Source organism: Andrographis paniculata, unplaced genomic scaffold (assembly GCF_009805555.1).
Source record: "Andrographis paniculata isolate CXL003 unplaced genomic scaffold, ASM980555v1 Contig80END, whole genome shotgun sequence".
NCBI lineage: Eukaryota > Viridiplantae > Streptophyta > Magnoliopsida > Lamiales > Acanthaceae > Andrographis > Andrographis paniculata.
In genome coordinates, this window is record NW_026137618.1 from 2,855,455 (window position 1) to 2,999,633 (window position 144,179).

General features: G+C 32.9%; 6 protein-coding genes and 1 long non-coding RNA gene across 9 annotated transcripts; 1 reads left to right on the top strand and 6 right to left on the bottom strand.

Annotated features, from left to right (window-relative positions):
• Window positions 1-9,020: 9,020 nt before the first annotated feature.
• On the top strand, window positions 9,021-11,390 carry LOC127241090 (uncharacterized). The gene is made up of 3 exons (XR_007836456.1): window positions 9,021-9,131; window positions 9,218-9,309; window positions 11,130-11,390. It is a non-coding gene; the product is annotated as an uncharacterized LOC127241090 (long non-coding RNA).
• Window positions 11,391-28,493: 17,103 nt separating this feature from the next.
• LOC127240962 (uncharacterized) lies at window positions 28,494-30,776 on the bottom strand. The gene is made up of 3 exons (XM_051259835.1): window positions 30,155-30,776; window positions 29,357-29,491; window positions 28,494-28,777 (listed from the first exon to the last, which is right to left on the bottom strand). Exons 1-3 carry the CDS (start codon window positions 30,774-30,776, stop codon window positions 28,494-28,496), a joined length of 1,041 nt encoding a protein of 346 aa, XP_051115792.1.
• A 2,616-nt stretch (window positions 30,777-33,392) lies between these two features.
• Window positions 33,393-56,643, bottom strand: LOC127241024 (putative late blight resistance protein homolog R1B-17). Of its 3 annotated transcripts, XM_051259903.1 has the most exons (4): window positions 53,415-56,643; window positions 34,934-35,209; window positions 34,044-34,132; window positions 33,393-33,602 (listed from the first exon to the last, which is right to left on the bottom strand). In XM_051259903.1, the coding sequence occupies exon 1, from the start codon at window positions 56,577-56,579 to the stop codon at window positions 53,586-53,588; it is 2,994 nt and encodes a 997-aa protein (XP_051115860.1). In that variant the 5' UTR covers window positions 56,580-56,643; the 3' UTR covers window positions 33,393-33,602; window positions 34,044-34,132; window positions 34,934-35,209; window positions 53,415-53,585. The 3 variants fall into 3 exon arrangements, with proteins under 3 accessions (XP_051115860.1, XP_051115862.1, XP_051115861.1); XM_051259905.1 differs by lacking the exons at window positions 33,393-33,602; window positions 34,044-34,132; window positions 34,934-35,209 and adding an exon at window positions 41,099-41,410; XM_051259904.1 differs by lacking the exons at window positions 33,393-33,602; window positions 34,044-34,132; window positions 34,934-35,209 and adding an exon at window positions 50,103-51,269.
• A 999-nt stretch (window positions 56,644-57,642) lies between these two features.
• On the bottom strand, window positions 57,643-58,908 carry LOC127240963 (uncharacterized mitochondrial protein AtMg00810-like). The gene has a single exon (XM_051259836.1). It carries the CDS (start codon window positions 58,906-58,908, stop codon window positions 57,643-57,645), a length of 1,266 nt encoding a protein of 421 aa, XP_051115793.1.
• An 11,131-nt stretch (window positions 58,909-70,039) lies between these two features.
• On the bottom strand, window positions 70,040-74,216 carry LOC127241109 (uncharacterized). The gene is made up of 8 exons (XM_051260009.1): window positions 74,106-74,216; window positions 73,279-73,316; window positions 72,166-72,234; window positions 71,663-71,933; window positions 71,508-71,570; window positions 71,323-71,406; window positions 70,327-70,466; window positions 70,040-70,235 (listed from the first exon to the last, which is right to left on the bottom strand). Exons 4-8 carry the CDS (start codon window positions 71,771-71,773, stop codon window positions 70,133-70,135), a joined length of 501 nt encoding a protein of 166 aa, XP_051115966.1. The 5' UTR covers window positions 71,774-71,933; window positions 72,166-72,234; window positions 73,279-73,316; window positions 74,106-74,216; the 3' UTR covers window positions 70,040-70,132.
• Window positions 74,217-83,951: 9,735 nt separating this feature from the next.
• LOC127241013 (polygalacturonase 1 beta-like protein 1) lies at window positions 83,952-87,263 on the bottom strand. The gene is made up of 3 exons (XM_051259888.1): window positions 87,155-87,263; window positions 86,661-87,058; window positions 83,952-85,505 (listed from the first exon to the last, which is right to left on the bottom strand). The coding sequence occupies exons 1-3, from the start codon at window positions 87,209-87,211 to the stop codon at window positions 84,098-84,100; spliced, it is 1,863 nt and encodes a 620-aa protein (XP_051115845.1). The 5' UTR covers window positions 87,212-87,263; the 3' UTR covers window positions 83,952-84,097.
• A 15,716-nt stretch (window positions 87,264-102,979) lies between these two features.
• LOC127241045 (glucuronoxylan 4-O-methyltransferase 2) lies at window positions 102,980-104,174 on the bottom strand. Its single transcript, XM_051259936.1, has one exon. The coding sequence runs from the start codon at window positions 104,104-104,106 to the stop codon at window positions 103,162-103,164; it is 945 nt and encodes a 314-aa protein (XP_051115893.1). The 5' UTR covers window positions 104,107-104,174; the 3' UTR covers window positions 102,980-103,161.
• Between the last annotated feature and the right edge of the window lie 40,005 nt (window positions 104,175-144,179).

Sequence of the window (144,179 nt, forward strand, 5' to 3'; positions counted from 1 at the left end):
ATGACCACCGACGTCATATAAATTCAGATATGATGTAAAATAAATCCGCTATTAAGTTATTTATACGATTTATTTTTTAAAAAAAAAAACTTACTGAGTTAATGACTTTCTTAAATTTCATCTTTGACCAGAGAGTGCTGATACTAACGGGAATGCCCATTATTTTGATTCATCTTCATCTAAGTCCAAAGTCTACTAGTATATTTTATCGGGTCGATCAACGTCGGTGGAGAGCGTATAATTTTCTTTTTTTTTTTTTATGTGTAAATGGTCGAAATTTGGATTATTATAACCACAATAATAAAGAAATATTACATCTATATTTACATCTCTTTAAGTTATGCATAAATTTATAATTGCCTTATTTTTTATATAATGTAAATTACTTATCAACTCCGACATATAATCTTGACCGTTCTTCTATTTTCAGATTCTATAGCTATGTATGAATTAGGATAATCCTGAATTTAGAATTCATGATCATATCAGAACTGGTCTAGCCCTATCAACCAATACACATTATGTTCTAATCCAATGAAACATAAACTTTACTATGTTCGAATTTATAATACAATTTAAAGCAAGCACGCAAGCAAACAAAAACAAAAAAAAAAGGTACATATATTTTATTTAGTTATTTAATAATTTTTATATTTTGGTGGTTTTTTATTTGAGATATTTGTGGTAAAACAGTGATTGCTTATAATTTTTTTTGTTGGGCTAGTTTACTCCTATATTGACTATCTTTTTGGCCCAATTTTTAAGTCAATTTGTAAGTCATATTAGGGTGAAGGGGTGCAGCACAACACAACATGCTCTAGATAAATTTAGAACACAAAATACCGACGAGCCTCCACATTCTCGTAATACACTGTGCAGATTCAGAGAATTGATGATTCCCGTTTCGTGGACCGTTGGATCAGAGTGAAATTTGGACACAAGGTTTGTGACACTTTGTTCTTGGTTTTTGCTGGTTGGATCATTGTTTGGAGATCTGTAGCTCGAGTTATTTGAGACAGACGGTAGCAATTGTTTTTGGTGAAAAATTTGGTCGTTTCTAGTTATTTTTTCTTGTTGCTTCATTTGATTGGTTTGAGATTGTTGATGCTATTGTTTGGAACACTCTTGTACCCGGCTTTGATTATAGTGGAGCCATTTCATTGGTCCGCACGACCTGTGTTTTTTTTTTTTACAAAAAATTTGAAGGGGTTTTCACGTTAAAATCGCCGTGTCTCTTGCGTTGTTGAATTCCTATTTTTATTCGTTATTGCTCCCCCTAGTTGATTCTTGCAAGGTTGGATTGGTTTACTCCTATCAGTTTTTTATTAGAAAATGAATATTTATACATTGAAATTTAAAACTAGGGCTGGCAAACGAATCAGATCATGTCAGGTTCAGGTTCGAGTCAGCGAGTTAGAAAACTTTTGACCAGAACTTGACCCATTTAATTAAACGGGTTGATATTTGCAACCTTAACGTGACGTTTTACTAATGGGGTGGGTCAACCTTAATCTGACCTATATAACCTGTTTAAGTTTAAAATTTATAATTTTTAATTTAAAATTACAATTTCTACTAATAAAATTTTCAAATGCATAATATATATACATATTAAAGCAAAAACTATTCATTCATATCATTAAAACCTATATTCAAGAGTTGAATTAACAAACACTTCGTAATAGTAGACAACACAATCATTTGTTTAATTAATTTTGTAGAATTTTAGCTTAGAATTTATTTTTTTTATTTTTATTTTTATAAAATCAGCTATGGAATTTGAATTAAATTGGTAAAATTTAAAAAATATATTTAAATTTAAAATAATATTAATTAAGCAGGTTAGACATGTCATCTTTGGTGTCATACTGCACTAAAACTTTCGATATAATACTAATACCAAAATATGAAAATAATATACATAATTTTCGGTATATACCGAAAATATCAATTTATATACTGTTATCATATTGAATTTTTGGTGTCATACTGCACTAAAACTTTCGATATAAGGAGATTCAAAATTTTTAATATTTTTGGTTACGGTGCGCGCGGTATTTCGATATACTTTTTGTGTACTACACAAATGGGTGTGTGTATTTTAACTAGTGCAAATTCGAGTGCTTCGTCTACTTTGAATCCTCTCGTCGTTCATATATACTTTTTCCATGTATTTTTGTAGGTCATTGGGTATATATTATATTCTGGTCCTGTTGCTGCCAGCTTGTTATTATTGTATATATCTCTAACAGCCTCTTTTTACATAAGAAGGAGATGATTGAACCCACCCACCCAACCACCCACCCCCAAAGTTGATAAAGCTATCTCACTTTTCTTCAGACTTTTAAAATTTTTTGAGTTGGAACTAATTCATGTAGACGGACATAAAAAGGAAAAAGAAACAAAAAGTAGATTGAAGCGCTATTGGGATGTCGTCCACTAAACTACACTACATTGAAACTAGTCTAATCCCTATTCTTAATTTCTTCTACACTCAAAATTAATTAAATAAGGTTTCTTTTAATTAAATTTTGTGTCGTATAGTAATCATAATTATATTATTTTTTCTTATAAGATATTATAGCTCCGTCTACTGCCAATCTATCCATTTACTTTTTACATGTTAATATTTAAATATTAATTATTAGTCCCTCCGTCCACACATAAAGTATACAATTATTTTTGGTGCTGTTTTTAAGAAATAATGCTATTTTAATTATAGTGGATAGTTAAAAGTAGTGTAATAACAATTTTACCCTTACTTTTTGGTGTAAAAGTAATGATGTGATGTAAATTAGGGGTATTTGTAGAAAAATTGAGATATTTAATAAATTGTTTACTTTGTAATTGGACGTTCCAAAATAGAAATATGTATACTTTCTAACTGGACGGAAGGAGTATATCATATAGTACAAATTAAAGAAAAACGACAAAAATACTTTTATTGGTGTCTTGTAATACTAATGAAATAAAATTTGTAAAAAAAATTATACAAATATAATGATATTTTTATTGTTAAAAACAATGACGCCAAATACAAATAGATAAATTGGTAGTGGACGGAGGTAGTATTAAAATAATATTTTAATAAAAATTTAAATTAATACTCTATTTTAAAATTAATTTTAAAACACCATCCAACTAACTCAATATAAATTGTAATACAACTTAAAAAAAAAAATAGAAAAAAAAATTGGATAAAAATAAGGTGAAATATAATTTCATTTTTAAGGAAAAAATTGACTAAATAATTGAGGCATAATTTTTAAAAACACTTAAACTAATTAAATACTACATCTATTGTTTCTTGCCCTCCATATAACTATTATTTGTAAAAAGAAAGAAATATATGTATTTTTTAATTATAGTTTTAAGTATTTTTAAAAATTATGAAACAGTATAATAATAAATTAAATGGAATTTATAAAATAAAAAATTAAAAAAAAAACTTGAAATAATTCTATAACTTAAAATATTATTAAAAAGTTAATTTAAATATATCATATTTATATTATTTTTGAATGTGATATTTAAAAAAAATTATAAAGTAATTAATATAATAAAAAATATATATATATTACTCTGTGTGTCTCACTTATCGTGTTTGTTTTTCCATATTCGTCTGTTTAACATATTTTGTCACTTTCTTCTTTTTAAAAAAATTATACATTTTAATATTATTTTAAATTTTTTATTTTAATTAGACTAATTATATTTTAATCTTAATATATAATTATTTTTATTATACAATAATTATTTTTACTAATAAATTTTTAATTATTTACTATTTTTACTTCTCTTAGGTTTCTGTATATACAAAAATAAACACCATAAATAGAGCATCCGAATATTTTACAAATTTTAAAATCTCAAAATAGAATATTTAAGTCATAATTTATATTAATTGTTTTTTATTCCTCCATCTCTATCCTACATGTTAGTCTTTTATTGGAGGAAATAAAGGGAATAGAGGATTTTGGATAGAAGATTTGTCTTCTATTCCTATTTTCCCCTATTTCATCTATTTTCTTCAATAAAATGCTTCCACAATGAAAGAATCAAAATAGAACTTGTGTATCTTTTTATGATTATTTTATTTACTTAGCTGTTTTTTTTTTCTTTTTTTGTAAAAATAATAAAATTTATATGATAAGTTAATTTTTATTTATTATTTTTCTATCTCAATAGTTATTATATTATTTATTGTAAAAGTATATTGTTTTTCACAAAATATCACATTTAAAATACTATAAATTTAGATTCAATTTTTACATAATATCCGAAGTATTTATTTGTATTTAATATTTATTTTTATTTTGAGTATAATATTTTTACAAAACATATAAAACAATAAAAAATAAAAAAAAGTATAAATTAAATTTTATTATAGTTTTCATTTATATTTCAGAAGAAAATTTTAAATAAATAACAAAAGAGAAATATGTATATAGGAAAATTTAATTAACTTTTCATAAAATATTATAGCACATTACTGTATTATAAAATTGGATTTAAGTTGTTTGTATAATATTTTTATCATAAAATTGTATTTAAACAATATTTGAATATTATATCTTAAGAACAATAGTAATATATATACGATAATATAATATAATGAAAATAAGAATAGAAAAATTACTGAATAAAATTTAATATATGATATTTTGTTTTAAAAAATAAATAAATAAATAATAGAACTATAGTTAAAAAAATATATATAAGTTGTATTAATATTTTTTCTCATCAAATATTTCATTTGTGGAAATAGAGAAACATGGGAAAGTAAAAATAAAGGATTTGATGCCATTTTTGAGTTGTATGCCAGAAGATTTTGTATTTAATGTAAACAAATGTTTTTTATATTATCTCTTATAATTTACACGGAAAAGATTAATGAAAATTTTTGGCTTAGCTATTCGAACATAGATTAGTTTACTTGAGGTAAGTCACTAAATTATCGTCTTTGCTGTGTTGTTTATTATTTTTTATTTTTTATATATTGATTACCAAAATACTGTTGTACATAAGTGCCCCAAATAATATATTTTCATACAAGAAACAACACTAAAACCCCTTTTGCTATTTTTTTTTGGCTATCTTAGAATACAAATTTGACACTGTGTGATGCTCTAGCCGAGGAAGCAAGTTTGTAAAGGTCAAATATGTTGAGCATTCAATGTCTTGAGAGAAATGACTTTGTCTTATATAGAAGAAACGCATGACACGACTGTAGAGTGTAATATTCGTCCTGCATAACATTTATTGCCTTGTACATACTGCTATAAAGTTGCAATAGTCAACTTTCTCCTCTTGTGGAGTGTGTATGTGTTTTTGTTTGTGCGTATGTATCTTTTCATGAATGAGTGACCAAAACTTCGAGTGTGTCATCCTCTTCACCTGTTAAAGTGTTGAGAGACTCATCCATGGAGTTTTGTAGGGTTGGGAAGAAGGATTCTTGGAGACAAAGCTGAAGAAGATAACCATCTCGTATGCAATCTTATTCTTACTTTGGCCGCTGGACTGTTAGAGTTGTTACGGCGTACTAACAGTTAATCGACAATAGTTTGCAAAAACTATATGGAGTTTTGGTAGAACATCAGTTGGATAGATTTGTATGGTGTGTTATATGATATAAATCAAATGTTTGATTTAGTTAAGACTCCTAAATTGAAATCCCTCAGACGTAGATTAAAAGACCGAATTGGATAAACAAATTTTGTGTGTTTTTTTTCTTTTTAAATTTATTCAGCCATAGATATATGTATAAACACATACTGCCGTTATAACTGCGAGACAACTATATTGTAAAGTTGTTTTTACGTCGAACATTTCAGAGTTCCGCTGTATAAGTTATTCGGAGGCATTAAACATCTTATTCGATCGACACCTCGATTTTCAACAATATATCTATGTAAGAGCAATTCCAACCTTCTCTATTTTTGAAGCAATTTCTACTTCAACTGTTGCTATTTCTTCCTCCATTTTTGGAGGAATGCATGGAGAAACACTGTACATTCCTCCAAAAATGGAGAAATACTTTTGTTTTTAATTATATTTTTGTCCTTCAATTTTTTTGTTGTTATATTTTTGGTTTTTAATTTATTTTTCATATTTTATATTATTTTATAAATTATAAACATTCATATTAAAAATAATTTATTATTATTATTTTAAAAATTATCCATATTTTATAATTTAAATTTATGAAAAAGTATTTTGAGATTAATATGTAAATAAATAAAGTTGTATAAAAATTATGTAATTGTTTCAAATAAAATATATATGAAATATATTTTTTTAGAGGAAAAAATAGAATTGATTGGAGTGAAGTTAAATTTTTTTAAAAAAAATTGGAGAATTTTTTTTGAAAAAATAGAATATTCGGTTGAAAATGCTCCCACGAAAGAACAAAATAGAATTGAATTAATGATAAAGAAAATATGTATATATATAAAATGTATTTTGGGACAACAAATGGATGTGCATGAAAAGCAAATTCAAAAATCCTTCACATTATTTATTAATTAATAGAAATAAGAGAAGAGTCAAATAAGAGACCAGCTATAGTGATATTAAATTTTTCTCTTTCACTCTCACTCACTAAAAAAAAAAAATACTTCCTTCCATCTCTTAACAATGTATTTATTTTCCATTTTAGTCTGTTTCATAATAAAGTATTCATTTCATTTTTTAGTAATTGTATTATCCACCTACACTACAAGAAAAAAATTATTTTTGTAACAAAACTTTTTGTTTTTAAATCTACTTTTTCCATTACTAAGGACATTAGGGACGAAATTAGGAATAAAATTACGTTAGCTACGTGAACTTTAGAGACGAAATTCCGTTACAAATATATTATTTTTTTGTAGTGCTAACATTATAAATAGCCTTCCAATTTACAATATATTACACAAATGTCATTATCTTTATATCATACAATACTAATAGGGTTAATTTAGTCTTTTTACTTTATTTTTACTTTATCCTAATATAATACTAATATTTGTAAAACTCTGTGCAAAAAACAAATTGATATATAGATATGAGACGGATGGAGTATCATTTTTGTAACGAAATATTTTTGTCTTTAAATCTTTATTTTTCGTTACTAATAAAATTAAAGACGAATTTATGGATGAAAACACGTTAACTATGTGAACTTTTAAATATAAAATTTCGTTACAAAACTCTCACTCTCACTCTCTCTTTCGTATTTGTATATATCTCAAGATACAAAAAAGAATTCATCATGATTATTATGCCAATGCAACCAATGTTTTTTTTGTTATTTAGTCCAAAAGACCATTGTGCTTTGCAGCAATTCCAATGCTTTCTTTCTTCTCTCCACTCATTGTGTGTTTGCCTTGCTTTCACTTTTTATTCTTAACTATAATCAATTGATGTCAAAATGTAGTAAATTATGAGTGATGTAAATAAACATAAACTCCCTCCGTGTCCCGTATAATATGGGTGAATTACTATAGACATGAAAATTTAGGTAAAATATAATTAGTAAATAATTAAAAAATATATTAGTAAAAATAATTATTATTTAGTAAAAATACTTATAAATTAAGATTAAGATAAGTAAATAGTTTAATTAAAATTGAGAAAATTATAAAATTTAAAATTTAAAATGCGATTAAAGTGCATAATTATATTTCTAAAAATAGAAATGACAAGTTATATGGAACAGACAAAAATAAAAAATAGGAACAAATTATGTGAGACGGAGGGAGTATATAAATAATATTGGGACAGGCAGCATGGGCTGGTCTCTCTTCTTTTATTTCTTTCCACATATCCCTTCCCCCTTTTTATTTTGTTCTTATAATTATTAGTTTCTTCCTAAGATCCACCTTTTAGATTATTATTTTATTTTATATATATTTTTTTCTACTACACCCCTTTTCTTTTTAGTAACAATGTGTTTAACTTTTGTGGGAAGGAGACCCCTTAGCTTTTTTATCCTCCATGTGCTTCCATAAACTTTTCCTGGTAGTGGACCATTCATATGACAGACAAAACCTTCTAAAACAATTTAATCATTATAAAGAAAATCAATTCCTTCAACTAATTGATTCCCTTATGGAATTATTCCTTTTCACTTCTCTCTCTTTGCATGCTTTTCATGGGAACTGTTATTTATTTTTATGTAACCCATGAATTTTGTATACCCGTATACGTTTCAACTTCCTTATAAATGAATTATATTGATTAAAAAAAGAAAAAGAAAAAGAAAACTTTAATATTTGAAAGAATTGCCATTGAAAAACGTTAATACAATAATAATAATAATAATAATAATAATAATAATAATAATGATAATAATATATCACATTGTGACATGAACAGAACATTATTGATTCAAGACTCAATATAACTTAACATATTCTTTTACACTGAGGATGATTAGAGTAAACAAAATTCTAACATAATGAGTATCCAATTGTCACTTCATAGTTTTTCTTCGTTCAGCTTTGAAAATTTTTGAGTTTTTCTTAGATTTCCAGGGGATTCAGACATTTTGTTCCAGCTTTTCTATAAGAGAATTAATTAGATCTTTAATCGTTAGTTTCACATTTTGATATTCATTTACGGGGGCGGATCTATGTTCTGTTTAGTGGTGGCACGTGCTACCAGTAATTTTATTTTGATAAAGAAAATTTTATAGTATGATTTATTAATTGTGCTAGCAGTAAAATATCGCAGTGCCCCAGTAAAAATTAAAAATACGTTTGTTATCTAAAATTTAAAATAAATTATTTAAAATTTAAAATACCACAAGTATCAGAATAATTCAAATTCAATTTGATTAGTTATAAAGAAATATAAAGATTATTATTATTATTATATTATTATTATTATAGTATTTTATATTATCAATATTTTTGTTTATTAATATCAGTATTGTTATTTTATATTATTAGAAAAATATAAAAATTAAAAATATATAATTAATTTAATTATATATATTATTTATATAAAAATTGAGTCCTAATCAAACAATCCAAACTCATTCATATTCACAAGAATCACAACCCTGCTCCTTCCCCTCCATATGCTGCGGCTATTGCATCTTATTTCTTCTTTAGTTCAACACAAGTATATTTGAAGATATGTCTGTGGTTAGATAAGATTATTGATTTATTATACGTTTTTTTCATAATAGGATGAGTGATGATTTTTTATATGATTCGATGATTTGTGCTAGCTATAGAGAATGAAACACTTGTTAATGTTCCGAATGAAGCCGTAGTTAATCACTTGAAAAGCACGAAAGAGCGCCGAGAACCATTGTAGAAGGTAAATTGTTCGCATGTCTTTTTTTTTTTTTTTAATACAATCAATTTCTTTTTTATTTTATTTTAAAATTTATATATTGTGCCACCAGTGAATAATTTTTCTAAATCCGTCTGTGTTTACTTAATGTTGTTTTCTCTGTTAACTTTGCATTCTTCATACAACTGCAATATCTGAAAATAGATGCATATATATCTAGAACAGAATACTAATATATATGGATGAGTACAAATCGTTACATGAATTTTCGTATCTACCGTTACTTTTTGTAGGTACAACTAGATGTTGTTTTGTCTGGCATAGTGGCATGGGTAATATTGTGGAAAGATATGTCTGAAGTTATCAATTCCTTCCAAAATGATAAGAAATTTTTTTAAGTTTGTTGGGCACGTATGCAAAACAAAGTTTTTTTCATATGGGTGATTCTCGAGTTATATTATCGTATCGAGAGGATGTGACGAGAATGGACGATTTAGAATTGAGTGTAATTTGCAATAAGAAAATGTAACTCGAGAATCACCGATTGTGTCACATCTCTTTTTAGAATTTTGATTTGGTTGTCTCCAAATGAGAACGAGAGATAATCGGAATTGGTTTCACCTATGACCGATTTTATGTTGAAAGAAAGAATACTCAATGGTATGACATATTTTCTACTTATGGGAAGATTATAGTCATGCGTGAAAAAAAAAAAGAATGCGAATTACCAATTTTCTGCAAATGGCTGAACCGATGGTTCAATTATTATTTTTATTTTATTTTAAATTAGGCTGTTACCACGACATCACGGCATAGACACAGTAGTGCTTCGTAGGTGAAAAAGAAGGAGGAGGAGGAGAAAAAAATAAGGAGGAGGAGGACCGAGCATGGTCGATAGAAAATAAAGGAAAGAATTGAGAAGAAGAATAACAAGAAAAAAAAAAATGAGAACCTTGTGAGGCTGTGGCGGATGTGGATGTGTAATTGTGTAAATGAATTGATCATATTAAAATTGTGTATTTTATAATTATAATAGTAATAATAATAATAATAATAATAATAATAATAATAATAATAATAATAATAATAAACTTATTTTTTTATATATATTATCAATTTTTCTTGAAAATAAAAACAAAAATACTATTAATAAAACTAAATAATTATTAATGATATTGAAAAATAATAATACTATAATACTATTTTTTATTTATGTTTTCAATTTTATAATTTTTTATTCTATGGTATTTAATTTAAACTATCTTATTATCTAATATATCAATATATCAATAATTTATTTTTATTAATTTTGAATTTAAAATTTAATTTAACTACTTACTAAATTTATTAATTTAAGTATTCTTATATTGGCACAATTTAATTAGTTACTTATTTTTATATAATAAATAAATAACATATATTTCTAAATAAAATTGAAATTGAGATTGAAATTAATTATTTTTAAATAAAATTCAAATTTAAAAAACTAGAAAATAAAAAAATATATTAGAAATGAATATATATAAACTGTGATTCAACTCGTTACAGTGGATTATAAACCGTAATAAAAACCGTCATTTGAAATATTCGATTTCTGTTTGATATATTGACAAACTTGGGTGTGAATGCAAAGAATGTAACTTGAGAATCACCAATAGGAATTGGTTTCATCTAACACGGATGACCGATTGTATGTTGAAAAAAAGAATGTTCAATGGATGACCAATTGATTGCTTATGGAAAGATAGTAGCCATCCGTGAAGGAAAGAACGCGGATGACCGATTGTCTCGATATTGTTGAAGGAGTAGTTCAACCATTTTTTTTTTTGTTTTAATTCTAGCAGTCACCACGACACCATCGGCGCAGGCGCAGTACATCAGGGTAGGTGAAGATGAAGAAGAAAGAGGAGGCGAAAAAATACCGAAGGAGGAGGACCAAGGATCGCCAATGAGAAAGAAAGAAATCTCTAATTACTTGTTTGTATTGGTTATTTTAGCCTTAGCGCCATAATGTAGGATTCGTTGGTTGATGAATGAGCATTCCGGTGTGGCATGACGGTGACACTTCGGTTTGAGCTGACCGGGGTGTTACAGTTGGTATAAGAGCCAGGTTAAAGGCTCATGTTCTTGGTTAATAAAACTTGAAGATTTCGGAATTTCTAAAATCAATTAGATCATGGGTTTAGTCGGGTTTGGATGCATTCATGGCATACATTGATTTTTTTATGTTTATCTCATATGCTTATGTGCATTGGTTATGCTATTTGATTAGTTAGAGCTTATTAGTTCTAGTCTTGATTAGCATGTGCCCCCTAGGCGTGCTCTTTAGCCTCCTATGGCATCTGAGTCCGATGAAGAGGTTGAAAGTAGGCAATTCCAAAACGTTGAGCCTCTAGTTCAAAATCCCGTTTGACCTTCAAACCCGAAATTGGAGATCTTTTGTCAGTTTATGAGACAATTCGCTCAGCAACCCCGGAGTGTTATGAATGCATCTTATGTCATAGTCCTCCGACTTTCACTGGTCAATCGGACCCGACTATTTTGGGCGAATGGTTGGATCATTTTGAGACGATATTTGAGGTGGTGAGATGTCCAGAAGGAGAGAAGACTATGATAGCCGCGTATTACTTGGATGAATTGGCCAAGAAGTGGTGGAATTATGAGAAGGCTTCCGGGAGCAACTTGGTTGGATTACCTTGGGAGGCCTTTAAAGGGATGATAAGGGCGCGCTTTTATCCCCCACACATTCAGAGAGCAAAGGAGGATGATTTTAGTGTCTTGGTGCAAGGTATTATGATGGTGGGGGAGTACTTCACGCAATTTACTGAGTTGGCTGTCTATGCTCCAGATTTGGCGGCGAATGATCGATGCAGGTTGACAAGATTTGTTGGCGGGCTGAATTGAGACCTTCAGTAGTTCTTGGCCGGCTTCAGTGTGACGATCCTTTAAGAGGCATACGAGAAGGTGGCTAACATCTATCAGGCGTATCAAATATTATATGATGAGCGGAGGGATGGAATCCAAAAAGGAAGGTATAGGAAGGGTTAAAGAAACATCAGCGGGATGATCGATCATAGAGGTTCCCAGGTGCGCCTTATGCATCACGCCCCAAATTCACTCCTGAGAATTCGAGTGGCAATCATGGCGATCCGACTATTTGTAGCCGATGCAGGAAGTTTCATTCGGGAGTTCGTTGTGATGCCTAGTCCGTCAGTTGTTATTACTGCCATGAGCCGGGCCATGCCATGTCAAGAGGTTTTCTCCCAAGCTAGTTGGAGTTCCGAATTCGATTGAGAGGGCTCCGGTTCCGCAGCAGCAATAGTCGTGTTGACACTCTTTCTACAAATATTTTGTAGGTGATGGTGCTTCCGTTATACCTAAATGATGCATTTACGTCATATGATCCATCGGGGGAATAAGAACTACTTTATCTTCTAGAATACTTTTGAAACCTATTATTAATGTTTAAGAACTAATGCCTTATGAACTAATTTCTGACTTTTGCTTTTGACTTGAACTTTATTTATCTAAATGATAAGCCGCTGCTCTTTAATTTTAAATCTCTAATTATTTGTTTGTATTGGTTATTTTAGCCTTAGCGCCACAACGTAGGGCTCGTTGGTTGATCAATGAGCCTTCCGATATGGCGTGACGGTGGTACTCCGGTTTGAGCCGACCGAGGTGTTACATTCAATCCATTTAACTACTATTCAACATCGAATGACCTAATACCGGCTCATCCATAGGAGTTGGCCAAGCACCGTCCCAACTCCGAGAGTACCACATCCTCCCCCACTTTAGAATGTAATGTCCACGTTGCACCCTAATGATCATTAACTGCTAAGCCCATCACCAGTCCGGTGAACAACTACAGGCTGTCGCATGTCGACTATGATACAAACTACGACACTTCGACCTGCAAGCCATGCAAAGCCGAACGTGTCATTCCACTTGTGCAGTGATTCGGGAATCATGGAATCCTATACCGCATGTAATTTTGGTGTTGTCTATTTTTTAGATGACGAGCCACTGAAAATTGCAGGTAAGAGGATGGATCGAATCAGAACACTGAATGGAGGAGAATGGAGACTGAATGACGTGGGGCATGTATTGGTTTGAAACGGAAACTAATTTCCGTGAGATAATCGGATGAGGCACATTACTCGAAAGTTTTTAAAACAAAGCCGTGGAAGGTAACCAAGGGATCTATTGTGGTGGCTCAAGGGAGAACATATAGAACTCTCTACATTATGAAAATCATGCGAAACGAAATCGGTTCTGTGGCCATAAATAATGACACAAATTTATGGCATTCTCGTCTCGAGCATAGGAGCGAAAAGGAGATAAAGAAGCTCGTCGAAAAAGGAAGATTGGCAGATATCAAGTCCGTCGACATTGAAGTATGCGAGGACTGTATCTTTGTAAAGTAACAAAAGGTGGCACTTTTAAAGGGTGGGAGAGACTTGGAAAAAAAAACTTGGAGTTGGTCCATACGGACTTGTGGAGACCAGCTCCTGTATCAACCCTTGGAGGCTTAAAGTACTACACCGCATTCATTGACGACGTTACAAGAAAGGTACATGTATATTTCTTCAAGCGTACATATGACATTTTTAATATCTTTAAAAGGTGGAAAACACGTGCAGTGGGAATAGTGAGCCGATTTATTAGCAATCATGGAAGACAATGTAAGATGGTGACCTTAGATGAATTGAGTTTGTGTTCAACCTCAATTGGCCTCGATGAGTAAAGAAGGAGGCTTGACGCTGTTATTGCTGATGAAGTAAAATGTGAAGGTAAGAGATTTAATCAGTCTTCAAATGGAAGATTATTGGAATATAAAGTCTGTTTATATCTTAAAATCTAGGGATATGATTTGGATATTATATCCAAGATTTATAGATATGATTGACATGGTCTTAGGGTTTGCTAGACTATAAAATATCCATTTATTATCACTTTAACAAGTGTTAAGCGTATTCTATACTAAAATTTGAAGTTTGGAAGTGCTCCTAAATGTAGATCATTCTGATCAAATTAAATAACCAAATTTTTGTGTTCTTGTATCCTTGTTTGTTCTTCTCGATTTTCTAAAATTTTCAACAAATATAAAATTTAATATAGGAAATAACTTATATAGCATGTACTACATAAAAAGAAAGTATATAAGTTAATTATGTATATATTGTCAATAGTATAATGTAATATGTGCAAAGATTTAAATCCATAATTATTGAGATTTTATTCATTATGCTAATATTTTTAATTAATGTCACGGTTCTCTGTTAACTAAATTATATCAATTATTTAATTTAAAATTGTTACAAACTTTTTTTAAATCTATATTTACAATTTTAATCTGGTTTATTGATATTTATTAGATCGATTTTTAATTAATATGGTACAACCATAAATAAATCAACAATATCTTTAATTTTTTATAACATCAAGACCCAAAGAGCCACAATTTTCTCATTGAATTTTAAATATAATGTTAGGAATATGAAATATTTATTATTAACATATTAAATATATTTACAATTAATAACCACTGAAGTAATGCACATAAGCATATGTATGTGTGCTACGTGCATATAAAAATTAAAATATTATTGATTTTCAACACAGTAATAATAGATACACAATACAAGATACTATATAAATTGATAACACATACTTATATATAGAACTATATTATGTTGTTTGCTATGGTTAGAATGTTGTATGTTTGCCCAGTGGTGGATTCGGCCGATTTTTTAAATGGGTGCACAATTATATATTAATAAATTATTATTACAGTATAAAAAAGATAAATTACTATTATTAATTTATACATTTTTATACGAGGAAAATATTTAATCATATTATCGTTTTTAATAGAGTGAAATAAGAACAAAGCATATTAGAGTTTTGATACGGAACAAAATTAATATAATTATATAATTAATCAAGTCTTTGTTACGAAAAATATAAATCAAAATAAGAGTATCCTTCAAATAACTATAATATAAATTTTTATATAGAATTTAATATTTGTATATTTGAATATAATGAAAATTAAATTAATAATTAGTATATATATATAAAAATTCAAGTGGGGTCCTATGGCCCCACCTTGATAATGGTAGATCAATAAGATGCTCATTTAATCCAATCAACATAATTTTGTAATGAATTTTTTTCGTTTCTAAATTTACTTTTTTTCCTTACTAATGATATTAGAGACGGAATTAGAGATGGAATCACATTAGCTACGTGAACTTTAGGAACGGAATTCCGTTACACATATACTATATATATATATTTTTTTTTTATAGTGCGACCACTTGTCCATCCTCCTCTAATTGGTAGAAGCTTGTGTGATGGTCACTTTTAAACACATCACACACACAAACACATGTATAGAGTGAGAGTGAGAGTGAGAGTGAGAGTAAGAGAGAGGGACAAACAAACCCTAATGATGATACCATGTAACAGCCAGTTTAACAATTACGTTATTAATATAATTAATACTCCATTCGTCCAGGTAGAAAGTATACATATTTTTCTTTTGGGATGTCCAATTATAAAGTAAATATTTCATTAAATATTTTATTTTTTTCCACAAATACCTTTACTTTACATCACATCAGTATTTTTACACAAAAAAGTAAGGGAAAAAAATGTCATTACACTATTTTTAACTATCCAGTATAATTAAAATACTATTATTTCTTAAACACCGCGCCGAAAATAAATGTGTACATTATAAGTGGACGGAGGAGAGAGTATAATGTAATATAATTGACCAAGTCATTATCTTTGGAATATGCTAATTTACTGCTTAATTGCAGGTACTGCACTACAAAAAAAAAATATTATATTTGTAACGGAATTTCGTGCCTAAAGTTCACGTAGGTAACGTAATTTTATCTTTAATTCAGTCTCTAATATAATTAGTAACGAAAAAAGTAAATTTAAAAACGAAAAATTATCGTTACAAAATTGATATATATATATATATTTTTTTACGGTGATACGGTAATATAGCAATGAACTAACTAAACAATTGAACTTGTTCTTATGCTATAACATAATATAACAACAAAAATATTAATTTAATAGTAGCCATGCATCATCTAGCTTAGCAAAAAGTTTAATGTGGCATGATGACATAAATTGCTTTTCAAATTTATATTATTATATATGCTCGTTTATTTATAATAATAATAATAGTAAGACGAAGAAAGAAGAAGAAGAAATATTTGAAGGAAACAAGGCATGTGGGTGGAGATAGAGAGAGGCAGCTTTAAATCCAAAAAGAGCAGAGTTTTAGGAGAGAGCACAAAAGTCAAAGCATCAAATCTAAAAGATGAAAAAGCTTCGATATAATTCTTCTTTCAAAAAGAACCAAAACGTGCAATTATGCGATACCCTTTGCTTTGTCCCTTTCATCCATCCATCCATTCCTTCTCTATTCTCCATTCTACTTATAATTAATTATAACTAAAAATTTTGAATTTGAATAGTTGTATGATGTGATATAAATAAGCATTGATGTGATATTTTTAATGTAAAATTAATTTTTAGTATAATATAAAAAATGAAAAATATGTGTTTGATTTGATGTTTCTTAAGGAAAAAATGAGATGAATAGTGTATTTAAAATCCAATCCCTTAAACAAACACACCCGTAATGTTTCGCATACCTAACGCTCTACTCTATTCTCCATTTTATTTCATGTATACGATGGCGGCAGCACGTATAGATAATATTTTATATATTGTATGTTATTATATATATATATATATACTTAGTCTATATGTTATGTTGTATATTGTAGTATCATATATTTTTATTTATGCGTCAGACTGTTTTATATATATATATCACTACAAAAAAATAATATATTTGTAACGGAATTCCGTCCCTAAAGTTCACATAGCTAATGTAATTTCGTTCCTAATTCAGTCTCTAATGTCATTAGTAACGGAAAAAGTAGATTTAGAGACAAAAATATTTTATTACAAAAATGATTTTTTCTTGTAGTGATATATGCTAACAGGTTAAATCAACATCATACTAATTTAATTCAAACAATATAGTAACAAAAGGACATATATCTATATCTATATATATATATGTCACTAATTAGAATATGAAGAAATCCATTGCGGGAGCTATATTCAATAAGAGTTTTGTAAGCTCTTTTAGAACTTTCGTTTTATTTTTTTTTTAATATGTAATAATAGCAATTGTCTCTATATATATATATATATATAAATTCATTTAAAAATATATTACATCTAAACTAATATTCAAATTAAAAATAAAATCACACTCGTCATAGGTGAGAGGTGCACCGTGATCATGTGGACATAGGTTTAATACCCCTCGACACCATTTGGACTTTCTTGTCACAAGTGGTTCGACTAATGTAGTTTACCTTAATGATTACTGCAGACTATTAATTTGAGCCGAAAATTTATTCAGAATGTACTCAAAAAGTAACCATGACAAATTTTCGCTTTATAAAAAATATTAAGACAAGATAAAATGTGCAAAAGTGTATATATATATATATATATATATATAACACAAATAAGCAGAAGACAATGTTTGTGGTTGCTATTAAAGCAACTGTCAATGTATTTTGATATATCTTAGCAATTTCCCCTACCTATTAGACATCTTATTTTTCTACCAAGAAAATGAAATCAACAGCTTCATTTATCTACGTGCAAGTTGAGGCTAATTAGTTCGTAGGAGGGCATGATTTAGCATTAGCGTTTTTAATTTTGATTTCACCACCAACTTTATAAATACCATCAATCCTCCAAACATATCTTTTTTTTTTCCTTACGCGGGCAACTTTGAAACTTTTGTTATTATTCGTCAACAATAATTATTATTATTATTATTTTTTAATTACATCATAATCATTTTTTCTAGTATATTTATTTCTTATATAAAGACATTAACATCATTTGAGGAGTGCAAATAATAAACATGCACGAGGATTATATTGTTTACTAATTTGGCCGAACATTGTGTACTCCACTTTCTATTTTCATGTTATCAGCCTTAACTACATTTTTCCAGTAGCTAGCACCATTCAACATGTGCACCAAATATGCAAGTGCAAATTTCTAACAGTAGTGGATTGGTTCACACATGACATGAAATGACACTAACAACATAAGCTAATGTGTTAAAAGGCCCAACTCTTTAGAAGTCGATCACAGACTTAGTTCACTACTTTATAAATGGCCTGCTAGGCTTGTTTAGATTAAATTTGAAGTTTTAAAATAATAAACATTTTAACGAACAATTGGATATAAATTCTCATTTCCACAAAATTGTTACAATTTAGTCCCTCTTTGAAAAAACCTACACTACAAAAAAAAAATGGCCTTTCACTACGACCCGAGGGTTCATGACAACAACATTGTAACAAATAGTGGTTTTAGTTGCGTGAATGTCCGTGACAAAAAATGTCCTTCTGGTCAATGTTTAGTTTATTAGTTATGCAAAAAAATATATAACAAATAGGGAGATTGTAGACTTCGGTCAAAATAACATTAGTTATGATAGTTTTCATAACAACTGGTCAAAATAATATTAATTAAACTAAATTTTTGCAATAAAAAAATAAAAAAAGAAAAAAAGAAGAAGATAAAAACGCAAGTGTGCTTTCACTCAAGAGACAAAATGAACACGCTTCTAGAGATATAGGACATCACATTTCTCTTTCCAGTAATTAGAAAAATCAGACTAATTTATGGCATAATATTTCGTCCTCTCCAATGTCGATGACTCTCTTCTTTCTTTCGCCATGCGATGCGCATAGTTGTGGGATTGAGCAGGTAGTCCGGCGCCGGCGTTCAGTTAATGTTTTAAACTTTCCTCAAGTATTATTTGGTGTCGATTCACTTCTTTATCTCTTCCTGTACGGAGAACTCGAATTAGGGTTGATACAGAGCTCTGCTTTGGGGAGTATCTTTAGATATGGACATATTTCTTCCTCATCGTTACAATTTGTGTGTGAGCATAGGTATTGAGCCCAATTTCAATTTTTCTTTGTGGGTAAATATTGTTCTTTTATGATATCTTGTACTAGCTCTCACATTTCACAAAGGTGTGGGGGTGGATTTTTAACTATATTTTGTTTTGATTTTCATATTTGAGCTTGCGGTGCCGGGCTGCCTTGCCCCTGTGCAATTTACTTTTTTTTTTTTAATTCTAAATTTAAGATAGGACTGTTATCAAAGTGATTCTCAATGTGTCTCTTCATTAATAACTCAACTTCATAATGAAGATAATTCAATATTTTTATCACCACATTTTCAGATATGATTTTGCAAAAAATTAATAAAAGAAATGTGTATGTATGAAATGAAAAAAATAAAAAATTGAAAACTGGACAAACTATTAATAAGATTTAAAGTACAAAATGAACCTAAAAATCCACAGGATTTGTGGTTTAAGGATTTATAGTGCGAAGGCCATAAATTGTTGAATTGTAAATGGTGTAATTCAGACTATTCAAGTTTCTTTAGTAAAATTCTACCAGTCAATAAGTGTTTTGAAAACAAAATAATTTTTGAAGTAGTGAATCAATTTCTGAATAGTATAATAAAGATGATGTATGTGTCGAATGGAGAAGAAAAACAAACACATGGTTTTCGTAACTAACTACATCTAATTAACTCCATGAATATATTTATACATATGCTCATGATATGCATTATCATCTTCTTCTTCATTGTCTACCTGTCTGTTATTGAAAAAATTTTGTACTCATTGTTGTTGCATTCATTAATATTAAATTGTTTCTTTCCTTAGTCCTGACATTGTTCTACCATTTCTTTAGTTAAATTGTTGTTGTGGACTTAAGTTAAATTAGGCGAGCTGTTCATTTGTTAATTAGCTTAGCTGCTGTAAATTAGTTTAGTTTGATGTGTGATAGATTAGTTTAGTGAACCAACAACCAGTTTAGTTTGTAATGTGAATATCTTAGTTGTTGCTGCAAATTTAATTAGTTCTAGCCTACCTTGTTAATCAATCTCATTGTAATTGTAATAGGCTTAGTCAGTTCAGATTGTTTAGGTTAAACTTCATTTTTTACTATGTACGTGGTACATTACATAGTTAAAATAATCTACGGTTGTCATTATATATAGCCTATTTTAGTTGCTTCTCTGTGCTTGGTTAGTCGTTAGTTAGTCAGCTTCGTTCCCATCAAAATAATAGCATTTCACACTTGTAATCCTTTCTTTTAGTTTTATGTAATTCAAATGTTAATCTTGCTCTATCTAGTCTAATTATTGACTAATGATATCACTTGTTTTGACTGGTTCTTGTTCGCATAGTTTTGTTCCAAGTCCAACTTTATTTGTGTTCCAATTGTGGTTTATTAGATAGTCCAATTAGTGACCTATCAATTATCATCCCATTCATTATCCTCACATGAACATATGTATTTATTTTCACATAACATGCATTATCATCTTCTTCTCATTATATGTCTGTCTTTTATATCCATCTTGCACATGAAACTCCATATCCATCTTGGAAATGCCTGTTTTGCCATTTTTGCATTCAGACTAGCATCTTTTTGGTGCACCATTATGATCTCAAATGCATTTCTACCAAGAACTGCAGTAAAAAAATCAGATAAGATTCACACTCATATTCTAGACTTGTTGCATTTTAAATAGTAAATGTCAAAAACCTACCCAACAAGAGTAGAAATGTTGAAATCACAATATAGTTGAGATCTGAAAAAGTGATCAAGACATCTCTATTCGGTCATTTTGTTAAAGGGGACTACACTATTTTTTGATGAAAAATAAAAAACTAGAAGATGTTCATATACACCTTGGGGAATTCACATAATCTAGAATATGCAATTGTGCAAGAAATCTTTAAAAACCTAAAGTGACATAGGAATTGCACATTTTCAGAATTAGGTCATTACAAGATTGCTACATTTTATTTACAGTACTTGTCCAATAAACTTTCTTGATATATGCAATTCAAATGAGAAATTGTTATTATAACACAGTAAATGAGGCTAGAACAAAGTCGTGGTGGAGGCTAATTATTCATCAAAGACAGAAGGGATGGGGATGCTAAGTTTAAAATCATAATGTCAACTTCAATATGCACAAGAAGATCCATTTTTAGGAAAAAGAAAAAATTTAAATTAACAATATATGCAATGAGACAAAACCTACCTTTGTTGATTCTCCAGCCCTATCTGAAAATGGAACTCTTACGCGCCTTCCCAGGCGTCGAAGTAACCCTGGATGGATTGATAATATGATTATCATCACCCTCACATGATGGAATGAATTAATTAATGTCGATTATTGTATGTTTGATTTGATTTAATCATCTTGTACCATCATCTTGTACCAAGACAGGGGTTGGGGGATGTTGTTATTCCATGGAAGCGGTTGCCATTGCACTTTCTTGGATCTTTCCTCCGTGAACAATTTCATTGTTTCACCATTTAACCCAACACGCCCTCAATCATAATCATAATAAAAGGTTTCTTCCATGATCATTGATTAATTATCATAAATATTTCAACATATTATTCATAATTAATTACCTGGCGTCTCCATATGTTATCAGTAATGTCCAGCGTTCCAACCATCAACCCCTGGATCATTACATCTCGGGGCCCAGCAAATCTTCTTTTCATAAAGGATCCACTATTCTACAATTTTTGGTTGTTAATTGAAAAAAAAACTACGTTGAAATCGATTTATTTATTAAAAAACAAGAGGGATGGGTCACTTAATTTGTGCAGCAACAATTGAAGTGTAGTTACCAGCATGCCAATGGTCATGGACAGTATAGATATTTGGTTGGGTCCAATCCGCAAATTGATTGAGTTCTTGAAAACATGGTTCTTCTCATTGATGTTTCCGTGTCCATAACCTGAAAATTTTTACATTATATCAATTAACTAATAATAATCACACGTGAATGTTTGTTAGGCCGTTCACCTAATTTCTTGTCGCAATCACATATCATATACCAATGAAAAATAAAAAAATGATAAAAGGTTTTGAAGATGAGAGGACTACTAATTTTAAACCATGTAACTTAATGTTGCAATGTCTGTTGTAGGTTGCCACCCGTGTCCTTTTATTATCTCATACCGGAGAGAAGAAAGTTGTTGCTGAGGGATTTTTGCTCTGCCCCCCTGCGCCAAGCTAGTTTGTATTGTGCCTTAATGTTTTTTCTTTTAAATCATTCAATATGATGTTCATACCGCATCGTCGATGTTGTGACCGTTTTAGGTATCATAGTGCGCATATGATCATGGTTTTATTGAGTCTGGTAAGATTTCAGTTGGAAATATACGGAAGTTTCGTCATTATGTATGTGTAATATAGAGGCACATGGCTATGTTGGTATAACGAACAATTCTGTGCTTATCTCATATTTAGTGCATAAATGATAATTAATATTGTACATGATATGTTCATTTACTTAGGTTTTATTAGTGGATGGCTGGTTTATAGTTCGAGTTGCAATGACATAGGAAGTTAGAATGTAGTGTGTTCTGGTGCCTAATTCATGGGTCGAATAATATTATTATAGTACATGGATGAATGTACATACCCTTGTTGTATGAGTTGGGAAGTTTACACTACAAATGTGTTATGACATGTTATACATATATTCGAACATGTGTTGATATCTATGGTGAATTACAAACTAAAAAATTTCACTTGTGAATATTGTAGGTGACACACTTTTCCTTGTCAAGGTATTTGTTACATCCGCATCAGTTTTGGACACACCCCTTATTTTGCCTACCATTACTGGGTGACTACCATTCACTATGTTGTCGGTGAAGGTCCTATTGAGTGGAACTACAAGGACATACAGATCTACTTTCACACCTTTCATGTAATGACTTCCAAAAATTAAAAGAAATATGACTTATACCAAACCTTATTTTGGTTAGAATTGCAGCTCATGCGCCACTCCTGAAGCATATCAAGCAATTCTTTAATATTTTGCCCCATATGCCTTATGGATTGCATGCCCTAGATGTGTTTGGATGGTAGGTTGTTATTGCTATGTGAACTACCTATGGATTAGATGCGACCGATAAATATTGTTATGTTAATATCCTATGTTGGGATTCAGATTTTATGTTGTCTACTGTTTGCAATTATAGCCGATCACGATATTAATAATATAGTTGTATACAGAACTTCTTTCAGTATAAGAGATATCACAATAGGTCAATTTGTTACGGACAACATCCATAGCATCACAATTACTTTATTTTAAAAGACGCTATTTTTCCGTAACAAAAGGATGAAATGACGTAACAAAATTTGGTTTTGGATATTTGTTGTAACGACCGGTTGCATGACCATAAGAAAGGAAATTTTTATTACAGGTACAATGACGTAACAAAAGGTTGAAATGATGTAACAAAAAGTGTTTTATAGATGTTTGTTGTTACAACCGATTTCGTGACCATAAGAAAGTATATTTTTATTACGGATTCAATGGTATAACGAAAAATCGTAACAAAAATAGTACTTGGACCCACGGTCACTCTAAGTTTTTTGTAACATAAGAATCTTTCGTAACAAATATCGCCAAAAAACTGTCACACGCGCCGAAAGCCGGACTTTTCTTTACGAGGGAAAATTCATCACAAACATCGTAAGAAAAACGTTGCCGTATGGAGCGTTGACCGATAGTAATAGTTACAAAAACATGCGTGGCAAAAAACATTCGTTACGTAAGTATACATTACGGATAAAAGCCATCACTAAGGCGTAGCAAATACACATATTGCATGAAAAAAGGCTTTTTGTTATGATTTTTCAACCGTAGTAAAAAACTATTTTTTTTGGTAGTGTTATACTGCACTTCTTTTTTCATTTTCTTTTTTTTAGTCCTCCCTACCCACCCACTTCGGTGTAATTGCCTAAACTCGGTCATTTTTTTTTCACTCAAAATCGAAGCCTCTGCTCGCCCCTTGTTTGCCAGTCTCGAAGACTCATCCAGCCGCCGGTTGCCAATCTTGAACAACCATCTCTCCCCTGCGAAATTGATTCTGCCACCGCACGTGTTGTGCAATGTCTCCGGCGAAAAAAACGGATGTTAGAGTTTTCGAAGGTTAATAACTTCGTTACGAATGGGTCTTTTTTTTCAGACATGAAGCAGTTAGAATTATATGAATTATATATTGAAGTTTTCAAGCATCCAATTATTTTCTAGACTCTGGATGAAATTTTAAACAGAAGTTAGGATCAAAGTTTTTTCGGAGTTGCTTTTATTTTTTATTTATATATTTTGAAACTTCAGACACATAATAACAATCAGTATACACAAATCCCTAAATTGTAGGTGTAACACCCCCAGTTGGCTCAAACTGGAAATGCTACCGCCACACTGCATCATGATATCGTCATCTGCTACTTCAGGCCCCACAATACAGTGTTAAGGCTAAAATTAACCATAAAAGTGCATTATTACATAACAAAATCTGACTTATGAATATTTACAAAACACACTCCTAAACAAGAGGTTTTTCCGGTTAAAAATTTACATATAATACAATAGATGTAAGTTCACTCACTCAGCCCGTCTTTCTATATCCCGAGACTTCCCCTGTCTTGAAACAAATATTTTTCTTAAAAGCAGTCTATAATTAAATCCATTTTAAGAACTAACGTGAAATATGTCATTTCATACCTTTTAAAATAAAGTCTAATTCCTTTCAATCATAAAATACGTGTCATATGATACCAATAGTGAAATGATGCAACAAAGATATCAAACTAGACAACAATGCACATGCACAAATCTATATACATCCGTCGAAATGAGCAGCCGGAATAACCTCGGCTCCATAATAATAGGCTCACTGCGTCTGTCTACGTGAGCAGCCGGAATAACCTCGGCTCCATAATAATAGGCTCACTGCATCTGTCTAAGTGAGCAGCCGAAATAACCTCGGCCCCGTAATAACAAGCTCACTAGACCATCATCAATAAATAGCTGGAAAATCCTCGGCTCAAGGAAGGACCTGATAAACCCATAATACTATAACGGTCATCCGGTCACTTTCATATACCCACAATACGACTCCCACAATCAATACATGGATAGCCGAATGTTGTTGCCGTTAACCACAAGACGCCCCATAGTCTGTGATAGCGAAGATAGGACCCCCACTGACTAGCCATATCCCGTGTGATGTAGTAGAATCCGTGCAACCTAGAATCACCCAAGGGAAACCCGAAAACTCTAATCCTCATCGCGCGCCCTAACGGGAACACGTTTAAAGTTACGCATATGATCCTAAACTACCGGTAGACCTCACCAGTGATCAGTCCAATGAGTGGAATAACACGTAACACGAATGATTAGACCAAATACGTCTCAACTACCATGTGTCTAATCCCTGAATGACCGTGCGACTAAGTCACCCAGTTGTCCGACTACTATCGTCCACTATCGCCAAAGTGTTACAGTACATCGGGGTCGAATATCCTAACACCAAATGATGCCATCCCCTAGCACTACCGCACACGGCGACTAGACGATAGATCCATAATATATATCCGATAAACCGTGCAATATGTGGGCAACATGCCAAATAAGTGAATTTACTGAAAAGGGCTGGTGAGACAGCTCACCTATCCTCCTTTTCATAAATTCACCAACGCGATCAAATACGTTTATCAAATACCATAAACTGTGAAGTCTCCCACGTGCATACGCACACACACATATATATATAAATATATACATGCACTGACAAAATGATTCACATAATATCACATTAACATATTAATCAGAATTTCATGCAATATGCAAACCTAATTTCTTAAAATTAGATTTAATTCATTATTGCTTACCTCTTATCGACACTCCCTATCTTTTGCAATCTCACCCAAATCTCTTTCAACGTACACCTGCCCCATTATTTACTCAAATCATATGAGCTATATGATTATTCACATGAGCTACCTGTTTATTCAAAAGCTAATTTCTATAATTAGCTCGTTGGGTTTCAAATTTTTATATTTAGTAGAATACGATATTCTAGTTATAAAACTCTTATATCTCATAATATTTATATTGCCCGATTATTAAATAAAAATACTTACAGATATGAATAAACATGCAGGTGCAGTACACTGCCGTTTTCAATTCGGCTCGGATCGATACGAAATTCTCAAAATATAATGCTAGGATTATGAATAGACTATCAGCTAAAGAAATTAGTCGATTAAATAGCCAAATAACTGATTATGAATTTTTTGAAGCATTTCTAGTTTAATATCCCCAATATCAAAATTTATATTAAAATTTATAATTAAATTTTACGTATAACAAGGAATACAATACCGAAGTCGGAATCAAAATCGGACGGCTAAATCTTTTTCTTTCTTCTTTTTTTCTTCTTCCTTCTTCTCCTTCGCGTTTATTCTTCTGCCTTCCTAGGAAATGATAACCTTGTTTTGGGACGGACGAAAATGAAAAATGATAACCTTTCGGAGGGAGTATTATATTATTATTGTTATTATTATTATTATCATTATTATTATAAACATTATCTTCATCTTCATCACCTGTATTATTATTATTATTATATTATTATTAATATATATAATATATTTTATATTTATCCTCATCGATATTTATTCGTTTAACAGTTTTCATAATTATAACAAATATAAAAAATAGGAATAAAATTTGTTTCAGAATAGTAATTTCTTGATCCCAAAATATTATAAAAATATTTTTTTTGCTATAATAATGTTATTTTATACACTCCAAAATCGGGGCATTACAATTCACTGCCCCTTAAAAAAAATTTTGTTCCCGAAATCTAAATTCAAACGCATAACAACACTACTTAATTAAACAAATGTGGGTATGCTTTGAACATCTCTTGGTCTACTTCCCACGTGGCCTCTTCCGCTCTATGCCGGGACCACATTATTTTCACCATACGAATATCTCGGCTCCTCATGGTTCGAACCTTTGTGTCCATGATACAAAGAGGCATTTTCTCATACAAAAGATTCTCATTTAGCTCTAACTCATCCGGAGATAAAATATGAGAATGATCTGCGACATACCTACAAAGCTGTGATACATGGAACACATTATGAATTCGTTCCATGGAATTAGGAAGTGCTAACCGATAAGCCCAATCCCCAACTTGATCGAGGATTTCATAGGGTCCAACATAACGCGGACTCAATTTTCCTTTAATTCCAAACCTTCTAATACCTTTCATTGGAGATACTTTCACCCGGACGAAATCTCCACTTTGAAATTGACCTTCACGTCGGGCTTTATCGGCATAACTTTTTTTGCGATCTTGAGCTATCTTCATCTTCTCTCTGATAACTTGAATCTTATTTTTTAATTCTTCGATCATTTCTGGACCTAATATCAGTCGATCACTCATGTCATCCCAACTTAAAGGAGTCCTGCATTTTCGTCCATAAAGATCTTCAAAAGGAGCCATTCCAATACTTGTTTGATAACTATTATTATATGAGAATTCCACTAAATCCAAGTGGTCCTCCCAACTTCCTTGAAATTTTATTGCACAAGCTCTTAGCATATCTTCCAGAATACGGATAGTTCTCTCTGATTGACCACCAGTCATTGGATGGAATGCAGTACTCATATGCAACTGAGTACCAAAGGCTTCTTGCCATTTTTGTCAAAATCGAAATTGAAAACGTGGATCAGGATCCGATATGCTTACCTCAGGAATACCGTGTCGTTTAACCACGTGATGAACATATAATTTGGCCAACTTTTGCATACTCCAAGTCATACATACTAGGATGAACACTGCTGACTTGGTCAATATATCTATAATCACCTAAATTGCATCTGTTCCCGACTTCGCCCTTGGAAGTCCTGTCACAAAATCCATTGCCATAGAATCCCATTTCTAGAGCGGAACTTCTAAAGATTGTAGCAACCCCATTGGTCTATGATGTTCTGCTTTCACCTTTTGGTAGTTTAAACATTGTGCAATAGATTTGGCTACATCCTTCTTCATGCCCTTCCGCAAAAATTGTTGACGTAAGTCTTGATACATTTTAATCCCTCATGGATGCACTGAATATGGTGTATTATGAGCCTCACTCATAATTTGCTCCAAATCGCTTCGGTTCTTTGGGGTACACCACCTCCCATGGAATCAAACACTCCCATCTGAAGCAATATTAAAGTTTTGAGTCTGACCGTACTGAACTTTTATAGCCAGCTCGACCATCTTATTATCTTCCATTTGAGCCGCTCTAATATGATCATAAATTTCAGACTCAACTTGCATCATTTGCAAATATCCCCGCGTCATGCCCCGTCCAAGTACTTCAATTTCCATCCGTGCTAAATCTTGACACAGTTCATCGGCAACTGACATAAAACCCAACTTATGCCTTGGTTTTCGACTCAAGGCATCAGCTACAACATTTTGTTTGCCTTCATGATATAGAATTTCAAGATCATAATCCTTCACCAATTCTAACCATCTTCTTTGTCTTAAATTTAATTCTCTTTGGGTGAAGATATATTTCAGACTATGATGGTCACTAAATATTCTACAATGGGCACCATAAAGATAGTGCCTCAAAATCTTCAAAAGAAACACAACTGCTGCCATCTCCAAGTCATGTGTAGGATAATTCTCTTCATGAGGTTTTAGTTTTCGTAACGCATAAGCAATAAACTCTTTGATTCTGCATTAAGACGTATCCCAATCCCTTTTTCTCGAAGCATCATTATAAACTTCAAAATCCTCACCCTCTACTGCTAAAGCCAAAACTGGTGTTGAAGTTAATCGATATTTCAATTCTACGAAAGAGTACTCACACTTACGATCCCAATTAATCATTTTGTCCTTCTTCAACAAATTAGTTAATGGCTTCACAACCTTCGAAAAATGAAGAACGAATCTTCGGTAATACCCTGCCAAACCCAAAAAGCTCCTTACTTCTGATTGATTGGTAGGTCTTGGCTAATCCGAGATTGCCGCAACTTTAGAAGGATCTACTGAGATACCTTTACCAGAAACTACATGCCCCAAGAAAGCAACCTTTTTCAACCAAAACTCATATTTGGATACCTTGGCATATAACTTCCTCGCACGCAGTGTATTTAGTGTCACACGCAAATGTTTTGCATGTGTCTTTTTATCTGGAGAATATACCAAGATATCATTGATAAATACCACCATAAACAGATCGAGGTATGGTTGAAAATTTCGATTCATCAATTCCATAAACACAGCCGTAGCGTTGGTCAACCCAAATGACATAACCGTAAATTCCTAATGACCGTATCTAGTACGAAAAACTGTCTTAGGAATATCATGCTCTGCAATCCTTAGTTGGTAATATCCAGCCTCAAGTCAATTTTGGAGAATATACTTGCACCTCTCAGTTGATCAAATAGATCATCAATCATCGAAAGAGGATATTTGTTCTTTATCGTTACTTTATTCAGCCCACGGTAGTCAATACACAACCTCAAGCTTCCATCTTTCTTTTTCACAAATAAAATTGGAGCTTACATCGAAGGTGAAATACTTGGATAAATATATGCATTGTCTAATGATTCATGAAATGACAACTTAACCATGGGGAGCTCAATGGTACCCTCTGATGTGGGGTTTTTTTATCACTCCACCACACTTAAAACATGTCAATAAACTTTTATCACAACGGGTACTTGAATGACTTGTTTCACAACATCGACAAATAAACCCCGATTGTTGAAACCTCTCTTGACTCAGTTCTTTAATTGAAATCCCCTTATACGATGACCCAGACCTGAATATTTGCCACAACTTCTTTTTACCCTTTGGCTCATCCTCCACCCTAGCTTTTCCTTTATCTCGAAACTGATGTTGATACCCCATTTCTTTCTCACTGTTCTTCTGCTTGACTTTCTGCTTCTGATAGAATCGAGCAGCAAGCTCGTAAGCCTCATACAACGAACTGATATCCAACACAGATAAAGCTTCTTGAATCCTCTGCTGCAACCCATCTACAAAATGATCAATTCTATCTCGCCCATAGGAAAAGTAGTCAGGAACATACATCTCAAGCTCATTGAACTTTACAAAATAGTCCTCGACTGGCATCGAACCCTGCTTCAAGTCCAGCAGCTCTTGCTTCTTTGCTTTTCGAACATGTGACGGTGTAAACCTAACTTTTAATTTTGTTTTGAACTCATCCCAAGTCATATCCACTTGGTCCACTCCCGTATCTTCCTCACCTAACCACCACCGATTTGCTCGACCTTCCAAGAAATAAGCCCTGATATTGGCTCGTTGATCTGGTGGAACATAAACAACACGAAATATCATTTCCATCTTCTCAACCCAGAATTCAAGAACTCCAGGCTCTACAGAACCAGAATATGTTGGTGGGTTATGCTGCATCACAGCATCAATAAAACTCCTCTGTTGAGGCATCATCGCAGTTTGTGGCTGTCGGAAGAAATCTGGACTAGGTGCCTCTATTCGTAGATACTCTAGCACAAAATATTATGACTTATCAAATGAAGGATGTAGCTCTGGGAATCGAATAGCCCTACGTAAACCATCACCTCGAGAATTCGACATACTGCCCCCGACTTCTCTGATTCAATATCAACTCAGCAACACAACTAAACCAGGTATAACATTAAAGCATAAACCGCATTAACATGAATGCACACACAAAACCCAAACCTCGCCAAAACAATTCAATATCATTATTACTTTCAAAACCTTTGTTTAATCCCAAGAGCAAAAAATCTACCAAACCTATGCTCTGATACCAACTTGTAACACCCCTAGTTGGCTCATACTGGAAATGCTACCGCCACACTGCATTATGAGGTCGTCATCTGCTACTTCGGGCCCCACAATACAGTGTTAAGGCTAAAATTAACCATAAAAGCGCATTATTACATAACAAAATCTGACTTATGAATATTTACAAAACACACTCCTAAACAAGAGGTTTTTCCGGTTAAAAATTTACATATAATACAATAGATGTAAGTTCACTCACTCAGCCCGTCTTTCTATATCCCGAGACATCCCCTGTCCCGGAGGTTCCATGCATACCTGAAACAAATATTTTTCTTAAAAGCAATCTAAAATTAAATCCATTTTAAGAACTAACGTGAAATATGCCATTTCATACCTTTTAAAATAAAGTCTAATTCTTTTCAATCATAAAATACGTGTCATGTCATACCAATAGTGAAATGATGCAACAAAGATATCAAACTAGACAACAATGCACATGCACAAATCTATATACATCCGTCGAAATGAGCAGCCGGAATAACCTCGTCTCCATAATAATAGGCTCACTGCGTTTGTCTATGTGAGCAGCCGGAATAACCTCGGCTCCATAATAATAGGCTCACTGCATCTGTCTAAGTGTGTAGTCGGAATAACTTCGGCCCCGTAATAACAAGCTCACTAGATCATCATCAATAAATAGCCGGAAAATCATCGGCTCAAGGAAGGATCTGATAAACCCATTATAATATAACGGTCATCCGGTCACTTTCATATACCCACCATACGACTCCCACAATCAATACATGGATAGCCGAACGTTGTCGCCATTAACCACAAGATGCCCCATAGTCTGTGATAGCGAAGATAGGACCCCCACTGACTAGCCATATCCTGTGTAATGTAGTAAAATCCATGCAACTTGGAATCACCCAAGGGAAACCCGGAAACTCTACTCCTCCTCGTGTGCCTTAACGGGATCACGTTTGGAGTTTGGCATATGATTCTAAACTACCTGTAGATCTCACCAGTGATCAGTCCAATGAGTGGAACAACACCTAATATGAATGATTAGACCAAATACGTCTCAACTACTATGGATCTAATCCCTGAATGACCGTGCGACTAAGTCACCCAGTTGTCCGACTACTATTGTCCACTATCGCCAAAGTGTTACGGTACATCGGGGTCGAATATCCTAACCCCAGATGATGCCATCGCCTAGCACTACCGCACACGGTGACTAGACGATAGATCCATAAAATATATCCGATACACCTGCAATATGTGGGCAACATGCCAAATAAGTGAATTTACCGAAAAGGGCTAGTGAGACAACTCACCTATCCTCCTTTTCATAAATTCACCAATGCGATCAAATACGTATATCAAATACCATAAACCGTGAAGTCTCCCATGTGCATACACACACATATATATAAATATATACATGCACTGACAAAATGATTTACATAATATCACATTAACATATTAATCAGAATCTCATGCAACATGCATATCTAATTTCTTAAAATTAGATTTAATTCCTTACTGCTTACCTCTTATCGTCACTCTCTAGCTTTTGCAATCTCACCCAAATCTCCTTCAACGTACACTTGCCCTATTATTTACTCAAATCAGATGAGCTATATGATTATTAACATGAGCTACCTGCTTATTCAAAAGCTAATTTCTATAATTAGCTCGTTGGGTTTCAAATTTTTATATTTAGTAGAATACGATATTCTAGCTATAAAACTCTTATACCTCATAATATTTATATCGCCCGATTATTAAATAAAAATATTTAAAGATATGAATAAACAGGCAGGTGCAATATACTGCCGTTTTTAATTCAGCTCAGATCGATACAAAATTCTCAAAATATAATGCTAGGACTACGAATAGACTATCAGCTAAAGAAATTAGTCGATTAAATAGCCAAATAGCCGGTTATGAATTTTTTGAAAAATTTCTAATTCAATATCCCCATATCAAAATTTATATTAAAATCCATAATTAAATTCTACGTATAACAAGGAATACAATACCGAAGTCGGAATCGAAATTGAACGGCTAAATCTTTTTCTTTCTTCTTTTCTTCTTCTTCCTTCTTCTCCTTCGCGTTTCTTCTTATGCCTTCCTTCGCTTCGCAGGTAAGGTTTGATTTATATATATAATTATATTATATTATATTATTATTATTAACATTATTATTGTTATTAATGTATCGTATCAACTGATACACAATTCATTTTTATAATAATAAGAAAATATAAGTTCATTAAGTTGCATATTTTGAGCATCTAAATCTGACATTACGGGAAACTCGAAAACAAATATCCGTAACAATGTGGAGATTGGTGAGGCACTCCTTTTCGACTGCGCTTTCATTTTGATGTTCTAGATATTGAAGATTGTTCTACGGTTGTTTCAGGAAACTCAGAATTATTCCTTCCATGCACAAGCGGTGGTTGTATATGGTCCCGCGTCAAAAAAGTTATGAAACTGAAAAGAATTTACAAAGAAACTATAAGAACCGAGCATGGATTCTAATGATATAAACAATCATTTAAAATAAAATATAGTAGAAGAAAGAATGCAATAACTTTACTAACCATACAATTGATTAGGACACAAAAAGGTATGATCAAGTGTGCATTTTACATGTATCATCTTATGTACAATAGATCTATCAAGTTTGTGATTTATTATTTTTAGTTTTCAAAAGATTGTTCTTTATATATACCCATTAAATTTTGTGATGATCTAGAATTCTATTTTAAAACTTTTTTGAGGTTGTATTTTCATTCCATAAGAATCCTAAAAAAAAAATTTATTACTAAAGTTTACAATACTTAAAAGAAAATAAATTTTACTATCATGTGGTAGAGATTATTTTTAATGCATGTGAACACATAGTTCTAACAAGATAGAGAATAACATTACCTTGCATGCAATAATATCTTCATCGTTTTTCGGGAGTGTTCTCGTACATAGTCGACATGCCTTTTTTTCTTTAACAAATGCACCAGATCCTGTGTGTGGAAATGGATTTAGTGCTAAAACTGATGTTTTCTTGCATTTATAAACCTACAATCAATAGTAGTTGACTATTGTTAATAAATGATGAAGATACAATTTCTAAAAAAAAATGAATTTAAAATATATTCCATAATTCAATTTATAATAACTTACATTTAGGAATAAAAAAGTTCAAAATGCACTGTCCTTAGCCTCATTGCTCTAAAGTTTAATTAATATTTATATTATAAATTTAAAATGAATTATTATTTTTTGAAATAAACAAACTCTTCTAGTCGTGTTCTTTTTCTATCATATATTTTGTGAAATATTTATTATTGGCTATTAAAAATTGCAAAATAATTTAAATGAAATATACTATTTTGGATAAATCTTCTTTATTATTTTGAAAATGTTTGTGAAAAAAAAAAATAGTATATTTTATTTAAAAATATGGGTAAAAATTTGTTTAAATAAATACGAAAGTTTTACTACAAGTTCATCTAAGTATAAAATTATCTATTTTGGTTTTTGAGATTTGCACTGTATTAAATTTTGTATATGGATTCTAATTAAATCCACTTGAAAATAACTTATTTATTCAAATTTTAATGTAGCTATAACTTTAACTATCTTTAACAATTTTTTTATTTTACCTATATTTTAACATTCCTTTATATCATTTCAACAATAAAATCTACACGAAATTTGCATCCAATAATTATTTTCCATACCATACGAAAATTAATCTAAACAATTAAAAGATCCTAAATCTTAAGTAAAACTTGGCATTAGAACAAAGCACTAGTGTGTACCTGAATATTTGAATAATCAATTTGCCTTGTTTCATCCATGCGAACGGCAGCATTGTAGAAATGCTTGACAATTGGTAGCACATCATGCCTTGAGTGAAAGCCAGATTCAATGCAATACTGGCATGCTAAGTTGTCACACTCTATGCAATATCGGTTTAATTCATTGATATGGTCTTTATGAATCGCGCAGTTCTCAAACAATAATTCCGTTTTCGCCATAAGTTTTGGAAGCCATCTTGGCACGCCATTGTTGTTTTGGTGAAGTGTGTTGTTACCCTTAACAGAAAGAAAATAAATAAATAAATAAATTCGTTCAAATAAAATAAAATAAAAGTCATGAATAGTTTTTAGTAACAGGTTTACAAGAAAATACAAACATTTTAAATATAATATTATAATAAAGATTTTTATCATATGGATATGTATTAACAAAATCACATAACATATAAAAATGAATTAAAACGTATATATATAAATTTTTCCTAACTTTAAAGTATGGATTTGCAACCGATTTAAACCATTGATATATTATTTAATTAATACAGTGCATCAAAAAATATCATCTAATTTTAAAGAATTGGTTAATTTTATATTAGAGTTCTGAGCTTCTTATTGTTAACTTACGACATATATTATGAAATCCTAAAAAAATCAAAGACAGCATCATTATGTCATACAAATCTCTATAAATTTAAAGCACCAATTTTTCTCAATTAGAAACAATGGACAATTGAGAACATGATGAAGTAAAAAGAATTACATACCTCTTGAGTTGAAGAACTCATATCAAGAAATTGAAACTAATACAAGAAAGAGAAAATGATGAGTTGGTATAATAGTACTACATATAAAGAGAATTATGAGCTGAGCTATCAATATGTTTTTAAATTTCTTGTGTATATATACTATATAATTTAACATATTTATTTTAATTAAAAAACAAATTAAATACTTAGTTGATAATAAATTGTTTGTTGCACTGGGAAATAATCGTATTAATTTTGTAATTATTTTAAGCTTTATCCAAATTTCGTTACTTTTAAATTCAATTTTTTCGATATACTCGAGAACATTTATTTTTATATATTAAATATAGACTTTGAAAATATTCCAACCGATTAATTTTTTAAATTTCACTTGCATGGATAGATAGATACTCAAGTTGTGACTAGGACAATATGAATTGTTTCAATCTCGCTTAGAGTTGACTAACCTCTCTCAGCCCAAATATTTAATTTGTTTAGGCTCCACTTAATTTTTTTTTCTTCTAAGTTATATACATAAATTTAAATATTTTAAATATATATGTAGTAGATTTTCTTAGTTCGAAGTAGGCCTACAACAGTAGTGGGCTACCTATTACTCAACGAAATATTAATTTGAGCATTGTCTAGTTGGTCTGATACTATGCAATTTTTTTTTTATGTATATCAATGGCTGTATCCCGTAGGACTGCCTAGGTACACGAAGTGGATCAAGCCATACGTAGTTCTTACTGCATACAATGTAAGTATCGTACAACCCATTATAATCATAATAGCCTAAGTATATGCAGAATCATAGAAGGGAGCTATAATCTAGCTAACACCTGAAAGTAACAAAATCAAGATAATGCGTAAGTAAAAGCATACCATTATACCTAACAATTGAATTTGAAGTTTGGATGACCCTCTGCATCCGCTCGTAGAAGTCCACCAACCGGCCAAAGGTATGTCTGTCGACTCCAAAATCCAATCATCAAGTAAGGAACAAGCCATGCTTGCCGACATGTCAGGTAACTAGTTTTCTTCTCGGTAGACGTGAAAAATCCGCCACGTGATGTTATGTAGCTGTAATCACAACTATTAAAGGCATGGTTGTAGAGACCAGTGCCCCGATGAAGATGAGATCAACGCTATGCTGCATGTCAAATATGTCTCAATACATAAGGGCAATAGGGTTCGATCGATCGCCAACTCCACTCCCCTCCGGATCGCCCCTAACTCCGCTAATGTATTCGTCGCACAGGAAATTGGCACCTAAAAAGTCACAATATCCACCCCAGATATATCGCAGATGATATTGGCCGCGTCTGCCGGCCCGGGGTTCCTCATCAACACTTCATCGGTGTTTAATTTGAACCAACCTGAGGACATCGCCTCCCATTGCAATATGTAGATCGCCGACCCAATACTTTCAGGTAAGAACCCCGGCACGTCATAATATCTGCAAATGAAAATGAACGCACCATATGATCCTATCCAAAGATAAGTGAATACTTCTATGCTTCTACTGATTCCGGGCAATCGAAAGAAGTCAGAAAATCATCATTGGAATATATGTCCGGAAGCTCTGCGAATGCGTCAATGAAAGCCTCAACGAGGAAACCAAGAGATGGGTGCATGCGTCTCTGGTAAAGAAAAATGAAATAGATCCCTGAAGTGATGCCACAACCCGGCCGACTCAATGAGTAAATGTGTTATCATTTCTATCTCCCGACAACATTGACATCTTGATGTAATAGGCACACTATAGTGTCAAACGATATCATCCACCATAAATCGATGACAAAATAGACGCCAAAGGAAGACGGACATAACAAGGGTGAGGAGGCGTGACCATAATGCCTCCGCAAGCCAAATCCGAGCGTGGGCATTTTGACATAGATCCCACGCCGACAATGTAGTGAACTCCTCGGATCCTGAAGCCATCCATGTCATCCGATCCTTGGCCTGTCGATCGATAGGAACCTCCAACACCCGGCACACAAAGTATCCCGGAAGGCATGCACGCAATCTCTCTAAATTCCAGGAATCACCACTCCACATCTCCCAGACTAGGCAAGCCGGCGGCTGGCTACCACTATAGGCCGAAAGGAGCTGTTCCCCACACCAAGTGTCACACCAAAAAAAGCAATCACTCTGGCCCAAATTTCAACAAATCCGAGAGTGAACCTCCTCATGAACCCCACACAAACACTTCCACACCGGACTGTTGTAACTCCTACACAGAACTCCCCCCGGAAACGTGGTGCGGAAGTACTTATGCTTCATCGCAGAAGTCTACAAAGAAGTACCATCCTAGAGCCACCACCATTGCTTATGCGATAAAACCTCAACCATATTCGATAGCCTCCGAACTCCCAACCCTCTCTTCTCCACCGGCCTCGCGGCATCCGTCAATGATATCTAGTGACAACAATGATGACCATGATAGAAGCCACAAAAGAACCTCACGAACACTGCTCCACCAAGTGAAGCACCACCTACGGCAGACAGAGAACCTGTAGCAGATATAAATGAAGGGAAAAGAGGATAGTCTTAATCATTTGAAGACGACCCTATGCGAGAGCATTGATTTATCCCATTTTCGTAAGTAACCCCGAACCTTGACAAAGAACCCCCCATAAAGAATGTTCCTTCGGTTGCCCACATAAAGAGAGGCTCCAAGATAAGTGATCGGAAGCTCTGCCACTCTAAATCCCGCGGCCTCCCAAAGCCGATTTTGTCTATCCTCCATGCATTGATGGCTAAAGATGGTTCACCTTTTGACTAGGATCCATAATCAAGTTGACTCATTAGATATTTTGTTATTTAATTATCTTAAAGTTGTTATTACCAATACATCAACTTCAAATGGATGTACATTTTTGAATTCACATCCGATTTTCATGAAATTTATTTCATTGGATAGGTTTTTAAGTTAACATTCCAACTCCGCAAATTGTGAGTCAATCTGAGTTTAAACGAAAGAATTATAGTGAAAATAGTAGTTAATTGTCTGTTGTGTACACAAAAATGTTTCATAAAAACGTTATAGAAATTTTAACTCGAGTTTTTAACATAAAACTTCACTTTCTCATTTATATTTTACCTTCATTTTATCGTCCTAGAATCCCTATGAAACCCTAGCCGCCACCCCTCCCCCTCCCACTCAAGTTTGAGGTGATTTTGGAGTAAGTTTTTATACATTCTTCTCCTTTACTCTTAAAATTCGATCTAATAACTTATGTACATTATTTTAAGCTATATCAGTTATTTAAACCATGGAATTACTATTTTGAAAACATATTTCGATTTACATGATTTTAGCTTTACTTTGACATATTATATGAGTTATTTGGAAGAACAATGGATTTTATATGATTTTCTAAACCTAGACACTCTCTTGCTTGACAGAAAAATACTACAGTGTATTCGATGCATTTTTTGTAATATTTGGGTGTTTTTTTCACCTTTTTATTAAATTGGTGATGTAGATAATTGTGGTAGCATTAATTAGAGACTAAATTTGTCCCATTTGACTATAAAATAAATTTTATATAAATTTTTAAATTTTGATGAAAGGCCTGTAAGTAAGTTTAAATGCTTTTGTTTAATTTTGAATGTATATATACGTGTTAACTTTAATTAGAGCCACCATTTATTCTATTTGAGCGTAAAATGAATTTTTAGTGATTTTTTTACAATAAAACTGCCCTATTTTCTCGAATCGAACGGACTGTTTGAGCTAACAAAATACTATGGATTTAATTTAAAGTGCTAATCAAAGTTTTGGTCTTTGAAATAAAATTTAGGGATGTTATCTTTTATTTGGCACTAGTTTCATAATGTTTGGGCTACCAATGAGTTTATTGTGAATTTTATAAGATTTGAGTTGAATTCGAGTAAATTGATTGATCGTATTTGGTGATTAGGTGATGTCCGATTGAACCAAGTCCCACGAGTCAGTGGTAGTTGAGTTGGTTAGCTTATTCTAAGTAAGGTAAGGGGTTAAATATCGCATGCCCAATGGGTCTTCTGATTGTTACTAGATTGATAGACTATAAGAATAAAATTTTATATCAATGAGAAGTGATATGAGAACATGAAGAAAATATTGTTTATGTATAGCCGAATTATTGTGAGTTGAGATTTCTTGCAAAATGATTATGTGCACGTATGATTATATGGTATACTATCCGTGATTGTTGATTTGCAAATTAGCAAAGCCGGTGAAAGGCAAGCTAATGTGATGAATAGGTTGGGTCGGTGTTAGGCCAAATCCTATGTATTGATGAGTCGGGGTTAGGCCATCCAATTGATTGAAAGTAGGTTGGGCCGGTATTAGGCCAATTTCTATGTATCGTGAGCCGGTGTTTGGTCATCCGATTGACTGATAATGGTTTAGGTCGGTGCTAGACCAACTCATGTGCATTGATGAGCCGATGTTAGGCATTCGATTGACTGAGACAGGATTGTGTTGGTGTTAGGCCAACCTCCGTTCATTTATGGATGTCGGTGCTATATATGCTTTGACTTTTAACGATTTTAATATAACGTAATAAGTTTTGGTTTATGCATATTTAATTCCTTACTCAGCTTTTGCTGATGTTATTACTTTTCTCTATGTAGAGTTGTATTCAGGACCTTCGTCCATTTGATGCATCATTGGGGTGGAGCTTTTATTGAACATTCATTAACTTTAGGATTAGACATTGTCGAAATTCAGGGTTACATGTTTTCTAATTTTGAGATACATTGACAATTTTAAATTTGTGTAATGACATTCTAAGAGTTGCGTGTTTTAGCGTAAATAAAAAATTTTACACTCATCATTATTATGTTTTAGCCTTAGCATCAGGGCACATCATGTTTTTTATGGCGTTGTTCTTATGTTGGCTTGTAACACTTCAAGACTTTTATTTGAGGTGTTACAATTGAATCCCTCGCAAACCCTGTTATCAATTTCCGTTAATAATTCATTTTAAATTTCTATGCTTGTTTTAAACAATTACAGACTAATAAAGATTCATTTTAAATTCATACAACTGTCCAAAGCAATTACAAACTAAGAATATAAAAAGTCATTCTAACAACGATCGAAACAGTAAACACTCTGTAATTAAAAATGAACTACGTCTGCAATACTATACGATAATATAAAATAAACCAATAATTCCATCAATCCAAAGAATTCCAAAGTAAATGAAATATAAAGTAAACATACATCACTCGACCAGTGGTGCACCGGTATCACCGTTCGGGTCACAATGGTTTACATGAGCCTAAATCTTCACCAGGTATTCCAAGATAGTCATATTATGTCCCCTCAGAATCCGTTGTTGCTCCATGTTCATTATGCTTTCCTTGTCTGTAGGCTCAATTGTAGGTGTGTGACCATCGTTATTAAACAATGATTCTTCAATAAGCACTGTCAATACAATGACCCCAACCCTAACATATGTTTTTTCTTCTCACGGGAGACTAAGCTCATAAATGCTTCGTCCCTACTATAGTCATTGTCCCCGAGCTAAGACATCCCCTCTTTTATTAGTTCATATCAGCCTGTCCCCTCTTTTTAAATTGTGTTTAAAAATATATGATTTTCATTCGACTGCTCGGGTAGTCTTCATGTAGCATCATGATCTTTTGTTATGCTTCCTCATGTGAGTCCACTCGTACATCCTCTATTTCTCAAGATTTTGCATTGCATACCAAATATCAAACCAAAAATTAACTGCCCAAACACATGTTGAAGACATGATTATCCTCAACTCACAACACAAGCCAACCCAAGCAAAGACAAGAAGACTATATACCAAAAACAATGTTATACCACAAATATAATAAAACAAAAAAGAAATAGAAAAATAATCACTTCATCTATAATTAAGCAAGCAGACAACAATTAGGCTGATAAAAAGAAAAATTGAAAAGAGCCTGAAGTTATGATTAAAGAGAAAACAGGGTCTTGACAAATGCTTGTGTATTGATGACGAGGATGGGCTTAGGCCTGCTGTTTGTGGGTTTAGATTTTATTTACTTGCTTTTCTATTAATTTATTATATTTTAAGTTTGGCTTGTCTTTTACTTATTGGGTTGACTTATTCTATATTTAGTAAGTAGAGTTTAGGTAATAGTATTTAAAGAGAAACTAGTGTTTGAGACTATCATTCTGAAACTTTGGAAATAAAGTAGCCGTCAGGCTTTGGATAAACGGTTGGTAATATATGATTATTCTTGGGCAAACGATTGATATCGTTTGATTTTTCTTATCCTTTATTTTGTTTCTATCAAGTGGTCTATCCTGCTGGATCTCAATCCTATCGTCATGGAAACAACACGATCAACAGCTGAGCGACTAGACAAACTTGAGGTTGATCAAGCCGAAATGAAGAAGAACATGAAGGCAACTAACATCCAACTGGAAGAGATCATGGCGACTCTCGCTGAATTCTCAAAAGTGATTTTAAAACACTCTGGATTGCAACAATCGGCGACAAGCCACTATGCGGAGGATAGAGATGGCGAAGGGTGGCACACCGTTGCCCTCCACAGACCCGCCACACCAACCAACAGTGCCGTGCCTGGCCGCTATGCCACTGCAGCTGGCGATTAACTTCTGATTGCAGACGGGCCTTGTGCAACTTCTATCCTTCAATGGTTCAAATCCTATAGGATGGTTTGCCCGCGCCAATCAACAATTTGAAATTCATAACACCTGTCCGGAGATGAAGTTACCTGCAGCCGTGGTGGCCATGGAAGAAGCTACATTGTTTTGGTCAACCTGGTTAAGCCCTCTTAAACCGAGGCTAACATGGGAAGAATTTTTGCAAGCGTTGGTGACGAGATTTGATACGCATTTCAAGGGCAGTCCTTTTGAAAAATTGGCAGATATTAAACAAGAGGAATCAATGGAAGACTACGTAATGTTATTTGTTCAATTGGCTAGCCAAGTTCCGGGTTTGATAGATGCGCACTATCTGGCCTACTTTATGAAAGGTCTAAAGGACTCGATTCGAAGTTCCTTCGCTTTCTTCGGCTCAGAGACTTAGACACGTCCATGGAATTGTCTAGAGACGTTGAGGATAATCTTCAAGTTCAAGTTGACAGTCAACCATATCAAAACAACATGATTAGGGTTTCAACAATAGGGGTCAACCACAAAGGATCTATTAGGAAATGTGTAGTCATCCTTCCGTGCCCACATTAGAGGCAACTAGTTAGTCAACAGTCCAAAATCGATTTACCAGTCTCTCACCCCAAGAATTTGCTAAATTGCAAGCCAAAGGACTTTTTTTTTGCTATAAGAAACCATACACCCCAAAACATAAATGCCCTATCAAACAATTGCGAGTCATGATAGCTGAAGAAGATGAAGAGGTCTTAGATCTTCAACAGTTTGAATATTATGTACCGACGGGGCATGGAGATTGGATAGGAGAGCAAAGAGATCCGTCAATAGAAGAGAGGACCTTAGCGTTATTCTTTGTAGAGGGCTTTCCAAGCCAACAGACTATGTGGTTGCATGGAATTGTACAAGAAAAGAAGGTAACAATATTAATTGATATTGGTGCTCGTCGCAATATATCTTCTTTTTTAGTGTCTACTCTATGATTACCAACCAATCGTACAGAAAGATTCGGAGTTCGGTTAGGTGATGGACGAAGATGGAAATCTGAAGGATTATTCTGGGATGTTATGGTCTTATTACAGGGTTGTGAGGTAACACCAATTGTTTTGTGTTTCCCTTCGAAGGTGTTGATATTATTTTTGGTATAGCTTGGTGAAACACCATGTTCTCCAAAGGGTTAGTCAACCACACTCATTGCCTTTTTATCATTTTTCTTGTAGTCAGCTTCATACATATCTTCGATTTTTACCTTTAGCATTACCTCCAAGTCCTTGCCATACAAGTGATCTTACATCTTTACTTTCTAAATTCCAAAGTTGATCCCATCAAATACTTTGATTGCAAGACAATCATTCATCTTGAATCTTACTTAAATGAAACTCGAGAATCTAATACTGGTTATTTCAGAAATATGGTAGAATAAAGAAATAAAGAACACATATTTGTTAACATAGTTCGATTAAAATGACCTACATCCGGTGGCGACCAAGTCATGTATTTTCACTAATGTTGTCAGATATTAATTATAGAGAAAATACATTAAATATATATTGATGTGCTCGAAACAGTTTTATAAATAAAAAATTCATGATCAATGCCGCTCAATTTGGACTCTAATTTTTTTATTGGCTTTTTGGAATACTTTGGAGGATCACTCTAAACCAACTAGAAAACAAACATCACACCATTAAAATTGTTTTACAGGAAAGACACGTGCAGCATCAACCGAAATATATTTTAAAAGAGACTTATCAGTGAAAATTGCATACTCAAAATGAATGATATTTTACGCAAATTGATTATGCGGAAGGATCCTACGTTCTTATTTTTATGCTTTGTTATAAAGCAAATAAATGTTGTTGGAAGTCGCGGAGAGGGGCACGAAAGAGGTCCAACGCCTCCGAGTACCTTGCACAGTGGAACTGTGAAACGTTCGACGTAAACACACCTTTACAACGTAGTTATCTTGTGGTTATAACAGAGGTATGTGTTTATGCACGAATCGATGGTTGAATAACTGCAGAAAGAAAAACAACACACCAAGTTTGTTTACCCAGTTCGGTTTTCCAACCTACGTCTCGGGGATTCCAATCCAGGAGTCTTAACTAAACCAAACACTTTGGTTTACACCATATAAGACACCAAACTGAACTATCCAACCTATCTTCTACCCAAACTCCATTTACTTTTACAAACTCTCATGGACTGGCTGTTACTCTACCGCAACAACTCCAGCAGGTCAGCGACCAAGCTAAGAATAAGGTTGTTTACCGGATGAATATCTTCTTCGACTTCGACTCCAAGAATCCTTATTCTCATCTTCAACCCTCCATGGATGAGCTCTCTCAACACTCTAATAGGTGGAGAGAATACTTCTCTAAGTTCCGGTTGCTCACCCACACAAACAAACAAACATCCATATCAAATATATACACATTACACAAAAGACAAAAGTTGACTGTGACAACTTTTGGGGCAGTGTCTTCAAGGTCATTTAATGCCATCCACAAGTGTCAGCTACATAGTTCTTCAATAGATGCTTCTGATTCGTCATATGGCGTGAACAGCCACTGTCGAAATACCATCGGGATGAATTTGTTGCTTCTTGACTAGATAGGATGACATTGCACATCATCTTAGATTGATTTTTCTTAGGTCTCCATTCCATTCTGAAATTCACCCTCTGTTTCAGCTCATCTGAGGGCCAATTAACCTTCTTCCTAGACATCAAATCCCTAGCCATTTTGAAACAGTGAGATTCAGCATGACCAAATCGAAAACAGTACTTGCAGTTACTCTTCTGTTGTAACAACGCGTTGACACGTATGTTCCTTCTGCGATTTTGATTTTGTCTCTCTTTAAGTTTTCTTTGGGACCTTTAGTGTTCTTCCCTTTTGCAGGTTTCTCTGGAATCTTCACATCAGTAAGCAAACCTCCTTTCACAAAGGTAGTTGGAGTCACCTTCATGGATTCTTGATAACCAATCCCACGATGATCTCCAAATGGCTTTCCAATAGATAAAAATTCATCGAGTTTGTCTTTTCCTTTTCTGAGTCTATCATTTTCTTCTCTCAGATCATCACACTTAATTTTCAACTGCTTGACGTCCTTCTGAAGTCCTTCATTGATTTCGAACATTTCTTGATTCACTTCCTCAGCTTTTTCAACTCGAGCTTCCAAACGGTAAACCATGTTGATCAAATCCTTGTTTCTCTTAACACAAATTTTTTGTTCAGCTACTACTTCCTCATAAGCCTCCATTAGCTCATAGATATCCATCTCGATTGTGTCGTTGCTGTTACATTCTTCTTCAGGAACACTTTCTTTTCCTTTGCTAGATTCTCCTTCTTTGGCAACAAAAGCAACAACGCTTTCATTATCACTTTCATTTTCAGATTCTTGACTACCTTCTTCATCACTCCAGGTAGCTTGAAATGCATGCTTACCTTTCTTTTTGAATGTAGCACATTCCACTTTCACATGACCAACTCCGCCACATGCAAAGCATTTCGGATCACTTAAGTTTTCTGGCCTAGAAGCAGTGTTGAACTTTTTCTTGTAGCTTTTATCATAAGCTCCATTTTCTTTGTTGTAACCAACACTTTTGTGTTCTGGATACTTTCATTGTTCACCAGTTGTTTTACCACCATAGTGACCTCTGTTTCTAGAATTGTGGTATTTTCGAGCACGCTTTTCACTTATCATTCGAGACAACTTCTTGGACAGAAGAGACATTTCTTCATCAGATCCGACAAGCTCCAGATCTTCGGCAATAAGAGCAATCCCTTTTGAACTTTCTTCTTCAATATGATTCATCTCCCAATTCATGAAAATACCATTCAATGTTTCAACATTCATGTTCTTGGTTTTCTTCTTATCCTCAAGATTAAAGACTTTGATTTTGAACTTTTTGTTCACACTTCTCAGCATCTTTCGAACCAGCCTTTGTTCATCATATACTAAGCCAAGAGCATATGCTTGGTTCACCACATCTTTGAATCGAGTGTAGAACTTAGACATTGTTTCATCATCAGTCATTTTCAGGGTTTCGAACATACTTTCTACCCTTTGGAGTTTTGTTTCTTTAACTTCAGCAGTCCCTTCGAATGCATTTTCCAAGGCTCTCCATGCATCTTTTGCTTTCTTGTAGTTTGAGATGACACGAAACTGAACTTCATCGACAGAAGCAAATATGGCCTTTACAGCTTTGGCATTTCCACCAGCAGCAATTTTTCCTTCAGGTGTCCACTCATTTTTCGAATTTAGAACGATAGTTAGGGGGTCGTTTTGAGTTTCTCCAGGCACAACTTTGGTTGGAGGAGTCCAGCCAAGCTCTACAGCTTCCCAAGTTTCATCACCAAGAGTTAACAGATATGCCTCCATCCTGTTTTTCCAGTAGGTGTAGTTGTTCCCATCGAACACAGATGGACGAATAGACGACATTACTTCACGACTCATCTTGAACCACAGACAGATCTACTCAGGGTATTGAGCATGCTTCTCTGATACCAGATGTTGGAAGCCGCGGAGAGAGGCGCGAAAGAGGTCCAATGCCTCCGAGTACCTTGCATAGTGGAACTGTGAAACGTTCGACGTAAACACAACTTTACAGCGTAGTTGTCTCGTGGTTATAATAGAGGTGTGTGTTTCATGCACGAATCGATGGCTGAATAAGTGCAGAAAGAAAAAAAACACATCAAGGTTGTTTACCCAGTTCGGTCTTCCAACCTACGTCTGGGGGATTTTAATCTAGGAGTCTTAACTAAACCAAATACTTTGGTTTACACCATATATGACACCAAACCGAACTACCCAACCTATCTTCCACCAAAGCTCCATTTAGTTTTATAAACTCTCATGGACCGGCTGTTACTTTACCGCAACAACTCCAACAGGCCAGCGACCAAGTTAAGAATAAGGTTGTTTACCGGATGGATATCTTCTTCGACTTCGACTCCAAGAATCCTTCTTCTCGTCTTCAACCCTCCATGGATGAGCTCTCTCAACACTCTAACAGGTGAAGGAATACTTCTCTAAGTTCTGGTTGCTCACCCACACAAACAAACAAACATCCATATCAAATATATACACATTACACAAAAGATACAAGTTGACTGTGACAACTTTTGGGGCAGTGTGTTCAAGGTCATTTAATGCCATCCAGTATGAGAGGACAATACATGCAGCCTCTCCTGTACGTCCTCTGTCCAATGCATATTCATTTGTCCTATTTCATCGAGTGTAGAACACACAAGATGGATCCAAAAGCTGTAACTCGGTCAACTCTGCAGTTGGCAGGTTTCCCGAAATGGTGTCAAACAAAACCTGCAACAACATCCTGCATACTTGCTGCCAAAAGTAGAAACAAAAGGGTTTGACAACTTTGAATTTGCCAACAAATGTGTTCAGGTTTAGTTGTGATTGGAGTTTTGTATGTTATGAACGATTTAATTATAATATGCCTATTGATATAAATTATGTTTTATACAACGTTTTCACAGTGGCATATATTTTAAAATAAAAAATTTCATCGATGAATCAAGTTTGTATTATAGATGAGGTTATATTAAGACAGAGAAAATTGGAAAATATATCCTCGATATATATTTAATTATTATTTTTATCCCCTATTTATTTTTTTAGCAAATAATATTTTACACTTCTTAGAAAATCGTATTTTTTTATATCTCGGACACAAATGCGCGTGCGGCTCAATCACCGTGTTTTCAGTGTATTAAGTCACCTGTCATGATTTGACTTAGTTTCAAATTTTGCAATTTCTGCCTTATAGCTTTTTTTGTCTTTTTCTATGTATTTAACTTTTATATTATTTATTTAATTATTTTTTTCTATTTTTCTATCACAATTAATTATTTTGTTCAAACTTTGTCAATAATTTTAAATTCAATAATTTATAATTTTTTAATTATTATTTTATTTTTTGTTTATATACACTATTATATTTCTTTAATTTTCTATTTTTTATATATTTCTTTAATTTTCTATTTTTTATATATGTATATATTATTTCTTATAAGTATTTATAGATGTGATTATTTCTATTTTTGAGAAATTTTTTGCATTAATAATTAAAAATTTATCTTATTACTAAATAACATTAAATTGCATAAATCCTTAAAAGTATTATTTATTAAATCTAATTTGTGTCTGAATATTTATAATTTTAATATTTAAAATTAATTAAAAAATTCTAAAATAAATTTTAATATTTAAAATTTAAAATTATATTAAAAATTAATAGTAATTTCATAAATAGTGTAATTTTTTTTTATTAATTTTTTTACTTATTTTATTTTAAGAAGTTATAAAAAAATTAAAACAATATTGATAAGTGACCATATGAGTAAAACTGTCAATATTATATACGTTGTAAATTGAAAATTATTTTTTTTAAAATCTTTTTATAGAAATTCCAAATTATATATATTTGTGATATATACTCCCTCCGTCCTATTTGAAATGATTCAATTCATTTGAAACACATTATTTAAGGTAAATTGATTAATTAGGTAATAATAGTGAGTTATGATATTATTTTATTATATTTTATATAAGAACTACGGTTAATAATTTTAACATAAGAATTAATATATATAATTTAAATAAATTTGAAATATGTGTTTAGATTTTTTAAATATTATATCTCAATAAAAAAATATATGCAATATAAAAATTTTAAATAATATAAATAGATTAATAAATATATTTATTTATTTATAATTAAGATAAATAAATTTTATAAAAGCGGGGAGTTGTAAATGTTGAATTTTTTTTTTATTAAGGAGATAAATAAAATAGAAGAGTTTTGAGTGGATCCCATATGATATATAATGTTATATATTATAAGGTTAATTAAGTTGATTTATATTTGTTAAGTATGTTTAAATTTAATAAATTTTACCAAAAATAGAAACTTGTCAATTGAAGTAAAGTGAGTTAGACAAAAAAAGAAATTATGACAATTGAAATGAGACGAAATGAGTATTATTTAATTTAGTATTCCAAGTTTAGTATCATAAGATAATTTAATTATCATATAATATTATTTAAATGTATATAAATATTTAAGATACATCACCATATTTTTTTTATAAATTAAAAGATAATTATAAATAAAAATATATATAAACTAGATTTAATAGATTTACTATAACTTATAAAATTATATAAATGTGTTTGTTCATTAAAAAATTTATAAAACTATATAATTGTATTCATTTATCTTCATCTGACAAAATATATCATTTACATTAAAAAAATTCACATTTTTTTTATACCCACAGCCTAGGCTACAATGTGACCTTAATAAACTGAAGATGACCAAAGTGAGTAGGATTGAAGATCACAGCTGCTTGGGTAAGAAATTTGCAATTTTTTGAACATGCAAGATATATATTTTCAATTAGATAAATAAAGAACAAAAGTTATAATGCACTTCCTCCGTCCCTTTTGAAAGTGGCTTTTAAAATTTTGTAATAAATTAAGAAATAATAATATTTTATTGGATATAAGAGATTTTGACATTTTTGTCATTTGAATTTTTGTGTAAAATAACTGTATATGTAATAGTATGTTTTGTAATTTAAATAAAAGTTAAAGTTATTTTAGTATGAATGTATGATTATTTTTACTTAGAAAAAAATAAAAAAGAGGTACTTTTGAATTCAACTAACAGAAATAGTAAAAACGGTACTTTGAATTAGGACGGACAGAGTAATATATATATATATATATATTTGTGCAATTTTCCCTAACGGAAAAATATTATGGATAAAATGTTTGTAATGATAATTCAATAAGCAGGAACTTTTTGAAAGGCCATTTAAAAAATCTCTCACTTTATTTTTGTCTATCCCAATCGACATAATGCATAGATGTTGCTACCATGCACAGGAATGCAATTTTTCCAAATTATGGGTTGCTACCATAGCCTTGAATGCATAGATGTTAGTACATGGAGTGAACCTAAAATGTCACGCAACAAGGGTTGAAAGCTAATAAGCCCTTTTTATTACATTTCAAAGTATTTTATTGTTACTATGCTAAGCTTATTTAGTGTAAGTTGCAAAGTATATATTTTTTCACTATTGTAGACCTATTTAGCAAGACAAGACTAAATTATAATACTCCCTATTCATTAAATTCATCTTGAGATTATATATTTTGCATGGAATGTTCTACATTAATTTCCTTGGATCCAATTAATTTTTTATTGGAGAAAATTATGACATTTTAAGATATGCTATTTAAGTTCAAATATCATAATAGGGTCAAAATTTATGTAATAATACTTGAAATGCTTATATTAGTAACTACAATATTATGGGCTTTATTGACGCAAAATTTGTGAAATTTTTCAAAGCCCAAAATCTGATAAATCGTCCAACAAAATTCTAATCCTATATTCAAAAGAAATATCATATCCGCCGCGGGGAGGACATAATCAAAGTCCAAGAGGTCAAAGAAGATAGGAAATTGACTTTTCTAGATCTAGCCACCACTAAGGTGAAAACTCGATCATTTAGGCTTGCTTGAGCTCTAAAGATATAAAACAACGAGTTTGGGGATTTAAAGCTCGGGATAGATTTGCCTCATATTATTTTGATATACCCTAACATTGTATTTGGAATCATTAGATACAAGTGAAAACATAGATATTCACTTTTTTCTTTTCTTTAAGTTGGGGTTGGAAATGCAGAATAAGTCGTTGCCAGTACTAGCAAAAAACCAATATATGTATTGATATTGTTTTCTTATACAACCTTTATAACTAGCTAAAATCTCAGTTCATTTATTTTTAGAAAACTACTGCTTTTGAAAATTCTTATATACCTTTCCTTATAAAAGTTACATTACTAGAATTTTTGTCTTTAGCGTGGGAAATTCTATCTAAGTCCGAACCTACTCTTGTTTAGCATCGGACATTGTCTCGGATATGCACCTGTAATAGAAATCTCGTCGGTGTTTTAGATATATCGGAAATTCCGAAGCTATTTTGAGTAGTCTCAGAATTTCTGATCTTATTTTTGTAGGTTCTGAAATTCCGATACTACTCAAAATAGCTCCGAAAATTTGAATAGTCTTAGAACTTCTGAAATAATTGATTTTTTTTTATTTTTCAATTTCCCCCGCGGCCAGCGCCGCCACCGTCACCCACTACAAAAAAGTTCAAATTTACCTACAAAAATTTCGTAGCAAAAGGTAATAATTCATAGCAAAAATATTTTTTCGATGAAACTCACTTCGTCGTCTGGACCTCATTAGTAAAGGTATTTAGCAACAAATATGACTTTTCTCCATTGATATATATCCATTAAAAAGAAAAAATAAAAAAATGACTTTCCTAACAAAAAATTAAAGTCTTTTGCAATGAAAGTTAAAAAGAGATATACGATACGAAAATATGATTTTGTAACTAAAATTCTTTTTCTATAAAAGTTTAATTTATTACAAAAGAGTTTTAGCGACAAAATATGTATAGTTTTTTTTTTAAGTAGATGCTCCAGTATCTTTAACTTTAAAAATAAAAGATTAAAACTTTACAACATTTCATTATTGGCTATACAAACCAATATTTGCAATAGTTTAATATATTATAATTGTTCACCACATTTTTCAATAGACTTAACATATCCCTAATATTATATTCATTATTATTAGACGTGCATTTAAAAGCTGACGAATTTGAAAAATTAAGTTAAAAGTTAGCAAAAATATATAGAAATATTTTTAGGTTAATGACCTCCTAATTGAATCTAAAATTTAGCTTAAATCCGACAAATAAAGAAGAAATAGTACTATTACAAATACAAGCCGAACAATCCTTTATTATTGTCCCTAAAAGATTAAAATGTAATAAAATAACAATACCAGATGAATTTCAAATATTTGCCCCTCAAATACCTAGAAACTTAGACAAAAAGAAAATGATGAAACAATAAAGCAACCCAATCAATCAATCATTTTTAGATTTAACTCATACATATATATAGATAAATGCCTTGAACAAGTTATTCATCTTCCATATCTTCTTTAAAAAATAAATGAACCTTCTGAAGTAACTAAGTCAATTAATTTAGAAAACACATTACGATCTAATTACTAATTACAGAACTCTTTAATTCACCACCTTCGTCACGAACAATATCTTAAATGAAAATTAAGAAAAATGAAATCATAAATCTTGAATTTTAAATTCAGTTAGATGATTTAGAAGAAGAATTTAATAGTAGCAATACCGAAAAAAAGACGAATTTGGTTTTCAAAATAGAAGAATAAATATTGAATTTTTTACATGTTTTTCCTATTGGATAAGTAAAATATGAATAATAGATCTTTATGTTATGCCTGAAATAAATGTACAAATAAATTTATATAAAAATAGAATTTAAATAATGGTATAGCTATCATTTTTGTATATCCACTCTTTCAATAAATTCAAATTGACATTCAAGAAAGAGAAATAAAATTTTTTTCCTTTTGAGAAAAGTAAAAAGAAAATGGCGAATCTATAGATATAGAATATATTAAAAATATATATCATCAAAATAATTATTCAAACAAAATACTCCACACTATAGCTAATCATTTAGAAGTTGTTACAAAAAAAAAAAAAAAAATTCAATTCCTAAACAGAATTCAAAACTTTTTAACCACGTATCAAATTATCATTTTCAATCAAGAAGCCTACCCCAAAGACAACTGAGGATTTCATAAACTTTCCATCCAATAATATGGTTCAATACGTGAAATTGGTTGTCTAGATCACTGTAATCCTAAAGAAGAAGAAACCGAGTCTTTAAGATCCTCAAAGAAAACTAAAATAACATTAGTATTCTCAGAAAATATTATGAATGAAATATAAATGGTAAATTTGAATGCCAAATACTAAATACTTTTCAAAGAATGGGCATGACTAGGTTAGCCAATAAAAATATCTTTCTAAATTTTAAGCAATCTGTACTAATAGTTTTCGATTTATACCTTGTATAAGCAGCAACATATATAGTATATTGCTTAATACAAAAAATGGGAAAAAAAAAAAAAAGAAAAAAACTAGGATGAAATTTTCAGAAGTAAAGCATACCTTAAAATGTTATGCAGCTTTCGTGAAGGCTTCGACAAGTAGAGAGAAGGATGAGTTGCCTTCATCACATACATTTTTGGGAGATCGGTTCTAGAGATGTTCGAAAATGACAAACTCTTTTTCCTTGTTGCAGTGATGGATCAAATTCGATATTCTCTGGTATCTTTATCACTAATACATTATAATCCCCAATGAGTTGATATCGTACGATGTTGCATCATTATCTTGAACATCTTCACCATGCTCATCCTCTTTCTCCACAGACAGTGCATCTTTTATGAAGTCGATTTTATCCAACAGAATTTTCACGCCATCGCGAATGTCCGAGTGTAGCCTGCCCGTCAGAGCGGCTCCAATTTGGACAGCCTGTTCTATATCTTCCAATAGACTTTCCATTTCTTGGCTTTTACTCACATGAAAATATTTCACAAAGTGCTTCAAGAAATGGATGTCTTCCTGCATGGATTCGACTTGTTTTGTATCTAGAGAATCGCCGCCTTGTCCAGTAACCTCTTCAAGTATTTCCCGTAGGCATTTTAAATAAGCGAGTGATTCACAAGCAGCCCCAGTCATTCTTGCAGTGAAAGTACCGACTTGATATCTGACCAGCCAATTTTTGTCAACAACGCCTACTGTAATATCATTTCCCATCTCGTGCTGCTCCTCCCATATTTGCTTCACCGACTCGACGACAGAGTCGCTGCACCCCTTCACAATAATTGATTTTAATGTTGGTATATCTCCGATGCTTGAAGGGATCTCTTCCAATAAGTGTAACTTATAAAGTGTAAGCCGCTCAAGAATCGGGAAGTGAGCTGCATCAGCTGCCCAACAAACTAAATTGTTCGATTTTACAGTGAGGTCTTTCAGGCAGAGAAATTCCCCTTGGACAGGCTCCCATTCGGACCCTTTCATGACACCAATTATCTCAAGTCTTTCGAGAGCAGGCAATGAACCTACAATCGACATATCTTCCCATGCGAATCCGCAATGCTTCAAATGCAGTTCTTTGAGTGAATTAGGTAAGCTCAGGCTATGCACGCAGCCCTTTAACCACAAGGATTCAAGTTTCTGAAGTTGGCAAAGATTATATAGGAAAAAGTCCCATTCCTCGGGGACCTCTCCGACATTGTCTCTATATCGAACATTCAAATGCTTCAGATTTGGAATTCGAGCAATGACTTGATCGGTACACTTGAATTCAGACAGTCCATCTATGGAGTGAAGGTTTTTCAGAACAACGACATCTTTTCCCACAATAGGATCAGGTAAAAATATTCTGTATAAAGATACAATGTTTCTGAGCTGTGGCATTTCCCAAATCTCTTGTGGTAAAAACTTTAGTGAACAACCTCTCCTTATTCTTAAGCTTTGAATATTCCAAAGTATATGTAATGTTGATGGAGACAATAATTTAGGCTCATCTAAGCTAACATGACGCAATTCTATCGGCTGCAATTTTTCCTTCTCTAAATCATCATTGTAATATGCAATCTTCACCAAAGTAGGTATTTCAACACGGGAATAAACCATTTTACAGGAACCACAAGAGGAAGGAGTAACTTGTGACGATGATCCAAAGACATGAAATGGCTTTAGAACGTGCGTTCCTGCTTCGTCGTCCTTGACTTTATTATAACAAAGGCTACATCGACGAGCTTTTCCCAACAATAAATCATCATTTTGTGCTCTTGGAAATTGGAGAATACCTTCATTCTCGTACTCTCTTGAACAAAGGTCCCGTAAAAGATCGTGGATACCACAACGTAGTGTACCATTAGCAAATATGAGGTTTCGATTGATCAAAGTACGTACATACTCGTTGGCAATATCTTCCAAACTTCTATTACATGAGGGTTTAATGAATCCTTCAACAATCCAAGAGCTGATTAGCCTCGAGATTAATATTAACTCATCTTCTCGAAAAACTCGCATATATAGAAAGCATTGTTTGAGATGAATGGGCAAGCTCTTATAACTTAAAGAAAGTATTGTCATACAATGCTCGTCATCTCCTAAATTAGCGAGTGAAGTAATACTTTTCCCAATATTCTCCCAATGTTTTGCAGTCATGTCAGAATTCGCAAGAACACGACCAACAACAATAATTGCTAGAGGAAGCCCTCTGCAACTTTTTGCAATATCTTTTGCAAATCTCTCTAAATGGCTGTATGGACAAAAAGTTTTTGAAAAAGTACTTTGGCAAAATAAGTTCCAACTTTTATCCTCGTCTAAAAAAGTTAGCATGTAAGGATCATAAGATCCTAAAGAAGCAGCCATGTCAGAAAGCCTTGTCGTCAATAAAATTCGACTTCCATTCTCATTGTTGGGAAAAAACCTCCGTAGATCATCCCAAGCACCAGTTGTCCACATGTCATCCATGACAATCAGATACCTTCTACCGAATAATTTTTGGTAGAATCTAGTTCCCAACGCATCTAAACTTTCCAATATTTGATTTTCTAATACCATTTCTCCAAGGCCAACTTTAAGTATATGTTCAACACTATACTGTTGAGAAATCGAAAGCCAAATGAGTAAATCAAAGTGGTCGACAACAAACCTATCATCAAAGACACTTTTAGCGAGAGTGGTCTTACCAATTCCCCCCATCCCAACGATGGGCAGAATTTGGAGATTAAAACTACCTCTGATGAGCTTGTTCCTGATCGTATCCACGTGCTCATCCAATCCCACCACGACATTGCTGACATGTGAAGAAGCTGCGGATGAACCACCAGCAGGAACAAAAGGAGTGGGTTGCTTTTGGGATTGATTATCCTCTCCTTCTTCTATCAGTGACAACTCCTTTTTGATGGAGCAGAACTTTTTTATCAGTGTCTCCATTTCTTCACAGAGAGCTGAGAAGTTGGAAGTATCACTCGTTTCTCCTTGAGATTTCGCATACAGTAGATTGGCTATGTGGAAGTTTATGGCACCTTCTGCTTCTGTGGAAACCTCAGCGAGTTCCTTCCACAAACCTTGAAGCTCAGAGCTCTTCCTTTCGGAATGAAGCTCGACAAATTCTAGCAAGGAACTGACATGTTCCTGGAGAGCTTCGACTTGATTATTGTCGACCCGAGGGAGATTGAAGCTGGCACGGTAGTGGAGGTTATTGAGGAGATGAGTAATAGAAAGCAAGGATGCATAAGCAGCAACAGCCATGTCTCTCTCTCAAAGGTGATGAAGATCAGATCGAAAGCACAGATGAAAATTAACTGACGAATAATTAGAGAGGTTCAACTTTGAATATTTTGAAAGAGCTTGATGAGATAGAAAGGAAAAGCATGGCAGCAACGTTATCTTCAACATGTGGTGGGCACCCACAGTATAATTGGCACTCCATTTCAATCTTCTAAATATTCAAAAAATTAATCGGACCCCACAAATCATTCATTCAAATTCAGTGCACTAGCTCACTTATTTCTATGGTTTTTGTTCTTTATTTATAAAAGTACGTACTCAGACAAAGCTTTCTCAAGACATGAGAGCCGTGGGAATCAACTTTGTGTATCCTCAATTGTTTGTCTCTCGATATCTGCCAAATTAAAACGACGTCGTTGGAGTCTTTGATTAAAATATAGACAACTGGTATGCCTTTTCAGCATCAAGTGGATTCATTAAATCCACTCCAACTTGCTCAACTATGCTTTCGGAGTCTTTGGGGGAACAAATTGATTAATACTCTCTCTCTCTCTCTGGCAAAGATGAAACATGTTACCAAAATTTAGGTAGTATAGATTAATTAGTTAAACAGTGATAATTAGTTATTTAATGATCAAAAAATATCTAAAATATAAATATTTTAAATATTATATTTCAATAAATTATATATAATATGAATATAAATAAAAAAATTTCGAGTGAATTCATTAAATTGATTTATAGTTGTTTAGTGTATTTAAGATTGATAAATTTAGTAAAAACATAAATAAGTTATCTTTTGTGGGACATATAAAAAGAAAAAATGAATCGTATGTATTGAGACAGGAGTCTTTTTTTTTTTTTCAATTGAAACTTAAAATTATGAATAATCCAACTTTAGTTAGATAGAGCTATAGGAGTGTGAAGGTTGGAATAATATGATTTATTGCACTTGAAGAGAATTACAACATATATGATTATATAGAATGATAAGAGAAATTTATGAAATAGACTAGAGAAGGTAAGTAAAGACAAGAGTAATCTACGGGAGACAATTAAGGAGCTAAGTATAGAAGATGCATAATTAATTAACATAATTATCGCTAGCACGCCCCCGCAAGCAGAGCGTGGGATTGTAGGAAACGCGAAGCTTGGACCTGAACATTTCATAGGCTTGTCGATGAAGACTTTTTGTGAAAATATCGGCAAGCTGGAGCGAAGACGGAACAAACTGAGTAATCAGACGTCCATATTCGACTAATTCTCGCACAAAGTGACAGTCGATATCGAGGTGCTTGGCGCGCTTGTGAGAGACTGGATTCTGGCTGAGGAACAGTGCACTTCTGTTGTCACAAAGGAGCACTGGAGGAGAAGCCGGAGAAGCGTGAAGGTCTCGAAGGAGGTGAGTAACCCAGATAAGTTCTGATGCTGTATTAGCAAGAGCCCTGTATTCAGATTCGCAGCTGGAGCGAGAGACTGTTGGTTGCTTCTTCGCACTCCATGAGATAAGATTTGGACCTAAAAAAATGGCATATCCATACGTTGAACGTCGAGTGTCAATGCAACGTTCCCAATCAGCATCCGAATATCCATGAATACCATATTGCCCTGGTGAGAAAGATAGACCGAAACTGAGAGTGCCTTTAACATACCTTAAAATACGTTTGACAGCCTGAAAATGCTCAAGCGTAGGGTGCTGCTGAAATTGGCTGACAGTATTAACAGAGTAAGCAAGGTCAGGGCGCGTGATTGTTAAATATTGAAGAGCACCAACCAATGAGCGATATAATGTAGGATCATGAAAAGCAGAACCAACAGCTGTAAAAGTAGCGCCGGGAGCCAGAGGAGTGGAGACTTGTTTGGAATCAAGCAAGTCTGCGCGGGCGAGAATATCGCGGGCATATTTACACTGACTGAGGAAGAGACCAGAAGAGTTGTATGAAACTTCCAAGCCAAGAAAGTACCCCAGACGCCCAAGATCCTTAATGGAAAATTCGGTGCGCAGGCGAGACAATAGAGAAGAAACTGCAGCATTGTCGTTTCCTATGACAACTATATCATCAACATATACTAATAGATAGATGAGTACAGACTTTCGTCGAAGAACAAATAAAGATGTGTCAGCAGTACTGCAAATAAATCCAAGAGTGCACAAAAAATTCCGAAGACGATGATACCAGGCCAGAGGGGCTTGACGAAGACCATAGAGAGCTTTCTTAAGACGGCATACATGATTTGGATATAAGGGATCAATGAAGCCAGGTAGCTGCTCCATAAAGATCGGCTTAGATAAATAGCCGTTGAGGAAAGCATTTTTGACATCAAGTTGATGTAGGGGCCAGGAACACATGACAGCAAGAGATAAGATAATGCGGACCGTGGACGCCTTTACGACAGGGCTAAAGGTATGAGTGAAATCAAACCCAGGAAGTTGGCTGAAACCCTAAGCAACGAGGCGTGCCCTTATATCGATCAATAGATCCATCTGCCAAGAATTTTGTGCGATAAACCCATTTCGAGCCAACCACATTAGAATTAGGCGGTCTAGGGACAAGATCCCAAGTGTTATTTGCTCGCAAGGCATCCAGTTCCTCATGCATGGCGTTGACCCAATGAGGAATTTTAAGAGCAGATTTGATTCCCCGAGGTTCAGAGATGGCAGTGAGAGCCGAATACAGAGGATTAGAATCAACAAGAGCAATGTCGGTAGGATAACGAGGTTTGAATATACCTGACTGAGCCCATGTTCGCATTGGGTGAGTGCGAATAGGAGGGATAGCATTAGCCATGGTAGGTGGAGCCAAAGGTAGCGGCGGAGAAGGAGACGGATCAGCTAGGGCCAACGGTGGAGAAAAAAGGCTCTTGGTCGTGCGTAGGCAACGGAGGACTAAGTGACTCTGGCAACTCAGGTAGGCAAACATGACATGGCTTAGCTGGCGGATGATGTGGTGGTGGCAAGGGAACCAAGACAGGTGGGCCATCTAAAAAATCGGACATAGATAAACGAGAGATATTTTTGGAGATGCTGGATTTTGAGAATGGAACGCAGGTTTCATCGAATTTTGCATGGCAAGTGATGAAAATTCGAGTGGAGGTAGGATCAAAACATCGAAAACCTTTATGGCTTGTGCTGTATCCAAAAAAAATACATGGAAGACTTCGCGGTTCAAACTTATTTTGGCATAGTCCCGGAGACAAGGATAAACACGGCAACCAAAAATATGAAAGGAAACATAAGAGGGAGGATGCCCATAAACAATCTGAAAGGGAGACCGATCACCAAGAATGATATTAGGAAGACGATTAATTGTGTAAACAGCCGTGCTAAAAGCTTCCACCCAGAAATGCAAGGGAACAGAAGAATGAGAGAGCAAAGCAAGGCCCATCTCAGTGATATGCCGGTGTTTACGTTCAGCTCTGCCATTTTGAGAGGGGGTGTAAGGACAAGACATAAGGTGATGAATACCATATCTTGCAAAGTAAGATTGTATGCGATGGTTTGTAAAATCTGTGCCACCATCACTCTGAAACTTTTTAATCCGACGAGAAAATTGATTTTCAACAAAGGATTGAAAACGTAAAAACACATCAACAAATTCGGACTTCGTGCGTAAAGGGTAGAACCAAGAAAATCGAGAATGATCATCTACAAAAACAGCATAGTATCGAAAACCAGAAAGTGTAGTGATGGGTGCAGGACCCCATAAATCACAATGGATCAAGTCCAGAAGCGCAGCAGCCCGACTGACATTTGTAGTAAAGGGTAACCGGGAACTTTTAGCTAATTGGCAAGAGTTGCATAATCCAGGAGTAGGCAATAAAGAAGTAACATAAACCAGTCCCAATTTATGTAATAATCTAATGAAAGAAGGCGCCACATGGCTAAGACGAGAATGCCATAGTTCAAAGCCAGCATGCACCTTTTTATTATGAATTATCGCAGAAAAGGCAGCAGCTTGTGAATCCAGCCGATAAAGTCCATGGTCATGGTTTTCTGTTGCGAGGAGTTGACCTGTATCCCGTTTCTGAATTTGAAATGTGGAGTCAGTGAAAAGTACTTGAACTAGACTGTCTCGAGTTAGCTTGCTAATAGACAATAAATTTTTAGTGATGCCAGGCACGACAAGAACATTATTCAAATTAAGATCCGGAGAAAGATGTAAGAAGCCAGTATGAGAAATGGAAAGACTTGCACCGTTACCAACAGTTATGCGATCAGTTCCAGAATAGGGGGAGGCAGTGTCAAGCTGGGTGACATCGGAGGTAATGTGAGCCGATGCCCCGATATCCAAATACCAGTCCGAAACAGCCGGTGCAGAGAGAGAACATCCAGCCGAGAAGGCTTCAGTAAGGTTTGCTGTGGAGGATGGCCTGCAGGAGCGATCATAGGATCGATCAAAGCGCTTAGGACAATCAAAAGCATCATGGTCAGTTTCTCGACAAAAGTAACACCACTGTCTGAAGTTGTGACGACCCCGACCACCACCAATACGTCTGCCACGACCCCGATTGTTAGACGATCGACCTCGTCCACCATTGGTGGTAGTAGCAGTGTGCCTCTGTCCTTGGTTAATTACAGAGAAGGCAGTAGCCTGCAAGGAGGATGAATCATCAATATATTGCTGAAAAAGTTCATGGCTTTGTGCCCGAGCCAAAAGAGTTGTAAAATCAGGAAGAGGATCTTGAGCAAGCTGGGTGGTGGTGAAGCTAGAGAAGGTTGCGCCGAGACCCCGCAGAAACCAGTGGGACTTGTCAGACCCGTCAACTGGTCGTCCTATAGCCGCAAGTTGATCACACAAGGATTTAAAGTGTCGACCATATTCGGCCACCGTAAGACTGCCGCGCTTTGCAGACCAAAGAGCATCTTTAAGGCTGATTTCACGAGCCTTAGAGTCGTAACTGTATGCCCGAGAAAGGGCCTCCCAAACGTCCCTAGATGTTTTGCATCCGATCATGAGGGCCATCGAGTCCTCGGTAAGTGTGGAGATAAGAAACAACTTCAAGAGTTGATCACGGTAGTGCCAATGTGTGTACGCAAGATTTGGTTGTTGGCCATCAGCGGTGGTGATATTGGCGGAAGGTGGTGAAGAAGAGCCATCGACGAGAGACAAAAAATTTTGACTGGCGAGGAGGGGCTCGATCTGGGCATGCCAGAGTAAATAATTGGTAGAGGTTAATTTGATAGGGACCATGTGAATCATAGTAGAGAGGGGAAGGGTAGGAGGATCTTGTTCTGCCATAGAAAATGAAGAAGGAACGCAGCAGCAGGACGGTGGTGAACAAACCGAACGGAGGGTTTCACACCTAATTGGCTGATACCATGTGAATGTTGGAATAATATGATTTATTGCACTTGAAGAGAATTACAACATATGATTATATAGAATGATAAGAGAAATTTATGAAATAGACTAGGGAAGGTAAGTAAAGACAAGAGTAATCTACGGGACACAATTAAGGAGCTAAGTATAGAAGATGCATAATTAATTAGCATAATAATCGCTAACAAGGAGCTTCATAAAAACTTATTTGAAAAGCGGATAGGAATTATTTTTATAGCATGAACTATAGTCAAAATTTGGTAAAAAGTATTCATAGAATAACATGTTGCTATTGGAATAGGAAAATTTTGTGGTATGATAATGTTGAATGAAGGTAAGTTGGATAGCCTCTAGAATCACATTAAATTGGTTTTCCAAACGTGATTTATTCCCCACAAGAAAATGTGTTGGGATAAGACTAAAGGTTCATCGTAAGTTTTAGGCAAAAAACTTAGAAAAAACATTGCAGAATATTAGATGTTAATGAAGGTCTAGGTTGAGGAATGTTCCCAGAATCTTTTCAAAAGCTTTCGGAACATGATAGAACCTTGGCGAATCCAATAGATCCTCGTAGATACTTGTACGTATGGTTTAGAAGGTTGTACATTGTAGAATAGTGTAACGGAATACTTGGCCTATAAAAGAACATCAACGGTCAACCCCTCCCTCACATATAGAGCATATAGTTCTCATTTGCATTTCAAGCTCTCAATAATTTATCCACTTTCACTCTCTAAAGCTCTGTCCACAAAATCTTAGCTTTTGTGAGTGCCACTACAAAAAAAATGTCTATTTCTAACGGAATTGAACCCGCTACAAGTACTCATTTTCTATGGAAAAAAACTATTTGTAACGATTTCATTGTGAATTTATGTCGGTATGTTTACTCTAGTAACAAACAATTTGTGTCGCCACAAATGTCGTTGCATAAGAGTGATGGTCAATGCATATGGGAGAACTTTTTGTTACCATTTTTTGTACGCGAAAAAAAGTAGAATTCGTTTCATAACGTATAATTTCCATAGCAAATGATACGGTGCAAAAATTTTCCGACAGTTACAATATTTTTTGTATCAATTTTTATAACGGTGTCTTGTTCGTGACAAGAAATAAATGTCTGTTTGTAACGAAGCATAGACATAACAAATAATGCATTCCAAATGTTTTTGACACCCATATATATTTTTGTAATGATTTTTGAAACATATTTTCGTGACAAAAATAAAGCACTTGTCCATTAAAATAACTTTTTGTTATGACCTGAAGACACAATTGTAATGATTTTTGTAACATCTATTTCGTGAAAATTAATAAAAAAAATTTTTTCCATATTCCCTATGAAATCCATCATAAAACCTAAAAAGAATGAAAATTATCGAACCACAGTCTAAGGGATCTCATAATCAGTTACACTAACAATCGTGTCAACTACACAAATAAGGACTACATAAAGAAATAAGCCAATACTACATACTTATGCACAAAATGATCATCAAGTAAGCCCCAAAGACGTCATAGTTATACACAAAATGCTTAATCGAGTATAGAAAACATGTAAGACATCAGTACAAGTTCAAACATATACATAGTGCGTGGATGCTCATGCAGTGGCAAAAGTATAGAGGATGAACTAAGGTGTGGTGAACTAGCTGCAATGAATAAATAAGTTATATAAATATTTAATTGTAAAATGAATAAATTACTACAAAAAATAAACTTTCTAAGATAAATTACATACATTTTTGTACGTCCGGTCGATGGGATCGACATGGACTACTTCACCGAGGGTACGTGCTTCAGCAATTGTTGGCAGAATAAGTGCGGTGTCTGGAACCGTGACATGCATGATGAAAACCTTAACTATTGCTAGCATATCACCTATATACATATATAAAAAAACATATTATCATGAAAGTAATCTATCATTTCAGCGAACAGTTTACAAATAAAAAATAATAATAAGAAACCGTCAATATTGGTTCAAACATAACAAAGATGGTCGAATATGTTTCGTAAATGCCGACAAAGGAGAAGAGTTTCCATTTACTTAACAAGTACTAGAAGTTAATAATATGAAAACATATACAACTACAAGAATGTCCACTCGATCGGATCGGCATAGACTACCTCACGGAAGTTATGGGCACCAGCTACATACTATAACAAAAAAAAATTCCATAAATTGTTGTCCGGACCATCTACTAAATAAATATATAACAACGTATAAAACTAAATCATAACATCATGTTGCCCAACAACTATAACCAACCTTAAGATTGACTAATTGTAACTCTAATAACATATTCCCTCCGTCCTGGCTGTCATGTCCGTTTTACTGTAGACACGAGAATTTATGAGGGGTATAATTAGTAAATAATTAAGAATGTATTAGTGAAATTAATTATCATGTAATAAAAAAATTATAGATTAAAATTAGGATTAAGATAACTAATAGTCTAATCAAAATTTTAAAAAATTTAAAATTTAAAATTTTAAAATAAGATTAAAATGTGTAATTCTTTTCTAAAAAAAGGAAAGTAACAATATAAGTCAGACGGACGGAAAAGGAAAGATGGACATGGTAAGTAGGATAGAGGGAGTAATATGCATTTCTCCTAATATCCAAACATGCCAAATCACAAAATTAATTTTTCAACGGCAACAAAAACTTCCAAACAATAAAATATTTCTGAAACTTATAGCAACAAAATTATATGTGTCTCATATCATGCGTAGCAAGTATTAGAACAATTAATAGATAATTTTTTAACACTATAAAACAACAATAGCCGACCTTTTGTTATTTATCATTTTTATCCTTCATTATAGATAACCACCATACATTGCATTGTCTATTTCAAAATACAAGAACAATATTCCGATACTTTGGAACACCAAAAATCATAGATTGAAATCAACATATATATAGTGAAAGCCTATCAAATAATTATCAGTACAATCAAATCTTACTTAACAAAAACATCATGATTTAATAATTAGCTAGAATGAAGCTAGTATTTTGCAGCTCCAAAAGTCAAATGGAAGAACACCTTTATGCTAGATATGTAATTGGCCAAAAATAGTTGTCTTTAAGTATATAGCAACTCAAAGTTGGTGTAATATAAACCTCTATTTCAGTATGAAATGTTACCGTGGGTTGAAATTTTACAACCGAATGATAACTAAGGGTTTCATTCTGGAGGATTTAAAGTGATTAAATCCTTAATTTGTACCAAACGCAATGCCCAAACGTTTGATAGTAAAAAAATAGAAAAATAGTAGAATAAATTGCGAAAATTAAATAAATTGCAAGAATAAAAAAGAAATATAACTTTGTATTGAGATACAAGAATCTGTCTTACAATTATTACAAAATATCATATTCATAGAATCTAAAGCGTGTTTACCAATAGACGTTCTAACCTATTAGAAATATGAATAGACGCAACCCTTCGTACAGGAAATAAGAAATTTATAATAATTAATATTTATTTTCTAATTAAAAATAAATTTGGGATTTTATAAAAATACCCATACTGGATAATCTTGAAATGTTGTAACAAATCTTGATATTTTGTTAATAAAAATCTAAGATGTTATAATCAAGATAAAATCAGTGATATCTGATTTTAGCCGCTAATTCACAGCCAAAATCAATTTTCCGCTATTTTTCTTTTTTCTTGTTTTGTTGCCACAATCTTCAAGTAGTATTTGTGGTTTGATTCTTCTTTATATTTCTATCCACGTACATGTTTATTTGTCCATGCAAATACCAACCCCGACTTTTCCACGGTAACTCATTTAATTTCTTAAAAACATAATTTTCCTCTTGTCTATGGATTTTTTTTTTCTTTTTTTTTCTTTGTCCATGGACATATCAATGATTTTTAACTTATCCATAGAACCAAATTTAAAAGATATTTTTTTCCTTGTCCATGAATTTCAAATTTTTCATTGATTTTTTTTCAATGTTACATGCCTTTTCGATGGAAACAGTAACATAGGCAGTCCTTCGGTCTCAAATTTATTTTATTCCAGAACTATTATTGTATTAACTTACACACTAGGGTGGCTTTTAAGGAGTTGGTCGCCATTGAAATGCTTATACGCCTCAACTATTTGATGCTTCTGGATGATTAATTTTTGGTAATATAAAAAATTGCATTGGTCTGCGTAATATCAAACAAAAAATCCTTGTTCAATATCTTGGGCACGTCTTTATCCTTTGGAGGTTTAAGATTGGAGCAAGTATAAGGCTTTTCTGGTACCAGTTCTGTTGTGGCCTCTTCAATAAAATTGGAAGTTCATGCTCGTTTATCATATCCTCCACATTAATTACAACAATCTAGTGTCTGCCTCGTTCGCCTCTGCTCTCTTTCTTATGAAAAAGACGTTCAAGGCGTGCACCCCTAGCTATTAATTGTGTCAACTCTTGCACTTCATGGGCTCTAAGTGAATTATGAAGACGCAACAAAATTTTCTTGACTATATTGGCCAGTTTGGCTTCGCTTATAATTATTTGATAACAAGCTTTTGTTCATCTGATTTTCTCGATAAAGGTAACAGCTTATTCACTGAACTATTTTTTTGTTTCCATTAAATCTGTGAGTGTAGTCTCTGGTATAGGACTATAAAACTGTTGTCATGAAACTCTCGCTCCATTTTAGTCCAACTTTGTATGAAGTCAATGCGGCGGGATGAATACCAGGTAAACGCAGTCCTAGTAAGAGTTAAAGGGAATAATTGCAACTTATAAAATTCATTATGTGACAATTCCCCAATAAGTATCGTAAACCTGGCTACATGTTCAACAAAAGATTGTACATCTTCTCCGGAGAATAGTAAGGATTCTAAAATCCTGACTTGTCGCGGCTATGGATAATTACGTTCTACCCATTCCTGAAAGGGTTTCCTATATGCAAGATCATGTGGCCATAACCTTGATCATCCAAGTGTTGATGCACAACATCCTGAATAATCCGAGCCACACAGGATTATACCCTTGTGTTGGTTGTAATAATTGTTGAGGATTCCATACTAGTCGTGGTTCCAATACATTATTCAGCCTTGGAAACACTGGTGGTACTTGGGCTTGATGAAAGTTACGCGATGTCCCAGAAAAGTTCCCATATGGAGTAGTAGTTTGATGTTGAGGAACATTATGTGTATATGGTTCGCCAGTACGCATACATGGTTTGCCATTGTACACTTGTGCCATGCTTTGTGGCACATTGTAAGTCTGGGTGGTGTTGGCATATGTAAACAATGGTGTAGGCATTTGCAACCAATGTTAGCCATGATTTCTAAACTCGACCGAAGTAAGCGGCCGCAAATGATATGTTACACCACATTCCATTTGGGAAACCGGTGGGGTGTTTGCACTTGTTATCCATTGGGTTGTAGCAAAAAAATTGTGAACGAGTTGCTGGCATATTTCTTTGGGTAGTACAGTTGTACTATCGTGGGTGGGCAGGTTTGATGCTTCTTGGCCATTAGATGGCTGCAGTCTTTCCGTCCGGGTCGGAATAAATCCTTCTGGGATGGATATGGGAGGTGGTGGAAGACCTGAGGATATCGTGTGAACGATATTGGTTTATTCTGCAGATGTCACCATTTCAGAACGAGCCATCAAACGACGTACTAGTCTTCCTGATCGTAACCTAATGAATTTAGAATAATTTTCCATAAGGAACAAATTATTGTTCCACTGGACGTGCCAAAATGTTACCGTTGGTTAAAAATTTTCCAACCGGATGATAACTAATGGTTTCTTTATGGAGGAATTCGAGTGATTAAATCATTATTTCGTACCAAACGCAATGCCCAGACATTTGATAGTGAGAAATTAGAAAAAAAAAAGTTGAAAGAAGTGCGAAAATTAAATAAATTGCAGGAATAAAGAGGAAATATAAGTTTGTATTGAGATGTGTGAATCTGTCTTACAATGATTACAATATATCCTATTGATATAATCTAAAAGGTGTTTACCAATAGACGTTCTAACCTATTAAAAATATGAAGGGACGCAACCATTTGTACAGGAAATAAGAAATTTATAATAATTAATATTTATTTTATACTTAAATCTAAATTTGGGATTTTATCAAAATACCCATATTGGATATTCTTGAATTCTTGTAAAAAAATCTTGATATTTTCCCGATGAGAATTCAATATATTATAATCAAGATAAAATCCGATATCATATTAGATTTTCAGCCGTTAATTCGCACCCAAAACTAATTTTCTGGAATTTTCCTTATTTCTTGTTTTAAGGCCACATTCTTTAAGTAGTGTCCGCGGTTTGATTTTTCTATATGTTTATGTCCATGTACATGTTTATTTGTCCATGCAAATTGACGCGAACGTCCAATCTTCAAGGATTCAAATGTCTGTGGGACCTAACACTCGAAGCCGAGCTCGTCAGCTTTAAGAATCCATCACTGTGTTGACCCGACGATTTTTTATGGAGAATCAATTTAAAGATGATGTTTGGTGACCACTTAGCCCTCACTTGATACTACTTCAATGGGACCCGCAAAAATCAAATTGAAAGATCAAGAGAATCGCTAATTATGACAGATTATAAAGAGAATTACAAATTATGGAAGATTATCAAGAGAATCATCACTTATGGAAGCTTTTAGAAGTTACCTTAATATAAATCTCCTTTTATTATAGGTTTTCATATAATATAATTTCATATCTAGAACTTTCCTTATTATTTATTTCCTTATAGTTAGACTTACCTTTTGGTTTGTTTTCTTTATTATTTGTTGTCTTTTATTTTCTCAAGGACTTCTATATAAGGTATTTGTCTATCTTTGTAATGAGAATTTTTTACATCTTGAATCAAATTTCACTTTTATAATTTTGTAGTGTTAGAGAATGATTTTCTAACATTTAGAGTTTCAAATCAGATATTTGAAGTGATTCTATCGGTTCGTGGCTTCCAATCATTTGCAGTGGGATTTAGCCTATTGTTTATGTTTTAATCTATGGTTTGATTTCAGGTCCGAGACTTATTCTCGTGGTTGGTTATCATTCATGTTAAGTCACATTCTCTGGACCATTCTTTCTTCTTTATCCTCCCTTCTTTCACATATATTCCGAACCATTGGTTCAATTAACCTTTATGGCTAAGGAAATTTTTCTGGGCATAATTATACATGGCCGGGCTATGTCATCTGGTATCAGAGTCATGTGCTTAAGTTTTCTATCAATTTGAGTCGATCCTAATCAAGTTTTTTTTCAAAAAAAAATAGAAAAAAAAAAGTGCTAATCAAAAGACACTACCAAAAAAACCGTAATGTTTATTTGCTACGCCTTAGTGACGACTTTTATCCGTAATGTGTACTCGCGCAACGAATGTTTTTTGCCACGCACATTTTTGTAACTACTACTCTTGGTCAACGATCCTTATGGCAAGCTTTTTGTTACGATATTTGTTACAATTTTTTCTCGTAATAAAAAGTCGAGCTTTCCACACGTGTGCCAGGTCTTTTAGTCACGATATTTGTTACAACAATGCCTTGCGTTACCAAAAAATTTTACTCTGACCCCTTGTCAGAGTACGTTTTTTGTTACGATTTTTTGTTACGTCATTGAAGCCGTAATTAAAAATATATTCTCTTATGGTCACGAATCTGGCCGTAACAAAATATCCCTTCATATTTGTTAAGTTGAAAAACCACTTTTCGTTACATCATTTCATTTTTTTGTTACGTCATTTATTTTTTTGTTACGTCATTGAACCCTTAACAAAAATATCCATTCTTATGGTCACGGAACCGGTCATAACAACAAACACCAAAACCAACATTTTGTTACGTCATTTCTTGTTTTTGTTACAAAAAAATAGCGTCTCATAAAAAAGAGTAGTTGTGGAACAATTGAATTTGTGTGTAACAAATTAACCTGTTGTTATCTTTCTTGTACAACCATGCTATAAATATTACGATCGGCCATAATTGAAAACAATACGCACTATAAGGAAATCCCAACATAGGATATTAACATAACCGTGTTTACTAGTCGATGTCCTACAGCAAACAACAAAGTAAATTAACCCATCAAACAAGGCTAGTAACATCTCCACTTCGACATTATGTTCCATTAAACACAAGCATTTCAAACATCCAACCTAGTAATAAGCAAGTGGGGAGATCCATCAATCTATAGCAATAATTCTTACCACACAAAAGATGCATCCAAATGTCTATGCATCTATTTCATAGGTATTTCACATAGCCATTAGAACCTACCATCCAAGAACATCCACGACATGCAATTGATAATGCAAACAGAGGCGAAACATAAAGGAACCGGTCGATATCCTTCAGGGGTGGCGCATGAGCTGCAATTACGAACAGAATAAGGTTTAGTTTAAGTAATAATTATTTTAATTTTGGAATCCGTACGTGAAAGTTGTGAAAGTAGATCCATACATCCTTATAGTTCCACTCAATAGGATCTTCACCGACAACCTCGCGAAAGGTAGTCGCCCCAGCAATTTTCGGCAAAATAAAGGGTGTGTCCAGGACTGCGGCGGATGTAACGAAAACCTTGACCAAGGAAAGTGTGTCACCTACAACATTCACAAGAGCAATTTAAAAGTATGTAGTTCACTGTATATATCAACACATTAAATTGTACATAAAATATGTCATAAATTATTTGAAGTGTATATTTCCCAACTTATATACCACGAGTATTTACATTCGGACATGTACTACGATACATGATATTTGACCCATTAATTAGGCACCAAACTACACTACTTTCTAATTTTCAATGTGTTTGCAACTCGAACTATAAACCAGCCATTCACAAATAAAACCTACGTAAAGCAGCAGATCATGCACAATATTAAAATAATAATTTCAATAATTAATAATTCCTTACGGTTACCCTCCAAATAGGACTGCTCCATGTATGTGTTGTAGTATCATGCCATTGGAAATTAATTATCATTTATGCACTAAATATGAGCAGACCCCCGCAGATGAGTTCAAGTTCAGAGTAACGACGAGTGATAAATCAAAATATATGTTAGTGATCCTCACCACATAAAAACCTATTATGTGCAGGTCGGGACTACATAACGACTCAATAATAAAGCATCCATTCATCGGTTTTGGGACTGTAGTGTGTGCCTAAATAGTATAATAACAGCATAGCCATAAACAATGTCATGTCAACGATAAAAAATATAAGATCAGCACAGAATCAGCATTACACAAACATAGCCACTGTCCCTACAATAACAGCCTATATATACACAATACTCTAACTACTACATATGTCAAATTAAAGATGCCCATACTTAATAAAACCATAATCAATTACACTATGAGACATGTACGGTCACAACATCGACAATGCGATATGAACATCATATTGAAGGATTTAAAAGAATAAAATTAAGGCACAATGCCACGAACCTGGTACGGGGGGCTGAGCAGAAGTCCCTTAGCAACAAGTTTCTTCTCTCTGGTACGAGATAATATAAGCACACGGGTGCCAACCTACAATAAAGATTGCAGAGGAGTTGGAAGCATACATGTTGGAAATGAAGGTTAGCCTAAATTTGGCACTTAGTTAACTTTAGGGTTTCACAAAATCATACCGTCATAGGTGATTTAGAGACAGGCCTAAGAAGCTCAGAGACCGTATCAATACGAGTTGTGGCCTATGAAGAATAAACAGATCGTAGTAAATTTTTTAGCCATTCAAAGCTCGTAGGATGCAATTAAAGAAAGTATGAATATTAAGAATACTTACAGATGGGCCACTAACTGCTACGGAGTTTCTGTACATGAATGCATACACATCAGCCTTGATGGTTTTGAACTCAGCCATCGTTGCCTTCAACTCTGCAACTCCACTATGCATTTCTTCCCACCCTTCCTGGAATGCTACAGTATCTGTTAAACCAGTTGCCTCACTGCGGGGATGAGCTGAACTGGCGGCACTGTCAACCTTTGAGCGTTTTTTAGTCTTTCCCCCAAGAGCCCGTCGGTAAAGAGTCTCCCGAACAGCCGGATACTAGATACTAGAGCAGCAAGAATTATCCATACCCTACTTGTGTTAAGAAAAATTTCTAAGTATTCTAAATTTTTCCTTGCCCTTTTGTACGAATATAAAAAAAAATCCTCAAATCTAATGTTCAAAGAATATTTCAGGTTTGTGGGAATGCACACAACACTTAACTACACCACCACCCGAGAAAACATAGACCACTTAGAAGCTTTGCACAGTGGAAATGCATTAAAAAGAAATCAGACCTTCCGTTGCCTTCAAGTATGCTTATCCTGAATTCACACTGCACGTCTTTGTCTCCACAATTTAGTATCCTGTAAAAAAACACAACTTAAATATGCACTCATTTTTAGTAAAAATAGCACAAACTACTACAAAAGTCACACACGCACTACTTTGCAATATCCATTCTTTATTGTAGGATTGAATTGGTACATATATATCACTTTTAGTATTACATGCTGATGAAGGGATTGAAAGTGCAACATAAGCCTTTGAATTAGTTCCTTCATTAGTTTATCATAAGTGACTGTTGTTGACACTATAAATTCTAGGATCTCGACACTATGTGAAATTAACACACATACTAAAACCATGATGCATATTTTTTCCACGGGTATACATTGTTTTATAAAAAGAACGAGGTTATTCACATTGTTTAGAAACAAATGACATTTATTTCTATGCAAGGCACATATTGTGTATTCATAACTAACACAAAATCTTCACAATATAAAGGGAAAACCGACGTTGTATACCTCCCTAACAGGAGTAACAAATATAAAAAACATGGCCAAATACTTTTCGATAATCGCAAATCTTTCTTATGAAACCAGCAACTATGTACTATTACATAAAATGTGTGTCGGGTCTCATACCAACTGTTTATTTAAATTTGAGATCAGAATCAGCTTTGATGTATCCATTTCCACCCTGATTTTAGGTGTTTTGTATGTTTAAAATCATCATTATCATGTCCGTCATCTAAACTCTATCCTAACTAGTCGTGGCTCTAATTAAGTCTAAGATACAAGGATTAAATACATTATACAACATAGTGTTAGTTTTTTCAACCATTTAGATGTTTGCAAATGAACAATGAGATACTTGAAGCCCATAATCATGCAGGATTTAGATAAGATGACCTCCAGTTTTACAAGGTATTCAGAATTTTCTGCAGCTAGAAGATACAAAAATTAGAGACTAGGGTAGTACACATTTAAGGAATTTATCCCAAATTACATAACAACAGATGCAAAATCAGATAAACAAAATGAGATGTCAGCAGCCATAGCTGAAGAAAGTTGAATGCTGAAATATTCTTAGGACATAAGCCACATAACTTGTCAATCACTTACCGCAGAAGGTGATGCTGGGTTTCGGAAAACTTTAGAACCTCCAGGAGCCCAAGGAAGTGTTTACAGAAAAGGAACATTAGCACTCACATATTGTTGAAATTAATAAGTGCAATGGTATTAATTGTACAAATTGATTTCGATGGTTGTAGTTTGAGATTAGCAAGAAACAAAACAATGTGGTTTCAATCATGTAATATCACACTATATGAGCATAGCAAGATCAACATGCATCCTTAGGTTGCAAAAAATAAGATCCAATCATTGATATAACAGGCTGCATCATAGATGTTACACGCCACACGTTTCGATATACATATTCAATTCTAGAAATAGTTAAACAAGGGTTACCCTTCAATTTAAATTATTCTAAAATATAAATAAGCATATATCCAATCAAATATTATAACATAACAGTTAGGATGAAAAATTTTAATAAGACACAATTAAAATTAAGATAAAAAAAGTTGCACATAACCTAGGGCAGCCCGCTGTGTAGATTTCAACTATGAAATCTCATTCTAAATTTAGTTCAATTAAATCATACCAATCACCGGAGAAATCCTAGAGTCTTATTAGATATCATCAACAAACGATCTTTCTGCAAATAAAATTAAAAAAATCAACCTCAATAGCTTGCTCTAGACACAGACCTGAACAAAGAGAAAGCAATCATGGCATACCCAAACCCACTCCCCAAATCGACTAGTCCGTATGAACCTAAAGAAGGCAACTTTTTTGTGTTCCTCAAAATATCAGTTTGAGAATGCAATTGACGAAGAACCGTAGGTCCACACTGAATCTTATTGGACAAAACCTAAACACCTTACCTGAACGCCGGCGCCGGAGTAGCTTGTCAATCCAACCAATTTGACGATGATGGTTGTGTCGGCGGAAGGAGGGGGGAGTACAGTGCAGTACGAAGGAGGATAACAGCGCGGGGGGGGAATAATGTGTGCCCTACTTTCTGTATTTGAGATTTTTGGGTGAAGACTCGACAATGCGTGTTTACATATATATATATATTTTAATTTTTTAAAAATTTCAAATATTAAATTTAAATGGAAAAAATAAATTAAAATAATTAGTTATGAAAATTGATCATAACCAATATTATTTTGACCGAAATTTTCCATATTCCTAATTGTTACGTAAAATTCTGCGTAACTACTGTGCCTGAAACATTGACCGAACAAAAATTATTTTGTTACGGATTTTATCGTAACCAAAATATCTATTTGTTAAGATGATATTGTTACGAACCCACAACCCGTGGTTATTACCTTGTTTTTTTGGTAGTGGGAGAGCACAAAAAAAAAAAAAACAAAAAAAAAAAGAAAAAGAAAAAAGAAAAAAGGAAACCAAAGAGTAAAAAAAAAATGAAAGAAAGAATAGTATCAAATCTCAAGATATTTGTTATTTACTTCTATTCCCAAATCATCTTCCCTTTTATCCCAAAAAGAAAAAAATCTATTCAGATTATTTGTCTTGTACGTCCATTCTCAATTTACATTTATTTTACTTCCACTACTATTTTGGAATTTTTTTTTTTTTTGCTATCGTCTTTAGGAAAATTTCATCGATTTGAATTGAGTCTTTTTTGCGAAACGGAGAGGTAAATAAAGTGTGGAGTGATACGAGAGTTCTTGTGAGGTTTTTTTTTTTTTTTTCCTTTCTTCTCTCTCAAATGGCGAGAGGTAAAGGATCCAGATACGAGAGTTCTTGTGAGGTTTTTTTTTTTTTTTCCTTTCTTCTCTCTCAAAGGCGAGAGGTAAAGGATCCAATTCTGAACAAGTTGATGTACAATGCATTGATCACGACTACCTTAAGTACATTAAGAGTCAATCTAAATTGTACAAGAGGCATGCTCGTTGGATTGCATTAATTAGAATATTTCCTTATATTGTTATAAGAAAGGGATGAAGATTGTAGTTGTTAATGTGTTGTCTAAGCCTACGTATCTACTTACTACTTTGATATCACGATTGATAGGATCTATATTTGTGAAGGACTTTCAGGAGTATGATTTATATTTTATATCTTTGTCAAAATTTCAAAAATTGGGATTTAATGAGAACTTTTTGCATGATGGAATTTTGTACAAGTCTTACATAATGGGTATCATTCCTAAAGGATTGTTTAGACTTGTGGTTACTAATAAAACCCATGAATATGGACATACGAGATACTTCGGTGTCACAAAAACTTAGAAGTTGTTGTAGGAAAACTTCTATTGGCCTGCAATGTACGCTGATTTGTTAAGCATATTTTGTAATATATGGTGAGGCAAGCCAAACCCACGGTGAAGATGCGTGATTTAGTCAAATATGTTCCAAACATGCCTTGAGTTGATGTTAACATGGATTTTCTCTTGGGATTGTCCCGAAAAAAATGAGATAAGGCTTCACGGATGGTAGTAGTAGATTGTTACTTGTTGCAAAATTATTGTTGGCATGCATATTGCTAGCTTACTTTTCGAAGAAATTGTAAGTATGCATGGAGTGTCCATCTCTATTATTTCTACTTGTGTCACAATGCTTTTGAGTTGTTTTTGGAAAATTATTTTTGGAGAGTTGGTATTCTTAATCTCATACCACACACAAACTGTTGAAAAGATTGACGTGATTCCTAGCACTTTACTTCGGTATAGTATTAAAAAAGAATTTATCTACTTGGAAAAATTGTTTGCTACACATATAATTTTCTTTTGATTGGATCATACATGTTGCTTCTAGTATGTCTTATGTTGAAATTGTCTATGGATTTTACCCACTTACCCTACTTGATTTGGCGCCATTTCTAAGCAATGAGCAATTTCATAAGGATTTCAAGAAACAAGCACCAAAGACACAACAAATTCACCAAGAAGTACATCAACTGAAATGGCAATATTCACAAATCGAAAATCATGTTAACTTATCTTGCAACATAGTGATTTTTCAACATAGGCATGGATTATGGTTGCACCTTTTGAATGAGAGATCTCGAACCAAAAGAATGTTCAAATTGTCCCTAAAAGAAGATGGTCAATTTCAATCGATTGAGTACATAAGCTACTATTCCTCTATCTTGGATTTACAAGGTAAGTACAATATATATGAAACTTTTGAGGATTCTAACTCAACTTTTTTTTTTTTATATAGGTGATGAACGGTTTATGGCACAACCTTTTGAAGAAGGATTAGATAATGTGACCATCATGAGTTTATCAAGAGAATTACAAATTATGAAAGATCATCAAGAGACTCATCACTTATGGAAACTTCGAGAAGTTATCTTAACATAGATTTCCTTTTATTACAAGTTTTCATATAGTATAACGTCACATCTAGAATTTTCCTTATTATTTGTTATCTTTTTGTTTGTTTTCTTTATTATATGTTGTCTTTTATTTTTCTCAAAAACCTCTATATAAAGTCCTTGCTTATTATTGTAATGAAACAATTTTACATCTTGAATCAAATTTTACTTTTATAATTTTCTAGTCTTACGGAGTGATTTCCCCGCAGAGTCTCAAATTGGGTCTTTGGAGTGATTCTATCGGTTCCTTGCAGTGGGATTTAACCTATTATTTGTCTTTTAGTCTTTGATTTTGATTTCAGGTTCGAGACTTATTAGCATTGTTGGTTATCATCCATATTAATTCACATTCTCTACACTATCATTTCTTCTTCATTTTTTTTTCATTCATTCATATTCTGAATTCATTGGTTCTATTGAACTTTGTGGATAAGAAAAATACTTTGGATTTAATTATACATGGTCAAACTGTGTCATCTGGTATCAGAGCCTTGTGCTCAAGTTTTCTATCAATTTGAGTTGATCCTAGTCAAGTTTTTTCCAAAAAAAAAATAATAATAGTCTCTGCTAATCAAGAGACGACACAAAAATAGCAAAAAGAAAAAGCTCAAAAAAACAAAAAAAAAATTATTATTATTATTTACTTCTATTCTCAAATCGTCTTTCCTTTTATACAAAAAAAAAATCTATTCAGAATATTTGTCTTCTACTTTCATTCTCAATTCATATTTCTTTTGTTTTCACTACTGTTGGAATTTTTTTGCTATCATCTTTGGGAGAATTTCATCGATTTGAATTAAATCCTTTTTGCGAGACGGAAAGGTACATGAGGTGTGGAGTAATTCACAAGAGTCTTTGTGAGGTTATTCGTTCTTTATTCTCTTTTTAATAGCAGGGGCAAAGAATTCAATTCCCAACAAGTTGATGCATAAAGTGTTCTCAATACCATTCTACATGAGTTTAAAACTCTTCACCATTCTGGATTAGAATTAATGAATAATAGGATGAATCAACTGGAACAGAATCAACATAAGTTATAAGAGAACATATGACTGTTATCTAAAGCTCAGAGGTGAAATGATGTTTAACCGCTTTTTAGGCCAAGTCATAACATCCGGACCCTATCCCCACACAACTTTGACGAGCCCGATGATGAGGAGTTTGAAAGAAATTGAGAACGACCTAGGAATCGTAACAACCATAACAAACGAGATGGAGATGAGGCTATCAACTTGATCAAATTTCAAGTGCTACCGTTTCAAGGAAAATCCGACCCTGAAATATGCTATTAGTTTTTAAACAATGGGATTAAAATTGATTGAAATGGTTTATATTTGAACTAAAATTGATGAGTTTTTTAGAATCAGACAAAAATTGATGAGTTTTTTATATTCGGACAAAAAATGATTAACTTTGATTATATTGAGACCAAAATTAATTTTTCTTTTATTTTTTTATTAGATGCCGATTTCCATTTGCATATATTTGATGACGGGTCTTTCTTTCTCTTCAAGATCCATATATTATTTTTTTTTCTCGAAAGATATAAATTATGATTAATTTATTTTATTGACAAATATATTAAAACTCTATATATATACAAATAATATTTGATAGTTATGGTACAAAAATTTATATATATGCAATTAAATCCCACATATTTATTTTATTTAAATTTTATTTTCTTATAAAATTAAGGTAAAATTGCTTATAACTCCCCTGTGGTTTCAAAATTCAGTGTAAAATCTCCCTGTACTTTAAAAATTGCATGGTACCCCCTTATATATTTTGCATGGCAGAGGGGGTTTTATGCAATATTTTTTAAAGTATAAGTGAGCGTCATGCAATTTTTTAAAGTAAAATGGGGACTTATACTGAGTTTCGAAACCACAAAGTGGTTTTATGCAACATTTTTTAAAATATAAGGGGACGTCACGTAATTTTTAAAGTAGAGGGGGAATTTACGCTGAGTTTCGAAACTGCAAGGGAGTTATGGGCAATTTTGCCTAAAATTAATAATATTTAATTGAATTTAGCCATAGTTACTTTTTAATACCTACAAATATCTATTTATATTGTAACAAATAATTATTTAAATTAAATTTTTTATTATTTAAAACTTAAACCTAGTAACCTAAATGTCAAACAACTTTGTAAAAAGAAATAATTTTTTATAAATATCTAGTAAAAAATAATAAACAAGATACACATCCAAAAGAACATAACAATCATTTTGGTTACATTTTGTGTGTGACCTTTCTTCGTCTTTTATTTTTATTGTCTATTGCGAATTTTGGGAAATTGAAATTTTGAATTGTATTGCAATAAACACAATAAACTCTACTTTATATGTATAAGGGTATTTTGGTAAATACGTATATATATACAATATTATATATATATTAACATCCCTCATCAAACTCAAAGTGGGTAGACATCAACTTGAGTTTGCATAAAAGAAGATGGAAATGACCGGGAAGAAGAGATTTGGTGAAGAGATCTGCCTGTTGATCATCTGTGAAGATCGAACACAACAAAATAGTCTTGGAAACCAAGTGTTGCCGTACAAAATGACAACCAATTTCAATGTGCTTCGTGCGCTCGTGAAAGACATCATTATGAGGAATCTGTATGGCACTCTGACTGTCGCAATGAAGAGTAGTAGATAAGGACTAGGGGACACCAAGATCAGACAGTAACCAACGTAGCCATAAAAGTTTGGATGTAGAATCAGCAAGAGCACGATACTCGGACTCAGCATTAGACTTAGAGACAACTGTCTGCTTCTTGCTGCGCCAAGAGACCAAAGAGTCACCAAGAAAGAAAAAAAAACCAGTAGTAGAGCGACGATCTGTGGGATCACCAGCCCAATCTGCATCAGAGTGGCCGGCAAGAATCAAGGAGGAGCGAGCCGAAAAGTGGAGACCATGAAGAAGCGTGCCTTTAACATAGTGAAGAATACGGAGTACGGTAGAATAATGTGTAGTCCACGGAGTAGCCACAAACTGACTAAAAATATGAACGGCATGAGCTATGTCAGGACAAAAAACAGTAAGATAAATCAAGGAACCAACAAATTGACGATAAATAGTCGGATCGTCAAGTAAAGAGCTATCCTGAGGGGTGAGGCGACTGTTCGCCTCAAGAGGTGTGAAGATGATCTTGCGATCAGTCAGCCCAGTACGAGAGATAAAAGATCAGACGCATACTTGGCCTGAGATAAGAAAAAGCCATCCAAAGTGTCAGAAATCTCAAGACCCAAAAAATAGCGAAGATGACCAAGACACTTCATCTCAAAGTACTGACGAAGGTAGGTCTGCAAATTAGAAATACCAGAGATGTCTTCCCCAGTGATAATCATATCGTCAACATACAACAGAAGAATAATAATCCCAGAAGAGCTTCGACGAATAAAGAGAGCCGAATCATGAGCACTAGAAGAAAAACCATATTGAGTAAGAACGGAGCTGAATTTGGAAAACCAAGCGCGGGGAGTCTGTTTCAAACCATAGAGAGCCCGACACAATTTCCATACCTTGTCGGATGTCTCAATACCTTGAGGGGAAAGTCATGTAGACATCGTCGGTCAAATCACCATGCAAGAAGGCATTCTTAACATCCAACTGACGCAGGGACCACTGACGAACAACAGCAATCGCAAGTAAGCACCGAATAGTGGTAAGACGAGCAACTGGAGCAAAAGTTTCCTCGTAGTCAATACCATACTCCTAAGAATACCCCTTCGCCACAAGACGAGCTTTGTAACGCTCAATCGAACCGTCAGAGTGAGTTTTAATCTTATAGACCCATTTGCACCCAATAGGGTGTTGCCCGTCAGAAGAGGCATAAGGTCCCAAGTGCCTGTAGTTCCTCTGACATAGCTTGCCACCACAAAGGATCGGTATTCACCTCCCGAAATGACCTGGGTTCATGATGAGACAATATGGCAGAGTAGCAATGATAGTCAAAAAGATAAGTGGAAGGCTGACTTACACGAGTAGAATGGCGGGGAGTGACAGCAGGGACATTAGGAAAGGGCTCGGACACAGGCTCAGGAACCACAGGCATGTCCGCTGGAGAAGACGGGGACGGCGAGACTGTGTTGGGAGCATGAGACTTGAGCTTAGTACCTGTAGGAGTAGGAAAAAGTATAAAGAGATCATGTGTGAAAAACTGTGAGGGAGAGTGACATGGGACATTGAATTTAGACACCGATGAGAACATCTGATACCCCCAGAATGTAACGTGATGGGAGATACGAAAACGCTTAGACATAGGATCTCAACATCGATAACCCTTATGTTCTACCCCATAACCCAAGAAGCAACACAAACGAGCTCGCGGTTCAAGCTTAGTGCGTTCGTAAGGTGGGAGGAGGACAAAACAAACACAACCAAATGGACGAAGAATAGAGTAATCGGGGGACTGAATGAAGAGCTTGTCAAAAGGAGTGACACCGTGAAGAGCAGAAGAAGGTAACGTATTTATGGTGTAGACAGAAGCAAGAGCGGTTTCTGCCCAGAAGCGATCAGGACATGAGGCATAAAGGAGAAGTGCACGAATTGTATCAAGGATGTGACGATGTTTGCGCTCTGCACGGCCATTTTGTTGGGATGTGTATAGACAAGATCGTTGAATGGAAGTACCTTGAGCAGAAAGAAAACTGAGAAGTACAGAGTCATTATACTCTAGGGCATTATCAGTCCGTAATGTATGGATAGTACGAGAAAACTGAGTATGTATCATTTTGGCAAAAGAAATATAAATAAATGTAAGTTCAGAGCGTTGTTTCAAAAAGTAAATCCAAGTAAAACAAAAAACATCATCCACAAAAATCACAAAATATTTGTATCTATTCATATATGCTACCGGTGAAAGACTCCAAATATCCGAGTGAACAAAAAAAAATGGTGTATCAACAATAGAGAGATTTTGAAAAAAAGGTAGAGCAAACTGTTTGTCAAGCTTACAGTGCATACAATCAAAAGACTCGAGACGTATGGGACCTAAGACACCTTTACTTACGAGACACTGTAGCTTTTCTATGGACGCATGACCTAACCGAAGATGCCATTAATAATCGGAATGGGAAGAGGAAACTGCAGTTGAAAAGGACGAAGAATGGGGGGTCCGAAGGTGGCTGAGCTCAAATAATCGACCCGTCTTGCGCCCCGTCCCAAGAAGCTGACCTGTCTGCGAATCCTGAACCTGCACACCAGAAGGAGAAAAAATAATAGTAAGACCTTCAACTAATTGACCAACAAAAACAAGGTTTAAGGCTAACTGCGGAATACAATCAATATCAGTAAGGGATAAGGATGGAGACGAAATATGAGCGGTGTGAGTTATGTGCATATGTGAGCCCTTAGCGGTGTGTATGGAAGGTAAGGTCGTTGTGGGAGCAGAGGAACACATAAGTTTGGTATTAGACGTCATATGATTACAACATGCAGAATCAAAATACCAACGGGTGTTACCTGGGGTTGTATGAGGATCAAAATTAGCAGAAAGAACCTTGGTAAGAAGCTTGTGAAGGTCCTGAAGAGTGGGAAGCAAGGCCACAACGGACTGTGAAACATTTGTAGCAGTAGCTACAGCAGAGGAACTACCAACCTGAGAAGAAGATCAAGTACGGTGGGGACAATTCTGAATGACATGACCCCGAAGATGGCAGTAGTGACACTCGACTCTGGGGCACTGAGTATATGGATTATCTCCATTCTTACAGCGTCGACATCTATCGGACTGAGTCTGACGAGAAATGGGACCCTGATGAGTAGGACCAGAAGACTGAGATGTGACAGCCGATGCAGAGTTCAATATAGATGACTGAGTGAATTTGAGGCAGGTCTCCTCAAACATAATCTCCTTCATAGTTGCATCTAACGAAGGAAGAGGGTGACGATGAAGTAACGAGGCACAGACAGGTTCAAATTCTGGACGGAGCTTCATAAGAAGCTGAATGAGCCGAAGGTGATCAGACTCAACGGCCTCCTGATCAATGCGATCCCAAAGAGGTAGAATGGTAGAGAAGAAGTCATTTACAGACTATCCCGGTTCATGTGTCAATTCGTTCAATGAGCTGAGGAGCTGATAGTAATGGGCAAGACCGGTAGCTTAAAATCGTGACTTCAAATAATTCCATGCTTGTTGAGCAGTGTCAATACGGCGTAGCTGAATCTGAATGGCCTGACCAAAAGTATTCCGAAACCAGGTAAGAATCAGATGATTATTGTTGTCCCAATCATCTAACTCCTCCTGGTAGGTAATAATATCTGTTGAGTTAGAGGATTATCAGAAGTAACTACAGGTTTGACAGGCGCTAAAATCTCTCGTAATAATTCTCACAATTTTCTGCCAATCAAAAAACTCTTCATGGAATCGGCCCAAAATCATAATTGTCACCCGTCAAAACAATAGCAATAGGCAAAGAAACCTCCATACGCTCCATCGAAATATTCCGAAAAAAATAAGCAGATATCAAATTCCGAAACAGTAGAGAAAAAATTGCCGAATCCAAATCTTACCATAGGGTGAAGTCGGGAATAAAATCAGGATTTCGGACGCCGAAAATGGCGGTCGGAGGTCGCCGGATAGAACAGTTACCGGCGAATGCAGGTCTAGCTCCAGGTGGCAGGACGGGCCGGCGATGGCGGCAGGATTCAGGGGTAGGCTGAACTGGATGCGGCGGAGCTGTTAGTGGTGGAGGTGATGATCGGCGGTGTCTAGACGGTGGCGGAGTACGATCCGGCAGCAGGCAGTAGAAACAATTTCTGGCTCCACGCGGTGTCACGCGCTGGCAACGGCTTTCAGGTTTCCAGCAATGGCCGGTCTTGGCGGCGCGACGACGATGGTACGGGCGGTGTCACGGCGGCAGAGGGGCTCGACGAGAATGGCACCTCTGATACCATATTGGGGATTTTGGGAAATTGAATTTTTGAATTATATTACAATAAACACAATAAACTCTACTTTATATGTACTAGGTATTTTGGTAAATATATATATATATATACAATATTATATACTCCCTCCGTCCACAGATAAAGTATACATTTACTTTTGGCGCGGAGTTTAAGAAATAATAGTATTTTAATTATAGTGAGTAGGTAAAAGTAGTGTAATGATATTTTTGCCCTTGCTTTTTGGTATAAAAGTAATGATGTGATATAAAGTAAGGGTATTTGTGGAAAAAAGTGGGGTATTTAATGAAATATTTAATTAAACGTCTCAAAATAGAAACATGTATACTTTGTAGCTGGACGGAGGGAATATATACTAACACTGTCAATGTCTTTAATTTTGTAAGATTTAGACACACAAAGAGAATATATACAAAGATGATTATATGATTTTAAAAATTCATTGTAATAGCAATCGATAAACATTAATTATAATTTCCAATTCACGTCGTTCAATTTTCCGATAAAATCTCTTATAATTTCAATCAATATACTGAAAATGCTAAAACGAGCAACCCAAACAACAACCTAAGATGAATTGAACCTTGTGACTATATATATCATTCTCTAGTGATCCAAGTCATGTCGTTCTCGAAGATCCAATGGCAAACCTCGATGCGTCCCGGGCCGTTGCCCAATGCCTTGAAGGCACTGTGGCTCGCGCTCCACGTCGATGTGTCGAGATGACAAATGGCGACACCACGATTGATCCGGACCCTTGCTCGAACATCGAGTATGTCGGCTTCGTACACTCTCACCTTGGGGACCGAATGGCAATAGTACAGTAAGAACGGATACAAACTTTGATGGCAAGAAACTGACTTTGTGACCCTACCTCCATTCATGCCTCTTACATTCCCTATCATCACCTCTCTGCTCGATCCGTTTGTGCTTTCGGTGGTCCGAACGATGATGTCTCGACCCAAAACCGTTGTTGCAAAGTCGATCATATCCTCTATTGAGGCGATGCACCGTTTGGTCTCTCCTGGGCTAGGGGCTCGTTCGCATTCGATTAGGGTGTTCATCATCGCGTGCTCCATGGTCGAGTTATCTGTTGCATGGAACACTCGTTTGATCTCTTTTATGTCGCGGGATGAAAATGGTAATTTCATGATGATTGTCCGCGGCAAGAATGACCTTTTCGGCATCCAATCTTGGATGTTAGGCATTTTTGTTATAGTCCCATTTTTTAGCATCTTCTCCCTAAAGAATTTTCCAACTTCAATGCCGTGACGGATTGCTTTACCACCGGCCCTTGGGAGCTCGCCGGGGTTAGTGTAACCAGAAAATGTAACGCCCTTTTTCGCGTAGTCTTTGAAGGTGGTGTTTGCACCGTAGATCTTGAAATCGATCGTTGGATTTGTCGCATCTTTTGCGTACTCCTTGAATGTATCGAATCCGACATTGAAGGACTTCCCATAGTTAATAAAACCAGCCTTTCCTGAATTCGACTTCTTACCATAGGATTGAAATATATCGGTCCCGGCATTGGCCGAGTCGCGATAACTATTAAAACTATCGATGCCATCGTTTCCCCCAAACCCGTAGTTCTTGAAACTATTGGTGGGGTTGTTGGCATTGCTTGTGTAGCCCTTGAAAGAGTCATTACCAGAGTTTCCCATTTCGGTGTAACCTGTGAAAGTTGATCCTACAACATTGGATGTCTTGCCATAGCTAGTGAACTCAAGTGGCACGGCATTGGCATTCTTGCCATAGCTGGTGAAAGCTTGGTTGCCTGAATTGGTATCGTCGGAGTAGCTTGAAAATGATAGCTTATGACCATTGCTATCAGAGTTGTAGGAGGCAAAACGAAGGTCCGGGACGTTGACACGTGGCATGTAGTTCTTAAAGTCACCGGAGCCTCCGGTGGCACTGGAACCATATGAACTGAAGTTAGAACTCGCCACATTTCCATCGTCCGCATACCCGGCGAACCCCTCGCGATGGCTATTTGAGCCTTTACTATACCTATCAAAATGGCTCAAATGGTTAAATATGATCTGATCTACGCATAAAAGAACTACTCATGTCTGATAAAATTTAAGGGTGGGATTTAGTTTTTGGGTTTCGATTTTTTAATAGGAAAAAGTTGAATTTGAATAGTTATTTGATGTGATATAAATAAAAGTTGAGGTGCTATTTTGAATGTAAAATAAATTTGTAGTGTAATATAATAAATATATATATTTGATATACTCTTTTTTAAGGAAAGAAAGAATCTAAGGGTGTGTTCCTTTGTAAGATTTTTGCAAAATTTTACTATTCATTAAAATTTTTTTTCTCAAAAAACATCAAATAAACACCTATTTTTTTATTTTTTATATTATACTATAGATTAATTTTTTATTCAAAACATCACATAACACCTATTTATATCACATTATACTACTATTACAATTCAAAATTTTTACTATTTAAATCCCAACTTAAAATTCAAACGTTCCAACAAACACACCCTAAATAACAAAAAGAACACAACCTAAAAATTTTATATGGTTAGAAATAGAATTTTTTGTAGAAAGCATTTAAAATAATTTTAAATATCACTAACAACTTAATACTTTTAAATAAGATAATCATTTAAACTATTAACAACAATGTAGCTAAAAAATTTTTACAAAGTATTAAAATTTAACATTTTTTTTTATGATATAGTCTATTAATTATTACTCCTTTTATTTAGTGCAGCTGCTAAAATTTTAGATTTTATTTGAATAAGAATTTAGTTAAAATATTAAAAAATTAAGTATTTTATATTATTGTCGTGGGAGAAAAAAGTATTTGATTAATAGAATCTTAATTAAACATAATTTAAACTTTTGGGATAGAGAGTAAATGTCTATTTAATATATTTAAACGGAATCTTGATTAAATTTTTAAGAAAACATCTACGGTAAAACTTATAATCTGCTCTGAATTCAGTCGGGTCTAAAACTCAAAATTTACAATTTTTCCTGAATCAAATTTTTTAGATCCGAACTCGTCCCATTAAAACCGGGTCGGGGCTAACCCGTCCCATTTGACATCCCTACATCTACTGAATTATTATCTATGTTTTGGAGGGAATTTGAATTAAATTTACATACAATGCTACAATGTTTAGATAAAAAGTGATTTCAATACCGTGCAAAGGCACTGGTTGCGAAGTTAATTCCATCGGAATAGTTCTTGAACTGATCGAGGCCGCCTAAACCGGAGCTTCCATAGCTGGAAAACTGCTTATTTTTGTAGAAAGCAAAGTTGGAGTCGCCGGGGTGGCTTTCAGGTGCAGGTCGCGAATCGAGCAAACAAAATAGCCGAGCAGCGGAGCAGAAGGCGGATAGATGAGAGTCGAGGGATTTTTGGTTGATAAGTTTGGCGAAGAATGCAGACTGAGTGTGTGACAAAGGGGAGGCTTTGGAGATCAAAAAAGGAGATATGGAGAGATTATGTGAAATGTGGTTTTTCCAATACCTAAGAACTGAGGCTTTGGATGTGAAAGGATTTGTTGTATGTTTTTGGGAAGCAGCCAATGTGAGAATCTGTGAGAAATGAGACAAGTGAAGATAAGACAAAAGGATATTGATTAGCAATGTAAAAACAGCCCATAAAAAAGAGTGTTGTGATAATAAACTTACAGTTTTGGAGCATGAGAGTGATGATAAGAACAAGAATAAGATTAGGGTTTTGTCCATTTTCAGCTGTTTTGAGTAAGTTGACAAAGTAGTTAGAGGGAGAGATGTTTGTGTTTTTGGTGAAGACAAATGGATACTATATATATAATTGTATGTATAGATAAGAAAGACATTCCTATTTTTTATTTTTTTTATTTTGGATTTTCGGTTTGATTTTTAATTTAAATGTTATTAAATATTCCCTCCGTCCCAGAAAAATGTCTGATTGAGAGTGGACATCAAAATAGTTTAATTAAAAGTGGGTATAAAGTAGAAGGCAAAAGACTAAAATACCATAACTTTTTGAATAATTTTAAAAAGTATATTAAAGTAATAATTAGGGGTAGTTTGGAAAAGTAACAATAATTTTGTTATAAAGTAGAAACCACAATTACTAAATAAGAAAACAAGACGAAAATGGAAAAACAAGACAACTCTATTGGGACGGAGAGATTATAATATTTTATGAAAATAATACTTCCTTCGTCCCTTCCAAATCAAATGTGTTTTTTAAAATTTTATAATAGATTAAAAAAATAATATTTTATTAGTTAATGGTATTTTAATATTAATATGTAATTATTTTTTTATAATAAAAAAAAATATATATTAAAATGGGACAAAGGATAATGATAGAAAATGTATTTTGAATAGGACGGATGATGAAAAGAAAGAGGGAATAGTATATTTTATCAATGAAATCATAAAAAGTAGTGACGAAAAAAATCCAAACCAAGCAAAGAAAAAAAAAAGGTATATTATTTTCACTTATGCAATAAATGAATTTATTTGTAAAAAATATTTCATTGCTCTATTAATAGTCATTTTTATTATAAATATTGACCTCGTTTTGTATTTTCGGATGAATTTATTTTCAATTTTATATATAAAAAAATTATATTGATAATACAAAAAATAATACTTCCTCCATCATTCAAATTTATGCTCACTTTTTTTTTTTTTTAAGTTGTCATAAAAAAATATTCTCGTTTCATTTTTAAGTAAGAAATTATTACACTTTTATACCTGTTTTTTACTATAAAATGAAAAAACAACAATTATTACTCAATTTTATTAAAATTTATATCCGATCAAATAAGCACACGATAACGAAAGAAGTATTTTATATTTAATTATTAATTTTTTATTAATATATCTTTAATATTTTTCATAATATATATAGAACATCGTGTCACTTAAAAAGCACAAATCAACAAACTCATTGTTTTCCGTACTTTGTTTTTTTTATTACATAAAGACGTTTATGTTTAATTATGTTTCAGTTTCAAGTTTCTCATATACAATCCATGATTTTTTTTAAAGGCATTACGTGTAATACATCTATTTTTTATTTTAAGGTCTGACTTTAAAATAATACTCACTCCGTCCTATTTTAATTTTTTTTTTTTTTTATCTCACTTCAATGTATCACATTCATATTTTAGAAAAAATAATCATATCCTAGTATTAAAATATTTTTAATTTTTACTTAAATTACAAATATATCATTACACATACAAAATTATATTGTACATAATGACAAAATTTCAAAATCTCTTACACACTTCTACTTACAAGTAAAATATTATTATTTCTTAATCTACTACTAATACAAAATTCCAAATGACCTCTTTAAATGGACCGAAGGGAGTATTATTTTTAATTTTTTAAAAAATTTAAATACAAAACTAAAATAAATAAAAGGTAAGTAAATATATTATTTTTCAATCCAAATATTTACATTGCAAAAAAATCTAACCTATAAAAAAATAGGTCAAAATACAACAGAAACAAAAATAAAAATTGTTAATTAAAAAAAATAAAATTAACAGCCTTATTGTATATTAAGATTTCTCAATCTATCTTTTGATATTCGCTTTATAACTATTATTCAAGAAATTATATTTAATAATAATTTTTATAAATGATATTCATTATTTATTTATGTATATTATACCAAAACACAGTAATAATAATGGTTTCGTTCACGCAACGTTTTTTTAATGAAATGATTTCTGTGCGGTAGTACGTAAAATTGTGTCAAAAATATAAAAGATATTTCTTCTGTTCCGGAAAAGATAATTTTATTTTTTTTTGGCATGTAAATTTAGTTAATATAGATTAGTTATTTATATAGAGATAATTAGTTATTTAATGATTAAAATAAATTTAAAATTTATGGTTAAATAATTTTAACATTATATCTCGATAAAATATATACAATAAATATATTATTTTGTAAAAAATAAAATTTTTATATAATTAAAATAACTAAATAATAATTTATATATTTATTACTATCATAAATTAGTTTTATAAAAAAAATGGAGAGTTTTAAAGATAAATAAAAATATTTATTAATGGAGGAGGAAAATAAAAATAGATGAATCTTGAGTGGATCTAAGAGGTAATAAATTTAATTTAATATAATTTATATTTGATAAGTGTGTTTCACATTTATAAATTTACTAAAAATATAAACAGGTAACTTTTGTGAGAAGGATAAAAAAAATGTGTCATCAGTGGCGGGACGAAAGAAGTATTATTTTATGTCGAACATTTGACTTTTTGAATTTTTTTTAATGACTTTTTATAACGAGTATCTTGACGTTTTGACATTTGTATAAAATATTGTACTCTTTCCGTCATTCAAATGTGTATTTATTTGATCGGACACGAATTTTAATAAAATTGAGTAATAATTGTTATTTTTTCTTTTTATAATAAAAAAAATATAATTAAAAAAAAATAAAAATATTTTTTTAATGATAATTAAAAAGAAAAGTATGCGTAGATTTGAGTGACTGCGGAGTATTATTATAATTATTTTGGGAAATTGTAATTAAAAATGATGTTGAAAAAACAGAGGGAATAAATAAGGGTGATTTTCTTTATATTTGCTCTCTTTTAATTAATTTTATCGAATTGTCTTGTTAAAGGAAGCAAGTGGTAAAAGATTCTCACTTTGTTTAATATTGCATTCTGTCTTATTCAGAGAAGCATTAAGGTGGATAGATGTCTGTGTCAGACAGATTCAAATCTCGCGTAATAAATTAATAATAATAATAAAAACAATAATAATAATATTCCCTCCATTCCACGTAATTTATCCCTATTTTCTATTTTTATTTGTCCCACGTAACTTGTCTTTTTTATTTTTGGAAATATAATTATGCATTTTAATCACATTTTAAATTTTAAATTTTATAATTTTTTTTAATTTTAATTAAATTATTTACTTATTTTAATTTTAATCTATAATTATTTTTACTAAATAATAATTATTTTTACTAATTAATTTCTTAATTAATTACTAATTATATTTTACCTAAATTTCCGTGTTACAGTAATACACGCATATTATGTAGGATGGAGGGAGTAATTGCTATTGTTATTACTAATTAATAATGTTACTACCTATATGCCTTTCCTACTATGTTTATAACTTTTTACTATTTTTTGCTTAAATATATTTAGTAAATCATAGTTACAATGATAGAATTAAAAGAAAAAAAATAAAAAAATGAAATTCATGGATAAGATTACAAGAGTGTGTTGGGTAATATCATTTTTCTTCTTTGTTTGAGTTAGAAAAATAAAATTTAAAAAATAAATTATTTTTATTTGTCTATTTTCATTTGTCTCCCACATGCAGAGAAATTGAAAAAAAAAAATGATGTTATAGTATATTTATTTTTATCTTTTTCTGTACTATTTAATTTTAATACTTTTTTTAAAAGAAATTATAGTATTTTAATTTTCAAAAATTAACTTTAATTAAAGTATTTAATTTTTATGATTTTGTAAGAAATTGTGCTAAGATATAATATTAAAAACATCATATATAATTTATAATATTTTTTAAAAATATCACCAAAAATATTTTTCATGAATTTTCATTAATTAAAACTCTTTTTTTTTAATTCCGTTAATAATTTATTCTTGTTTGATCTATTTATATAATTGTATTTTTTTTTTTTTTTTTTTGCATTTTTCAATTGAATTCTTCATTTTACTAAATAAGAGAATTAATTTTTTTTTTTATTTCTCTTCAATTTTATTCTCTTTACTAAACGTCACCTAAAATAAAATAAAATAAAAAAGTATTCATGGAATTAAATTTTGAATATTGTAAATTAAAAGTAACTTTAAAAATTTTGAGATGATTGTATTGTTTTTACAGCATTCAGTGCTGCGTGCGTTTGCATATGCATATGGATGAGTAGCACTGTGAATGGAGTCAGGAATCTTAAAATTTTGGTCCAAAACCAGACACGCATATAGGCTATAGCAACTAAAAGTGAGCCCTAATTTTGGATAATTCTTAGAAGATACCAGGACCCCAACTCCAGATGCATCCACACCATTGATGGTGTGAGATTAACGGTTCCGATTTAATTAATTTTACATCTTTGGGACAATCGACTGTTACAGAGTGGAAGCATGCATGAAAAAGCAAGAATATAATAATCAATCGGTTGCTTTAGGTAAAAGACCGACAAAACAAACCCCACCCCATTCTCTCTTTTATTTATTTATTTATTTTTTAAATGGTGGATGGTAAGAAAAGTAAAAATATGTTCTAAATTAATTGGGAAACTACTTCAATATGGTTGGGTGTAGAGCTGTTAAACAAATCGAGCGGTTCGTGAATTCGGCTCGGTTCGGTTTGATTCGACTCGGTTAAAGCTTGTTCTAGAATGTTAACGAGCGAGCCGAACAATATAAACAAACTCGTTTGATTAACGAACGAGTCCGAGCATTGTCCGCGAATGTTCGCGAACTGTCGTTTAAATAATATATTTATTATAAATATTATATATACATATAAAATTATAATTTATAAATAAATAAAATATTAATTTAAAATATATAAATAAAATAATTTAAATTTTCTTTATAATTTATATATAAATTTAAAAAAATAAGACAAGCGAGCTCGAACGAACTTAATCGAGCCAAACACGAACACAAACTCAAACAACAAAAATTCTTAACGAGCCGAGCTCAAACACTACGAACGAGTTCGAAAGCTTAACGAACGAACACGAGTCTTATTCGCGAACGTTAACGAACACTTAAAATTTGATTCGACTCGGCTTGTTAACAACTCTAGTTGGGTGAAGTCTCTAAACACGGGAGTTTGATGAAAATAATTTTTTTTTGACCATTAATTAATTGATACCGTATAACAAGTCATGCCAACTTCAATCCTATTTTAATTGGCACCATTTTCATTTTTATGTCTCATAATAATCAACATTGAAATATAATTAACAAATATAAATAAATTTAATTATCTATCTAACATATATCATCATAAATCATGTAGACTCACTCTCCAAACAGCTTTTATTTTCATCTATCTTCTAAAAAAATAAATATTTTTATGTAAATTTAAAATTTCAAATCTTTTATAAAATTAATTCATGCTAATTATAAATATATAAACATATTTTTTTGTTTACTTGTATTAATTGAAAAATTTATTCTTTACAAAATGATATTTATATTACATATATTTTCTGTTGCGATATAATTTTTAAAATATTCAAATACATATTCTAATTTTTTTTAATATATTAAATTTATTTTAAAACAATTAATATTAATAAATACATAAATAATTATAAAATAATATTATAATTTATTATTATTAAATAATTAAACATCATTATCTTAAATATCTTATCTCAGTTAAACAATATATCAATTCAAATGGGACAGATGAAATATAACATTATTTTATATAGAAACAGCTATTCTGAACTTAGTGACAATGTGTTCTTATAACAATTTTTTGTATTATTATATAGCAAAGTGTATTGATTTTGTATTTTTAATTTAAAATTATTTTTTATATTAAATATGAAAAAAGTTATGGTTAATATAAAAAATAAATTTTGTTTCGTTAAAAAACTTTTTTTATAGTTTTTTTAAAATATTCTTTTTTTTTAATTTAATAATACTTATCTTTTAAAACTTTTAACTATAAAAAGCAAAAACTAAAAAAATTACACACCATATTAAAATTCATATCCAAAATCATCAACGCATTTTTTAGAGACGAAGAAAATAATTTTTTTTTATTTAATTGTTGACTTTTTTGTGAATTATTTTTTAGAGACGGAGAAAAATAAAATTTTTTTATTTAATTGTTGACTTTTTTGTGAATTATTTTTTAGAGACGAAGAAAATAATATTTTTTTATTTAATTGTTAATTTTTTGTGAATTTATAAAGTATATATATTGTATAAGCTAAGTATGTATTGTATATTTTATAATATTAATTTATCCGAATTCTTTTATTAGGTGAACACACTCTTACATGCATTCTTAAGAAATTATTTATTTCGTCCCAATTCAAAGTACTATTTTTATAATTGTTGTAATTCTCACTTAAAAGTATTTTTTTCTATTTTAGTAAAAATAATAATATAATAATACAAAAATATCCTTAACGTTTACTCAAATTACAAATATATCGTTATATATACAATTACTTTATACATTAAGTTAAAAGACAAAAATGTCAAACATCTTACACACTTATATTCACTAATAAAATATTATTAAACTGTAATTTACTACAAAACCCCAAATGATGCAAAACGGACGGAGGGAAGTATATTCTTTTCTCAAAATAGCATATTGAATCATTACGCAAGCACATATACAAACAAATTGTGATATTTTATACTTCCTTCGTCTCACATAAAATATTTATTTTTTTCTATGTTCGTCCCATAAAATTGTGAGACTCTAATTGCGGTGATCCTAGATACGGGATGATATACTTATTATATCTCTCATTAAATTTAAAACCCTTGATAATCAGATTTAGGATTTTTAAACTTTCTTACTGAGCCATTGGCTTTATATTTTCGTTTTAGGGCCTACTTGTATCTAGGGGCTTGCAACCCTTATATTTGTCAAAATCCAAATGTGATTTTTCATGATTGAATCAATTTTTTATTGTTAGAAATTTTGGGGGAAAATAATGAGATTGTCTTATTGATCATCAAAATAAGGAGCCTATATATAGACAATAAAAAATAGACTCGATAGACTCAAATATAAGTAATTTATATGAATAAGATCAAATCTAGATATAAATCTACTAAATCTAAAACTAAATATCTACAATATCTCAACATTCCCCCTCAAACTCAAGTGGTATAACAGAAACCAACTTGAGTTTGACGAGAAATCTGAATATAAACGCAAAAAGAAAATATAAATAAAATTACCAGTTGACTCTCCACCAATCGGAGCAAAAAACGAGATAACTCTCTACCGGAGTCGAAAACGAGATGACTCTCCACCAGAGCAAAAAATGAGATGACTCCACCGGAGTCAAAAACAATATGACTCCACCGGAGCCGAAAACAACATGACTCCACCGAAGCCGAACACGAGATGACTCCACCGGAGCTGAAAACGACATGACTCCACCGGAGCCGAAAGGAGATAACTTCACCGGAGCCAACAACCACATGACTCCATCGGAGCAAAAGACGACATGACTCCACCGGAGCCGAAAACGATATGACTCAACTGGAGCCGAAAACAACACGACTCCACTTGAGCCGAAAACGATATGATTCCACCGGAGCGAAAACCACATGATTTCACCGGAGCGGAAAACAACATGACTCTACTGAAGCTGAAAACCACATGATTCCACCGGAGCAAAAAACCACACGACTCCACCGGAGCCGAAAACAAGATAACTCCACCGGAGCCAAAAACGACATAGATCGGAAACACCAAACAGATCGCACGCAGGCAATAGACAAGCACAGACAGAAAGAAGATCGCAGACAGGTTTCAGATCGCACGCAAACAACAAACATATAGCAGATTGCAGACAGGCTCTGATATCATGTTAGAAATTTTGGGGGAAAATAATGAGATTGTCTTATTGATCATCAAAATAAGGAGCCTATATATAGGCAATAAAAAATAGACTCGATAGACTCAAATATAAGTAATCTATATGAATAAGATCAAATCTAGATATAAATCTACTAAATCTAAAACTAAATATCTATAATATCTCAACATTTATTTTATCATTTCTTACAAGAATTTAGCATATAGTCTTGACAATGTTTCTTTCATTATCTTCCTCTCATTAGACGACAAATCATTATAAAAATCTCTTTGATATTTTAATCATTTGACTATGTCTCAGTTCTTCTTCCGAAGGATGAGATCCGATAGTCATTTCTTGTATTTTTTTTTAGAGCATTCAAGAGTATCAACCTTATTATTATAAAGGAATATATATTTTTTTGAAGAAATATTTCTCAACTTCATCGTCATCACTTCACTCATATCTATTTCTAAATTTTGAATGAGGAAACAACATGGGGTATTGTCAAGTGTTTGTCTCATAGATATGCAATCGCCTAATTTTAGGCCGATAGCAAAGAATCATGACCTTTGCCAAATACCTCGACACTTTGGAACATTTGTAAGAAAGCTCATAGCCATTCTAGAACTTGAAAGGTTCCAAATCCTTACATTCTAGGAGAATTTTATTAACAATTTATCTCTCCATCGATGTGGCTTCCAATCGGGTGCTTTGAGGCACTTGTTGGAAGGCTCATGGCCTTTCCATGACTCGTAAAAAATATTTTCCTTAAAGTTTGGAGAAATCATAATTTGTCATCAACATAGCTTCCCCCACATGTCTTGAGACATTTGGTAAAAAGCTCATGGCCATTCTAGAATAAATTAAAAAAAAAAAAAGTAGTTTTCTTATTTTTATGGGAATGAGTTGTTGTCGATAAGGCTTTTCCTCACATGTTTTTAGATAACTCAGAACTCATCAATAAAACATTCATCATGTCATCACAAGATGATTGGAGTGCGGCTGATGTTGAGGTAGAGCTGCCTACCCCCATTACTAAGAATGATGACATCCCGATAAAAGTTGAGCTGAACACATCAATAGCATTAAGGAGACCCATGAGATAACATCATGTGCCAGAAAGGTACTCCCCTATCCTTTATTATTTACTTTTGATTGACAGTGGCGTATCCTAATGTTATACAGAGGCCAAAGTTAGTCATAAAGTTAAGAAATGGAAACTTGTTATGGATGATGAGATAAAATCTCTCATGACCAACCAAACATAGGATTTAAGTGAACTTCCGAAGGGAAAGTAAGCACTACATAACAAATGAGTCTATAGATTTAAAGAAAATATAGATAGGAGTAAGCAATACAAAGCAATATTGACAGTGATAGGACATGAACATAAATATGACATTAACTACACGGATATGTTCACTCCTATTGTGAATATGACAACAATTTGATTGTTCTTGGGCATGGTAGCATCCAAAAACTTGGTGTTGAAATAGTTTAATGTTAAGACAATTTTCCTTCATTAAGAATTAGATGAGAAAATCTACATGATGCAACCAAAAGGATATGCAATCGAAGGACAAGGGAGTCTGGTATGCAAGTTGAGAAAGAACTTATATGGCCTTAAGCAAGCACCAAAATAATGGTATCAAAAGTTTAACAATTTCATACATAAGATTGACTTCAGAAAATGCAATGCCGACCACTACTTCTACTTTAAGAGATTTGAGGGTTCATATATAATAATTTTATTGTATGTGGATGATATGTTATTGGCAGTACCTTGTGCTTGAGAGATTGCAAAGTTGAAGCAGCAATTGGCGGAAAGATTCTCGATGAAGAATCTTGGAGATACGAAACATATTTTGGGTATGTGAATAACTCGAGACCGAGATAGAGGAAGGTTAAGTCTCTCACAGGGAAAATATGTGAAGAAAGTCTTTAGGAGGTTCAATATGTAGGATGCAAAGCCCGTTAGCACACTTTTGGGGAGTCACTTCAAATTGTCTAACAAAGGCTCGGAAAAATATAAGTTGGAACATGCTGATATGAGAAGTCTTTCGTATGCATCTTCCATATGAAGTTTGACGTACGCAACAATTGGCACACGACTGGATATATAGCACATACAGTTGGAGTAATGAGCAAATTTATGAGCAATCCTATAAGGCAATGCTAGGAAAGAGTTGAGTAGATATTGATGTATTTATAAGGCACTACAGATAAGACATTAATCTTCACGAGCAGGGAGCCTCGCTTGTTGGATTTCTTGATGTGTACTTGGAAGGAAATGACTAGGATAAGAGGATGAGCACATTTGGATATGTGTTCACTTATCATGGACTTCGAAGTTGCGAAAGGTACTTGCAATGTCGACGAAAGAAGGTGAGTACATTTTTTAGTAACGGAGGCTAACAAGGAGATGGTTTGACTACAAAAGTTCATCCTTAAGTTAGGAAAAAATCCAAAAAATAGTAGTTTTTTACCGATAGTCAGAGCGCAATCCACTTGGCAAAAAACCATGCATTCTATGCAAGAATGAAACATATTGAGTTAAGGTTTCACTACATTTGTGAGCTATTGAAGAGGGAATTATAAAATTTGAGAAGATTCAGGAATCTAAAAATTCAACAACAGTGTTGACTAAGGTAGTGACCTTTAGATAAATTGAGGTTGTGTTCAACCTCAATTGGCCTTGATGAATGAAAAAAGAGGCTTGGTGACCTTGTAGTGACTAGTGGAAGTTGGAATACAAAACAGAGATTACTTGGGCTTCAAGTGAGAGATAACACAACCTCAATTGGCCTCGATGAATGACAAAGAAGGCTTGGCGGCTTTTCAGTGATTAGTTGAAGTTGGAGTACAAAACAGAGAATACTTGAACTTCAAGTGGGAGATTGATTTGTTGTGAAGCTCAAGTTCTATTGTTGGGATTATTTTGTGCCGGATGCTATGATTTGGCCTACAATTCTTATATATACTTGATTCATTCTCTTTGTAACTTGCACCTTGAAATTACTAGTGCAAGTACTTAGCTTGGCCGTCTCCAGACGTAGATCATTCTGATCGAATTAAGTCACCAAAGTCTTATATTCATCTATACTTTTTTTTTTATTTTCCGATTTCCACAACAACTGATAGCAGAGTTTGGTTCAACGAAGTTTTTTTTTTGGAGTGGACTGAATAGTTGCATTGGGCATTGGATGTAGTTGTGGGAAACCCTTGTTGACCTTCTGATTGGAATATGTGGTGGTGTCTTGTGTCAAAAGTCTTTCTGGAGTTATGATGGTCAGTTGGCATCCCGAAAGGTGTAGTCAGGCAACGAAGCCATTTGTCAAATGTGGTGCATGACATACAGATCAATGGAAGATCAATGGAATATCAATGGAAGAAATGCCTATGAGTTATATGGTCCTTGGTTAGAGAGAATTGTTGGGGTGCAAACTCAAGTCTCACATTAGAAGATTTGAAGGAAATTTACACTTTATACGTCTATATGAACTCCATTAGTATGAGGCATTTTGGAAGAAATCCAATAATAGATTTTTATGGATTTAGCTTAAAGTGAACAATATCATACTACTGTTGAGTTGACTATGTCCTAAAAAAAGGATCATTGGTTTGAACCGCGGATCATGGTGTTATAGAGATAAAAATTGGGGTAGTTGGTGCGCCTGAACACTGATGTAGCATACTTTGGGTGCTTAAAATGAAAGGCCAATTTTAAACCATGTTAAAAAAATAATGATTTTGATGGAAATGAAGGTGCAGAAGGTGAGTTTGAATGCTTTTGAGTTGAGCGAAATTACTCAAACTTTAAAATAATGCTTAATTGACATCCGCAATGGCCAAGGGAATTAAGTAAAGAAAGTATGCCAACCACAAATTCAGAAAGGTAAAATGAAGTTCATATAGTAACCTCTAAGAACCCTAATACACCAAGTTACCCCGTTGGGTACTCTATCTACTTCAGGATGACAAGAATCTGATGATTGAACGGCTGATACACAATTTCTCCACTATGATAGAAATACAAGGCGGACACTATTATCCTCTTCATTTAGAACCGGAGCAAAGGAACGGTGTGGGTGACAATTTTGTCAATGATAATTATGAATCTATTCGTACGATTCAAAGAAAGAAAAAGATGAAGAAATTGACCTATTCAAGGAATTAGTGTATGTTTAGTACATGGTAATGATCGTACTATGAAGTCCGAGAATTCTATCTTTGAGTGAATTTTGCATTATGCCTAAACCACTCATTCTCCTTCTTGGGATGCTGAAATTCAGAGGGCCCTTCAGCCGTACGTACTAATTTCGGACGATAGGGGTTTGAAAGTGATGGACTGAAGTGCAGAGCAACCCTCACTACAAGAGTTTTAGAATTAGCTACAAAAAAAAAATGTAGCAAAATGTATATTTTTGTAGCAGAAATGCTTTCGCGACGAAATGACCTTCGTCGCCTATACCGTATAGCTAAAGGTTTTTGGAGACGAATTTCACTTCCATAAAGGAAGGTATGCTTTTTGTGATGAAAATATGCAAATGAGATTTATCTACAAAAATAAAATTTCATAGCTAAAGAAAGCCTTTTAGCTATAAAAATAGGATTTTGTAGCAAAAAAGTATTAACTACGAAACTGAATTTGATAGCAAAAAGCTTATAACCAAAAAAATATAATTTTCATACCAAAATGATTTTAGCTACAACAAAAAAATTTCATAACAAAAATATTTTAGCTACAAAAATTTTACTTTCATAGCAAAAGGTGTTAGGTACAAAAAAAATGATTTTGTAGCAAAATAATATTAGTTAGGATTATTGTATTAGAACGTAAACAACAAAAATAGAATTACTAATTAAAACTACAAAAATAACTAAAAGAATAATCCAAATTTTATATCTTCGAAAGAATCAGGAAACCAAAAAAAAACAAAAAGATATAAACAAAACCACATAACACAAAGATAAAGATAAATAGCAGATGTACGTGTCAAGAATAAGTCGTTCGTAAGCCTCAGGAAAAATAACACTATTGTAGTGTTTTATGGAAGGAAAGCCTAGCTCACTTTAGACAGTGGACATTTTCAGTCTAGAATTTTTGACCTGCACGGGAGGGAACTCCACAAACTCAACAAGAAATGAAGAGAAACACAATTGAATTCAACCAGACAAATCATGCTAGCTCGAATAAAAGGAAATAGCATATGAGCTAGCTTCAAGAATGACACTAATAAATTTCATTGTATGATTCATGTATATGGCTTCTGAACGTTGCAACTGAATCAAAAAATTATCTCTCCCTTGCTTTTCTTGAATTCCAAGCTTTTCCTGCCTTGAGTATGAAAGACACGCCTACAATGAATGGTTCACGGTTATTGAGAACATAACATATTTGAATCGAAGCAAACTAATGTATTATCTACCTTATTATCTTTCATTGTATATGCATAGAATTAGAGTTGCAAAAAAGTATTCTACTGGTTTGGAACCATTGGATCGTTCTTATAACAATTGTATTGTCCAACCACCACCTCTTCATCTTTAATAGGAACAACTGATTGCAGAACCTTTCATTCTATAGTAACAAGGGAAAGCATAAGTTGGCAACAAATACAAAATAAACGAAGAGGAGGTCATGAGAATAAGGACGAGCAAAAAGACTACAACTATAGCAGAGACGAGAACAAGGATAAGCGAAAAATTTATGATTGCTGCAAATATAAGGACGAGAATAAATGAGAATTCTACGGCTGCGACGAAAAGGAAAATGCTAACGGCTGCAGGTGAAGTTAAGTTGACGAAAGATAAGGACATGATGAATGGTGGACGAAAGGTGACAACTGCAAGTGAAGTTTGAATTAAGTTTGTTAAAAAATTATATATTTAATAATATATTTTTAAAGAAAATTTAACTTTAAAATATTTTGTCTTTGTGTTTTTGCTTTTATTACTACCTCCGTTATTCTCATTCCCTTTGTAAAATACAAAGAAAATTAGAACAAATTTGAATAACAAAAGAGTATTAGTAAATGTAGTTTATTTTGGTTAAGTTGATCATATTAGTTAATTTAATCTATTGAATATAACATGTGATAAATGACGATAAAAGAAAACCTATAAATCAATATTGATAAGTATATATAGAGTTTGTTTATTCTATATTTTTTATGAATGTTTTTATGTTAGGTATGAAAATTTATATTGGTAATATAAAAATAATATTGTGTTGAATTACTAATTTTTTTCGAATGCAAAAAAGTATATATATTATCTATATTGTATTTTTTTTATATAATATACAATAGAGAATTATACGATCAAAAAATATTGTGTGAATAAACCATAAAATCAAAAGGCTTCTATTAAGTCCCGCAAGAAATGGCCTGGTGGCATGAGGATGAACTCGTGACTATGAGGTCATGAGTTCAAAATGCGAGAGTAGCGGCTGCGGATTTCTATTAAAATTTATAATATTTTTAATTCATTGTCATTAAGTCACAAATGGCTATGAAATTATAAGACATAGATAATAATTTATTTTTGGTTACGAAATTAATTTTATAATTAAAGAATAAGTTTTTACTGTGAAATTAATTCGTAGTAAAATAGTAATTTTATGTAGTGCCTTCATCCCTACTGGCCAATTTCGGACGGTACGGGTTAAAAATTGATAGGCCGAAATTCGGAGGAACCCGTCATACCTACGAGCCGATATATTTCCGACTGTACGAAGTTAACGGAAAATGAGGGGGGATTTTGATAGAGAAGGAGCAACGTCAACTAACATAATTTTTTTTTTTAAAATTATATTTTGAAATAATAATTTAATATTTTTGTTTTAAAGAAAATTCTATCTTCTATAAAGTTACACCTATATTGACATTTTTTTATATTTATATTTAATTTTATTTAAAATTCATGATACAATTCATTTGGTTTTTATGACCACCTGCATTGGTCAGTGGTATTATTGTAGTCAATAAAAAAATTTAATTTTTTTTTGGATTGCTATGCAGAGCAGCAAAGACTCGAACTCGAGACCTAACCTAGGCTCTGATACCATGTCGGAAGCTAATGACCGTCTCACCTAAAAGCTCGAACTTGTTAAGGAAACTAAGCCATTAGTTACATATCCCGCAAACGGGAGTCCCCAACACGCCCCCTCAGGTGCAAGTGGGTCTGCGAAACTTGCACATGCATATGCCACAAATAGGGACGGGCGGGACTCGAACTCGAGACCTAACCTAGGCTCTGATACCATGTCGGAAGCTAATGACCATCTCACCTAAAAGCTCGAACTTGTTAAGGAAACTAAGCCATTAGTTACATATCCCGCAAACGGGAGTCCCCAACAGGAGTTATGGACATTTGTTGATTGGATCAAATTACTATTGTACATAAATCACACTACAAGAAATTATCAATTTTGTAACGAGATTTTTTCGTTCCTAAATTCACTTTTTCCGTTAGTAATTATATTAGAGACGGAATTAGAGATGGAATTACGTTAGCTATGTGAACTATAGGAACGAAATTCCGTTACAAATATACTATTTTTTCTCTAGTGTCATAATATAGTTTGCTGAAATCTAAGATATATTTTGCTAGGTATAATTATATAATATACTATTCAAATATGTGATACATATGTTATATCAATATTTGCTATTTTTTTAATAAAAATTTGCTAATGTTGTTAAATCATCACCATGTTCCATAAATTAGAGCTAATGACTCATGGAATGTTGTTGTCCCAAAAACAAACCTTATCCCTCTATCCCCTGTGTGTATGAAAATAGGGAATAGGGTGTGCTAATGAAATAGGGGATTCGATCAGAGCTAATGAATTCTTAAAAATTGTAACATGTGCGTTTGTAATTATTAATAAAATTAATAAGTCTTATTATAATGAAAATTGAGAAAATAATAATAAAAATAATCAGAAAAGTGACTATAAAGTTGCTCTACAATTACAACGTCGCTATATTATCAAACATTGAATAGGCCTGAAAAATACCATCTATTCACAAAAATAAAACAAAATGTGTTATGTAGAAGTGAACTCCCCAATTCAACCCCTAACCTCTATGATGTGCAAAACTTGGTAGCATTTGGTGCTCCTTGTATTCGAAAATGCTGAAACCTTCCCTTGGAAGAGACCAAATTCTCCTCACAGAGAAACTCCCTCGAGAACCACTTTTCGACCATTCGATCGGCGTCGTGTACGAAAACATCCGTCGTGTTTCCTCTTCTTGCCATCACGCCCGCCGTGTAGATCGACGCCATTCTACCCGGGGAGTCGGGAGTGTCCCCTCTCGGCCCGTCAACCACAACCACATCCCACTTAGTATCGTACACTTTCTCCGGGAGGTTCGACAATCCCAATATGCATTTGGGAAGGCGAATCTTGGGCACACAATCGAGGTTTTCCCTCGCAACTTTAAGCAATTGGTAAGCTTCCGAGGCCACCGTATTGTAGGTGACTCTAAAAACACGTGCATTGATGGCGAGCACAGTCTTGTTCCCAACATGATGATTCTCATCGAGAAAAATAGTAACACCACCGGCGTTTAAGTGCGCTATACTCGAATACTCACGTTCGCTTCCAAAAATAAGAAGATTGCAAGGAAGTCGGGTGGAGATAAAGTCGAAAAGAAACTGAATTTCCTTCCTAGTTAAAATTCTTTCGTTCTTCGACATAATGCTACCTCGACACGGAGCTTTCACTTCTTTTTTATTTTCATGCGGCCGAGAGATGTTTTTAATGCAAAGCGGCGACGTGGAAGAACATTCACGTAAAACAATCCAAGGAAGGCGCGAAGATGAAGTCGTGACCATACTAATATTGAGAAACCTAAACGCGGACGCCGTGCATAAGATGAAAGCAAGAACCGGCACGAGTTTCCTCTTGGTGAGTTTCATTCTCCCTCCGTTTCCCTCCTGACAATATTTGCGATGAAAAATGGGTTTAAGCCGAGAGTGTGTGGATGGTCGAAGCAGTGTGCCATTCGAGTCCCGCGATACTACCATTCTTTCCCCTGTCTTGAATAATTAAGGATGCAATAAAATTGTAGACAAAGGGTTCTTGCATTGGAGAGGCTGTTGGTAAAGGATGAAAAGAACGTACGACATAACTTTGAGTGAGGAAGAAGGGATATGTGGGGGTTTGCTTTAGTTTGAAGGATTGAACTTTTTAGCTTTTGTTGAGTATATATGATTTGATTCATTGATGCATTGGTGGATAGATCACATCCTTTTACTCATTTGCCATATCTAAATTCGGACAACGATTTTTGTTTTTATTTTTTATTTTTTATAATATAAAAAAGAAATAATTGGGGTAGTTGGTTGCAAGGCCATTTTCAGTCTGTTGAGGTGAGGGACGTTGGTATAATACTATTTCAGGCTGTTGATTATTTGAGGTATAAGGTGAGACAACGTTGGTATAATAGTTTTTGATTAAATTATACTCCCAGGTTCAAATTTATGGCCGCTTTTCTGTTTTTGGTTGTTATCGAAAAATATTCTTATTTTTTTTTAAGTAAAAAGTTATTCTATTTTTATACTGTTTTTTATAAGGAAAAATTAATAATTATTACTCACCTTTATTAAAACTCGTGCTTCGTAAAATAAGCACACATTTGCATGATGGAAAGAGTATAATATTTCATTTTATTTTAATACATAAAACACACTAAAACACAATAGGTGTGTTCTTTATGGGAAAATTATATTTTTTCAAAAATACATTTCTCTAAAAATATTTAACATATTATACACGTCCATTATTTTTAATTTAGTTACTCAAAATTCTATATGTAATTCACATAAAAATAATATGTATTTTCAAACTATTTCACTAAAAAAATTGTATTTTATTTATTGTGTAAATCTCATATTGTGTTAGATAAAAATACAAATAAAATATTTTTTGTTTGGTTGTAAATACACACCTAATTATGCAAATTTTGTACAAATACAAAATATCTTAAAATTATTTTGAATAAAATAAATAAATGAATAATAGTATAATTAATAAATTAACCAAATTATTATCTAATCTTCTCAAAAAAAAAAAAAAAAAAAAACAACAATAAAATAAAATATTAATCAATTATTTTCTACTATTATTTTTATTCAACTAAGGTTGTTTAACATATTTGTCTTGTATTTTTTTTAATTAATAGATTATTTTGTCCATACTTTAATTTTAAATAAATAAATATAATATAATATAATATATTTTGCGCATTGTTACCAAAATATAAGAGAATATTATGCAATTTACCCAATATTTTGAATTTCTTGCTTTAGATGCCAACATTAAATTTTGTTGTATTTATTAACACACTTTTAAATCTTACATTAATACGTTTGTTTATTTCTTTATTTTTCTTTTATTTTATATTAAATAATATTTTTAATGTGATATTCTATAAAATAAAATAATATCGGTTGTGCTTGTTAGTTGGATATTAATTTCAGGTTTGAATTTTGAATAATAATATTTTAAATTAAAATAATTGTTTGTTGTTGTGTATTGATGTGATATTTTAAATGTAGAATTAAATTTTAAGATAATATCATAAATAAAAAGTGAATATATAATTTGATGTTTTTGGATAAAAAATAGAAATAGAAAAATATATCCATGTATATAGAAAAATTCATAAAAATTGTATAATAAAATTAAAAGTATATATATACTTTTACAATTAAACAAACTGTGACACCCCGGCCCGCAAGACCGAGTGTGTCGAGATTGAAGACTGACCCCACGGTTCAATACGATTTCTTCCAACGCACTTCTATCCTTATTCACGCGCACTCTAGGAGACTTCCCAGAGGTCACCCATCTCTAAATTACTCTAAAACAAACACGCTTAACTTTAGAGTTTTTTCCACGTTGCACCGATTGTCAACTGCTAGGTCCATCAACGGATCAGTACGAGTCATTCCAACGCACTTATGTCCTCCAGGGTTATTTATCCTCAAATTACTCTAGGGCAAACACGCTTAACACTAGAATTTTTTCAGTAAGGCTTTCAAAAAAGAATGTGAACATTATTGACAAGAGTAGTTTATTCAATCCATTTAACCTCTAATCAACTTCAGATGGCCTAATACCGGCTCATCCGCATACAGAAGTTGGCCTAGCACCGTCCAACTCGATAGTCGAGTTTGCCCATTAGATGTTTTGTTGATTAAATATCTTATAGATGTTATTATCAATATGTTAACTTCAAACGCTTGCTTATTTTATATTTCATATCTGATTTTTATGAAATATATTTCATCGGATAGATTTTTAAGTTAGCTTTCGAATGTCGCAAACGGTGAGTCAATCCAAGTCCAAATGAAAGATCTATAGCCAAGATCGTATTCAAAGGTCTGTTGTATATTCAAATACGATTATAAAAAACGTCAATGCAATTTTAACTTCACTTTTAACCATAAAATATTACTTTATCCCTTATATTTAACCTTTATTTCAACCTCCAAACATTCCTAGTGTAACGGGTCGGATGGTTCCTCCTCGAACACCTTCCCGTCGGCCTAGCGATTCTTTGACTCCCTCGAGAACTCGCTAGTGCAGCCTCGTACATGACTCCAATACCTGCTAAAAATAAGAACACTATAAGATGTACTCGGCAAAGAAGAGTGTTTTATTGATTCAAAATTGAAGTGAAGTACAAGTGAGGACTCATCCCCTTTATATAGGCACTCTATCATGGATATGCTAAATCTTAGCAAGATATGGATATGCCATATCTTATCAAATCCACACTTGGATTTGCTATATCTTATCAACCTACGGATATAGATATCTAAAGAGATACAGATAATGATATCTAAGAGATATAAATCTAGTGGATAAATATTGACTCGGCTTCTAGAATGCTCTAGAGTAATCCAGAAGGTTCCGGAACATCTTCAAGGATCTCTGCTAGCCTCTCCGTGTTCGCATGCCGCAGGCCCCTCCTCGGCGCTCCTTTGCAGCTCCCTCGGCATTGCTCGGCCAAAGCTTTGGTCCGTGACATCCTCCCCTACTCAAACTAGGCATTGCCCTCAATGCCTGTAAGTAACGAGCATACTCCTCAAACAGCCATACGTCTCTGGTCTCTCTCCAACTTGCCTTGGGCTTAGCTAATCCATGCCCCCTAGTCGGGAATTTCGTCTGTAGTGGTCGACTCGGGTGTCCGGCCCTTTTGTCCGCTACGATCTCTTCTGCCACCTTGTCAGCTCCGTTCTTTATGATCCCCACATCTTTTCTTTTACCTTCTCGGAACATCCTCCTCTTGCCCGTCCACATGTTCACTCCTCGTCGGGACTTCTCCATGTTAGATTTGACGATTCCTTTGAGTGCTCGTCCTAGGTTGTTAGGCGGGTTTCTGACATTTCGCTCACAGCCATTACGGTGCCTTTGTCAGTCCGAATAGTCGCTAGAGTTGACTCCCTTTCTCTTTGACCCTTCTCCCCTTGCCTCGAGTTGAGCTCTTTTTCCCTATAAACCATCACGTTACACAGTGCCCCACCCTCTGTTATTGTGAACCTTCCCTCATGTGGGACCATCATGGGCTTGACATGGTCCATGAACCTCATCCCTAGAATTACCGCATACTTGTCTAGATGAGCTATATTGAATAGTTCCGTGCTTTTCCAGTCGCCTAGCTGGATGGGCACGTCTCTAGCCACCCCAGCTATGGGAGTCCACCCACCATTGATTCCTTTGAAACGTCCTCCAGAAGGTACCCACCGTAGTCCGATCATATGGGCTAGTTGCTTGCTCAGGTAGTTGTCATCAGCACCCGGGTCGAGCAAGCATGTCACCAATACTCCATTTATCCACGCTTTAACGAGCATCCTTCCCCTAAGGGTATTAGCAGGGACCGTCTTTTGTGTGCAGGCTACCCGGCCCTCTATCACCTCCGGCGGCACGTCCGACGCCACAATGCCTCCTCGACTTGGGCAATCCCTAGCATAGTGATCCTTACTCCTGCAGACAAAACACCCATCATATGTTGGTCTTGGCCTCCAAGCATCCCCACCCCTAGTTGCGGATTGCCGCTGAGTCTTCCTGGTATCACTAGTCCGTGGAGTCTGCCAAGTTTGGTCTCCCTCACTTCTATCTTGGTTAATGCTCCTTGATTAGTTATCCTCACTAGGCTCCTTTTGCTCGACTTCAAGCAACCATTGAGCATATTTTATTGCTTCGTTGACCGTTGAAGGAAGTTTCTCCCTAATCCTCAACTTAGCCCACGGCCTCAGGCCCTCCAAGAATGTCAACAATGCTTCCTTTGGAGACATGTTCGGTACCTCCAGCAACAGGTCCGAAAATTTCTCGATGTAGTCCTTTAGGTGGCCTTCTCGATGCTCCAATCGACGAATCCTGCACCACGCCTCCTCCTCGGCATCTGCTGATGCGAACTCCTCTTTGAGCTCTCGCTTAAATAGTCTCCAGGTAGTGATGCCTCTCTCACCACCGTGTGTTCCTTCATTTCGCCTCCACCACGTGCGGGCCAAGCCCTTCAAATATCGTGACGCGGTTCGGATCTTGGCTTCATCTCCCATGATGCCGGAATCCTTGAGGTATTTCTCTATATCATAGAGGAAGTCGTCCACTGCTCGAGCCTTGCGCTCCCCCGCGTAGTTCTCGGGATACGGGACGTTCCCCCTCGGGGCTGCCAAGGCAGCTTCAGTTGGCCTCCTTGCCTGAAGTTCGGCTACCGTTGCCCTCAACATCGCCAACTCCTCTTGAACCCTTGAGGGCTCCGTTCTTGAAGGTTCCACAACCTTCGCTTTTTCCAGCCGTGCGATCTGGACCTTGCATTCGGCCACGACCTCTTTCAACACGACCACCTCGGCCCTCAGCGCCTCAGCAAGCTCCATCATCGCTAGCTCCCTCTTTCGGGACTCCTCCCTTTCGGCATCGATCGAGGCCAGTATCCCTTTGCGCAGCTCGCTTCCCTCGAGCTCACAGATACGCTGCTCCACCTCGTCGAGCTTGTCGTGGTGATCTCCGAAAGTTAGCTCTACCTTAGCCAACCTTCCGTCAAGAGTCTCCATGACTTCAGCAGCCTTATCCTTGGCGTTCTTCCTGGTCCGCCTATGAACTTGGTTCTCGACCTCGTACTCAGCATCTGACTTGTCTGTCGCCATCTCCTCGGAACAAAGCTCTGATACCACTTGTAACGGGTCGGATGGTTCCTCCTCGAACACCTTCCCGTCGGCCTAGCGATTCTTCGACTCCCTCGAGAACTCGCTAGTGCAGCCTCGTACACGACTCCAATACCTGCTAAAAATAAGAACACTATAAGATGTACTCGGCAAAGAAGAGTGTTTTATTGATTCAAAACTGGAGTGAAGTACAAGTGAGGACTCCTCCCCTTTATATAGGCACTCTATCATGGATATGCTAAATCTTAGCAAGATATGGATATGCCATATCTTATCAAATCCACAGTTGGATTTGTTATATCTTATCAACCTACGGATATAGATATCTAAAGAGATATAGATAATGATATCTAAGAGATATAAATCTAGTGGATAAATATTGACTCGGCTTCTAGAATGTTCAGAGTAATCCAGAAGGTTCCGGAACATCTTCAAGGATCTCTGCTAGCCTCTCCGTGTTCGCATGCCGCAGACCCCTCATCGGCGCTCCTTTGCAGCTCCCTCGGCATTGCTCGGCCAAAGCTTTGGTCCGTGACACTAGGAAACAATAGCCATCACCCTCTTCCCCCCTATTCCAATTAAGGTGAATTTGAAATAAGTTTTATACATTCTTCTTCTTTATTTTTGAAATTTGATTTCATAACATAAGTGCATTATTTTAAGTCATTTCGTTTATTTAAATCATGGACTTATTTTTTTGAAATAATATTCATATTTTTCATGATTGACATATTATATGACTTATTTGAAAGACAAATGAATCTTATATGATTTTCTAAAATTATATACTCATTTTCTTGACGGAAAAACATTATAGAGTGCTCGACGGATTTTTTGTACCTTTTGAATACTATTTGTAAACTTTTGTTTCATGTTAAATGTAGATATTTGTATTACCTTTAATTAGAGACCAAGTTTCTTCCATTTGGATATAAAATGAATTTTAAATAAATTCTTAAAGTTGCACACCATGTTTCTTGATGAAGGATCTGTTCAGTATATTTAACTTCTATTATGTTCTTTTTGGAACTTCTTTTTATATTTTTGTTTAATTTAAAATATAGATATATTTGCTATATTTCATTAGAGACTAATTTTGTCCCATTTGGGTGTAAAATGGAGTTTTAGTAATTTTTATAATACAACTGCCACTACAAAAAAATAATACATTTGTAAGGGAATTTCGTCTCTAAAGTTCACGTAGCTAACACAATTCCATTCCTGATTCCGTCTCTAATGTTATTAGTAACGGAAAAAGTAGATTTAGAGACACAAATATTTTGTTACAAAAATGATGTTTTCCTATTTTCCCAAGTGAACCGACTATTTGAGTTAAAATGATATTTTGGATATAATTAAAATTAATAATTACATTTTTGGTGTTTTAAACATAATTAGAAATGTTAGCTTTGATTTGACACTAGTTTCATAATGTTTGAGCCAACGATGTATTTATGGTGAATTTTATAAGATTTGCGCTAAATATAAGTAAGTTTATTTATCAAATTTGATGGTTAGGTGAAGTCCGACCGAACCAAGTCCCATGAGTGAGTCGGTGGTTGTTGAATTTCTTAGCTTCCCCTAAGTAAGGTAAGGGGTGAAATTATGTATATTTGAAAGGATAAATTATATAACACCCCTTTTAATTTTAGTAAAAATGCACAAAATACCCTATGTTTTATTTATTTGTGAAACCCCTTGTGTTAATGTAAAATTTGCATGAATCACCCTCATTGTTCAAATTTTATATTTGGTTCTAAAAAAAGACCTAAATTAAGCATACAAATAAAAAACGTAAAATATCTTAAATAATTTTTTGAATAAAATAAATAAATAAATAAATAATCAATCATTTATTTTTATAGTTTTTGTAAATATCATATAACAATTTGTCTAAAAAAAATTATAAAATGAAGGATTAATCAATTATTTATTTATTTAAAATTTATTTAAGATATTTTTACGTTTTTTATTTGTATAAAACCTGCGTAATTTAGGTCTTTATTTAGAGCCAAACATAAGTTTTGAACAAGGAGGGTGTTTCGTGCAAACTTTAGATTAACACAAGGGGGTTTCACGCAATAAATAAAAACATATGGTGTTTTGTGCATTTTTATTAAAATATAAGGGGTGTTAAATAATTTACCCTATTTGAAATGATTGACCATCTAACTACGTGTCTTAGTTAAACAGACCATTATATTTGTATCTCCTTATGTGATATGTGATGAACTTGCTATTAAGAATAATTAATTTATGTATGTCGTGGATTTGGCAAGACTTAGTTTTTGATTGACAAGTCGATTATTAATTTGTGTATGCCGTGGATTTGGCTAGACTTAGCCGTTGATTGACAAGTCGATTATTAATTGTGTATGCCATGGATTTTGCTAAATTTAGCCGTTGATAGGCAGGTCGATTATTAATTTGTGTATGCTATGGATTTGACTAGACTCAACCGTTCATTGGCAAGTCGACTATTAATTTGTGTATGCCGTAGATTTGACTAGACTTATCCATTGACTGACAAGTTGATTATTATTTGTGTAAGCATTGGATTTGACTAAACTTATCCGTTAATTGACAAGTGAATTCCTAATTCGTTAAGTCGTGTATTTGGCTAGACTTAGCTATTGATTGGCAAGCCGGCTGATGTGTTATGAACCGTGGATTTTGGCTAGTTGTAGTTGTTGTATGACTATCATTTATTATTGGTAAATTATTTCGTGCATTGCATATGTAATTTTTTACTCAGCTTTAGCTAATGTTTACTACCATCTACCATGCATAATTGATTTCTGGAACTTCGTCAACTTGATGCATCATAGGGATGAGACTTTATTGAGCATGCATGACTTCTTATTGGATAATGTCCGAACTTATAATTTTACATACTCGATATTTTTTAGATCCATACACACTACAAGAAAATATCAATTCTTTAACGAGGTTTTTTCGTTTCTAAATTCATTTTTTCTGTTACTAATAATATTAGAGACGGAATTACGGATTAAATTACGTTAGCTATGTGAACTTTAGGAACGGAATTCCGTTACAAATATACTATTTTTTTGTAGTGACATTTGAGATGCATTGAGACTTTTTTAATACATGTAAAGACTTCTTATAATTACATGTTTTTGAAATACTTAAAGGTATTGGAAAATATATTTTAAAATTTCTACAAAGAAAAAATTTTACACTCACTATTATGATTTTTTAGCCTTAGCATCGTGCACGTCATGTTTTTATTTTTTAGCCTTAGCATCGCGTCTAACGTGAGACAACGTTGGCATAATAGTATTTGGATAAATTATATAATATCTCATTGTATTTTACGAAAAATACATGAAACACATTGAGTGTGTTCTTTTTGGGGAAATTATATTTTTTCAAAATTTTTTAATATATTATATACACTCATTATTTTTATATTAATTACACAATTTTTTATAATTCACGTAAAAAAAAATATATCTTCAAACTTTTAATTAAACAAATTGTATTTTATTTATTGTGTAAAATCTTATATTGTGTTAGATAAAAATACGAATAAAGCATTTATGTTTGGTTGTAAATATACATATAATTATGCAAGTTTTGTACAAATATAAAATATATTAAAATTATTTTGAATAAAATAAATAAATAAATCATTTATTAAGGAAACTATTATCTAATTTTCTAAAAATATATATATATATATATATAAATCGATCAATTATTTATTATTATTTTTATTCAACTAATGTTGTTTAACATTTTTGCCTTGTTTATTCTTATAAAATTTGTATAATTAAGTGTGCTTCAAGACAAATCTTAATTTTGGATGAAAAGATTATTTTGTGCATATTTTAATATTTAAAAGAAAAAATAATAAAAAATATTTTGTTTATTTTTAGTAAATCATAAGAGGGTATTATGTTATTTATCCAATATTTTTTATATGGTTGAAAATTAGTATAGGCCTTCTTGGTTTAGATGCCACATTAAATTTTGTTGGTATTTATTAAGAAACTTTTTAAATCTTAAATTAATAACTTTTTTTTTTTGTTTAGTTTTGTATTTTAGGTTGAATAATAAGTATTTTTAATATGATATTCTATAGAATAAAATTTCTACTAGATTAAACGCAACAAACTCACGTTTCTATGGGTATACTCAATTTAGAATGTAATCGGAGGTCTCCCAATATGAGAGTTAATTATTATTCTACTAGATTAAACGCAACAAACTCACGTTTATGTGGATATACTCAATTTAGAATGTAATCGGAGATCTCTCAGTTTTTTAGATTTTTTTATAACGGTTAGTCTTTCTATTTTTTATTTTGATAATTTTTTGAGTCCTGATTTGTGTACATTTGAGGTCATTTTTCCATATTTGTCTACGATCTATCTATCATGTTTCTCCATATTCATATTTCCGATTGCGTTCAAAGTCTTATCGTTTTTTACTCCAGTTCGAGTTCTATTGTTTTCGGCTCCGGTGAGATTCTCGTTGTTTTCAACTCCGGTGAGAGTCCCGTTCTTTCTGACTTTATTGAAAGTCCTATTGATTATGACTCTAGTTCAGTTTCTAATTATAATATGGTGTACGACTGTGGCTATGTGATTATCGTTCTCACTTTGGAAACTCAAATTATTTCTGAAATACCATTTGAGTTTAAGGGGATGTTAGAGATATTTTACTTATTTATTTTTATGTTAGATTTAATTTTTTTTTTATCTGATTTTATCCATTAAATTAGATTGTTATAATTTGAGTCTATCGAGCTGTTATATTTTTCTATGTACCTCCTATTTTAATTATGAATAATAATACAATTTTCTAGTTGTGTACACAGTTTATTTTTCCCAATTCTTTTTAACACTTGCAATCAATGAACCCCAACTTCTTTTTATTTTTTTATCACACATTTTAAATTGAATTTGATAGCAAAATTGTTGCGGAGACACCTTTCTTATCTACAAAGCAGATTTTTTATCACCGTGTAACTGTAGTTGATTAATCAACTCAATGTCTACTATTTAAGGCTCCTGCGATGTACTTTGCTGAATTAAAAATTCAATTGTGTGTTAAATTTAATTACTTAAACTATCAATTAGATTAAGTTTATATTAAGTTATTTATAAATTTATTGGGCTTAAATATATTTAGTAAGTATGAGTCTCTTATTGTAGAAACCCGATAACTTATTAATTGGGTGATGAGATTCGTTAATAATAAGAGATATATTAGGGTTGTGATCCTACGTCTAGACACAATATCCATTACTTTTCATATCTCATCGTGAAAGTAACGGTAGAAACCTAAAGGATATTTCAGAAGGGGTTGCATCATAGGCTTGAAGGACACAAAATCTTTCATCAATTTGTAAATTCGAATTTGACTGCGCTTCTGAAATCATGTCAGATTTATTTGTCTTACTTTCTTATCTCAATTATTTCAATACAGCAGATCTTGGATTTACGGTTTAATTCCTAATAAGTCCTAATAATTTATATCAGAGCGGTTGCATGTTGAATTTTGAAATATTTTGTTAGATTGATTATGTTTGAGAAAATCTATTTGATCTTATTTCCAAATTATTTTGGGAAATTAATCTGCAAAACATCTGTTTTTTTTTTTTTTTTGAAAATTTCCTCGATCTCGTGCGCAACTTCCAACTACGTTGTCTACATAAAGAAATTTTTATTTCGATTAATACCATCCGTACGAATCATATTTGATTGAGGATAGTATTGTAGTATAATTTCCGATTGTAGCCTTCCTTTATTTTGGATAATTATATTAAAGTTATCAATTGATCGGATTCATGATTGTTTGGTTTAAAATGTTAAATGGAAATATGGTACAAATAAGACTAATTGATATTTGTTTCCATTACTTCTAATTTTGTTTGCATTAACTTAGTGTTTGTTTCAATTGTTGTTAATTTTGCTTTTTATTACAGTGTCTCAATTAGATTTATTAAGTTTTCTTTAATGGAGAGTACTCAATTGATGTTTCATAGCATTGAAATATGTGATTCAATTATCTAATTCAATAGAATACTATAGTCCTATATTGCAATGGTTTATTTATTTTTTGCAGCATGCGTTTGTTTTTTCATCTTTTTTTTTTTTTTTGGGTTTATTCATCTATTTTATTGAATGATTTATGGAGTCAAATTGGATCATACGCAATTAGTTGGTAATTCGATATGCTATATTTATTTTTTTACGGCTAATTATGTGAATAATCAAATATTTATTATGATTCGTTTGATAGTTCAATTAAATTTGCTTGTTTATTTATTTGTATATGTATGTGATGTAGAATTAGCCTGATGATAGGCCTGGATGCTAAAACTAATTTTGATATCCTAATTATATTGACTAATTATACAATTGAAACCCACCAATTAATGATTTTAATTAGTCAACGGCAGTTTATTTAGGATTTTATTCATCGAGTATTTGTAAGCATTTATAATCATGATTATACTTTCCAAATTTTGGAATCAGAATGAATTTGATTATTTTATTGGATCAACTAATGGTTGGATTAGAACCATAGAAATGTGTATATATATATATATATATAATAATGTATATATGTCATATATCTATTGAAATGGGATATGCATTAAAAAAAAACACACACACACATTTATTTATTTATTATTGTTGATTTTAAAAAATTAGATTACTTCTAATCTATTTGAAGATTAAATTAAATTTGGGATTCAGGTGTGTATGTATTTTCCATAATATGCATTTGTTCAAATACTGCTATAATTATTTAAAAAAATTTCAATCCATGATCCGCTTAATTACTAAAGGATTGCCGCATAAGGTCTAAATATATGAGTATGTTGCTCGTATGAGAGTAAAATCATATTTTGATATTTCGGTTGAGTGGAGTTGATTTTTAATGTTCAAATACTATTTAAGTTACTTTGATTTACACTGGACAGTTCAATATTCAATGTTGAATATTCAGTGTGCAGTATTCAGTGTTTGGTTTTCAGTATTCGATTATTATGAACTAAAGTTAAATGGATCAGTTGGAAATAACCATGCTAAGATCACATTATATGAAACTTACATGTTGTACATCCGCACTTGATAGAATTTTAGGTTATATTAATGTTGTGACAATTGATTGGTCAAATTACGATAAATACAGTGTTGATCGCTTTGATCCCCATTAATGTGATTTACATATAAGATTGGTAAAGTACATTAAATGATCTTATAAGAAAATTTTTATGAGCTCATAAGGTTATTCAATATACATTGAACCCAGTGGGAGATTGGTAGATTTAAAATCCAATTGTGGATTAAATGTAACAATTTGCGCTATGAGTCAGATTAAACCTATATTAATTGATCTATAAGTTTATTGGGCTTATATGTATTTAGTAAGTGTGGGCCTCCTATTTGCATAAACCCGATAATTTATTAATTGGGTGATGATGTCAATTAATAATAAAGGATATATACTACAATTGTGATCCCAAGTCTAGGCGCAACTTCTATTACTTTTGATATCTCATCGTGAAAATAACAACATAAATCTAGAGGTTTTTTTTTTTAGAAGGGGTTGCGTCCAGAGGCGATGCAGTATTAGGCAAGGTCAAAAAAATTATAAATAATATTAATTATCAGTAAATTAAAAATGTATCCCAAAGTATTAGTTCTATTTTTATTTCATAAATCAGTGACGGTTTGTGTATTTAACAAGACTCACAAAAATAATTATTGATGTCTTATTTTTTTCCCTCCAATCGTCTTTCCTCTTTTAATAAAAAGATATTGCAACTACTTGCATAATTATATTATACAAAATTGTCATAAGCAAAATTGATGATTTTCGAATTATTATTAGATAATTTCATTACTGATGTTCAATGTGATGAAATATCTTCAGATTTGAAGAATTTAAATGAATTTTCTATGAAACTTGTTGAGACAAAAAAAAAAGCAACTGCAAACCTGGAAAGATCATTTTTAATTATAACTATCATCAATAAAAATGACGGAATAACATGAAAGAGTAATTATTAAATGATTGTTTCGTTACTTTTTTAGAAAGAGATGTGTTTACGAAAGTTAGTATAAATGCTATTGTCAGCCGATACCAAAATACAAGATCTCGTCGTGAACACTTGTAACTATTTTGATGTACAAGTGATTGTTAATTTAAAGTTTCGTGTTTTTCTAATGTAAATGTTTGTTTATTTATTTATTTATTTTAATTTAATTATATAAATTTATCGACCCACCAAATTCAAAATTTTAGATCTGCCACTGGTTGCATCATAGACTTAAAGAATACAAAATCCTCTATCAATTTGTAGATTCGAATTCGATTGCGCTTCTGAAATTACGTCAAATTTATTTGTTTTATTTTCTTATCTCAATTATTTTAACATAATAGATCTTGAACTTAGAATTTAATTCATCGTAATTTCCAATATGTAAACCATAAAAATTTGTGATATAAAAAATAATAAATCTCATTAAATACTGAAAAAGAAAGTGTAAATCGCGATTACATCTTTTATCTAACTGTTGTATTGTAAAATGTGGCGGGGATCTTGGCATGCAACTCATACTAGGAGTGGTCCCAGCTGCCCGAATGATCTACTTGAAGTGTATATTAAGCAATATGTAGTTGACTGTTGATTAAGGCAACTTCAACAATGTTTTATTATTTTTAAAAAAATTTCTTTTATATTTTATCTTTAATCAAATCTATTTTATTTTTACCTTGAAAAACAATATTTCTTATATTATATAATTTATTTTATTTTAAACAATTATATCAATTTTATTCAGTTTTTACTTATTTACGTATTAATCCAAAACTACTTTTTTATAAATTCAAATTATGCGATATTGATGATTTTTTTATAAAATAATAAAATTATTTAATCTATTATATTTTGTATTATAATATTTACAAATGTTTGTACTCATATTTTATTTTAATTTTATGTAGTAATATTTGTGTGTAATGTTATTTGTTTTATGTTATGTAATATTTTAATAATAACATATATATATATATATATTTATTACTAATTCATTGATCATAATCTATTAAACTAATCCTATACATTATGATATTATTGTTATCGTTCGAAATTTTTACTTTGACGGAGATTGGATTTGACTGGTCAGAAAGTCGCATAATGGGTTTTTATTCTATTGAAGAAAGCATCCGGGCTTGATCTCGCATGGATGATTCGAAAAGGAATAAAATTACAAACAAGAATTGAAAATCAATGCATAAATTAAAATAAAATTGACGAATTAGAATAAAACAAGACTGAAAACTAGGCCGGAATTATAGTAGAAAAAAAAGGAAGAAACTAAAGAAAGAAACAAATAAATGAAGGGCAGAATTTTGGGATGAAATGAGCCGTTCTGGCTTCTATCCATGGTGCTTCTCTTTAGTTAGGCCAAAATTGGGTTAGCTGTCTTTTTCCTATTTTACTCAACAATATGATCTCAACTCCCATCTTGAGTAATCTCTATTTTGTTCAATCAATTGATCTTTATCCCAATCATTATTTATGAAAAAGTAATTTTTTGATAAAATTATTAAAAAAAAATAAATCTCACAATTCTCTTAACAATCTCACTCTCCATTTGACCTAATTTCTTAGGTTTCAATTCCATTGGGCTCGCTTTTGAGACCACAATCCCTAACTCATAGGGTGCAACGTGTTAGGTCTTTGTTCAATGTGTTGTGTTGTCATCGATGTCGTTGGACTTCCACTTAATAATGTGCATGGGCTACATTTGTTGTAGCCGACCTCACTTACACTGTTGAACCATGTTCGATGAGGCTGGACCTATCTTGACGATGTTGGTCCTCACTTGATGTGGCTGGACCTCGCTCGACGCTACTAGACCTTGCCCGATGCAATTGGACCTCGCACGCCAGACATTGCTCGACGTTTACAGATCTCGCTTGATGTCTCTATGCCTCGCTTGATGCTGCTGCGGTTTGCTATCATGTCGAGCCTCAATTCTCTTTCATCACCTCCGGTTTTGTCATGTAAGGCCTCATTAATCCAAGGTGTTTCGAGGCGTCTAACAAATGCCTCCCTAAAAAATGTTGCATGGACTTAATTCTTCAGGAGCATCCGATATTTTTTATAAGTATTCCGTCTTGATCAAATTAGAGATCTCTCATCGTTGTGAAGTTCTCCTCTCTCTTTAAGCTATACGTTGGTCTCAACTTGCACCTTGAACTTTCAAATTGTTAGATTGCCTTTCGGACAAAGCCTTTACCTCTCGTAGCATCATTGACGATAAAAAAATTTGAAGATGATGTATTGTATCGCCCTCATTGTCAGAGAACATATGAAGGTTGGCCTCTGTCACCGGAACATTGACTTACAGAACTTACGGTTGGTTGTGAGAAGCTAGGGATTTATTCGTTAAAAATCCAACAATATGGACTGTAAAATCGCCGAAATATTGTAATACTTACAGAACATCGACTTACTTAAGGTTAGCTTTGGACAGTCTGTCCTCTTCGATGGCTACTATTTTGGCTCATTGTCTGACACCTCAACAACACAAGCATGTGTCGGCATATCTTTATTGTGTTTCTCATCTTCTATGTGCGAACTGCACCATGTTGGCGACTCTCTCTCTGTGAGCAAGCTACTTCCTATGCACAAGCTGCTTCAAAGGGGCAAGCTCTTCCATGCATGCGAGTTGCTCACTTCGTGAAAGCTATTTCTTGTATGCAATCTTGAAACATGCTTGGCGGTGCTTTGGGATGCATTGAGAGATTCGGTTCATCTTTGAATGCTTTTGCTTCTCCTAGATTGTGTGCCTCTTTCTTTCTCCTTTGAGCTTGTCACTAATACTGCCGATGTCTTCTGAGATTGAGACAATGGCATCATATTCTCAGGGAGCTCGATTGAGTGCCTAACTATCATTCTTTTGTACATTTTGGGGAAGTTGAGACAAATGAGGCCTAATAACAACCCGATCAATGGATGTGACCCTCCACACCTCTCTGTTCTTTTCGAAACTGACTTTGACGATGGTATTAGAGAGTGCAAATCTATCCCGAATAGTAAAGTGTCTTGGAGGTCGACATATTTGCTTGAGTTGTTTAAATACAAGACACCAAAGCGTAGAAGGCTTCTGAATTTTTGTTTCGGGTAGAGGCAATAATACTATAGCAGGTCGAGGTTGGTATTCGGTCACTTCCGTCAAAGGTTGTGGCGTGTCCCTCCTCTATAAAATCCTTTAGGGCAGTCTACCTTAGGATATCCTTCAAGTGAATGAGTCGGCAACACTGGCCAAGTCCTATTTGGAGAGGCATCACAAGATGCCATGATGTAATCCCCTAGAAATATCTTGTATGACATGCAAAACTTGGATACCTAATTGGAGTTACGGTTTTGAGGCCATAAATCGGCCCCCTAACACTGTAAAACCAAAAATCGTCGCTGATCTTAGCCATGAAGAGCCAGTGTTACCCAACAAAAACACAGAAGTGTGAGCTGGTAGCGCACTGAGTTGCAGTGGAAAAAATGCCTCTATAGTGGCCATCGAATGAGCGCAATAGTTCGAAAGTCTGGTGCAATCGAATGGATGCATGCGATTACAAGCTTTTGGATATGATTCAGGATCAAATCCATGCAGCGATCCAAGCTTCTTTTCAAGATTTCACGGTTGATATCTTCCAACGCATGGCCAATATCATATGCCAAAGTTTGAGAACAAAACAACATGGCTTCGAGGGAAGGAAACTATGAAATCATCGAATCCTATGATGAATTCAAATTTGATCAAAGTCGGTCCAAATATTCAAGCGTATAGAGCCATTTTCCTTGACCATCCAATGTCATGTTCGCTGCAATACGGTCATGTTGCTATCCTCAAGAAAGGACAGGACAATAGTCATTCAAAAATTATGCGATACCGCTTGAAGTAGCAAAGCATTCCGCTCGAGTGGCATCAAGGATGCCGAGGGGCAACAAGCAGCCCCCAAAGTGGAGAAATAATCCTTTGCTTGTTCCATCCATGTTGTGCCAATAGTGGCGGCTTTTTCGGCAACTCCGCAACCGTAGTTTCTCCCATAAAAGGGTTTGGCTGTCATATAGAGTACTTGGCTACCATCGGCTCATCTGGTTTCTTTTTCGGCATCTGGAGCAAGGGATATATGTGAGATGGCCAGCCCAAAAGTAGATTGCGGCAGGTTGGCCCTGGGTTTATGTGAGTCAATTATGTCCTCATGCCCAGATATAAGGCTTGAGGGAAAATTTACATTCCAGAGAGTGAGTTTCCACAAGTAGCGTATAGTTTTGCGAGCTTTGCAGGCATGGTGACGGATCCAGCTTTGGTGTAACAAATTTCAGTATTTCCAACGAAACTTAGTGTGGCATCACCCACCCTGTTTTTCAGGGGGCCTGCTCAAAGAAAGCCATCAACAGGTTGCCCAATAACAGGTATTTCCACAACCGGTGCAGACTCAGGCTTCTTCGATGGCACAACTACCAAATGATGCTCTTTAAATTTCTAGAGGCCCTCCGTGGGCTACTTAAGTCCATGGGTCATTTGGGTAGCTAGAAAACCCTCCCATGGAGCCTTTCCGAATCGACCATGAGGCATGGAGGTTATACATCAAATTTACGGGGATATGCTTGCTTGCTGCATGGCCTCCCCAACTACATCATGGAAGAACACCCTTCCTCAAGGAATGTGAGTTTCCAAGAAACTCGGAAACACATTGTTGTTGCTATTTCAACACTTTCACAGCCAGAAATCATATCGGATCGCAGTTCAGCTGCGACTAGGGACACCTACGCATCGCCGGTCCATGTCACTACTCTTCTACTAGAAAATCCTCACACCACGAGGTACACATTGATGACATATATAGCTTGCAAGCAAAGTTCCACAAGAATCACATGCTTTTATAGAATTTTCTAATCATAGAGTAGTCTCGAACTCGTTGCACCCTTCAAATCTGCCTGAAATTAGGCTCGATGTAGTTTCATCAGTTCTCTTAAGTGAAGAAATTTCAATAGAGGTAATTCTTCAAGGCGTGTGCAGAAAAAGAGCGCAGTAGTTCACAATTTCACTGCCAGTTCCAACGCCATCAGCCACATCGCAGCCTACCATGCGAGTAGTTCACAATCTCATTGCCAATTCTTGACGTTTACAAACCTCGCTTGGTGTCTTCACTCATCGCTCGATGTTGTTGTTGACATGGCTCCGGATGACTCAAACCCGACCTTAGACGGACCGATTACAACCCGCAGACCCGGTCGAAGGTACTTGTATGCTTGGAAGTTGTGATCCCTTAATCTTAATCAAGATGTATGGCTTAGATTAATTTGTCACTCAAAGTGTGTGGCTTAAATTAATTTTTCACATAATATATATATAGCCTTGTATTTTCTTGTTTAACACGCTACCTAGACTTGAAATAATATTGTAGTGAGGGTTTACCCTAGTTACTTTTGGAGATTCCTTAGGGTTGGAGTAATTCGAACCGCCGAGAGGGTAAATCGATTGTTTGAGCTTCGAATGTAATTGCGTGAGAGATGAAAGATGCATCGGCAGCCTTGGACAATCTGTGGATTCTCGAAAATACTTGCTCGAGAGAATTGATTGCTTTTGAAATTCGATTTATCTTATTTATCTTTTTAATTCTTCATTTGTAAGTTTGATTTACAGTTTCCTGAATATATTAGATATTTTCTTTCAAGTTTGATTAATGGAGATGATTCTAATACATGTCAATTGTGCTTTCCTATCACGTTAAGCCGCAATTCTCCTTCATCACCTCGAATTTTGTCATGTAAATCCTCGTCGATCCGAAATGTTTTGAAGTGATGGTAACAATTATTATTCAAATCACACCCTAAATACATACAATATTAAATAGTAACACATAGTTTATATTGAGATAATACAAATATAATATAAGATATGTTCCTAAAACACACTTTAATATGTAAACAGTCAACACAATTTTAACATATATAGTACATAGTAAGTATTTTGAAACCATCATCACCGTATCCATTTAATATATATATATATATATATTTAGTATTATTTTCGTAATTATTTTTAAATAAAATGGTATGAAGAATGAATTTTTAAGTAATATACTCCCTTCCATCAAACATAATTTTTCCCTATTTTATATTTTCGTTAGTCCTATATAATTTGTTATTTTCTTTTTTAAAATTAATTATACACTCTAATCATATTTTTAAATTTTAAATTTTATAATTTTCTTAATCTTAATTAAAATATTTAGTTATTTTAATTTAACCTATAATTATATTTACTATACAATAATTATTTTTACTAATATATTTTCTTAATTATTTACGAATTATAATTTATCTAAATTCTCGTATCTATAGTAATAGACTCAAATTATAGAGGATTGACTCAAATTATATGGGACGGTGGGAGTATATTTTTTATAAATTTATAATTAATATTTTTATATAAATTTGTTTCTGAACTTTTTAGACTATTTTTATATATAATTCGATTGGTGACATGTTCATTTGTGTTAATTTTTTCATGTTTTTTAATAGTTAAATTTCTATTTTCTAAAACAATTTTTTTTAAAAAAATAAATCATGTGTTTAAAATATCATACTTAAATAATAATAATATTTTAAAAATATTAAAATATATTACTGATAATTTAATATAATCAATTAATATTTAGTATCGATTGTTATGAAAATATTTTAATAATAATGTATGATATATTTAAAATTTTCATAATTATTATTATTATTATTATTATTATTATTATTATTATTATTATTGTTATTTTAAAAAAAAAATTAACGGACAATTGGATTTAAATACATACCTCTATTTTTAGGTTTAAGTTCAGTCCCCGCTCGTATATTTTATGAACATTGCACTCTCCACTTAATAAAAGTATTTGCGATTAACTCCTACCATTCTATTCTTTCCATTATTACCCTTTGTCTGAATACAAAATCAATTTTGTTCTTCAATTTGTTGTGTGTTCAGTTTTTTTTCGTGCGAGATTAAAAAGAAGGAGATCTGAATCCAAATCCCAAGTGCGAGAGAGAAAGAGGTAAGACAACCAATGTTCGATTCTAGATTGCGATGTTATTTTGGTGCGATAATTTTGCGCATTGATTACGGTGATGTTGTTAGGGTTCGCACAAGAGGATCATTCTTTGCTAAATCCGATTCTCCTCTCGTTCTGTTGAAGATGAAGACCGAAAATTAGGTATGATTGATCATCTTCACAATTATTTGATATTATAAGTGATTGTACTCTTGAAAAGAATTTTTATGATCGATTGATGTTTTTGTTTGATTCTTGGAGATTTTTTTTTTTTTTTTAAGGTATAGACAAAATAGTGAGGTTTTCCAACAATAGATATTTCGATAGAATGGTATACATATGAAAAACTTTATGGGGTTGTTGCGATTTCAAGCTAATTCGCGTGCGTATTTTTACGGAAAACTTTTTTCTTGTATAGTATACCTGTATTTATTAATAATATACCTATATTATATGATATTGTATGTTGTATTTGTTTCAAAATACCTTGATTTTTGTTGATATATACTACGATTATTGATCTATGAATCTTGATATTAATTTCATGTATTTATATATTGGATAATATTAAAATATTGTTGTTTTCCAGCAATGTATGTAGAAAATAATAAAATTTTGAGAAAATTTTACTAGAGGTTAATGTGTGTTCTTTACGTTGATGGTCAATATAATTGGAAAGAATACACTTTTTGTTTTTTTTTTATGGACACTTGGATTTTTAAAGTCTATCCTTGTCGTATTTCCTGGAGTCCACCGTGGATATTGTCTTTGATGCCTAGTGGACAACTTTCACACTCATGTATGTGTAGAATATATGTGTCATTAATTATGATGTGTAAAACAAAGTAATTATATTTCATATAGGTAATGTAAAGATATCCGATGTACTCCAAGAAATGAGAGACGTTCGTTTTCAACAAAGCCGGTGCTCTCTTATGGAAGAATTTTGAGCAACATATAATCTATGTTGCGACGGCCATGCCATTTGCCTAAAACTTCATTGTACAATCACAACCCTAGTGTTGAATGCGCTCAGCAAAGTCATTGACTTTTTTTCCATCCAGGCCGGCCAAAAAAAAAGGTGATTTGAATCACATCAGGTGAAACACTCTAAAAAATATGATCGTTGTGGTCGTCTAGGACACAATCGACAAAGTTACAAGAAGACTCTATCATAGGTATTTTTGGTTTGTTGTCATGTGGCTAGAATTTTATTTATTTTTGGAATATTGTATGTTTAACGTAAATCTGTGTACGAAACCATTATTAAATGATTTGTAAATTAAATTATATTCCCTTGTATAATATTATGTGTACACAACTATTATATCGGGGTACGTATCATTCCAAACTAATTATTTTAAAATACAAACAAAGGTATGTGATTATGTTACAAGTCATTGTAGTTATATAAATATAACCGGGAGTAATAAGTATTAACAACGATAGTACATTACACATGATATTTTTTTATTAAATTCTACATAATACTTAAGGTCTTTTATATCCTCTAAGTACACTTTACAGTATAACATGGCCTATTGTGTACCCCCAGTGTTTATCTAAAATCACATTAACATAAATCACATTTATTTATACAGGTATTTAATTTTTGTGATAGAGTTATTACAATGAAAATATTGTAACGTGCAGATAATATGCTCATTAATACTAGAGGTATACATATCCAAGTAAGAGGTTGCGTTTTTTTGTATGAAAGTATTCATATTCGTATACATGTATAATTAATGTAAATATGAGTGTTTAAGTAACAATTCAGAATTTGTCATTGATTGTTACTGTATCAAACAATTACTAGTTGATTACATCACATCTATTTTCTCGGAAGTTAGCGTGCATTAACGGATATTTCGAAAATGACTTATGTGATCACCTATTCATGTATTCAAGGGTAGATGAAAATACCACTTAAAATAGATATGATATAACATATCATTTGGTAAACCATAGTAATAGATATTTTGAAGTTAGTGCATAACTGATTATGCATAATGTTCTTTATTGTGATTGTCTGTACAATATTTGGAGGTATTAACACACACTAGTTAAAACAAACAAAAATTTCATAAAAAAAAAAAAAGAGATACATGAAAGACTAACAATATGATACAGATGTCAACAAACACTTCAAGTACTTAAAAAAGTTACTTCACATGAGAAATTGACACCAACAGTATTTGAAAAAAAAAATTGAATTCTACCCATCTCATATCGCAACTATTTTACTATAAAATTAAACTTAGCAAGATGAAAATGAAGATACTTCTATATACAATAATGTTATTTATAATTTAAAATACATCAAAATAATCTATATTTGAAACGATGGTGGATTACGATGTTGAAGTAAGCTCGACTGACATATAAACTTATACAAATCAAATAAAGATACAAGAAAAAAAAAAATGAGAGTATATTACAAATTTGAAAGCACAAAACTAAAATATCGATTTTTTCAAATATTAAAATTTTAACTTAATTCTTGAACTTCGTTTGAGAAAGGAGACCCTCATCGATATTTTGAGTAGACTGTGCACTTTTATTTTATCCTCTCGGTTGGTCTTTGATCTAAAAACTTCCATTGCAGCGGCGGTGATGATTTCAAGGATGATAGTCGGAGGCAATGGCTGGAAAGTGGGAGGAGAAAGGTTTATGAAGAAAAAAAAATTATTGAGATCAGGTGTATTTTTAGATTCGGATTTTTTTTGTGTATTATATATAGTATATAAATAATAAACCAAGGTACATCACTTTGCAATTAAAATTGTATAGCACGACTATTTTTTAGTATGTAAGTAGATAATATAGGTTTACGTAAATTAAACGGAACTATATAATATATTTATTACATAAACTCATTATTCAGGGGCAAAATGAGTAGTAAGAGCTATCTGTAAATATTTTACAAAAGCATGAAGTGAAGTGTAGTGTCTTGACATAACCTGTGAGGACTGAACTTAAATGTATTTTATCCGACATAAATTTAAATCAAAGTCATCCTATTTTTAATATTGAAAAATAAATATAATTGTACGACCTTTAGCTTATTTTCGCTAGAAGCCCACCCTGTGCAATATATATTTTCGCTCTCACAAATATATAAATACATTCTATTGAGATACTTATGAGAGTTTATATATAAGCATTTTGACGATTTTAATTCAAATTTCTAACTTTGAAGTGAAATTATGACCAAAAAAAAATGTACATAGTTATATCATAATTTAAGACCATCTTTACTAATTATGTCATTCAAACATACTTTGATCACTTATTTTGTACTTTCTTCGTTGACAAAAAAAAGTGTTCCCAATTCAGTTGGGAAAGAAAATGGGACGCTTTCATGAACAGAAGAAGTACACTATATGGAATCTGATGTTAAATTTGTTACGTGAGATTAACTAAATGCAATGAATAAAAAATAAAAAATAGAAAATTTATTGAAAATATTTAAACTTTTGTATTTCAATATTAATTATCTTTAAATAAATTCAATGTTTATTTGTTTTGTGAAATGGTTGATTGAATATTTTTTTTATGTGAATTATATAGAATCAGTGACGGAGTAGTAAAGTTCAAGGGGCAAAATTGATGTTTTTTTTTTTTTATCGATTCAATATTGTTGTTTTTTATTCAACAAAATTATATAAACTTTAGTACTTTTTTTACTATAAAAATAAAATTTTAAAACTAAAAGTATAAATCAACAAATGGATAAATTTTTTTATGATTTTTGACATTACAAAATAAAAAATTGGGAGGGGCAAATTACTTTAAAATACATAATTTTATTATTTTTTACATAAAAAATACATATATTTTGAGGGATGGGGCCCTAGTCCCCATATAGTTTCGCCCCTGTATAAAAGAATTGTGTAGTTAATATAAAAATAATATTAATATATTATTATTTTTTTTTTTTGGAGAAATACAAGTTATATTTGGCAAAACAAAAAAAAAATCCATTTTATTTTATTCTAGTATAGCTATATTATTATCTTAATTCATATGATATTTGATATGTTCTATGTTGCATGCACTTTTGATATATATATATATATATATAGATGTTTTGAATAGATTTCAAGTGAGTTTTGCGCTATGTTAGGCTATACTCAAAGCGCGCGCATGCAACGGAAGGTAAAATACAAAAATCGAGCAAAACATACTTCTTAGCCATGCCCAGGACTAATAGTAGCCGAGATTGTCTCGAATTTCAATTTAAATTGAAGAAATATGAATTGGGTCATTCATCTCAACTTGAAAAGAACAAAATCACCCTCGTAATATCTGAAATCAAGTCCATCATATCTTGGAGGCCCAAAACATGTGGAGAAGTTATCCATCCAAGTCAATTCCCTTTACCGATAAAACAAAACATGAAACATATGGGCCAGTCCGATTCAATAAGAGATCCAAATGTCTAAACCATACGGAGGAGGGGCAGAGTCAACCCTAGATCATATTTGGACATGAGGAAGATAGGTGCGAGAGCAAATTCTAGTGGCAGCCACGTGAGATCATATTCCTAGAGAAAAATGACGAATCAACAGCTTTCCGACAAAATGAACTCGCCCAGATCTATTCTTTCCTCTTTTTGATGTTCTTTTGCTTTGTTTTTAAGTAACTAAACATTTTATCTAGTCAAATGAGCGATTGACAATTTGAACTTCGTAGTTTTGTGAGATCAACTCTTTAATTGATAAATCCTATTTTATTTTTTGGTATTCGTAAAATTTATTTGTAGTATGCCTAAGGTTATTTTCTTGATCTGTTATTGTGGTCATATATTTAGGTTGAGTTAATAATACATAGTCAATTGAATGCATATTGTGTGATTATTTAATCTAGTGACAATAAGATGCTTACGAACCATCTCAGAAAGTTACAATATGATTTTGATAATCCTCTGTATGAGTTAGCGAATCATAATTGGGCTTTTCTAAAGTTTAATGCGATTTAGAAATTGAAATTCATGGTCGTACCCGGATTTCTTTCTCCAATTAGGGAATTAATTAATGGTTGTACCTTAACTAACGAATTAAGTAAGGAAAAATTGGAAGTTAGTGCCTGTCGGCTTGTATAACCAATTTATCAATAGATTTACTAGAATAAAATATGCGATTGATGATCAAACCCGAGGTTCTGAAATCAATCATTTGACTAGACATTTTTATTATTAATATTTGAAGTTCTTGATTTATTTGACTTTATTGATTTCTTTAATCTTTTTTATTCATTTTTCTTTTGAATTTATTTTAACTTAGGATTAGATTTGAAATTAGAAACCCCTTTTATTTTAATTCATCCTACTAAGTAGAAGAAAGAAACCAACCGATTCCAGTGGAGACGATCCTACTTGTGCTATACTGCAATCGTTGAATAGAAAATAGGAAACTTTTATTGCATGGTTAGAATATTGTCAAATTTTGGCGCCGTTGTCGGGTATTGGTGTTCGAATTTTTTCTTTTATTTTTTTCGATTATATTCTGATTTTTCTTGTTGGTTTATGCTTTGTCTTTCTTGCGCAGGCAAGCCGATACTTGATTTTGAGATTGAAAGGACTACGAGACGATTACGGTGAGAGAGATGGCAGCGTAGGTAGATCTGACCAGCAACTTCTTCTGACTCATCAACATTATCTCCTGCAGCTTCAGATTGGTGACGTTTCAGCGTTGATCTAAGTGGCACGATAGCAACCGAAGAATTCGACATGTCCGATGCGAACAACACACTAAGGGAGTGATCTACTCCTGATTTACGTCAGAGGCTGTTTTGCATTAATTTTCCTTGAGTTGATGATGAAATACCGTTTGAATTGAAATCTGGACTCATAAATCTTTTACCTTCGTTTCATGGTTTGTCAAGTGAGGAACCGTATAAGTATCTACTGGAGTTCGACGTGATTTGCTCAAGTATGAAACCAACGAAGGAAATTGAGGATCAAATGAAGCTGCGAGCTTTTCCCTTTTTTTTTGAAAGATGGAGCGAAGAATTGGTTGTACTCACAACCCCTTAAGTATCATAACATGGATTGAGATGAATAGAAAATCTTTGGAAAAATACTTCCCTACTTCTCGCGCTGCAAATTTGGGGAAAGAAATATGTGGAATCAAGTAGCATCCTGGAGGGTTATTGTATGAGTCTTGGGAAAGATTTAATGGTTTGTGCGCTGGGTGTCCACACTATCAAATTCCTGAGCATCTCCTTATTCAATACTTCTACGAAGGACTGACCCAAATGGAGAGGAGCGTCATTGATGCAGAAAGTGGAGGAGTCTTAGTGAATAAAACTCCATGAGAAGCGTTGATCGAGAGGATGGCTGAAAATATACAGTAGTTCGGTAATCAAAGTGCAGCCCCCATCAATGCCGTCAAAGAAGCAAACAGTCAAGCAATTAAGGCTGTCGAACAACAGCTGTCTGAGTTGACATCCATCGTCCGACAGTTGCTTGTTGGGAAGACGCAGCAGGTTTATGCCTATAGACTTTGTTCAAACCCTGATCACCCTACCGATACTTGTCCCACACTGCAGCAAAAATGAGGTTCGATGGAGGTCAATGCAGCCGGTTACATGGTACCGCATCAAAACTACAGTTCATACTCAAACACATAAAATCCTAGTTGGCGTGATCCCCCGAACCTTAGCTATGGAAACAAACAGCCCCCTATGGCAAACACCGCAAGCATTCCAAGCACGTGCACCTCCGCAATATAGACCGCCACCGCCAACACCCAATCAAGGTATGTCATTAGAGAAGATAGTGAAAATATGGCATCTAACACACTACAATTTCAGCAGAATACCACGAGGCGCATTCAGAACTTGGAAAATCAAATATCTCAATTAGCGAATGAAGTTCGTGAAATAAAGACAAAGGAGAAAGAAAAGTGGATAGCACAACCCGAATCTGATATGAGAAATTATAATGCCATGGAGTTAAGGAGTGGAAAAACTATGAAAGATCCAAAGCCTACCATTTCGAAGAAAAAAAAAATCAAGAGGAGATAGAAAATGAGGCGTCAATAGAGACAAATAAGGTAAAAACAAAAGACTTTGATTTTTCAAGATTTGAAATTTCTCCTTTTCCTCACAGGTTGGAGAAACCGAAGACGCAAGAAAAAAAAAAAAAAAACAAGGAGGTTTTCAAGAAATTCTAAGTGAATATCCCACTTTTGGAGGCAATCAAGCCAATGCCCCGATACGCCAAATTTCTAAAAACATTTTGCACCAATAAGAGGAGATGTATTTATCATGGCTGGAGAAAATGTTTCGGCGATTCTACAAAAGAAAGTTCCGCCAAAGTGTGGCGACCTAGGTATGTTCTTTATCCCATGTAAGATAGAAAAATCTGAGGTGAAAAGGGCCATGCTAGACCTAGGAGTTGCGGTAAATGTCCTGCTGAAGACAGTGTATGTGTGACACCCCGGCCTACAAGCCACGCAAACTGGGCGTATCGGGATTATAAACTGGCCTCCAAGGTCAATACAAATTATTTTAGCATGTTTATGTCCTCACTCATACGTACTCTGAGAGACTTCCAAGGGGTTCATCCATCCTCAAATCACTTTAGGGCAAACGCCCTTAATTTTAGAGTTCTTTTAGTATGGCTCCGAAAAGGGAATGTGCGTATTATTGACATGAGTAGTTTATTCAATTATTTAACCTATATTCAATCTTGAATGGCATGGATTGATATTTAGAGGATGTTCTTATTCAAGTTAACGAATTGATATTTCCAGCTGACTTTTATGTATTAGACATGCATGATGAGAAATGCTTTAATCTTTCCTATCTCTTTTGTGAAAAAAGGCACATTAACAATGGAATTTGATGACAAGAAAATTCATTTTAATATACTTGATAATGTGCATGTTGCTTCTTACTCTATTTGTACAATTAGTATTATTGAGACATCAATACAAGATCATTTAAAGCTAACTAGGACAAAAGTTCTTAACACAAGATTAAAGCTACCAAATCTGTTAGATCACAACCATTTGAGCAATGATAAAAGTTTTCAAGAGAGATTTTCTGTAAGTAATTATCGACTTAAGCAAGGTAGAAAAAAGTCTAGATGGAGGTGGCGAATAAAATTTGTGCTGATACCACAAAATGACTGAAAAGGGAAGTTACATCTAGCTAAAGACGTTAAAGAAAGGCGTTGATTTGAAATTAGTTCAATTTTTTAATTGCTTTAGTCTTATTTGTGTAAAACTCGTTTGAATTTTGTTCATTCTGGGTGAAAATTCTCCTTTGTAGGTCTTCCCACGAGCTTACCATGAAGCACTGAGCATGAGCCATAAATTTGGAATTAATTTGCGGAATTAATGTTTTGCGGACATAAGCTAATTCGACTCTTAGTCATGCGCATGATTAAGCCGGTGTGCACATTTTGCTTGGCAAACCAATTTCCAGAAGCACATAGGATCCTTAGTCATGCCCATGGCTAAGTGAAAGTTCACATTCTGCCTAGAAGATCAAAGTTTTTGTGCTTCCTTCAAATCTATTGGATTAAGCAATCCTTCATCCCCGCATCTAGATCCAACAACTTGATCACCTCAGGGAAGTCGTATTCCCCTCCCTCTTTTTTTATATCTAATTTTGTCATTACTTATTGAATACAATGTGTTATCTAAGTGTGTGTAGTGTAGTTTATTTTTACGTCAATATGTGATGATGCGCCTAGGGCTAGATTGTTTTGTTGTTGTGATGCATGCGGTTTTGCTTTGATTGGATGTCTAAGATGATTAATGATGGAACTAGACTAAGATGATGCCAAGCTTGACCTACTTTTCGTGCCCTATGTGAGAACTTGAGCCTAATGAAGCATTTCATCTTAATGCTCATTTTCTTCTAGGTGTGGTTAATTGAATTTAATTTTGAAGTTTTAAGACTTGCGCGGTGATGCACGTTGAACCTACATTTAGAGAATTGACGAATTTAAGATGATAAGAGAGTTAGGTAAACTCTTTGGCCTATGTTTCCTACCTACCTTGAATATAATTTCCAATTAGTTAGCCTTTTTGAACCTTTAAATTATTTTTTTCCTATATTAAACTATCTCTCAGCCTTAAACATTTCTTTTGAATTTAGCCACTGATAATTTGAACCATGCGTTGAAAAGAATTACTTGAGCTCGTAGTATAATGCAATTATTGTGTCGATATTAGTTAAGAGATAGAAATACTCTTCAGGAGTTCCTTATTTTTGTGTTAGTCATATTAATTGTTAGTTCTGAAATATAAAATATATCAAAAATAAAAAAGAAAAAGAAAAAAAGAAAAGAAGTATAAAAATGGCAAAAAAAAAAAAAAAAAAGAAAAAAAATTATATTGCAATGAAGTTTGAGATATTTTGAAGAACTTGGCGTTATGACAGTTTTTGAGAATGTTCATCTATTTGTGCCGGCTTGAGTCTTATATGCTATTACTATATATTTTACGTACTACTTTTCAATACTTTTTAACCTATAATTATTCTTTTTCTACCTTAGTCCCATTACAACCCTTAATAAATACCTTTGGATTATTTGTGTTATGTCTCATTTTAGCGGGAGAGTTGTGATCTAAGAACAAATCTATGAAGTTGTTATATATTATGCAATTTGAAGGATAAACTATATTTGGTTAGGATGGTTTTGCTTGGCATACTCTTATTTTGGGGAAGTTGTTGAAGATGTCTACGAAATAATAGAATCCATGACTACCACAACTTCACGATATATGCTTGAGGACAAGCATTCCATAAGTGTGGGAGGATTTTATAGGTTATATTTTGCATGCACTTTTGATATGTATATATTGATACTTTGAATAGATTTCAACTGATTTTTGTGTTATTTTAGGTTATATTCAAAGCGAGCATGCAACATAAGAAAAAAAATACAAAAATAGAGCAAAATATGCTTCTTAGTCATGCCCATGACTAAAAGTAGCCGAGACTGTCTGAAATTTTGATTTAAATTACGGAAATCTTAATTGGGTCATTCATCTCAGCTTGAAAATGACGAAATCACCCCCATAGTATCTCAAATCAAGTCACCATATCTTGGAGGCCCAAAACATGTGGAAAAGTTATTCATCCAAGCCAACTCTCTTTACCGATAAAGCAAAACATGAAACATATGGGCCAGTCCGATTCAAGAAGAGATCCAAATGTCTAAACCATATGGAGGAGGCGCAGAGTCGACCCTAGATCATATTTGGACATCAGGAAGATAGGTGCGAGAGCAAATTTTGGTGACAGCATCGTGAGATCGGATTCTTAAAGGAAAATAACGAATCGATAGCTTACCGACAAAATGAACTCGCCCAGATCTATTCTTTCCTCTTTTTGATGTTCTTTTGCTTTTTTTTTTAAGTCACTAAACATTTTATCTAGTCAAATGAGCGATTGACAATTTGAACTTTGTAGTTTTGTGAGATCGACTCTTAATTGATAAATTCCATTTTATTTGTTGGTATTCGTAAAATTTCTGTGTAGGATGCCTAAGGTTATTTTCTTGATCTGTTATTGTGGCCAGATATTTAGGTTGAGTTAATAATCCATAGTCAATTGAATAATTGCATCCGTATTTGTGTGATTATTTGATATAGTGACAATAAGATACTTACGAACCATCTTAGGAAGTTACAATATGATTTTGATAATCCTGCGTAGGAGTTAGCGAATCATAATTAGGCTTTTCGAGGGTTTAATGCGATTGGAAAATTCAAGTTCATGGTCATACCCGGATATCTTTCTCCAATTAGGAAATTATTAGTTGTCGTACCGTAATTAATGATTAAGTAAACAAAAGTTGAAAGTTAGACGTGTATCAGCTTGTATAACTAATTTATCAATAGATTTAATAGAATAAAATATGCGATGGATGATCAAATTCGAGTTTCACTTCTAAAATCAATCATTGGCTACGCGTTTTTATTATTTATATTTGAAGCTTTTGATTTCGTTGATTTTTTTTTATTTCTTTAATCTTCTTGATTCGTTTTTCTTTTGAATTTATTTTAGCTTAGGATTAAATTTAAAATTAGAAATTCCCTTATTTTAATTGATCCTGCCAAGTAGAAGAAATTAATCAACCAATCCTATTTGATATAATGCAATTGTTGAATAGAAAGAATTGAAAATTTTTATTGGACAGCTAGAACGCTGTCATTATTATATATTTGTAACTTTTTTTTTTGTCCATTTTCTGTTTATTTTAAATTTAAAAATGTGATGGTACCAATAAGAAATGAGAATTGGGTGTGATTTGTATCTATAAAAATATAATGAACTATAAATTAAATAATAAAGAAAAAATTGTCAATATATATGTATGTATATATAAACATATACAAAGATGAACAACGAATTGATCATTTCAACATACAAACCAGATCAATTTTATTCTTACACAACTATATACACACACACTGTATTAGATTTTTTCATTCGATATGACTAAGAGGTAATCTGATTCTGATGGTATATTAATTCTCTTTGTTATCAAAGAAAGTGTTGGCATTAGCGGTTTGGCAGTGACAGTGGCCGAAGACACAAACTTTGTGCGGGCAGATATCGTTAGATAGAGGCGCAACATCATCATACTGGCAGTCGGCATCACTCCTACATGGACGGAGAAACAATGCTGATGCAACGTTACTACTGCTTTCGAAACTCCCAAAAGGCCAACCTGCACATTAATATATAATTATATACCTAATCGATCAATATATTTATATTTATAAACATATGAATATTTGAAAAAAAAATTACCCAAAAAAATAAGCATGATTGTCGACAGGAATATTGCCTTCAAAGAACCCATATTATCTTCTTCGGTTTTTAACAATATACTAAGTTGTGTTTGCATGGATCAATATATATATATATATATATATATACATACAGGTACAGATGGATAGATACATGAAAATCTAATTTAGGAAATAACGGCTACAAAATAAATGAGGATAATGTATAGAATGAGAATAGAAACTTGTAAAAGATTATTAAAATTATATTCATAATTCAAATACATTTTCCTTTTCTTTGCTATATATATATATATATATTTCAAATACATTTTCCTTTTCTTTGCTATATATATATATATATATATATTATGTATATATATGGTAAAAACAAATTTTGATTTCCAGATTATTGTTATGCAGTTACCAAATCGGAGTTTAAATTTGAAAGATCGTGTTAACTAATAGATCGAATATTATGTAGTAATGATAAAAGAATTACTATTATATGTTGCATATATAACTTAATTTATTATTAAATATACTGTTGATATCATATAGGTATTAGAAAGTTTTTATAATTAGATATGTTATATATGAAATATATTATTTTGGATATATAATATGGATATGTTGTTGATTTAATTTTTAAAATTCTCAAAACAAAATCCCTTTTGTGTATTTATATGCTATATATATATATATATATATATGAAATACAAATTAAATATATTCATGTGTTGAATAATACTTTTAAAAAAATTTAATATATTTTTCGCAAGAATTTTATTACATTATTCTCTTATTCAATATATTATTTAAAAATGTACTATAAATTAAGGAATACATCTTGAAACCTAATTCTATGCATTATTTCATGCCAATTTCCCAAATAAATAGTAATATTGATTTTACAATTCAACAAATACAAAAAGATATTTTTGACATGCAACGGATTGACTATGCACCGGATGTATAATTTAATAGTTGATCAGATTACGAATGAACAATAAGATTTCGTTCGCCCTAAACCCTAAACCCATACAAAAAAATTATCCTGAATTTATATGTTTCAAGTTTCTCTCAAGGAACACTTACTAGGCCACAACTTGTGTTTCTTCAATCACCACTAAAGAATTCTAAATCGAATATTATTCAAATTTGATTCCTGTCATTAAGCATCTTTCTCATATTGTGTAATTTGATCCATAATCTATTTGACAATTGTATTACAGATGTTGAATCACTATTCAGTCTTTGTAATCCACTCCAATAAGCTATTCCAACTTGATAAAGATTCCTTAAAAAAATTCCAAGAATTCCAATCAGAAAATCACTCGTAGTTGTATTCTGGAAGAACTTCTCTACAATTTTACTACCCAAAAATAAATAACCAGGGTGGTCTCGAACTTTTTTTAGGCCCTGAGTAAAAATAAATTATAGGTCTTACAAATACATGATTAAAATGTATTTTTAATAATATTACTGATTGGCGTTGATTGGACAAGGTTGAACGTGACCGTCTAGACAATGTCAATTTGAGAAAAGAAGATGAAAGACTTTCTGTCTGAAAGTTCGAAAAGCAACAAGAAGTGATGGAGGGTGAAAGATATAAGAAAAAAAGGTGAGGCAGGTTTGATCGAGTTGCTGGGAGCAATACGATAAGGTGTAAGGTAAAAAAGTGTAGACAATTAGAAGAAATAAAATATATATATATATATGATTAGAAATTAAAATTTAATTTTAAAATTAAATAGGATAATTACAAAGAAAAAAATATATAAATTAAAATTTAATAATAATAATACATAATATTTAAAATATAGACAGTCTATTAATTAGGGGCCCTGAGCAGTTGCTCACCGTGCTTCTGCTATGAGCCGCCCCTGTAAATAACTAACAACTCAATCTGATTTTCTCTGTTGTGAATTGAAAAAATATCTAATTAGTTTGATATCACCATCTATGCATGGTAGTTAGTTTGTTAAAGGTAGTTGAATGTAACTACTTGTAACTAACAATTAGTAACTCCAAATAAATTCAAACTTTTCCTTTAACTGAAAGTTCAAGTTCTGAGCTAAAATACTTCCAGGTAGCTCCTTGATTCAGTTTCAAAATTCATCAAATTAATCCCATATTGAATTTCAAATCCGACTCAAACTCTGATAGAATCAACCAAAATCATAAATGTGTCAACAATCTCCCTCTTTTGAGTTGATGTTCTTTGACAACACTAATTTTGAGCATTTTCTTTTAATAATTTTTATAAGCATATATGACGATTTCTAAATTTGAAATGCCTTGGAAAATATGTTTTTAATTTCTTTTTTAATCATTTGATGTTCCTTGGTATTTTGAAATTTTCAGTCGCATTCGGAAGCTGAAATTGGGAAAAATCAGCTCGTGCGGAAAAAGAAAACTTGCAATGTCGTGTTTTGATCAGTCGCGTTGTCAGATTGTGATCCTATCTCGCATGCAAATGACATGAGATTATGAACTACTGGAAAAGTCAAATGAATAGTTGGTCGGTGTTAAATCCGGATAATATCACCATGATCCATGTAAAATGACTCTCGACCGTTGAAATCATATGCTAGAAATCATCGCGCCAACTGGAATATTTTGACAGTCAGCCTTTTAGAAGTTCTGTCCATGCCTATAAATATGGTTCAGTTTGAATCATTTGTAACGTTCTTACTAAAAAACACGACAGATTAGAAATAGCTCAATAAGTTTTAAGAATTAAGCTCCAAATGTCTGGTGCGGGTGGTTCGCAACACAAGTCGCGTGCTCGCCATCTATCCCATTTATCTTCTACATTTTAGCTAAATTTATTGCTTTTCATAGTATAAACACGAATATCAATTCCATAGAAGAATAAAATGTCCTTCTTATACATATCATCATCGCACTTGGATGACACTAGTGTAAGATAGTTGTTTTGCAATGCTGCTAGCATGAATTTGGAACAAAATGTGAATATTTTAAGTCACCTAATCAAATCTAGGAGGTTTCAAAAGAATTTCACACTACTAAGTAGATCTAAGACCAATTGTGAAAACGACTAATTAGACGCGATTTGACTAAAAATATTTTGTTGGATTAAAAATCCGGTTAAATGTAACTATTTGGGCTATCAGTCAGATTAAGCCTATATTAAGTGATCTATTAATTTATTGGGCTTAAATGTGTTTAGTAAGTGCGGGCCTCCAATGTACAGAAACCCGGTAACTTGTTAATCGGGTGATGAGGCCAATTAATAATAAGGGATATAAATAGGGTTGTGATCCCAGGTCTAGACGCAACAACCATTACGTTTCATATCTCATCGTGGGTGTAACGGCAGAAACCCTAGCGGTTTTCTTAGGAGGGGTTGCGCCATAGGCTTGAAGAACACAAAACCCTCCATTGTTTGCAGATCCGAATTCAACTATACTAATGGAATAAGGTTAAATTTATTTTGCTTTATTTTTATCTCAATTATGACAACACGGTAGATCTTGGGCTCAGGGTTAAATTCCTGGTAAGTTCCAACAATTGGTATCAGAGCTTTTCGTGTTCAATTATTGGGAGATTTTATGTGATCGATTGATGTTTAGTTGATTGATTTTAAATTTGCACAAATAAATACTGTCGATCGTGTTCATATTAATTACTCGGAATTAAAATCTGACTTTTTATTCGATCGTAAATGCAATTGAATAGATATAGGATTGCAATTGAGTTATCTGCAGATTTTGGATTCTTTAATTAGAAGGACTAATTGCTCAATCAAAATTATTTAATTAAACTTCAATGAGATATGTGCATACATCTGTCATTATGTGTCACACCTCTGATTAGAATTAAATGGTTGGCTTTTGTTTGTTGGTTTTCATATTTTTATTTATATATTATCGAGTATATTGTATGAATGATGCAATTCAATTCAATGATCAAAATGTTAAATTGTATTCATGTATTATGAATGTGCACATATTGCATAAATCAAATTAGGCATCAAAACATCTTAGGATTATGTCAAATCGAGAGATATCAAGAGAGAATGTCAATCTGTACATTTGTTTGTTTACTCATGATTATTGCTTTGGATATAATAATCAATGGAATAAGAACTTCGGCCCTTGCGCAATAAGAAATATGTTTATGTTTGTATTTATGACATAAGTTTTTTTGTCTACATAATCATTATTTTAATGATTTATGGAATCACTATGCCATATTTGTAATAGTGGCACGTTTAAGAAAAATTGACATATGCAGTTGGGTGTGATACATATATATATATTTTTTTTCAATCAATTAAAGTTTAATATATAGCTATTTGATTGATGCTCTAGATTATATTTTTCTATTTTATTGGTTCAATTAATGGATGCAATCAATATAAATAAGGTGCAATTTAAACAAAATAGCATTTGGACGTTAGCTTAGTTTTATTCATTTACTTTGGAATCAATAAATATGTCTTAATATTGCACCGATTTTGACATTATGATTAGATTAATTTATTTATTTAATCAATCGTTTGGGTCGAGATTGACGTTCAATTTATATATATGCATCCAGTCAGATGATTGCATAATTTTATTAATTAATGTGCGTATGTTATTGTATCTGCAATTAAATTTAATACGTGCAAAATTTATTTATTTATTCATTAGTGCTGATTTTATAAAATCGAATATTCATTATGATTCGTTTGATAGTCCAATTAAATTTGGATTACATCAGCATGTATTTTGACAGCATGCGTTTATTCAAATTCGACTATAATTATTTGGTGTATTAATTTATAGTCTCTTTGGATGGCATATTTTGCCTATATAATTCCGCTGCATTTACTATTTTCTTGGACTACTTGATTATTTTAATAAGTTCAGAAATTAATTGTTGTTGTTATAGTTTTAATATGTATTGGACATAAATACATGATTTATTTAAGGTGAATTTAATTAGCAATAAATAATATAATATATTTTTTGAATTGGTTGAAATAGTTATGTTGCCGAAGCACTGCTATGTAAATCAGTTTATTTTGTGTATTAAAAAGTTGTGTTTGTGACTTACAAGGCTCCTGATTGACCCAAAGATAATTCAGCCATTAAGTAGTTACATGCATATTTAGTGACATTAAATGTGGTGATGATAATTTGTTATTTTTGTGTGAATAATAGATCTGTCCAAAGATAGGGTGTTGTTTGACACACTATTTTATTATCAACATTCGATTGTCAAAACAAGTTTATCACTAGTGAGTCAGTAATTTGTCCAACGACATTTGCTGATGTTGCTTGATAACTTGAGATAAATTGCTACTTTATTTTATAAATTCACATACGAAACATCCAGTAGCTTATAGACATGTGCATTCAGTTGCTAATAAGCATTCTTTATTTTCTATGGAATCAGACCTTTATATATTGAACATGATTCTGATTATAATTTAGTTTAAGAAAATTAAAAATTCATTAATAATGCATGCTGCGTTTTGACGGTGAAGATCAAGTATTTGACGTTGCCAAAGTAACCTCTCTTATATGAGATTTTTACTCGATAACGTAAGTGTTTATGTGTATTTTAATTCATGTGATTATTCTTCGTTCCAAAGGCAGTCGGTAATTGATAGAATAAAATATACATCTGCGATAATATGTATGGGATGATTATATGGATTTAACTTATGTGAATAGTAAATCAGTCCAAAGATTGGTTATTGTTTGACATTACCTTATTATCCTTTTATGATTATTGCAACAAGATGACTGCTAGCAATCAATGTTATTGATCCAAAGATTGATCATTGATGTTGCACTTAGTGTCTTGGAATGAGAATGCATTATTATTGAACTTCATTATGATTCATTCGGTTGCATGAATCATGACTTGGCATTAAAAATAAACCGACTCACTCATACGGCGAAAAACACTGCTCATGAATGACAGTTGTTTGAGAAGTGGGATATGTCCAACGCCTAAGTCTAATTATCATTAAGAAAAACACTCCATAAATTTTAGGAGTACAATATATGATGATATGGATTCCTTGTCGAAATTAAGAAACACTTTACCAAAAGCGATAAGGCAAAAATGAGTATTCTTCTTAAAAGTCTCATTACCATGAAATATAACGACAAAGGAAATATAAAGGAGTACATCCTAAACATGTCTAGTATTGCTACTAAATTGAGGGCACTTAAGTTAGACATTTTGGAGGACATGTTTATTCTATTCGTCTTGCTCTTGAAATTAATTTAATTTCAGTTCATAGACACACTTGGGGGTGGATTTTGGTGTAACAACACACATCAGTGTATCTATGCAAGATTATTTTATTGTCGAAATCAATTGATGTTGAAAGATACATCTATATAGGTGACGACAAGAAAGTTCAAGTTGAAGTCATTGACAATTTTAGATTATTGTTGAGTACTCGTTATTATTTGAATTTGGATGAGACATTTTTTATGGTACCATCTTCAGTCAAAATTTAATTTCGATCACTATTTTGAACAAATTCAGTTGTTATTGTTCATTCGGATATAAAGTTTTGTCTCTTCCAGAATTCAAAATCGATTGGAACTAGTGCATCATTTGATAATAATAATCACCATTTACTTAATAGTCTGACTTCATATCATGAATTAGTTATTGAACACATTCATATAACTTTCACGATTACGGATCCGCTTAATTAGTAAAGGGTTTCCACATAAGTTCTATAGTGAGCATATTGCTCGTTTGAAAAGTGGAACCATATTTCGATAATTCGGTTTAGTGGGAGCTAATTAGTAGTGTTCAAATACCTATTAAAGTTACTTTGGTTTACACTACACTGTTCTATATTCAATGTTCAATATTCAGTATGCAGTATTCAGTTTTAATTCAGTATTCACTTGTTCTGAATTAAAGTTAAGGTGGATCAGTTGGAAATAGGCATGTTAAGATCACATTACATGAAATTTTCATGTTGTGCATCCGCATTTGATCGAATCTTAGGTTATATTAGTGTTGTGACAACTGATCGGTCCCATTGCGATAAATGCAGTGACGGCCGCTTTGATCCGCATTGATGTGATTTATAGATGAGATTGGTAATATACATTAAAGATCTGATAGCAAATTTTTCATGAGCTCATAAGGTTATTCAGTGTACATTTACCCAAGTGGGAGATTGTTGGATTAGAAATCCATTAGTGGGTTAAATGTAACTATTTGGGCTATCAGTCAGATTAAGCCTATATTAAGCAATCTATAAATTTATTGGGCTTAAATGTATTTAGTAAGTGTGGGCCTCCAATGTGCAGAAACCCGGTAAATTATTAATTGGGTGATAAGGTCAATTAATAATAAGGGATATAAATAGGGTTGTGATCCCAGGTCTAGACGCAACAACCATTGCGTTCCATATCTCATCGTGGGAGTAACGGCAGAAACCCTAGCGGTTTTCTTAGGAGGGGTTGCGCCATAGGCTTGAAGAACACAAAACCCTCCATTGTTTGCAGATCCGAATTCGACTATACTAATGGAATAAGGTTAAATTTATTTTTCTTTATTTTTATCTCAATTATGACAACACGGTAGATCTTGGGATCAGGGTTAAATTCCTGGTAAGTTCCAACAATCATTTGATCTAGTATGTGTCTGAATGAACATATTATTCCTTATGAGCTCAGTTTTCAGTCATTATAAAACAAGGCTTACAACATTTTGGTCCATCAATCACAGGAATATAGGACTAAAGAAGCATTCACCATATAAACAACTAAACTCACAGTAATCACGGATATCAGTGTAATCAAATGACATAGATCAATCATAGAACGTGCAGAGAGAAAATTACATAAGTGTGATCTGAATATGTCAATTTTCTACTGGTCCAAACTGAATGAGATTGTAAATTACTTAATCATAATGTCCAAAACATCATAACCAAAATAATGATAAAAAGAGCATAAAACAAATGTCAAGTGAACGACAAAAGAATATAAATGTATACTCCCACTACAGTGAAGCTTCCTCAAATTGTAACACACCCATATGAGCAGTACGTTCATG

Bases quoted from the DNA above. Each gene is read 5' to 3' on its own strand.
- LOC127241024 (XM_051259903.1), bottom strand. From the start codon at position 56,579: ATGGCTGTTGCTGCTTATGCATCCTTGCTTTCTATTACTCATCTCCTC.
- LOC127240963 (XM_051259836.1), bottom strand. From the start codon at position 58,908: ATGTGTTCCTGGCCCCTACATCAACTTGATGTCAAAAATGCTTTCCTC.
- LOC127241045 (XM_051259936.1), bottom strand. From the start codon at position 104,106: ATGGTAGTATCGCGGGACTCGAATGGCACACTGCTTCGACCATCCACA.
- LOC127241109 (XM_051260009.1), bottom strand. From the start codon at position 71,773: ATGCATAGTGGAGTTGCAGAGTTGAAGGCAACGATGGCTGAGTTCAAA. The intron at 70,467-71,322 runs GTTCGTGGCATT...TGAATGTTGTAG, and splicing joins TGCTCAGCCCCCCGTACCAG to GTGACACACTTTCCTTGGTC. The intron at 70,236-70,326 runs GTATGGATCTAC...TCGTAATTGCAG, and splicing joins TTGAGTGGAACTATAAGGAT to CTCATGCGCCACCCCTGAAG.
- LOC127240962 (XM_051259835.1), bottom strand. From the start codon at position 30,776: ATGATGCCTCAACAGAGGAGTTTTATTGATGCTGTGATGCAGCATAAC. The intron at 29,492-30,154 runs GTAAAAAGAAGT...TATATTCTCCAG, and splicing joins GGTGGAGGATGAGCCAAAGG to ATAAAAAGACACATGCAAAA. The intron at 28,778-29,356 runs GTATCTCAGTAG...TATATCATGAAG, and splicing joins GCATGTAGTTTCTGGTAAAG to GCAAACAAAATGTTGTAGCT.
- LOC127241013 (XM_051259888.1), bottom strand. From the start codon at position 87,211: ATGGACAAAACCCTAATCTTATTCTTGTTCTTATCATCACTCTCATGC. The intron at 87,059-87,154 runs GTAAGTTTATTA...CATTTCTCACAG, and splicing joins CACTCTCATGCTCCAAAACT to ATTCTCACATTGGCTGCTTC. The intron at 85,506-86,660 runs GTATTGAAATCA...CCATTTTGATAG, and splicing joins GCAACCAGTGCCTTTGCACG to GTATAGTAAAGGCTCAAATA.